Here is a 142,894-nt window from a genome sequence, read left to right on the forward strand (position 1 = left end):
CTTTACTGAAAGGGTTATTAAGCATTGGAACGGGCTGCCCAGGGAGGTGGTGGAGTCACCATCCCTGGAGGTCTTTAAAAGACGTTTAGATGTAGAGCTTAGCGATATGGTTTAGTGGAGTACTTAGTGTTAGGTCGGAGGTTGGACTCGATGATCTTGAGGTCTCTTCCAACCTAGAAATCTGTGATACTGTGATACTTGATCAAATTCTGGCTCTCCTAGTTTAGCTTCACTGCCCTCCAAGGCTTTTAGCTACAATGCAAATGGAACATACGTTAGGAATCTATTAATTTCTGAAGATAAGTGTGTACCTGAAAATGAGGATATTGCAGGGTATAAAAGAAGGCCAAGTTTGTCTGAAAAATCTCTTTCCTGTGCTGTCACTGTATTTCTGTTTAATCGGTGTTTTTTTTCTTTTTTTTTGTTTTAACTGAGGAGAACAGAACTGGTCTAATGGTATGTTATCAAGTGTTTATGGTGTGTAACTGTATAAGGACTTACAGGCTGAAGAGCACCAGCCGCCAGCCAATTAATTTATTTTTAGTATAGGCTGCAAGCCCATATCAGAGTTAACAAAAAGGAACATATAACTGTGCTACAGCAGATTCAGTGCAAAGTCTTACCAAAGCTTACCCAAGCTTAAACATAACTTAGTTTAACCATGGCTTTGCACAGAGGTCTCAGTAGATGTTTTCTTCTGCGATCTCTGATGTGAGATAGCGTAATCTCCAGCGATAGCATGGAAAAGACTGTTACTTCTGAGGTAACTGCTTAAGCTGTCACAATCAAGCTTCTGATGCAATGTGTTGATACCTCAGAAGTCAGAAGAGTGAGGGGGGAACCCCATGTCATCCATCATAACCAAAGATTACAGCCAGGCATCCTCCTGGCTGGCTGGGGTTAAGCAAGCTAAAAAAGGAGGTGTAGAGGCAATAGACAGTTACAGATATTATATCTGTATTATAGATCTGTCAGCCTTATTAGTAAGTATAGTAGCTCTCAAGGCTACTGATAAAGAGCATGCAAGCACCTCTCTCCCACCTCTGCACCATAAACAGGTAGGAAAAGGAAATAAAGGAAAGAACACTGAACATCCAGCACATCCTACAAAGATCTAAATAGCACCATGAGCAGTGCAGTGAGAACATGTGCTCAAGTTATTCCTCAGTCAGCAAAGCTAACAAGATCTTAGACTGTACTAGAGAAAGGATGCTATGGAAGAGGTTATAATAGCATTGCAGGAATCAGGGACATGCTGCGATTGGTTGCCCTTGAATGGCTGCCAGACCCTCTTTCACTCAAACCAGTTATTAGGTAGCTTTCATCTAACTTTAGGTATCTGCCAGGTATGTGTCTCAATCTGAGCCAGTTACTCTTAGCTCCCTTTGCAGTTTAAAAAATAAATAGACAGGACCCCTGAGGGTGTGATTCACTTTACCTGTTTTACAGAAGAGATGAGTCACATGCCAGTAGTGTCTAATTCATCCTCACAGACTGTAACAGCAACCAACTCAGATATACAGGTAGATGAACACCATCTAATGTGTCCATTAAAAAGAACACTTGCCATTAAGCCACTTTGAATAAATAATATTAATAATATTATCTTCTGTTTTGGTATAACAGCTAGCTAGTAAACTTCTTTAGGAGGAGTTTCTGCTACAGGCAGGTCATTGCATTCAGCTCTGTCCATTAGAAGAGATCTTCCTCTGAAACATCTAGTACTGGATACAAGGTTTTGCAATGCTGATAAAACGTTCCTGCAGGATGATATCCCTTAAATTTGATGTTTCTAGCTCCTTTCACATTACCATTCTTCTTGAGGGTGTCTTTTTACAACACGAGAATGCTTGCACAGCTCAGATGCACACTGTTGCTAAGAAACAAGTCCCAACTGTGCCTTTAAGGCTCTGTCTTTAGAAATACAACTCAAGGAAGTATTTTTCTTTTCATTACACTGTATTGTGTGTTTTTATTAAGATTTCTTTTAATTCTGATCTGACTCTTGAGGCTACATTTCTAACACAACCTACTGGTATAGGACCTGTTCTTTTCCCATTGTCTGCACAGTGCCACAGTGACCTACACTGCTCTATAGGTAACAAATCTATTTTAAAATAGTACATTTTAGGGTCACAGCAAGAACTCATTCTGCACACAACTGTGGTGTAAACAACGAGAGGTACAATGGAGCCTACTTACTGCAATTATCTGTTAGCACTATACTATAATGAACAATACAAATTACCGTTCTTTCAAATGGCAACTCTGGGGTGCATATATGCTACAAAACAAACTAGCTTACTTGGTGGTTTTGGAGTGGTGGTGGTGGTGTGTTGTGTGGTTTTTTTTTGGGGGGGGGGGGGTCATATACTAAGTAAAACATGCTGAAGTCCCTCTCGTGTACAAGATGGTGTGTGTTTTCACAAGCGTAGAACAGATCACAGGGTAATGTGAGGAAATAACCAGCGCGTAAGAACTACAAATTGCCTTGTCTGTTCTACCTATCAGTAGCATTTTCACTAAGATGTGGCGCAAACATCTTGCTCCTTGACAAATATAAAGTCCAAGAGTAATAGAGGTAGTTTATTAAAAACGGTTTCCTGGGAAGAGATTAAAGGTAACAAAGTATGGCTGTGTGACCTGAGGCCAGTTCTGCTACCATCTTCCTGGGCAATCTTCCTATTATTTTCCCTGACTTCTCTATTCATACTACCAACAGTCTAAGTCTGACACAAATCTTCCTTCGTATTTCTGTATCATACTACTGAAATAATGTAGTAAAACCTTGAGCTACTGACTTGTCACTTCTTGCACCAGTTCACAGTGAACACAAGACTTAATCACAGTCACTGGAATAAGGTCTTGTGTTGCTTAGGTATTATTCCTTTCACAAAATACATCAAAGAACATTTACTAGCCTATGATAGTGCCATAAATATTTAAAACCGCAATTGTAAGTGAGAAAAAAGAATACACTTTGTGATACCAGAGCCTCAGATTTTTAGCTTTGGTTATTGGCTATTTTGGGAAATATAGTTCTTAATGGCTTTCCTACGGCTAATGCAAATTAGGATGAATCTTCTCAGCTTCTAAATGCACGAGAGCTCAGCCCTGAAGCTCCTTGTCACAGTAATACGTATTCACACTAGCAGCCTCGAGTAGTGAACTTATGTTAGTGCTTACGTTTGAGCCCAGTTCTCTTTCCACTATTAATGTTTCATCACACCATGGATTTGTTTGATAAATGTTACAGTAAGAAACAAATGGTGAGCAGATGTGAGAAATGTTTCTAGAGGCTCAACCCCACATTGCTCTGCATGTTGTGGACTTAAAGAGTTCTGACAGGTGGATTTATCATGGAAGCATTTTGTACTCACATTGCTCTGGTTCTGCTGATTGTTGTACCAAGCAATGTGATCTGGAGTCCTAAGAGTAACTAGAAAGAGGACGTCATGTCTGATGAGCTCTGCCTTAGCGCACACAGATTTAAATGAGCGGTGAAAGAATGTACAGTAGAAGCACTGATGTGAGAGCAGAACAGATAAGCACAAGACAGATTTTCAGTTGAGATATGTATACCACATTTCAGCTAACACACAGAACAAAAAATCTTTTCTACCTAGTGTCACTAATGCTAACACATTCATTCATCATGGCTTCAGCAAAAGAAGGATTCACCGTGTAGCTGCCAAGCAAGAGTAGTTCTGGGGAACTATTATTTGGTCTAAATTCCATTCCTGTCTCCACCACAGGTTTCTACTAAACATCAACTGCACTCAACAGAAGGAGACATATCCTATTTCTAACTATGTTGCCTTGAATCTACCATACAAAGTGGCTTCGTTAGGTCTTCACTTTGATGGAAATGAGAATTTGCCTGTTGGCACCCTTGTGTCTAAGGAGTTGTTTGTATCCAGATGGGTTGGTGACATGGAATAGTTGATGGCTAGACAGAGGACCACAGAATCATAGAACCATTTAGGTTGGAAAAGACCTTCATGATCATCAAGTCCAACAGTGAACCTGACCTACTGAGTTCTATCACTAACCTATGACTTGGTGTCACAGGGAAGACAACCTTTTTCTTCAGATTTGGAAGAAAATGACCAACCCAAATAACGCAGTATTACCAACTCAGTTTTGCCTGTTTGGACTTCTCCTGGCTGGCCGTGACTTTAATCCTTCTCTGGGAGTAAGCAAAATGTTGTACGTTAATACAATATCGCCATAGAGCCTCCGTCCTGGTGATGAGATAGAATAGGAGAGAGCAGCTCTTCCTCCTTCCCCACTTTCTTCTATACACACTCATAGGCCTCACCTTGAGCACTGTGTGCAGTTCTGGGCACCACAGTACAAAAAGGACATGAAACTGTTGGAGAGTGTCCAGAGGAGGGCTACGAAGGTGGTGAAGGGCCTAGAGGGGAAGACGTATGAGGAGCAGCTGAGGTCACTTGGCCTGTTCAGCCTGGAAAAGAGGCTGAGGGGAGGCCTCATGGCAGTCTACAGCTTCCTCACTGGGGGAGTGGAGGGGCAGGTGCCGATCTGTTCTCTTTAGTGACCAGTGATAGGACCCGAGGGAATGGTGTCAAGCTGCGACAGGGGAGGTTCAGGCTGGATATCAGGAAGAGGTTATTCACCAAGAGGGTGGTCCCACACTGGAACAGGCTCCCCAGGGACGCAGTCACAGCATCAGGCATGTCGGAATTTAAGAAGCATTTGGATTGTGCACTTAGTCATATGGTCTGAATTTTTGGGTAGGCCTGTGTGGTTCCAGGAGCTGGACTCAACGATCCTTATGGGTCCCTTCCAACTCGGCATATTCTGTGATTCTATGACAGCTTGGTTCAAGCTCTGCCTTGCACTTCAGCAGCTACCTGCACCTTTGCATAACAATAAAATAACACTAGCCTTCTGTGACAAATATGACACAAGGGGTCTACCACTTGAGACAGAAAGGCCAGGTTAACATGTACAGCTGACCAATGCAAATAGGATGAACTCTTATAAGATCACCTCAGGGAGTCAGCTTCATAGGAGTACCAGCAGAATCAATTTCAAATGTTTACTATGTGGGATGTGTGAGAGGTGTAGAGGACTGAATGAATTAAGTACTCAGGTGCAGTCAATGTACAAAATCACCTTCTGGCTTTAAAAAGAGAGAACAGGGAAGTGGCTTTGTACTTGGAATTGCCAGTGACTGTAGTATCTGTGCTCTGTTCTGTCTTTTATATGAGACAGGGAACCATGAGGGTGGTGAGGCACTGGAACAGGTTGCCCAGAGGAAGTTGTCGATGTCCCATCACTGAAAGTGTTCAAGGTCAGGTTGGCTGGCACTTTGGGTGGCCTGATCTAGTGGGAGGTGTCCCTGACCATGGCAGGGGGGTTGGAACTAGATGATCTTCAAGGTTCCTTCCAATCCAAACCATTCTATGACTATATGGGCTCATTTAGCACAGTGATTTCTGTGGTGTCAAGTTGCCATCTCCTTTCCCCAACACAACACATCAAGTACAATGTTGAATATTCACACACACAAAAATCATGTTTATGGAAATTAAATTGTCATGGCAACAGAATAGGTCTTGCAAGTATCTTAAAAATAACAACAAAACACGTTTACGAAATCTAAGATCAATTCTTTTAGGAATACACTTAAAAACAGATATAAGAAATGGTTTTCTACCTACATAAGGATGAAATCACTTAAACCAAAAATTTCACCTTATCATACTGGTATATGTAATAGACGCATAGCTATAAATACGTATTTTAAATGAAAACAGCAAAGCTCAGTTTCAGCTGGACAAATACTAATGTGATCATCGGGCTTATTTTATCTCAAGTACAATATTTTCATATATTACCATTCATACTTTGTGATATGACTCAGCTTTTTAACACAGAAAGCTTATAACAATGGTTCATTATTATTTAGTTTATTAATCTCCATTAAAATCTCACTTATTCAGGGGCTTATAACATATGAAAGTGTACAGACTTTCTTTAAAATAGCATACTCATTTGGTTCAGATGATTTTTTTTCCAATTCTCAGCATGAATTTGACCATTTAGGTTTTGCGTTCTTTAGAAACTTTCCCCTATTATGACTTGTACAAAACGATTAGCCACAAACTCAAGCTGACAGAGAATGTGTAATTTTGTGTGGATATTCATCAATGTTTGTGTTGAGAATTCAGCCTAGATAAATGACAAGCTGTTGAGATGCTGGATAATTATCTGTGGTATATTCAAATTCATATTCACAGAGACGGCAGCCTCAGTCCCCTACACATTACCTTGCATAAGCATTATTACTGAAGTTAGAAATGCAGTACAGGTTGAACCCCTGCAGTGAGCACAATTATGTTCCTAGAGTCTCTCTATTGATCACATTCACTCTTTTCTCCAGCAAGATTTAATCATTATCCACTCTGGGCATATCCTTTGGGTATGCTTATAACTGGAACTTTTCATTTAAGTTAGTGTATTACCAATTAGCTTTCATCAAACATCTCATTTATATTTACTAGTCTGGAAATTTCAAGTTCTGTCTACTTAATTTTCTCCTTGATTCTATACGTTATGAAACCTAGGAAGTTTATAACGGAAATCAACCAGCAAAATATAGCTACATAGAATGGCTTGTGATTTTTTTTTCATGCTCTTAGAATATTTTCACTTTGCATTTCATAGTTAGTCATACAAGCATCTTTACTGATGAGCATCTTTACATACTGCTACAAACAAGGCCATACAGATCCATTGTAATGCTGCAGCTGTGTAACTTTAAAGTTGTAGAGCTCTTTAACAATGATAAGTCTAAAGACAAACGAAAGAATGTTATACGTCAGACTGATTGTATATCTCGTAGAAAATAAGAAAACTCTTCTGTATTTGTTCTTTCCAGGTTATCTCTGAATGAAAATTTTCATCAGTCCAGTGAAAATTACTGTCCTTTTTACAAAATTAGGGACTATTTTAGAATCCTGTTACCATCCAATCTCATTTCTCCATAGAACTGTACATGTATTCTAAAATTCCTTTTTCTACTTTATGCCATCTTCTGCCACCCTAGGGGAGTGTTTGTTAGGGCACTGCATGTGATTCGATGGGTAGGAAAGAACCTGAGAAACCTGGATTCCAGCTCCCTTGACTATCCTGAACAGCTCTACAACCTCTCAATGGTCTTTTCATGGTGGACCAGAGAAAATGGCAGTGAAGTGTTGCAGGCAACGGTGCGCTGTCAAAGTTTGTAAATACCTCTGATGCCCACTGATTCAGAGCACTAGAACAATTCACGTCTATCCTGCAATTCAAGTTCACCTGTTAGCCAAAATTCATCTGTTAAAGCACTCTTCTCATCCAACTTCCATCTTCAAATCTTTTCATTCTTCTTCTCTCTTTCTGCAGAAATTTCCAGTTCTTTGTCCTTCTTACCAAATCTCTGCTAATGTACTCTCCCAGGCTGTGCTCCTCTCCTTCTGGGCTTGATTCTCTATTTTTCTCCTTGTCACACCATTCATCTGGAACAGCTTCCCAGAACCCTTAAAATCCCGTTGGTTCACTTGACCACTTAATACTTTTTCTCTGTTGTCTGCTCCTACTTGCACTGTTAATCTTCATGTACATCTGTCCAAATTGCATTGACAAGCTAGATTGCAAGATGCTGAGCAAACCCTGTCTCCTTATGTGTTCATTAAGTAATGAATATATCCACGGAACTGCTGAAACTACAGCAGTGAAAAATGTTACTGGCCACTTCTTTTGTCTTCTATTTTGATGAGAACAGAAGGCATGAGGGAGGGGAGAGAAACTTGTTCACATTTAAGGTGGTCTGGCAGTGACCACAGTTCAGAAAGCAGCAGCGTTAGGTAGCGTGCAGCTTGACAGGAAAAAGAACCAAAAAGTCATTATAAACACAAGTAGAGCTCAACAGCTGACTTTTACCAACCACAATGAGTGAAGAGCAAAAACTGACCAAATAACATAAACAATACTAAATATTTGGACTATGACAGAGACTGTAGTCAAGAACAAGGTGTTACTGTGCATGTGTTGTGTATGTCCATAGCAGCAGCATTTGTAAAGCAACGGCCATGAGAGGATGACAAATAAGAAGGCATGCACAGATGCGGCATAAAGCCTAGGCAGATAAACACAAGGGAAGAATCCAGTCTTAAACAATGGAAAGGGAGGAAGGAAAAGAATATATTCAGGTAAGTATGAGCTAATAAAATACAACTGCAAAGCAGAAAGCAGTTTTCTTCAGTGGTGCACCCTGCTGTATTTTATGGACACTGGATTAAAACTGAGGGGCCATGACAGAGCCCTTAGCAGAGATACAACCCCAGGAATGCCTACCAAACAGCTGGTACCTCTGCTACTATACCAGGGAGCAGCGACCTGTGAACACACACGAGTTACCACAGGTCTCCTTTCCTACTTTACATGTGCAAGAGAAAAAACTACCACAAAGAACTTCTTGATCTTTTCAATGTATGGGCCACTTTCAGTGGAAATACAAAAAAGCAGAGTAAGGTCTACTGACAATAGGTTTGCTCTGCTCTCATGAAAAAATAGCTTGTTTCTGCAGACTGCCGGTGGTCTGTGCACCAGAGGCTGAAAGGCAACATCAGCTACAGAATTCCAGCAGTAAAGTTCACAAATACAAACTCATAAAAAAACTCAAAAACTCAAACTCAAAAAAAAAAAACCTGAAAAACCTTTGTTTTCCACAAAGAAGGGTGTAAATCGCCCATATGCATGTCCATAGAAAAGAAAAAGAATAAAAAGGATCATAAATGCCAAAGAAAGCTTGAGGTTTTAAGGAACAGACATTTGAAAGTCCCAATTTCTTTTTGGCAGTATTTCCCCTACTGTAGATAGAAAATGTGGGTTTTTTTTTCCTTTATTTGTTTCAATAATGAAGGTGAGGGATATTTACTTGAGGCATCTATTTACAATTCCATGAAGAAAAATAAAATGTGTATTGATAATTTTAGACAGATCTCATTCCTGCAGCTTTACTGAGTGGTGTTCTAAACTTCTTTTCAGCTCTTTACAGAGCCCACTGCTGAAGAGAGCACTAGCTTCTAATGAGGACCTTCTGCAGATACTTGTCTTGTATAAATGAAGCCTTAAAGCCAATGGTGCCACTTCAGTTTACACAGCTGAAGGTCTAGCCCTTGAAATCTATCAAGACTGAAGCAGATTAAACAGATAACAAAAGACTTGTTACACGGAGCTGTCACACCCAAGAAGAGGAGAGCTGTACACCACTGAAGAGAAAGTTTGAACAGTCTGGGAATCATCCTTTTTTTCTCTAGTTGACTGTGAGAGGCTGTAACTCATGATCTCCACCACTGGCTATTTCATGCCTCATCAGAGGCTGCTCTATCTTCCGCTAACGTTATACTATGTATTTCAGTTACTCCCTGTATAAAAATAGTATTCATGTGTAATTCAGGCTGTGATCCAAAAGTCTACCCTTTTCCTGACACAGGGGATTCATCCTGGAGAATACCTCATGCTTTCAGATAATTCCACTCCTCATATTTTCCTCCAGTTCTCCCCTTTTGCTTTCCCCTCTTCCCACACATGTGATGTTGAGAGAAGGAAAAACGGGTAGGAAGGAGGGCAAGACTACTGTGTATCAGCTCAGGGGATGACAGAGAGCCAGATCTTCTCCCACGCTGACTGGCACATGGCAGCTCCAAGAGAACACAGTCTGCAAGCTAAAGGGCATGGACAGACCCTTCTTTCAGCTGCCATCTGCAGCACGTACCGGCTGGAGATGCATACTGCTCAGTCCTGCGGGAACTGAAAAACAGAGGATACACCACCATTTACCTCTGCTGGCGCCTTTGTCTTCCATCCTCCAGAGCTTGTTGGGGTACAAGTTAGCCCTGAGACCCCAGAGGCTTCTCCGAAAGCCCTATACCAAACTACAGGTTCACAGAGTCCGTGGCACAGACTGCCTTTGACACAGCTGGAAGACTGGTAGTTGACAGCACCATAGCATTTATTATAGCACTTCCTAAGGATACCAGCTCCCTCTTCTCCCTTTCATACCAACTGCTCCTTTTATGCACCCGAACAAGGGACAGCTTTGTTACAGCTCAGTCCTGCAGCCCTACCAGATGCATATGAGGAAGACCACAGCACACCATGGAAAATCCTGATCCAGGACATCACCAAGCAGTTGCATCTATCGTAATGAATGGAAGCAGCATACAATTTCAAAGCTGCTCCGCAAAGCAGACTACAAGTAGATGGGCTAATCAAGCTTCTCTAGATTGCATTTGGTCTGGAAATCTAATTTTTGGCAGGGCAAAATTTAACATATCCCCTGAATATGAAAAATTTTCCATGAGTCTTTTGTAATATTTATGCAAAGGGTAATTAAAACCCAGTTTACAATGCATCTTAAAAACTGCAGTTCTGGGTTACTACAGAAAACCCTAAAAATTACCCAACTAGGGAAAAAAAAAAGATTATAAACAAAGAGAAAGTATTACTTCTCCTGCCCAAACAGAGTAATGGAGCAAAACATAAATAGCATACAGGAAAAATAAACTGGATGTTTAAAATTCTCAGATTTCACCCTCATAGATGACTTCCATAACACAGAAAAGATAATTTAACTGAAGAAAGGAGAAGCTTTCAGATGCTAAGGGACCTCCTGTGTGTGTTTGGTAGTGCATCAGTTCTGTTTGAATATTACTTGTCTGAGGTACTAGGCACTAACAAACACATCAAAGGTACTGGGCTCCAAGCAGTGGAACACTGGATTTATTCAGCGTTGCCTACTTCCTTGCCTATTCCAGTGGCTTCTGACCTTTTATTACAATTACACTGCAGAGACTACAGATCAATTGCAACTACATGCAAAACAGATGAGGAACGGAATTTGAGGACTGGAAAACGGAGAACTACTGTTATCACCAGTACAAAGTCACACTCCCCACCTAAGCAGAGAAAATGTATAGCAAGCCTGTGAAACACCATTTTAACATGTTAAAAATCTGTACTACAGGAACGGATGGGAATTTTGCCATTTACTTCACTGGGAACAGGCTCAGATCCTAGATGTGAATACTTCACATCATCGCAAATATTTATTTTGTAAGTGCTGCTCAGTTCATGGAGATAGCTGAAGTGTGACACTGACACAAGATCTCTCTTTACCCTGACTATTCCTACCAGCAGATTTGTACCCCTCCTGTTTCTCCTTGCATATAAGCTGTGTGATATATGACAGGATTTGGCTGAGACCGTACACAGTCATATTCTACTTGGTTATATTACCTCAGAGTAAATTTTTTATATGAAAATGTATAGGACATCAGCAGCTTCATTAAGAGAAGAACTCATTTATGTATGGACTAAGTGCTGGGCTTTGCATAGGGAATCTGGGATGCATCTCCCAAACAAAGCTTTTGGCCAGTCTGTGGGAATGCCACATAAAATAAATAAATTAATAAATCTTCTAAGTTGTAGTTTGTTTTGCTACTTTCATGACAGATGATCAGGATGAACAGACACCCAGAAAGTACTACTGAAATCAGCTTATCAGAAGGAAAATGGACCTTAAAAAAATCTAAGGTCATTAAAAAATGAAACAGGCAAGCAAAATAATACCATTTGGGGCTGGTCCAGCCAAACTGTGATAGTGCAACCAGCAGGGCTGCAAAATCCAGATTCAACACTCAAGCTTTCAAGCCAGCATGGGCTGGGAGCCCTATACACCAGTCTTCAGAAAGGAAGCACTACCTACTGCTGTTCTTGACTGACCCCTTCCATGTGAGGGAAAGCACAGCACTGGTTATCTCCAACAGCCCTGCAGCAGCAACAGAGAAGAGCTTGTGCAGATAACCACACCTCAAGCCAATTCTGGCATGAGGACAGCTTAAAGAGTTTACCCTCCTAGGATGAGGGAGGGACAGGGAGGATTTTCTAGTGTGCTGTACGAAGCACATATTATATCAAAATCGTATTATTCAAATGCGATAGGAAAAGGGTATTTTAAGTCTTCCCATCTACATTTTTTTTCTTTGTCTACATTGAAGACATAGCATCTTCAATGCAATGGAGAACTACATTCACTTAGCTCTGATTTTGAAAACCTCTCTCTGAAGATGGTGGAAAATCGTGACAGTAAGTGACAGTAACATAAAAACTCATGGAAGTACTGAGCCAGGGAGTTTCTATTTGATTCATCACTCCAGGATCTTCAGGTGTCTGCACTAAGGACTGTGAAAACAACACACCTGAGGGTGCAGCATTACATCTGGAAGCATATATACCAATGCCATTCTTTCTACAGGAAAATTATGGGGGATTTAAAAAGGTGAATGTTTTCCTCAGGAACACACCTGTAGGTTAACAGCAGGCACACAGAAATAACGATGACTTGTACACGTTGCACATAGTAAACCAGACTTAGGTGATTCTTTAATCATTAAGAACGATTAAGAATCATTAATTGTTAAGAACATTAAGAATTTCAGGTTCATTAAGGAATTAAGCCACCTGAAAATAATAAGATGGGTAGGGGCAGGGCAGTGGCTTTTGAAGTACAGGACAGGCGCTGCTGTTTCTGCAGAGAAATCTTCAGTAATGGCCACAGTAGCTGAAATAGTATCTAGGACTATGGTAGAGTCAAGGTATGAACTACTTTGTTTGTTTGTTTCTTTTATAATGGGAGTGTTTTGCTTATCGCTAGAATACAAAAATACAGCCACAGTTTACAAATACGCTACCTGAACCTCTTACTCGGGACCTCATACCCAGAAGAAGCAAATTCCTACAGTTTCTCGACACCGCTCCCTCAGAGCAGCGGTGCGCTTCATTTCTGTCAGCCTCCTTGGGAAACTCGGCACGATCGCGACTGGAGGACTCCGACCGCCAGCCTCGGCGGGCCGGCGATGCGGTGGTCACTCCGTGTCTCGGCCCTCTCACCACAACTAAGTTTTTAGGAGTCCCAACGCCCGCAGCGCCCCGGGGCAGGGCAGGAGGCGCCGGCACCGCCCTGAGGCGCCCAACGGCCGCGCGCGAGGCTCGCGCCCCCGGCACCCCCCCGGGGCTCCGCGGCCGGCCCCGGCACGGAACTTGCCGCGGGGGCTCGCTCCCCGCCTGCCGCGGCACCCCCGGCCCAAGTTATCGCCGCGGTGCCCGAGCGAAGCGGCGGCAGGTGGGAGGCGCGCGGCCCGGGCCGCGCGATCCCCGCCCCGGTCGCCCCGGAGCTCCTTACCCAGCCCTGGCACGAAGGTGTTGAGGAAGAGGCAGATGACAGCCACGGGGAACGGCATGTAGGGGATGGCGGCGCGTAGGGGGCCCTTCTTCTCCCGCACCTGCACCACCACCCCGCTGGAGGAGCCGGCGCCCCGGCTGGGCTCCCCGGCCGCCGCGCTCTCGCCGTCTTTGGGCAAGGGATCCATGGCCGGCGCGGCCGACGCTGGCGGTGCCCCGGCGGGCTCCGAGCTGCCGCCTCCGCGCGCTCCCGCCGCTGCGCGGCCCCGCCTGGGTGCCGGCGGCACCCGCCCCCCCCCCCCCCCCACGCTCCCCCCGGCACCGCGCGCGCGCTCCCGCGGCCGTTCCCGCCCCGGCGGCGCCTCAGCGAAGCCCGGTCGCCTCAGGCGCACCCCCCCCGCCGTGCCCCGTTCCTCACACGGTCCTTTCCTCCCTGCAGGGCCGGTGGCAGCGCTAAAAAAACGCTGCCTGCCCCTCGTATTTTTAAAAATAGCTGCCTGCAGGTGTAAGAGGAGCTGTAAATGAAGCCCACGCAGTTAGCCGCTCGTTTGTTGTCTGAAAAAGCGCTGTCAAGAGGGAGAGGGGAAGGGGGGGAGAGCCACAAGAGTTAGAGGAGAAAATAAAAATACACGCCCCACAAGTTAATCATGGCTTGGGATAATGTGGGAATGTGTCTTCATTAACATCAGTACTGCAAAGTGAAATATCCCTTTGTAGGGCTGGTATTTATTCAGCACACAGTAAAATGGGAAATGGTAATAAGGCTTGAATGTGTCTGTAGTTAGAAATGATGGCGAGGCTGGGCGTTGCAGACGGCTTTCAGCAAAGGAGCTGGGAGAAATATTAAAGGCATTAATCCTGATGCAAAGCATAAGTGTGATATGCATACAGGATTTCTGCATGAGAGGTAGTCCGTGTCTTACCGCACGCTTTAAAACTGTATTTTCACTAGAGGAGTTCCTGTTAGGTATCTATGGCAGGGGGGCTTGAACTAGGTGATCTTAGAGGTCCCTTCCAACACAAGTCATTCTCTGATTCTGTGATCACCTACTTCCAACACCCCTGCCATAGGCAGGGATGCCACCCGCTAGATCAGCTTGCCAGGGCCTCGTCTAACCTGGCCTTGAGCACCTCCAGGGATGGGGCATCCACAGCTTCTCTGGGCAACCTGTGCCAGTGCCTCACCACCCTCTGAGCGAAGAATTTCCCCCTAACATCTAGTCTAAATCTGTCCTCATTTAGCTTAAGACCATTTCTCCTTGTCCTGTCATTATCTGATTGAGCAAAGAGTCGCTCTCCATCTCTTTTATAAGTCCCCTTTAAGTACTGGAAAGCCGCAAGGAGGTCTCCCCAGAGCCCTCTCTTCTTTAGGCTGAACGTCCCCAGCTCTCTGAACATTTCTTTGTAGGAGAGGTGTTCCGGTCCTCTGATCAACTTCATGGCCCTCCTCTGGACCGGTTCTAACAGCCCCACATCCTTCTTGTGCTGGGGGCCCCAGACCAGGACTCAGCACTCCAGGTGGGGCCTCACAAGGGCAGAGCAGAGGGGGTCAATCCCCTCCCTCGACCTGCTGTCCACTCCTCTGTTGGTGCAGCCCAGGACACAGTTGGTCTTCTGGGCTGCAGATGTGCACTGCCTGCTCATGTTGAGCCTTTTGTCCACCAGAACACCCGAGTCCTTTTTTTTTTTTTTCTTCTTTCTCTCCTATGAAAAGGGAGAAAACCTGCAAGTTGAATACGATTGACATAACCTAAAGTAACTACAGGTCAGTTTCTTTGAAATACACCCCACTGCTGAGCTTGGATCCATTCCTAAGCTGTCATCTTAAGTAGCATACAAGCATGTTAGGAGAGATATAACAACACAAATCAAATGATGGGTGTTATTGACAAAAACAATAAGCTAAGCAGAGCTATTGCTCACTGACAGTCCCATGGGGGCAGGAAGGGATCTGCAGTCTGCACTCTGATTATACCCTTATAAATCCAGTAGTGCACAGCATGTTGCATCTGAAAGCAGAGTTTGTTTCAAGGAGTCCAGTTTTCTCTGAACAAAAGAGATCAATTAAATCCATTCAGATTAGAGTTCTTGGATCACAGATATGAGAGAGTCATTAACAAATCCATTCTATCAGTTGAAAATGGAGATGGCAAGGAAGAAGTATACTTCTGTGCAGATGAATGCTTTATTCACCCAGTACTACTTGTAGACTCTGTTCTGACTGGACTGTAACGGCACTGAGACCTCATAAGTTGTTCCCATCTTACAGATGTCAGGCAGTTCTGTGAGGCTGGATTTGACTCAATGGACCCTTCCTAGTGCAGATGAGAACTACATTTATTGCTTACAGAGTACGTAAGTATATCCTGCACTCACAAGACTCCAGACAAGTTTTGTTACACACTTCAGACTGACAAATCAAGCTGAAGTGTATTGTTTGTGCCAAATCTCACAGAAATCCTGCACCGATTCCAGAGGGAGCAGTAGTAGTTTCATATTTATTAATTCATCTTCTGTTTGGAGTTTTTCTCTGTCAAAATAACAGAAAGTCTTGTTCTTTCTGTAAGTTTCTATTAGCCTAAAACTTTTAATGGTGGCACTTGTGGCTGTGTTCTGCTTTGTCCTGAGAGTATGTGATACTACCAGGATCACCAGGAGGTACTCCAGGCTCTAGCATGGCATCACCGTCCCTGGGGGTGTTCAAGGAGAGGTTGGACGTTGTGCTTAGGGACATAGTTTAGTGGATGACATTGGTGGTAGGGGGATGGTTGGACCAGGTGATCTTGGAGGTCTTTTCCAACCTTAATGCATCTATGATTCTATGCTCCATCTTAAATGAAGCTCCGATTCAGATCAGATTCCTTGCTACTTATATAATACTTTCTTAGTAAAAGCTGGCTCAGACAGGATTAAATGTTATATTTTGTAAGACAGTCTTTTCAGAAAGCTGTGAAATAGAAAAACATATGCTGCTCCCCTTTCTTAAGTTTCCCTTAAATCATGATGCCAACAGAGGCTGATTTACCAGCATATATAAGTTTTGATCTTGGAGAAAGGCACCTATTTGACAGCTGTGAGGAATGAGATCTTCTATTTAACCAACATGAGAGCAGTGTAAATGCATGTCTTCCTCATACTGTTGTACCCCTTATCTGGAAGGAACAATTTTAAAAATGAGTTACAAGTCCAAAAAGTACAAGCATTTCAGTCCTTGTCTCACTGCTACAATTTTCCACAGCTTTGTAATGTCAATTGATGTGAAGTCAACAGCTACTGCGATACAGGTCACATCTGAATAGATAGAAGCAGTAAGCACTGCTGGTTAGCTCAGGGATTTCCAGGGGGATGGAGAGCGTTATATGTAGAGTGTAAGGAGTTTTATATTGTTTTACACGTGGCTGCCTGATTCCTGGTCTGTGTTGAAAGCTTTTGTCCCTCTCTTTGGGGAACAGCATTAGCTCTCTGGTGTCTTTCGAAGTGTAGATATCCTCTCCAAGAGTTTAACAGTTTCAACGAGATGTGCTGAGAACAAAGGCTTTTGCCTGAGTTTGCTTTCTTGAGTTAACTGATGGGCTGTGAAATGTAAGGATCAGAGGTGTTTTGTTGTTTTGTCTTGTGATATAACCCGGTGGGCTTCAAGGTTTCCAGTGGAGATGGGACTCAGTGAACAGTCATCCTGTGAGCTCTTTTAGGTGTGGAAATCTCTCATAGGTGTGGAAAAAAACACTGTAGAACCTATGTCCTCTGCTTTCTGTCAGTAGAGACAGGCCTGATATTCACATGTTCTTCAGTAGGTCTTTTGTTATGGTCAGGAGAAGATTTATCTATGCACAGTTAAGTAGTTACTGCAATAAGAACTTTCTCTGATGCTGCCAAGTCTGTATCTCTCTTATGAGCAAGTAGGAGACTTAATTTTCTGGGACTGTACTTGCCCATTTTATAAATACTACGCTGACATGCACCAGAGAGCTACAAATCATAGCAATATTCTGTGGCTATTAGGAATTAAAATAGGAGAGAAACAGTATTTTTTTTTCAAGCTTGTTCAGCAAAAGAGGAAATAGCAAAGCTTCACTTGAAGCATAATGCACCCAACTAATTCTGGCACGAGATGAGAATGTAAAAGTGAAAATTAGCATAACCAAGAAAGCAATAATGACAGAAGCTGTTTCTCAGGCAATGAGAGATGATATGTGTAGCATGCAGAGGGAGTGAATGCCCTGTTGGGGAAGGACATGTGGGGAGGGAGGCCAGTGACCTCCTGGTTCTTCGTTTATTTCAGCAATTCAACTAACTGTAAAAGAGGTTTTTATACTATCAGGCTGAACCACTGCTCCCTAAGATATATTTATTTTCTTCCTGAGATCTATCTGCTTCTTACCTGCCCTTCCTGCTGGAGTTGGAAAATTATTTTAAATTATTTCTTGGCATAAAAACCGAAACTTGCTTAAGTTCATTTTAATCTAGAATGCAATCAGTGTTGCATTTGCTGATCTCTATTTGAGTTGTTCTTGCCCATGGGAAGAATATAGCCGGTACATTAATTGAGAGTTGAGTCAAGTGCAATGGTGACTAGACAGGAAACATTCTGTAAATCCTGAAAGGGGTGTTTACAGTGGAGATTATTACATTTCTGAATTTCCCAGGCTACATAGATTCTGGATAGATGACTGGAGAGCACAAGGAAAGAGAACAGCATTGCTGCTTTCAGTTTTCAAAGGCTCAGGGAAGACCAGCCTCCATTTTCAACCCTTAAGTATAACTGTCTGATTTAAACTGATATATATATATATTTTTTTTTTTTGAGATTGTAGTTGTTGGTGTCTCTCTTCATCCCCAAATGATATTCTGCACAAAAGGAGGCCTATAGAACATGCACTGGGCTCTGTGTCAGAAATAGCTGCCAAAAACTTCACTCCAGCATACAATTCTCCAGGGCTCTATAGGAATGTTGGCTGAGCCAGCCAGAATACTTATTAACGGTGCAGTAGTAGAGAACTGCCCAGTCATGTCACCAGAGACTGACATTCAATCCCATGATCTCACCATAAGCATCCTAGTACTTTATCTGCAAGACATCCCAAGTTCTTCCTCTCTCATGTGAAACTTTGGTCTAGTTACTTGAGAACCTTTGCCCTGATGAACAGACTTCCACATTAGATTTTACTGCATATAAAAGAGCATTTCTAATATCCAATTAAACTAGAAAATCCATGTCTAACAGATTTAAGTATGATTCCCCATCTAGTCATTATCGTTAATGAAGTCATAACTTCCTGAGTGGTTCTTGTGTGCCCTTAATTAGTGCCTCCGTTCCATATCCACCCCCTCGTTGTGGAAGTCAAGCTGTGGATTTCTTCCTGGTTTTTGGATCCTGCATAAACCTCAGTATATACTAGCACCTTTTGTCCCAGAAGCAGTGTCAGCATCCCTCGTACTCAACTACCAGGAGAAAGTGAAGAGCAGTGTTCTCCAAAGGTACATTCTGCCTTTAGAGACGGCTGCCTCACATACACAGCATTATGACTGAAACAGCATGAAGTTTTTTCCCATGAGAACCAGGATCCTCCTGATTTCTCCCTCCTGCTCCTGTGGCACACACAGCATGGCTTTTTCCTGAGGCCAGGCAGGGTTTATTTCACTCAGTTGCCGATGTGAAACTGGCAGGGTAAAGCATGATGGACCTTGCTCCTTTGATTCATATGCCACCGCATTTTTTTAGTTAATTGCTTGATTTTTCTCAGACAGATCCCATCTGGCCCTGATGTTTTGTCAGCCTTGTGACATTCTAAAAAAAATTTATAACTATTTTTGGCATGATCTCAACTTCTGACAGCATCTCTGCTTTCTTCCCTAGAAAAATATATGGCTGTTCTTGGCATCTTTTCCACATTCCCCATTCCTTATAAACAGTGTGCAGAAAACTTGTTTTTATCAGTGTCTGCTCCTTCTGTGTATGACTTACCCTTCTACCCTTCTGAAGAGCCGTGTCCTCAAACCTGTCATGTTCTCAGGCTATCTCTAATCCTTCATCGGGGGAAGCATTTGTGCAGTGGTCAGTCTCTACTTGCTGCTTTGCTCATCAGCTTCCCATGTACTTCTGATTTCTTTGTTATATGTTTTTGCTGACCTAAGGTAGCCTGCCCAGGACTTTAATCCTAAGTTGCCTTTTAGCACATGGAAGGGGAATACTTGTAGTGACAATCTTTGCAATGGCTACAGATGCCATATAACGTTGCAAATGAAGCACAAGGGATTTAGTCCTTAATCTTCCTAGGACAGATGGATCTTATCCTAAAAATCCTTAAAATCACGGTCAAATGATCCAGGAGTAGAAAACGCACCTTTATTCAGGTAAGCAAAGAGATCAACAGAAGATTTGCTTGCTTTATATGCATATTTAGGCAAAGAGTTGTGATCTGACTGCATGGAAGGCTTTTCGGTCCTGTTTACAAAGGCACGACTAGATGGCTCCTGAAGCTAGGGCTGGTTGAATTCTCTCATATCTATCACTGACCCTATATTAATGGAGAGCAAGATATCTAGCAAGTTGTCAGCTGCGTGCCTGGAAGAGAGAGGCAGCAAACAGACTTCAAAATCACAACCAATTGTGATTCTGCAGAAGTCTGTCACTACTGTCAGGGACCAAAGCGATCGGATACCTTCTGTCAGCCTAGGAATATGACAATACTCTAGGAGAGTTTCTGAAACTTCCCCAAAACTTTCATGTATCAGTAGATTTGTTATCATTTGAAACTTGCTGTCCTTTCTATAGGCACGAGCAAATACATCTGCCTATGTACTGTGAGAGTCAGGGGGAAGAAACATCCCATAAAAACCGTATGTATTGATGACACCAAGGTTGCGTCAACTGTAAGAACCGACAGTAGCAATAGGAGGAATATTGGGAGCCAGAGGGAAAATTGTGTGGGCAGGGTCTCTCCATATTTTCAAAATTCAGTCTCTTAGCAACAGCAGGCCCAATGGGTTTGGTGCTGCTTGCTGGGTGTGTGCAGTCCCCTTCGTCAGATGAAGAAGAGCAGGAAAGATTTAGCACAGAGGAGATGGGGGAGGAAGAGTCAGTAAGAACACGAACCATATCGTACTTGGAGAGAAATGGTAAAAGATGTTTTGCCTGATATACAATCATCAACGAATAGGTTATTCCTCCAGAGGCAATGGGATGCTAGTGAGAAAAAGGTTGTGCAGGGTTCCAGAAGGAAATGTGGGTGCAATCTTGGGAATAGTTTGTATCCTTTTCACTTTATGATCCCTACTGGGGCTCTCTACAAAGGTAGACATTATTAACTGTTATTTGAATCAGGCAGCTCACCTGCTGTGTTTGTTGACTCACCCATGCCTTGTCTGCAGGACAGTAGCGTTAGCCCTGAAGCCTCCTCTTCTCACTATCCTGTTGTTGTATCGCAGCACAATTCCTACAAGAGCAGAGGCTGATACTAAGCTTTAGTGTGTCAGCCATTCAGATGCCCAAGTTCCAAGTCTTTCTTTTGCATTTCACCTTCTTGATTCATTGGCTTCCGAGGGTTTCTCCCTCTGTATTTCTTGTGCCTGGTGATTTTGGTCGTCAACAGCTATGAGCTGTGTGTCGCACCAAGGTATGTGTTCCTGTGTTCCAACTACATGTGCTATAGCAGTGACCTTGGTGATGCCAATGTGTATATTAGAACATAGATCGAATTGCATGTTAAGTCATTTCCCACATCATTGCTTTCTTAGAGGACTGAAACATGGTGTAAGGTTGTTGTGTAGCAGGTAGGCTATGTTTTTCCTTCAGGCAAAACAGCCTCTTTGAGACTTACGTATTTTATATGCAATCACAGTAGGAAAGGAGAGAAAAAAGGAGAAGGGAGGAAAGGAAGATGGGACATGAGTTAAAATGTTTTGCTTAAACTCATTCCTCCTACTAGAAAAAATATCAATGTATTCTTTTCTCTGGAACAGTGCCATTTGCTTCTTTATACCTGGAGAGGCATTGTGCTAAAGCCATTACGAAACATTACAGGTGGTGATGGCGTGAAAGCAGTGTAACTGCAGATTCTGAAGAGCCTCTTTTTCATAGCCACCAGGCTGATGCTGAATTAAAGAGCCTTTAAAATGGAAGTATTATTTCTTCCTTACTTTCATAACTTTCCTATTCCTCTAATGTCATAATAGCACATTGTATTGTGTTTACATGGCAAGGGTTTGGCAGCAGGGGAGCTGCAGGAGTGGCCTCTGTGAGAAGAGCCCAGAAGCTGCCCCATGTCAGATCTTGAAGTTAGATCTGTAGTTTTCAGACTGGCTGGTAAAGTTGGCCTCAGCTTCTCTGCAAACACAGGCTCTGAATTCTCTTCCAGATCTAATCCAGGTCTAGCTCTGAGTGCTGTTACATATCTTATGCCACAAATTTCCTAGTCAATATGTTGACATTTTCTTAGAATTGCAGGTCTATCAGCCTTCCGCTCCCCTTCCAAAATGTGACTGAAATAGATACTTTTCAGATGTTTGGTTTTGTAAGGGAAAATTCTTCACTGCTTGCAGGAAGGGTGACAGGAGATGATCTGACAGGCTGTATTCCATATCTAATTTTTCTGAGGGGAGAGGTCTTCCACAGGTACTGCATATCTGCAACTGCCATTGATTCTAGGTGTGACAGGATAAACTGAAATGTGAAGAGACTTGATTACTATGGAGTATGGAAGCTCACTGTGACTTTTGGAGCATGACTGTCCCATAATGATCACTTTTTGAAATCACCGAGTCTGTATTACAGCAGAGAATCTGACCCACAGGCTTACCCCCTTCCTGAGAAACCTGTTCTGTCTCACATCACCCAAGCAAGAGAAAAATCTACAAATAGCTCTGAGCTGACATTTCTACTGGTGGTGCCAGAGACAGGACAGAATCCAGCTCATTCCTTCCTTCTTGCTGTTTCATTAGTAAAGATAAGATTTACAAATACACATAGAACAGATAAACTGAGGAAGAAAGCCTTTTATAAACTCAGATTTCTAATTTGCTATTTAAGGTATTTTCAGCAAACTCTGTTTCCAAAGACTGCAAGGGAGATGCTGTCAAAACATCCCATGGTTATTGTATTGCTCAGGCAGTGTTGAGAAGGTAAGGGCAGTGTTTTCTACAGCATTGTCATGAGCAAAGAGGAATTACAGCAACATAACCCTGCTGAGAGACTTAGTTGTTTTAAGAGGGTATGAAAACTGACTTGCAGCTGATATTAGCATCAAGATGGAAAATAACCTTGTATTTATACTCAGTATGTATTCTATAATGTCCAGTACTGGAATCCACACTTAGTCAGAAATACCTAGACAGTGAAAAGGAGGTTCACCGTGAAGTACACAAAGATGTCCTTATTGTAGACTTCCATAAAATGACCCACTTCTGACTTTCAGCAGGCCTGCATCGTTTCTGGAGTTTTGGTTTTCACATTTGAATGCTCTGAAACAATTCAAGGCTTTTGCCCAGTGTTACGCTAAACTAAGTAAGAGATTGAATCAGAGCTCTGGATCATAACTATGCGTGCCTAAAGGACAAATCCAAACATGAACTTTCTATGCAGGGACCATCTCAAGAACAGTTTATTCTAATGTCACAAAGTCAACTTCACTATTTAACAGTTTAAGGGTACAGATGTATTTCTTCAACAGCAGAGCAAACACACTTTACCTTGACCATACGTCCAACCCAGAAATGTCTCAGGAGACAACAGATCTCATGTAACACAAGTCAGGAATGTGAGCAGCCCTTTGTACATTGGACATTGTCTCCTTGTGTACATCAGTGCACAAGCTACACTGTTGTTTGCACAGTCCTGAGTATTATTTGCTGCTGTAGTCTTACTATTTTCCAAAAGGAGATTTTTAAAGTTTTGCCTTTTCTAAATGACCAACACAAGCATTTGCATTTCATCCTCTTTCAAATTCAGCAACAACACGTGAGCCTTTAAAGTACAGATACTGCAGCAGTGTTTAACCTAAATGGCATTTCTAAGCAAACACCCACAGAGTTATTAGGCATTTGCTCAACACAGTACATCCATTTTACATTAGAAGGATGAAGCTGAGACCCATCTGCTTTTTAAATATTATTTGGCTCAGTCCCCCAAAGCAATAATAATAATAATAATACCAAAGTAGTGTTTTGTGATTCTCTGCTAAGAGATTTTTACAAGATTATTTTTTTTCTTTATCTCTCTAGCAGTACTTGACATGACCCAAAGCTGTTTGTAACACAACTGCCTCACTAGGAGACTGCTTTTTCAGAAGTACTTTAACGTAAGTTAGTAGTAGTGTAGAAAAGAATATATTGGTTTCTACAGTATCCGTGTGCCTTTCTAATGAAAGGAAAGCTCTGCTCAAAACTTCCCTTGGGTAGATGGGGGAAATGATGTAGCTTTCTGTGGGGGAACCTTACATGCAAGCCAAATTTTAAAAATGGTCCGTTTTTAAAGCAAGGAACTTGAACAGCTTCAATATTTAAACAGTTTTGTGACATTGTCATAATATCTGAAATTGTTTTAAAAGTATGTGTGACAAAGTCCATTTTTAACATTAAAAGCAAAGAACTCTACTAAGTAGTACTGAGGCTAGAGAAGTATCTGTATTTAGGTGAAAATAATAGAGCTGAGTTCAAGTAATTTAGTGTCCACTTCTTTGTTAATGAAAATCAAACTTCTGTACCACAAGACAGTATATTTTACTTGTAAAATGAAATGCTATTCCCTTTGAAGCTAATGATGATTTTGCTTTGACTGTAGTGAATAGAGTGTTTCAGCTATATTCTTTATGAGAGCACTGTGACAGGGATGTACAACAGTTTTTCAGAAGCAAAAGAAAGGTGTGTTAGTTAGAACAAAATAATGTATTGTTCTCTAATTTATTTACACTGTAAGTGAACCTTCAACACTAATTCAAATTCAGCCAATAAGCCAACATAGGAAGAATCAGCCCACGTTACTGAAATGTGTCAAATCTGTAAAACCTCAAAAATAAGGAGACACCTTAACTGCAGCCAGTCCTACCTAAAGCATCCATATCCACAAACAGATATATTAGAATTTATTCTTCAAAGCAGATATTCTCTGCGCAATCCCAACATACTGCTGCAACAATTTATTCACTGAGCTCAAGTGTGGATTTCTTAGCCAGTTGATTTAAGGCCAAGGCAGCTATTAAATCATTTACTGCAAAAAATGTGATTCAGGGTACGCTTTTGGCTGAAAGGACAGAGAATTTGGTACTTTAGATGGAGCTAAGCCCCAGCCCTAAGATTTTGACAATCACTGCTGTAATTTCCAAATCCAACTTCCTTTCCTGCATGTCCTCACAGTAAGCCTAACACATTTGTTGACTCTCAATCACCAGTGTGGGTTCAGTGATTCACACACTAACAGCCTTTGTATTCACTTATATATGTGTTCGTACTTAATTCTTACTCCTTAGTTTCTAACAATGTTGTTCCACCTCTGTATGAAGTTAATGAACCCCAAGATGGGAAGGAGAGTGTAAAGTGTAATTCCTTAAGGTAGACAGTGGGCTTTTAACTGTGTATTGTTGTGTGTTACAAAACATAATGCTTTCAATTAGGTAATTTTTAGTCTTTTCTGGACTTGAGTAGTTGTTCTTGTCAGGTACCAGACAAGGTATTAGTTATTTTTTTTCAAATAAATAACAAGGATGCAATTTTTGACACCATGGTCCAAAAAAAAAGTAGCTTTAAAATCCATAAAACTTTTTCAAAAGAAACCATAAAGGTTAAAACTACCAATCTCCAACAGGCAAATATTGATTATACAGAATAGTTCTTGAAAAAGAGTCTGCAGCATTGATGTTCAATAGATTGTATGCTAGGGGTTTCAGCAGTCAGAGACCACAAAAAAATCAGCCTTTATTTCCTTACTAATGACAACAAAATCCTGTTGACATCAATGAGTAGGCCAAATTCATCACTCGTGATTCACACTATTGGGTCTTTGTCCTCCGTCACATTATTTCTCTGCTTGGCCTGCTCCTTGAGACAACTTATTCTTTTTTGTCCTTTCAAATCATTATTCCCCTTTCGTACTGCTATCAGGTTAATGTAACAAATACTGCCATTTGGGTGCCATAAGGCTTTTCACTCAATGATTAAAATGTACTCTTGGAATATTAATTAAATCTGAAAGCACCCAGATGAAGTCAGTAAGTAGCACATAGAGATCAATTTCTCTCCGGACATCTCCTTAATTGAGTTTAGCACTACTACATAATGCTTCAGGATAGAGAGTAAAGAAATGGTGAGCTTACTTGAAGCCACATGGGATTTAACTTGCCAATATCCCATTTATTAAAGGAAAACTAGTTTTGATGGTTTAGAATACATCCAGTGGGGCTATTTCCATATCTGGTAGTGTATATAGTTGCAAAAGTAAACACCATGTCTGTGGTTTGATTCCCTTGTGGAGAACTCAGAGAAAGACAAGCTGTGCTCCCAACTAGCCTGTATAACCCAAAGAAAAGAGGAGTTCTAGGCTGTTCTCCAACTTCTTCACGGAGAGGTTGGTTGTTCTTACCTTCCTCGGGGTTTTACTCTGAAGAGTAAAAGAAAATTAGAAAACCTAGAAGCAATTAGCTAATCCAGGAGCTATTAAATAACATGTTTCTGAGTATGTTGCTTTTAACTAGTATTGTTTTCATTAGAAAACAGATGTAGGTATCAGGCATGTTAAGAATTGGTACAATGGAAATTGAATTGACATTTTTGTCAGCAATAAATTAAAATGTTCTGCTTTCTGCAACTGCCAGTTTGTCATACTTTGCACAGGAACATCAGAAAGGCTATACTTGCTCAGAGTAAAGGTCCATCTGGCTCAACATCCTGTCCCTGGGCAGTGGCCAAGAAAGGATGCCTGGGGTGAGTATAAGAACAAGGAAAATCAATAGCAATTCTTCCTCAGAATATATCTCCAACCTTCAGTTGCCAGTGACTGGGCAACTTCCAGTCTTACTGTCTCAGTGCATTTTCTAAGACTAAGAGAGTCTAATTTGACATTGATACAAAGGGTATCAGGCTTTGTAGGTCCTGTGACATCTGTTAGTGATGCCCAGAGAGTTCTCAAAGAAGAGAAGATGTTTGGGTACCCCAGCTAGCCTGTTTAGCTCAAGGACAGCAGCAGTTCTTGGCTGTTCTCCATCTTGTCACTTTCCATTGTTGACAAGCATCTTTCTGTTCAAACACTGGATACACTACCAATGTTCTCAACATCTTCTCTCACCAGCCACTGGCTCTCCTTTCTTTTTCTCTCATCAGGCACAGCTGAACCACTTCTCCTTTGCTGCACACACCTTCAGGCTGACTATAATGAGTGAGGAGGGAGGATAAGGCCAGCCGCCCTCACAGTATTTCTAGCAAGAATGGGAGCAGGTCCTGCAGGAGCCCATGCACTGGCCTACTGAGCTCCCCAAGACTGGAATACTGGAGCTGCTTGTGAAATTAGTCCAGGTAAGTGTATCTGCATGTTCATGGGTAGACCTCCCAGCACAGAGTTTTCCTATAAAGATCTTGACTGCGTAAGGTCTGTGCAGAAGGTCAAGCCAGCTTGATATAGCTCCCTACAGGAATGATCCAGAAAGATTACAGGTGATCAGAACCTTGTAGTGCAGGTGAGAAAAGCAAACACCCCATCAAACATGAAGTAGCTCATCGGGGAGTCATATCCTATCGTGTTTTAAAATTAACAGCCATTTTATTGTTTCCATGGAAACACTGAGGCAACTTAACAGTTTGCTGTGCAGTTGACAGACTGGTAAAGCTCTGAAGTTGGACCTTTAAACAAACTAAAGCTTTCAGGTGCAATATTGTGTAACTTTTTAAAGTGAAATTGAAAAGTTGGTACACTTTACAGGTGGAGCATGTAACTGTAGTGGGAGAGTGCACCCAGGAGAAAAATTCTCAGCTGTGGTGTTAATAGGTCATTAGTATGGGCTTAATTTATTACAGAGCTTTTCTTGTTAGTGCCTTGCTGTGGGTATAATTAAAGGGGTGTAATATGTATATTAGTAAAGACCCTAGAATGATTTGCTATGTGGCTCATGTTTGGTCCAAATTACTGCCATGCTCTTCATTGTGTCAGCAGAATACAGGCTTGTAGGTGGTTTAAAAATAAGGTTGCTGCCCTAGGGAGGGACTTAAGGATATAAGCATACAAAAGTAATGTGCGGTCAGTACCTGTCTCACTTTCTCCACGCAGCAGACTGTGCACACGTGAGTACACCCATGATGGATATGGATGCCATGGATAAGAACTGGACCAAGATTCTCTAGGCTTTTTATACCAGTTACTGAACAGATGGTAAGCTACCATTGTTGTTATTCATATTCCAGCCTCATGGAGCAGGGTTGTGAGCTAGCAATTTCTTTTTGCCAGCTTGGGACCAACAGATCTTGAAAGGTCACAACATTACTACTATTCCATTAATCCCTAGAGACCCACAAAGACTGGGGCTACTTGTACTAAGTACCTACACAGGATAGAGGCTAGTATGAATCCCTTGTCCCCAATAGTTTAAGTAAATATGGATCTAATGTTGGCATTGGCCTGTGAGCTATATATAAAAGATCCTGAAATCCTTTGTGCTGATCCCAACATACCTTTTTGCTGAAAGGGACATTGTTTGTGTATGATCGGGTGGGTGGTCTGTGCCCCCAGCTTCTTCTGGCAATAACTGTTCATCACACACTCCAAATTTCCTGCAGTGACCTGCTGAAAGTGATTTACCTGTACTCATTTCATGTTGTGCAGGAACAGAGTATATGTGTGTATGTAGATGATTAGTATGTTTGTTGTGGGGCAATAGGGACATCTGGTTCAGGCATGATCACTTTTAAAGCCACTTTAGTGTGATATCAGGTGTTTAGCTGATGATACCGATCATGTCGGGTGAGTACAAAAGGCCGTAAAATATCTTGGTGAAGTCAAAGCTGATCTGAGACCTTAAAACCACAAGCGTTGTTTCTGCTAGACAGCACGATGACAGAAGCTGCAACAAACCATTCTTATATAATGAAGCAATTTATGTTTACCCAGTCTTGCAAGTTTTTGAAAACACAGCTTTCTCAGGCTTTCCACTGATAACACTTCGAGGCTTTTTCAGGGAAAGTATGATAAATAAGCAGTCACTATTGAAAGCACGTGTTTCATCATCGTTTTTTACTCCTACCCCTGATAGTTATCCCCCCCTAAAAAGAGAGCTAAGTAATGAAACTTACAGCTTTTCCAATCCATTTTTTTTTATCCTAATCTTCCTGAAATATTATATTACAAAAGCCGCAGCAGCAGACTCCTCGGACAAAACTGTGCCACGCATACAAATTAAAAATAAATTATAAATGGCTCTGTACAGGAAAAAATGTGATTCTTCCCATCAAAGCATTGAATGAACTAAGGAGAATGTCTCCTATGGCTTGTAGAGACACTTGAGAAGGCTACAATTTGTCTTGCTAAAGAAGCAACAAGTAATATTTGTGGACAAATTATGCTTTGCTCTTTGCAAAACAAGAATGGAACTAGAACTCTTTAAACTAGTAATGTGGAAAAATAAAAATGATTCCTCAATCTGTATTCCAGGTACATAGGGCTGTCGCACAGAGGGGTTTGAGATCCAGACGTGAAATTGCACATCTTGAAATTTGGCATCCCAAGCCCCCCTCTGTGATAACAGCAGAGGACTCAAGGACTCTGAGTGGTTGTGTTTATACTGAGACTTCAATGCCAGGAAATGCCAGGAGTACGTGCAGAGAGAGTGATCAAGCACTAACTGCATTAGCACCCATCTAAGTGTGCAAATGAGTATTTCTGAAATCACCTGATCTTAATGCACTCATAGGGAAGAGAGAATGCTCAGAGCATTACGTGAGCAGTGTTCAGCTGTGGCCAAAATTAAAAATCCTGTGTGCCCAAATTCACAGGTATGTCGAGCACCTGCAGCTTCCCTCTACATTCTCTGGAAACTGCAGGAGTCCCCTGGATGGTCTCTTAACAGCAATTATTCACAAATGTCAAAGAGAAATAAAACCTCTAGCAGGCTATTGTTGTTCCAGGCCAGTGAAACTACAAAAACAGTGAATCATAAGAAAGATGTAGACCTATTGGAGTAGGTCCAGAGGAGGGCCACAAAGATGATCAGAGGGCTGGAGTACCTCTCCTGAGCAAACAGTCTGAGTCTTCTCAGACAGACTGAGGGTTTTTCAGTCTAGAGAAGAGAAGGCTCGAGAAAGACCTACCAGTGCCTAAAGGGGGCCTACAGGAAAGCTGGGGAGGGACTCTTTGTCAGGGAATGTAGCAATAGGACAAGTGGTAATGGTTTTAAACTAGAAGAAGGTAGAGTTAGATTAGACACTAGGAAGAAATTCTTTACTATGAGGGTGGTGAGGCAGTGAAACAGGTTGCCCAGCGAAGCTGTGGACGCCCCAACCCTGGAAGAGCTCAAAGCCAGGTTAGATGGGGCTTTGTGATCTAGTAGGAGGTGTCCCTGCTCATGGCAGCGGGGTTGGAACTGGGTGATCTTCAAGGTCCCTTCCAACTCAAACCATTCTGTTATTCTATGATAAGTAGTTCTGTGGCTTCCCTAAGCATAGCTCTGGTATTTGTCTGAGAAATGAAATTCAGGTAACCAAGCTGGCAGGGACCCCAGCTTTGCAGAATAGGAGGAACAGAATTTGACCAGCTCAGCTTTGGGATCTGGTTCACAGTGGCAACAGGTGAGTGGCAGAGCAGGGCTGAGAAGGGGATGGAGCAGGTCCAGCTCTGAGCTGCAGGTGGTTGTGAGATAACACAGCTGGGACCTGAAATCATAGTACAAGTCCCCTTTAGACTTCTTTTTGGAATTTATTTTGCATTTAGACTTTTTGACTGGAGAAAGAAATTGATTTTAAAAAAAGGTTTTATTTGACTCGAATTTGCAAGCACTTTGCTGTAGCAGAAGCAGTTGTCCAGTCCTGTGAATAACTACTGTCTTTTACCTGCAAAGGTCTTTCACTTCCCCTACCAACTCTGTGGTTCCAGAGAGCTCTACTGGATATATGCTGTGGAAATCCATTTTCAGGAGATGAAAATCTGATGGAAGAGCCTATGGCTCTTGAAGAAACAAACATACCTTTGTTAAACTGTGAGTGCCTGTGGAAATGCTAGCAGAAAGTCTTTAACTGCCATGGTATTAATAGGGTAGGAAGAACTTATTATTGTAATAAGAACAAGATGGTTCTCAAAGAATAAATCATCTCTGCAGCAAACTATGCCTTAAATGCAAATCACTGTTGCAGTGACATCTCCAAACAATTATTTATAACAGGAGTAGTCAGTCAGCATAAGCTGTGGAGCTCAGTGACCCAGCAGCTGGAACGTGCTGGGAATAGTTCATAGAATCACAGAATATCCCGAGTTGGAAGGGATCCACAAGGATCATCGAGTCCAACTCCTGCCTCCACACAGGTCTACCCAAAAATTCAGACCATATGACTGAGAGCGCAGTCCAAATGCTTCTTAAACTCTGACAGGCTTGGTGCTGTGACTTGGAATGGGACTTCGGTTATTCTGCTGATAGATTGCGTGCTTGAATCAGCAGTTGCTGTAGCTCTTTACTTTTGAGACCTATAGGGTGGCTTTGGCAAAATAGTTCTGAGCCTCTTGGATCAGTACACTGACAAGCTGGGAAAAGGCATATATGTATGGCATATATGTATGGAAATGTTCACCCATCTCACAGGTGCTCTATGGCATAGTGAAATGCGGCATTCAGTTGCTTTCTTATCCTAACTGGATATGTAACTAAAATACAAAATGCATTTGAATATAATTATAACTTATACATTTTTCAAGAGAGTTATTCACCTCTGGAAAGTACAAGTGAAAGCTGTACAAGTCAAGAAAAACTGCAGTATGTAGTTTGGTGTAGTTATACCATTGGTCTCTGTTTCAGGCATCTTTTGCCTTCTATGTAAGCCTACCAATTTCTTTGTGTCTACTGTGGAAAATACTTCCTATTAGAGCTATGTCATTAATAAGCTGAGTGTTCAGTTTTAAATGGTTAGTTCATCTGGCAATTCTTGCTCTCTTTTCCACAAATTGAACAAGTAGTCCTCTTGAGAAAAATCACAGAGGGAGGAAATGTTTTTTATGACTATCCCCCTGGTATGATTCTTTGTCTCCAGGTGTTTTGTTAGCTTTCTCTTTGAACTTTGGAGGAGGGTTGATGGGAGATGGTGATCTGGTGATCCAGAGGTACTTCTGTTTTGTTTGATCACAGAATTTAGGTATTTATCCTGCATCTGGATTTGTTTGGATGAATTAATTTAAAATTTGTGCCAATGCAATCACAGAATGGGATTATTTTTTTTAATTTTTTTTGAGGGGGGGAACATTGGTAAGTGAGTGGAAATGTATAAAGCCAAAATAATTCACATCTTCACTCAAGCAAATAGCCAGCTAATATATTTGAGTAAATGCCTTAGCACTGAATTAAGTATATACCTAGGGACTAATATTCATAGGTTCTCCTCACAGTCTGCAAAGTGCATGGAGCACTATATACACTCCGAATAACCAACAGGGACATGTATTAAGTGTACTGAAAGAAAATAGTTGCAGTCATGCTGCTTCAAACAGCTGCTGCAGGAACAATTTATTTACATAAAGGGGGGAAATGTTTCTAAGCTATTTCCTTTCTTACTAGCACAGAGAGGGCTTAACTTCTAACTTACTTTCTTCCTTCTTAAACATAATTTGGTTTTCCTCGCTTCTACCAGTAAAATGTGCATCTCTTTTCCCATTGCCACAGCCCTTTTCCAGGCTCCTCTGCTCTACCTGACATTCAGATTTCTGTCCCCTTTTAATTGCAGTCCTAGTACTTGACAGTGATTGTCCACCGGGGCGAAATGAGACATGAGGTGGCAGCTGCGATCTCTTCCATGTTGCCTGCAATGCACATACTGTCACATATGTGTTGCTCCTTTGCAGGTTACACCATCTCTAATTGCTCCATATATGTTTTTCCTTAAGCAGTGTTTCCACCATGATTCTATGGGCGTAAGGAACAGATTAAAATGTACCAAACTGTATCATCTTCAGTGCTCAGAAAAATCCCTGCAGTTGGTGGGTGGCTATGGGGGAGGGAGTGATTGATGCAAAATGTCCCCTCTACCCAGGAGATCTTTCTCCCCCACACCCATAATGCAGCAACATAAGTACCTTGTACTTATATAACATTGCCATCTTATGTAGCACATATGCAATTGATCTGTCACCAGAAGGAAGCTCAGTCAGAACTTGGAGCAAGAGACTGAGTGTCAGAGGGTCCTGACTTCTGCTGCTGATGCACAGTGGGCATTTGGCTTCAATTTTCCTCTTTGCAAAAAGAGATCCTACTGATTTTTGCCTTGCCCACTGAGCAGATTTGAAGTTTATATTGATAGAAATGCTTGGAGATCCCTTGTTAAGACATGTTAATTTATTAATGGAATCTTATCAAATCAACAGATTTCTCTCAAATAATTAATGAAAATCCCTTGTAAGGGTACAGTATGATGTTCAGCAAGCAAGATAAAAACCCTGACCCTCAGACAGCTCTTCTAGGTGCACAGAGAGAGGTAGTGCTGGAGTCTCAAAGGGTGGCAATGCCAGAGCTCTTCAGGTGCTGCACATTGCCAGATTGCACTGGGGCCTGGTAGACTGCAAATCTCCAGCTGTCCTGTACTTTGGCCAGATAAGCAAGATATGCATGTTAACTAAATCACATTCCTGCTCAAGCCCAGTCTCAGCAATCCTCTGCTGATTTACAGTCACTCGGTATGTCAACACCAAGAAGCCTGGCAATATTCTACACCACATTGTTCCTATGAGCCACTGAGTTATATTAGTCTGTCAAGTTTTTGCATTTTTTCCACATATCCTTGGGAACAAGCAAAGCACAAGCTGAAGGAAACAATTTCTAGCCCTTGCTTTACAGGGAGGATCCGGAGTTGGTTATGTCTCGCTGCCTTAACTGGCCACTATCCTGCACTTCTGAAAGGCAGCAAGACAAAGATCAAATTAAGTGGGTCAGAATATAGCCTTTGGGTCTGGTACATTTTGGTTAGTGATCTCTTTGGCTGGCACATCTGAGCAGCCACGGTTTAGAGGTGTGTTTCCACTCACAGCTCCTCAGGTCAGGTTCCCAGTGCCTGCAAGTAGGACCTGATCTTCAGGGATAACACTGGCACCTGATTTACCACTGGTGCTGGGCACAATTTGTTGCTCCTTTAAGCACAACGAAAGCTTTTTTTTTCCATCACAGTGTTTGTTGATGCAAAGAGAAATCCAAAAATACTGAGATGTAATTGTAAGTTAGCAAAAGGCTATTTGATTATCACAAAAATGATTGTAATACTGTTCCTTTAGGGCTATCAATGTGTCTACACTCTCACACAGTCGATATCTTTTGTGGACACATTCACACCTCTTCCATCCCCAGTCCTATTCCAGGTCTACTGTCCTAAATATTCTGTGAGCTATGCATACTTTCCAGATACATAAATTCAAAGTACATCTGAGCTAATGTGGTATTTAAGAGTAACTTCAGAAGCAGGATTCAGTGCTGAAACAGTTACATCATGGGTTTGGATTTTAAAGCACAGCACTTGGACATGTTGCCTGAGGTCCTTTATCCTGACTAGCAGAATCCAGCTGCTCTCAGAAACTTCTTGCTAATGCTGGGTGAAAATCACATCACAGAATCTCCTGAATTGGAAGGGACTCACAAGGACTGTCGAGTCCAGCTCCTGGGTCCACACAGGAAATCCCCAAAGCAAACTGTATCTCTGAAAGTATTGTCCAAATGCTTTTTAGCTCTGTCAGGTTTGGTGCCATGACCACTGCCCTGGGGAGCCTGTCCCAGTGCCCGACCACCCTCTGGGTGCAGAACCTTTCCCTGACACCCAGCCTGACCCTCCCCTGTCCCAGCTCCATGCCGTTCCCTCGGGTCCTGTCGCTGTCCCCAGAGAGCAGAGCTCAGCGCCTGCCCCTCCGCTCCCCTCTGAGGGAGCTGCAGGCCGCCATGAGGCCTCCCCTCAGCCTGCTCTGCTCTGGGCTGAACAATCCAAATGACTTCAGCCGCTCCTCATACATCTTCTCCTCTAGACTCTTCACCTGCTTTGTTGCCCTCCTTTGGGCACTCTCTAATAGTTTTATGCCTTTCTTATATTGTGGCACCCAAAAACTGCACACACTACTGAAGATGAGGCTGCACCAGCGCAGAGCAGAGTGAGACAATTCCTTCCCTCAGCTGGCTAGCAGTGCCATACCCGATGCACCCCAGGGTAGGGTTGGCCCGTTTGGCTGCCAGGACTCACTGTTGACTCATATTCAACTTGCTGTTGACCAAAACCCCCAGATCCCTTTCCACAAGGCTGCTCTCCAGCCTCTTGCCCCTGAGTCTGTACGTATAGCCAAGGTTGCCCTTTCCCAGGTGCAGAATCCTGGGACTGCTCTTATTAAACTTCATGTTGTTGGTGACCAATACAAAGTACCAGAGAATGCAGCTCCCTTACTGAAACAAGAGAATAACACTCAGCTGTATTCCTAAGCTCTCTCTGCCCAACACAGCAGCTGGTATACAGCAGGGTCAGCAGTAGCCAATTTTCCACCTGGACAACCTGCTGCACCCATCAGCTCTGAAAAGATCCACCACACAGACTGGTGGCACTTCCTCTCTCCACACCTGGACCCCATCAGACATGAGACCCTGATGTGCATCCTTTCTTCAGCTCTGCTGTATGCCCTGCTTGCCAGCGGGAAAATGGGAGACCAGTACTATGGGCATGCTTTAAAGCACATTTACTCTTCAGTTTAGAAGCAGACATTTTGTCTACTTCATATGGCACGCATTGCTGAACTCATGCAAGTCACGTTTTCAGAGCTTGTGGTTTCCCTGCTTCTGAGCTGTGGGACCCAGAACTCATACCACATGTTGGAGGAAATCCCATCCAGGGACAAGGCAGTCCCACTCCATTCTCTCAGCATGCACAGGTGGCAGCTCTCGCTGAAGCCATACCAAAACAGTATTTTTAACATGACTTGAAAGAACTGCCAGCTTTTCTACTGCTGAAAACTGGGCTATTTTTAGCAATTAGCCATGTTCAAATGTTCCTTGCATGATTTGCACAGACAGCAAATGGCTTAGTAGATTATCAGAAAGGATCAGATATTCTTCTGGATAAAAGCAGCGTTCACTATTTTCAACACAGATGGAAATCTGCACACTTCACAGCACAAACTGACCCCTTGGTGGTTTCAGGAAGGGATCTAAACTTGGGGCATACTGTTAACATTTGTTTGCCCCCATCCTGAGAAGAGCTTGACTATTATCTCTTGCCTAGTTCATGATAACACTTTGCATAGCACTCCTTTCAGCTCACAGTCTCAGACCTTCCCCTGAGCCATCACAGCGATGGCTAACATACTCAGTAGATGGGTGTGATCTGTTTCCATCTGGCAAACCCCTTCTGTTGAATGTAGCCCTTCATAAAATCTATCTGAGCTTCCTGGCCTGTTGTGGTTTGTGTCTTCCCATAAACCATACAGTGTTGTAAACAGCAATTAATTTTCCCAGGAAGCATAAAGATACACTTGACAGGAGTTCCCAGGGAGGCACGGGGCTTTGGTACAGACTCGAGGCTCAGATCAGCAAAGCTGACTTTGGCATAAGGATTGGTGCTGCAGCATGAGGATTGCAGTAGCAGCCAGCGACAGTTCTTCACTTGCAGTAGTCCCGTGCTTTAGAATTAGAATGGCTCAGTTGGAAGGGACCTACAAAGATCATCAAGTCCAACTGCCTGACCACTTCAGGGCTAAACAAAAGTTAAAATGTTTTAACGAGGGCATTATCCAAATGCTTCTTGAACACTGACAGGAATGCAGCACCAAGCGCCTTGCTAGGAAGCCTGTAGAACTGTGTGTTTGACCACCCTCACAGTAAAGAAGTATTTCCTAATGTCCAGTCTCACCCTCCACTGGTGCTGCTTTGTGCTGCTCCCATGTGTTCCACGTGTCCCAGGGAGAAGAGACTGGCAGCTCCCTCTCCACATCTCCTCTTCAGGAATGTGTAGAGAGCAATGAGGTCGCCTCTTAGCCTTCTTTTCTCCAGACTAGACAACCCAAGTGTCCTCAGCCTCTCCTCTCAGGACATGCCTTCCAGCCCTGTTACCAGCTTTGTTGCCCTCCTCTGGACACTGTCAAGGACCTTAATATCCTTTTTATATTGTGGAGCCCAGAACTGCACACAATATTCGAGGTCAGTCTGTCCCAACACTAAATACAGGTGGAGAATCTTCTCTTTTAACTGACTGGCTATGTTGTATTTAATGCACCCCAAAATGTGTTTTTGCCCTCTTGGCTGCCAGGGCACACTGCTGGCTCATGTTGAGCCTGCTGTCAATGAATACCCCCAGATCCCTTGCTACAGAGCTGTTCTCTAGCTGCCCATCTCCCAGTCTGTACCTGTGTCCAGCATTACTCTGTCCCAGGTGCAGCACCCAGCATTTCCTTTTGTTGAGACTCATGTCATTGATAATTGTTCAACTCTCCAAGATCTGTCTACAAGGCCTCTTGTCCCTCCAGACAGTCAGCAGCACCTCCCGGTTTAGTACCATCAGCAGACTTGCTGAGGATGCTTTCCACTCCTGCATCTAGATCACTGACAAAAATGTTGAACAGAACTGGCCCTGGAATTGAGCTTCCTCCTGTTCCTTTAGGCAAAAGGCAAAGAAAGGGGCTGACACCCAGTACCTGGCATTTTGCAGGTCATGCTATTATTTCATTGGCCTTGCCACAAGGCACACGTGCACGTCTGTCTGCAGCAGCTGAGCCTGGTGGCTGTGCCATGGTTTAGTCTGTGTGTGATCAGAGGTCTGGGAGAGCACCTATACTTGTGAGAGAAGTGTCACGTTAAACATGGCACTTCACTAAAATTAACGCTACTCTCCTAAAGAAGTCTGGCATCAGCCATCAGGTTGCCATGAGGTGACAGGTGATTTTAACATCTCTTGCTTGACCTGTAAGGTTGGGGAATTATTCAGTTGGGGAGAAATGCAAAACACTGATGGCATGCAGATGGCACATTTCCTCAACTGCTGGACAGGAGTGAGCCACAGGCCTGCCAGCCTCAGCATTTCTTTGAATGGAGTGTGCGGATGCTGAAGGTAATGGGTACTGGAGGCAGCTGTCCCATAGCTCAGGGCCTTTGGGAAGGGCCGTATGCAAAAATCTCCCTTCAGGCATAAAATCACCTATACGATCCTATTCTACGTGGTGGGGGGGAAGGGAGACATGGTCTGCCTTTTCTTTCTCTTAACAAGCATCTGTGTGAGTCAAGATTTCCCCTATAAGCCAATGTGGTATCTTTAATGCCTGACATAAAATATTCATTTTTAAAGCTGTATTCAACTGGAAAAAAATGTCAATTAGAGTCTCTTGCAAAGGAAAGAAAAAAGTCTATTAGCTAACGCAGTGACATTTCCTTTTTGATAGGAAGCTGGTGTTTCCAAGTGTCTGAGATAGAGGCTAATAGGCAGTAATCAAAACCACATGAATTGGGCCTTATGGAATACCTTTCCTATCTGTTCTGCACAAATCAGTGATCGATGTGATCTTTACCATTAAGCAAGAGGATTTAACTTCACCCCCCCCAAAAAAAAACCACTCTTGCAATATGTGAAAAGAGTTATATCTGGGCATAAGCTTTCTGTCTGGCACATTTCTCCACAGCTGAACTACATTCAGATGTAAAGTTTGTTTTGTCCTAGTGTAAAGCTAGTCACCAGCCAGAAATGTAGATCTTGGAGCGTCCTGGTTTCAGCTGGGATAGAGTTAATTTTCTTCACCGTAGGTGGTAGGGTGCTGGGTTTGGGATTTAGGATGATAATATGGTTGATAACACACTGATGTGTTAGTTGCTGAGCAGTGCTTGTAAGGGATATTCCATAGCACATGATGACAGACTCAACAATAAAACTGGGGGTAGGTGGCTGGGGTGGGGTGCCTGCCTTTACTCGGGGACATCGGTCAGCTGGTGATGAACAACTGCATTGTGCATCACTTGCTTTGTGTATTGTTTCCTGCTTTTCTTTCCTATTAAACTGTCCTTACCTCAACCCATGAGTTTTAGTATTTTTTCCCAATTCTCTCCCCCATCTCTCTGGCTGGGAGAGAGAATTGGTGCGTGGTGCTTAGCCGCCTCCTGGGCTACACCACAACACAGAGCTTGAGGAGGTATTAGAGCCAGAATCCCGAACTCAAATTTGTGTGTAAGATGTGGGGAAAGTGCCACTCTGCAGTCCCTGCTCTGGACCTTAGGTTGTCGTTCATCCATCTTTCTCTTTGTTCCTATTTTGTTCCTATTTTATTCCTTTTTATCATCCTTCTAGTTCTCCTCTTACTTATCTGCTTATCTGAGCCTTGTGCCCTTGAGATCTCTGCCCCAGCTCTGACTGCCAGGGCCAGAGAGGTCAGTACATGTTGCCAATAGCTACTTTGAACAAGCAGACACTGAGACGTTTATTCTTTTGGCTGCTTTGCTAATCCCAGTGCATGTTACACAGAGCCTCAGTGTCCTGTGCAATAAGAATATGAATTACAAAATACTCTCAGTGCTGAGTCCCCATCATGAACTTGAAGCAGCCAGCAGGATGCACTGGCTCCTGGTGCAGAGCATCATGTTTTTTCCCTTGTGGAGCAGGTGCAGAAATCTGAGCCCAGAGAAGGGAAGAGCCAGGCAACGGCTCAGGGTCGCTTCTCTGTGCTGCCAACTGTGAGCAGAATGTGGTGGCCCCATGCTTTTGAAGTTGCCTGGTGAGGGACTCGAGAGTTTGTAGAAGGGGACTGTGCCTGTCCTGCTCAGGAAACACATGGGCAGCCAAAGCGCTCTCATGGCTGGACTTACGGACTAGGGCAACAGAGCCCTCAAGGGAGGGAAGGACTTCAGTCCCCAGTGCTATCTAACTTGAAGCCTCCTGGAGCCATTGCCAGGCCACAGTCCTTGAGGCTCCCCTGCTCAGAAATATGGGGGTAAGTTTCTGACTGCAGCCACAGCTGCAGAGTGCAGTGGGAATTCCTGATCCTCATCTCACTGGTTTTCTTACTGCAAAGGTCAGAGGAACTCAAAAAGGCAGAAACATACTTCTCCCAATACATGATTTTTTGTTGTTGTTTATTATTATTATTATTGTAGATTCCTAAAAGCAGAGACTTCTGCTGCTTTTAAAGCAAGTTAGAAGCAACTGCCTTCCATGGGCTTCCCTCCTCACCCATCAATGAGATGTCCAAACAAGTGTTTGAAAACCTCTGGAGTTGTACTAGGCAGCCCGGTTCCCTCAAGCAACAGTGCTCTGGTTCTGAGTTCAGGCAATTTCTGGTTTGAATACCCAGTCAATTTTTTCTACTGTTCTTTAGAGCAAACACTAATGAGCCTCAATCAAAAGTAAAAAATCTGATGCTTCATCTTCTGGCACTGCATGTTCCTTGATTGAAAAGAGACAAGCTGGTGTTTGTGTCTTTCCTCTGTAAAGAAGAGCTTGAGTGGGATTTGAAACCCAATGTGAAAACAGCTTTTGCTGAGAAAGTTCACTGAAGTCAGAAAGCTATTCAGAACAGCCGAGGCCAGTAGGAGAGGGAAGTGACAGGAAATGGTTGTGATTTCAGACTCAGAATCACAGAATCGTCTAGGTTGGAAGAGACCTCCAAGATCACCGAGTCCAACCTCTGTCCTAACACTAACAAGTCCCCCACTAAACCATATCGCTAAGCTCTACAGCTAAACGTCTCTTAAAGACCTCCAGGGATGGTGACTCAACCACCTCCCTGGGCAGCCCGTTCCAATGCCTAATAACCCTTTCGGTAAAGAAGTTCTTCCTAATATCCAACCTAAACCTCCCCTGGCACAACTTTAGCCTGTTCCCCCTCATCCTGTCACCAGGCACGTGGGAGAACAGACCAACCCCCACCTCTCTACAGCCTCCTTTAAGGTACCTATAGAGAGCGATGAGGTCTCCACTGAGCCTCCTCTTCCCCAGGCTGAACAATCCCAGCTCCCTCAGCCGCTCCTCGTAAGACTCGTTCTCCAGACCCCTCACCAGCCTCGTCGCCCTTCTCTGGACTCTCTCGAGCACCTCCATGTCCTTCCTGTAGCGAGGGGCCCAAAACTGAACACAGCACTCGAGGTGCGGCCTCACCAGAGCCGAGTACAGGGGGACAATCACTTCCCTAGACCTGCTGGCCACGCTGTTTCTTATACAAGCCACGATGTTGTTGGCCTTCTTGGCCACCTGAGCACACTGCTGGCTCATATTCAGCCGACTATCAACCAATACTCCCAGGTCCCTGTCGGCCAGGCAGCTTTCCAGCCACTCATCTCCCAGCCTGTAGCACTGCTTGGGGTTGTTGCGCCCCAGGTGCAGGACCCAGCACTTGGCCCTGTTGAACTTCATACAGTTGGCCTCAGCCCATCGGTCCAGCCTATCCAGATCCTCCTGCAGAGCCTTCCTGCCCTCAAGCAGACCGACACACGCACCTAACTTGGTGTCATCTGCAAACTTACTGAGGGTGCACTCGATCCCCTCATCCAGGTCATCGATATTGAAGAGGACTGGCCCCAGCACTGAGCCCTGGGGGACTCCACTAGTGACCGGCCTCCAACTGGATTTGGCTCCATTCACCACAACTCTTTGGGCCCGGCTATCCAGCCAGTTTTTAACCCAACGAAGCGTACGCCAGTCCAAGCCACAAGCAGCCAGTTCAGCCAGCTCTCTTCAGGATGCAGCCACCATATCACCTTTCTGGGTGTGCTTTCCATTTTTAGCTACAAAAATGGACGTTGTGAAGTACTTTGCACTTTATCAGCCTCCAACACAATGTGCATTCTGAGCTTGGAAAGTGAGGCATCCATGGTTGCATTCACTGAACTTGATGGGCATTTTTACATGTACTTTAGTGTGAAAAGGATCTCACACTGGTTCCCTTTCTTAAAATGTGATCTTACAAGATGGTGAACAGCCTCAAATTCTGTTAAGGTTGATGCATGTGCTCAGCTACTGGCAGGATTTGGCCCCTCTGCTTTATGCCTTTGTATATAGCTTATGACTCTCTCTCCTTGGCTATGATGTTAAATGCCATATTACTCCATTGGTTCTGCACCAGGAACACAAGAATTACTGCTCTTTCAGGAAAATGTGGAAATGATTACTTTGTTTTTCCTGTGTTGCTAATAGGCTTCATAACAGAGCCACAGATTGGGGCAGATGTACAAGGACCACTGTAGGCTTCTGCTTGAATTGAGTCCACCAACACCAGGTTGCCTTGTCCAAATGAGTTTTGAATATCTCCAAGGATGGAGATCCCACAGCCTCCCTGTGCACCTGTTCCAGTTCTTTATCACACTCACGAGGATATATTTTTTCCTGATACCAAAGTCAAAATTTTCTGTTCCAGATAGTGTCCATTGCCTTTCATCCTTCTAGCGTACACCTTTCCAAAGGGTCTGGCTCTGTCTTCTCTAAACTTTCTCTAGCTCACAATTCTTGCTCTGGTAACAGAAAGGAAAAACAAAACATTGGTCTCGCATGTCCCCATGGCACTCGTCATCTAGCAGGATCGATCCCAAAAGTTGGCAGTCCACTGACACAGGAATATTGTTAGATACGTGGAGAGCCTGCATGGAAACACAAAAATCATACCCTCTTTAACTGTTGTTGCTGCAGTGTCTTGTAAAACCCAGCAGCCAAATACTGGGGCTTCTAAAATACCAGATTTACTTAAATGGATGGTTGCCTAGGAAACTGGCCTTGCAGGCGCTGCATCTCACAGCTGCCACCAGAGCATCCTCTGGTTTGCAACAAAACCTCGTATCCTCGGTGCCATTTGCATTATTGAGGGCCCTGTGTGAGCACTAACTCACTAGTCCCTTGCTGGCGTGTGAGAGGTGAAGGGGGATGTGTTATGATCCACGTGTCGCACTTGAGAAACAAAGATGTGACAAAGGCAAGCCATCTGAGACCGTTAGATTTATAGCAGGGACTAACAGGACCTGGCAAATGTAACACCACAAATCAGGATGACAGTTTGTCTACAGAGCAAATTACATTTTATTAAAGTTAGAAGAATAACAGTGTAATTCTTTGTGTAGACATTCCTGTTTCAGAAAGACTTACACTGGTTATAACTGTACAAACTCCAGTACACCAACTCTCAAAGTAAGGTAAAATACACAGAGCTTCTACCCTGATCCTTTCAAGCACTGTGTTTGAACTCGTTCCTAAAGAACCACCTACCCCCTTTTAAAAAGAAAATCCACTCAAACCCATTTTGTATAGTGTTTGTTTAGGGGCTTGCCTTCACAACAACAACAAAAAGGCTAAACTTTGAACAGCCATTTGTTACTGTCATTTATTTTTTTTTGCATGCTTTCATGTTTACATGCCTGTGAATGTCTGTGTATGGTTCTGTAGGCCACCTCGTGATATTTTACAGATCCCCTGCTGGTCTCTAGGATGTAGGTCGTATAGCAGCGCATTAGTATTTAGAAAGTGCTGCCTTGCCTTAGGAGTGAAAATGGCCCCAGCAGGAGGAAACACTAACAAGAAGCCTTATCTCCTTTTCTGGTACTCTGTAAATAAATGCTGTATAAACAGAAGAGTGTTTTCAGAGGAGCTGGACAAACTCATGGAAGAACAATTCCCCCCAGGGAGACATTATGCAGGAAATCCCAGGAGGCTGGGAGATGTTTGGGAGAGCAAGCACTGCTTGCTTGCACACTGGGAGAGACGGGACCTGAGTTAAATAACCCATTGCCTTGACTTGGGACCTTCGTATGTGCGTAGTTTGCTTTCATGAAAACTGATGGAGCGGTGTATTTGTTGAAATGGGTGCATGCAACTCCTCGCTTCGCTTTAAACTGGACAGAGAGCCTGGCAGGCGTGCTGGGTGTCGTGTGGGGGCACCACCTCTGGGTCCCGATCACATCTCCTGGGTCTCCTCTCCAGTGTGAGGCTCCGTGTGGTGATCTGCCCCTGAATGCCCGGTGCCTGGCTCGGGAACGTCTGAGGGAAGTAGCTGGGTACAGTGAGGGCAGTGTGGTGGTCGTGCGGTGCTGTGCTGAGCATATCTATCTGACTGCGGGCACGCAGCACCACCTAGTGCATCACAGCCATTTTTTATCCTCATTCCCCCAAACCGCAGCGACGCACTCGTGGCGGAGCTCTCCCTTCACCCCGCGCCGTGCTGCTGCCCGCACGCCACCACAGGGTTTGTTGCGCCGTGAAACGCTGCCGGCACCCACAGCAAACGCCCGCCGGCCCGGGGGGCGGCAGGGACGAGAGGAGGAGGCGGCGCTAACACCTCACGGCCCACGCGGGCTGCGCCTCTAATCCTCAGCGGCACCCGGCACCTGCCTCACACCCGGCTGGGGGCCGGGGCGGGGGCGGGGCCGGGTCCCGTCAGCACCGCCCGCACCCCCCCCCCGCCCCGGCGCTGAGGGGGCGCCCGCGCTGAGGGGCGCAGCCCGCGCTCCCGCCGCCACGTGCCCGCGCCTCCCGTCCCCGCCCCCCCCCGCCGAGGCGGAACGTTCGAGGCGCTGCCAGGCGCGCGGCGCCGACGGCCGAGCGGCGGATCCGGGCGGGCCCCGGCTGCGGGGCGCTGCTCGGCGCTCGGCTCGCGCCGCCTCGCGCGGGGCGGGGCAGCTGGGCGGCGGGAGGCGGCGGGAGGCGGCAGGGATGGCGGAGCCGTCGGAGAAGCTGTACCGGGCCGAGTACGCCAAGAGCGGCCGCGCCTCCTGCAAGAAGTGCGGCGAGAGCATCGCCAAGGACTCGCTGCGCCTCGCCCTCATGGTGCAGGTACCGCCCGGCCCGGCCCGGCGCTGAGGGCCGCGCTCGGGGCGGAGCGGCGGGGACTGCTGGGGGCCGGGCCCCGGGCTGAGCGCCCCGGGGCCGTGCCGCGGCTCCAGGCCCCGCGAGGGGCCGGGGGGGGGAACACGGCGCTGCCCCCCGGGCCCCGGGAGGCGGGGAGGGAGGGGGAGGGAAGGGCCTGGGGCTGGCTCCCGCAGGGGAAGCCCGCCTTCGCCTCCGCGCCTCAGGGGCAGCCCCCTGGGAAGGATGTCTGACCCGGCGGCAGCGCTGCTGCGTGCGTTTCCGCTTCCCCTTCTTGTTTCTGGCTGCCCGGGGTTGCCACTCCTCTCCTCTTTCACCCGTGCCCTCGCTGCTTTGCTCCCGTCCCCCCACGTTGGTCATTCCTCCCTTTCGTGCGCGTCCCCAGCAGCTTGACCCGACCTGAGCCAGGCTGCGCTTCCCCAGCGCGGGACCTCGAATTGCAACGTGCCTTAGCTCTGGGTGCTGCGCCGGGCAGCGGGGAAGCGTTTGTTTAGGCCGGGTCAAGTTTATCAAATGATAAAGTTTATCTCTTGGTGGATGAGCGGAAGGTGGCAATCGGATCTGTGGCATCCCTCATGGAGCCGCTCCTTTTCAGCCGACCGTCTCCTTAAAGCTACTGGTCTTGTGCCAACTGCTTGCAATCCACTTACAATTTTTTTCTCAAAACTCTTGAATTTGCTTGAACCTTTCTGTGAAAGGCTCTCTCCTCCCTCCTTTTTTTTTTTTTTGTGCCATTTTCTTTCTCTTTTTGCCTTTTGTACCTTGCTGCTGAGCATCATCCCCAAGCTCAGGGCCTGAATTTCACCAGCGCGCTGTGGTCCCTTCTTTTCTCTTAGAAAAATACCCTGCAAGCAGCCACAGGAAGTGTGCTGAGGTTTTCTGCAGATGATGCAGAAGAGGTTAAAAGGAGACCCATGGCAAGTCACCAACTTGGTGCTATTTTTACTGCATCTGCTCTTTTCTTTTGGGTTCCTACCTGAAGAACTCTGCATGGAAGTGTGATTTGCAGTATTTGGCATGGTGTGGGCACCCAGGCCTTCCAGCACCATCATGACTTTGACTTTTGCTTCCACCTGGAACTTGGCAGTTTGTTATCTATGTGTGCAGCCAGAAAGCGAATTGGTCTCTCTTTTTTTTCATAGATTATTTAGGAAACTGTGGTAGAGAGAGGTGTGCTGGCAGAAATTGTATAAACCTAAGTCTAGCTTGCCTGGAGGTTCCATTGCCTGCACGGAGAGAAGTCATGCTTCGGGTGTGCGACTCAAGTGGTGAAGGAGATCTGCCCCCTTCTGTGCACCCTAGCGGCTGGTGCCCCTAAAGCCTTTGTGTTAGGGACAGAGCCGTGAGCAGTTCTCCAGGAAAACACCAAACGTGAGCCCATAGCTCAGGAGTGTCTGACTTTGAGTGTCAGAGGTGTGTGTGGCTTCCAGGCATGTTGAGAGCAACCCCAATGTGGCAGCTGTGTGGCTGTGGTGCTACAAGGGTAACCATATAATCTGATTGTGGGAAGAGTCTGGCTAGAAATAGGAATGTCCTTTTACGGTTCTGGTCGATGGTTGGATTGTCACTGGGGCTCCCATCTTTGAAGCCCTTTCTGCCTCCTTACTGCCCCTGCATGAAACTCTGATGATTTTTCAGCTCAGAGCCGTCCCTTGAGTTGCTGAGTGGTATGTAGAATGCTTTCCCAGGTCAGTAATCCTGTATCATCAGTAATAATAATAATACCACTCTGAGTGTTGTTAGTACAGCAGGTGTTTGTGTGCGTTGCTCGGAGCCAAACCGCTGCACAGTTATTTGGTCTGATGGGTAACTGGAGCGGTGACAGGTTGGTACCTAGTATGTCTGAGTCATAACAAAGCAGAGCAATCCCGTGACGAGGCTGGAGAGAGAGCTCCGGAGCTGCTGTTCGGGGAAGACTTCGGTTATGGTTCTGTCCTGATGCAGGACTTTGGGTTCTGGCGTTCCCTTCAAATTTTGCCTCTGCCTCCTGCAGCCCACTTAGGAATTTCTTCAGGTCGCGAGCCAGTTTGCTTGAGAAGTGGTCCTCAGAGGGACTGTGTGTTGCACTTGGTGGTCTTACAGAGCGAGGCCAGCAGCCTCTTCTGCTACGAGAGTCTGAGAAGAGGTTGTAGCAGATAAGTCAAGTGTTGTTACTTGTGCTGCTTTCTCCACAGCCTCTGTTTCGCTCTGCTCATCACTGCAGAAGGACTGATTCATACTGAGAAGAAATCTTTTCCTCGTCTGATAGGCGTTGGTATAGCCATGTGGAGGCTGTAGCCTTTTTGTCTTGAGAAATATGGATGGGCTAAGGAGCTCAGTGATGGTCTCATTGTTCCTTCCACATCTGTGCCCTTTGGGATCTCTGTTGGCAGCTTGTCTGTCACGCTACATTTTCTTCTTAGGCTTTTCCTAAGTCATGTCTAGGTGTTAATTTTAAAATAAATAGATTATGTTTACCCAGACATTCTTATTTTATCTCCCTCCACTCCCTGCATTGGTTCTGAGTCGCTTCATCTTAGCCTAATGTGCTTTTTTCCTAGTCACCCATGTTTGATGGCAAAGTCCCTCACTGGCACCACTACAGCTGCTTCTGGAAGCGGGCTCGGATTGTGTCCCACACGGACATTGATGGCTTTCCTGAGCTTCGGTGGGAAGATCAGGAGAAAATCAAGAAAGCCATTGAAACTGGAGGCCCTGGAGGAGGTATGCAGAGATTCAGAGGTTTAGCTGGAACCATGTTGTCTCTTCTCAAGCTATTATTATGGTTATTCGATTGCCACATCCCTCTTAGCAAGTGATGTCAGAAGAATTTCTGTGGTGCCGCTGCACTCCAGGGCTAGGACACTGGCAGTATGACTGTTCTTAAAGGAGGGAAAAAAAAAAAAGCCAAGGCAGTTGGCAGACATGTTTGTTTTCAGTTCTTGCCAAATATTTGTTGTTTTTAAGACTATTGTATTTCAGTATTAATGAACGTTCTTGTCATATGCTGTATCAAAGGTATCTTCACTGCAATGTGTGGTTATGGTAGCTCTTTGAAATTCTTACACAACAAACTGAGTCGGAGCAAGTGAGAAGGGTCTAAGTACAGACCAGACCAAACACCCCGAGTCACTCTGTAAACCAAGGATGCTGAGCAGTTTTAGGCTGATGTCTGCCTGTTGAAATGTAATAATACAAAAAAGAAACTGGCACTTAGAACACATCTGTTTTGAGAAGAGTTCTGTTGTGAAGCAGAGATGTTTGTGACTTGTTACAGTCGGTCCTTAGTAAGACCTCATTTTACACTACTTTCAGGAGAGAGGTAAAAGGTGTCAGCTCTGTGCTTGCTTGGTGATTTGTAAAGACTTCCAAAGGTGCAATCCTGTACAATTGCTACTCCTTCGCTTAAAGAAATAATCCTATTTTAACAGTGCTTTTGAGCATGGACAGCTTATCTTGCTCTGAATGCAGATTCTTGATAGATGAACTGCTGGACTGCAGAGGTTTATTAATGCAGACTGCTAACAATCTGGCATAGAGGAGATATTTTTTAAAAGTGGGGGAGGATCACATTTAAAGCTGAGCTCTGTGTTTGCCTTTGTTCTCCAGGAAAAGGAGGGGACCAGGAAGGAGGTGGCAAGGCTGAGAAGAGTCTAAATGACTTTGCTGCAGAATATGCGAAGTCTAACCGGAGTACTTGCAAAGGCTGTGAACAGAAAATAGAAAAGGTAAGAAGATTTTCTTTAATTCTCTGTTGCTTGTCTTTTCTCCCACCAGTCCCAATTCCAGCAGTGGCTTTTTTACTTGCTTCCTATCCGTTTTGCATACGGAAAGCACTTCGAGCTGCATTTCTGCGTCTGAGAAGCAGCTGTGTCCTGGACATGTGACAACAAAGGCATCTTTCAGGCGTTGGAGCCTGGGCTTTAGACCTGCCAGTGCTTCTTTTTGCTTGGGCTTTTGAGTAGGCTGGAATGCTACTTGCCAGTATTTTTGGTAGGAAGAGACAGGTGTCTTTTCGTGCCTGTCGAAGCACTGCAAAGGTGTAAGCCTCTTCTTCCTTCTTTGTTTGTGTGCAGAGCATCTGTATTGGCTCCACTGAAGCAGACAAAAACGGTGATGCAACTAATTAACGATGCTGCCCTGTATTTCAGCATGTCTCATTGCTCTGCTTTTAAAGGCAGTTGGTGAAATGAAGCTGTGAGCTTGTGGTAGATGTGAACAGACCTGCCAATTTGGTAAAGTTGATGAGGGTCAAACACCAGTGCTGATATACCTCTGTCTGCGGAAACATCGGTGGCTGGAGTGTAGGCATTTCTTTATTGGAGCGTGAAGTATTGCAGTCTAAAACTACATGAAACGACTACTTTTGGGGCATCTGAAAAGTAATTTGCAGTTAGAGGGGATTAGATAGTATTAGCACTGATGTTTGACTGGTAAAAATGTAAACTAATTATTCAGAGTTGCCTGCAGGGGGTTTGGTGATGTGATCTTTGCTTCTTCAAGTTAACTGGCAGTCAGGGAGTTGAAGGAGTAAAGACTACAGGATTACCTGTTTTGGATGTTTTTTGAACAGAAAATGACTTTAAAGGATGTTTTTTCCAACCTAGAAAGAGTATTAGTGGAAGCAGAGGAACTGTAGGGAAGGGCTTGAGCAATAGCTGCAGGCATTGGTGAAGGGACCATTACTATTTCGCAGGTGTTTAGGAAGCATCAGGTTGGTAATGAGCTTACTAATACCCTGCTCTTTCCAGAGCAGCCTAACGATTGCTTTGTCTCTTTAACCTGCTCTAGGGACAGATTCGGATTTCCAAGAAGATGGTACATCCTGAAAAACCACAGCTGGGAATGATCGATAACTGGTACCACCCAGACTGCTTTGTGAGCCGCCGAGCGGAGCTGGGTTTCCTCCCAGCATACGGGGCCACCCAGCTCCTTGGCTTCGGCATCCTGAAAGCTGAAGATAAAGAAACTCTGAAGAAGCAGCTCCCAGCTACCAAGAGCGAAGGGTATGTGCGGAATGCAACCGTTTGTGTTGTTACTTGCCTTCACGTACATCCGTGATGAATGTGTTGTGTCGTTATTGTGTCTCTGTTAAAAGAACAGCAGCTGTAGGATGATGAGGTACACCTCTGGCGTTAGGTAAATGGCAACAGACCAATTCCCCGTCCCTGGGAGGCTATAGTCCGCTTGCCCTTGTGGCTGCCGTGAGGGAAATGCAGAGACCAGCAGCTGTGACTGGTAGAACTGATGTGGGGCTTTTGGCCCTAAAATGTGTGCTTAATACAAATGGATACTGGGCTCTGCGCCTCCTTGTGTGATGCTGTTATCAGCGGTGGTTCCTCTGGTCTAACCACTTGCTAGACAGTTGATTTGATATCTTACCTACGTACTGCTGATCTGTGACAGATGCTGAGTCTGATAACATTGCCTGTTGGCTGCCTAGTGTTCACACTTGGATGTTTTTGTTGGCAAAATCTTTTTTGGTACAACTGAAATTGTATTGCCAGGCACTGAAATTTTGAATAGAGGCTCTTGAAGTATTAACAGAGAAGCCTTTCAGGGTGGCTTGCTAGCTTTGGTCAATCTTTTTCTGATAGTGGAGGCATTTGTTTGATTTTTTTTATTTTTTTTTCCCATGAAGGAAGAAACATAAGGTATTGCTGGATTCTACAAACAGGAAAGATGATGTTTTTGTAAGATGTTGGGCTTTTCCACGTACCTTGTAGACTGAATTCAGCTCTACTTCTGTAAGGATTCACCGTGAGACTGACACTGGCTTCTGAAAAGAAGCAGTCAAGTCAAATCTGTGGTCTTTGTTGGTTTTGGTCCTGTAAGGAGGTGGCTGATGGGCATGATTCAGAGCGTTTTGAGTATCTCAGTGTTGTCCTTGGTTATAGGTAACAGTGCAGCTTGTGTAAACTGATCTGTGTGTTGTTAAGAGGATGCCATTCAACTTCCATGCTTTGTTCTTGTTTGGCAAGGAGCTGCTCCAGAAGCATTCAGCAGTGGCTCAGGTGCCATGGGGAGGGTCCTGCAGCGCCGTGCAGATGGGTGCTGCTCCGTGAGCCCTGTTGGGTTCTGCACCAACTGGCTTGTTCAGCTGAACTGCTGCAGGCTGTGGCCTTTCAGGCTGAGATGAGCTGTCTGTGACTCCCTGCCAACTTACCTTTTCACACAGGCACTTTCCCTCTGCGTGTGTTGCAGGCTATAAGTAGAAGTACGGTGTTTTCACATACTTGCAAAAATATTAAGGCTTTGGAAAGATAGGCCACAGAGTAGTTTGCCAAGTCACTGTGTAAATAAAAGCCTAGAATTGCAGTGGAAAAAAGCTTAGAGTGGTGATGTAGGGTAGTGTGAACCTTGACCTCATGCCAGAAAAGCAGCAGAACATCTGATCTTTTCTGCTCTCTAAGCACTACATGAGCAAACCCCTCAACTGTGGGGATGCTGGCTGGCTCTTGTGATCTGCACTACCTTTCTTCTGCTGTTTGGATTGTGTGCTTGAGACAAGGGTGTTAAGAATCAATTGGAAAAGTAGCTGTCTGTCAAATGAACTGAATGAGTGGGACTATAAATAGGGGAGACAGGTGTGGGTGTGCTTCCTACCTGGTGACGGTCTGCCAAAAAGCAGACAAGTTCTGAAGAAGCAAACCCTACAAAAAAAAAAAAAACAGCCCAGAAGCTTGAATGAGACACAGTTACCTCCCGTCATTCATCTTGTGTGTTCAGTCAGATAACAGAAATTAATGACAGAAATTGCATCTTCTCGCAGAAACAGCATTAGAGCATCTGTTACAGCTGAGATCCTGAAAATGAACTTTAAAGTTATCTCTACCTGTGCTGCATCCAAATTACATCCTGAGTCAGGTGTTGTCTGCAATTCAGGTATGACGTATCCAAATTCATGTCCTGCTTCTGCATGTCTGGCCCATACTCTGCAGAGAAGCTCCAACTCGGGCTGCCCCATCAGCCCTTTCTGAGAGGGTGGTGGTGTGACGTCTGTATTGCAGGTTAGTAAAACTGAGGCACTGAGCAGGGTTACTGAGAGTGGGATGGGGAAATCCCTTCCCTCTGAGGGAGAAAAAATAGGGAAGCTTCCTGCGAGAATCCTGGTGGCTTTTCTTGGTCGGCGCTGGGTGAGACATGCTGACCCTCCCCTGGGCTGCAGGCTGTCCTGCCTGAGTGCCAGCATTTTGCAGGCTTGGGGAAGGAGGGTCTTGTGTCCTTCCCAGTGGCTTCTCTGCAGTTGGTGCACTCGTGTACTGGTGTAGGAAATGCAGTGGCAGCTTGCCTGGTCCTTTTCACTGTGCTTCTTTGGTAGCATGTGTTTTTGCCCTCCTGCTTTGATCTTTAATGCTATCTGCATTATTTCTGCAATGTTTTCTACGTTGCTTGCTTGAGTAGAATTGCTGCTCAGGACAGGAACGAAGCCTCATTCTGGAGGTGCCATCAGGTAGCACCTGAATAACTGCAGATTGAGGCAGAGGGTCAGGTCAGCAACAGTCTGCGAGTGCTTCATAGAGAGAAAGGAAGGGGGTGTCAGCTCCTCCCTGCATCAGCTGCTTGTGTTATCCAGGGTTGCTCTGACTGTCCTTACCTCTTCGTTTTCATTGTAAGGAGAATATGAAAAACAGAGTAGATGGTAAGGAAGGACCAGGCTAGAGTGTGCCAGTTCATCTTCCTCTTCATCCTCTTGAAAGTTTGGGTAGACCTTGTGTTTCTGTATCTACCAGGGAGGTGAGAAGTGTTCTGCATTGGATGCTAAGTACCAGTCCTTCTAGACAAGCTGTTGGACCCTATGTGTTGAGTGCCTCAACTGTCCCTTCCCCAGCAGGAGAAAGGGTGTACACAGTAGCATCTGGCTGCTGCTGGCAGCACGTGGTGTTTGGTCCCAAGGGTGGCTGATGGCTTCTGTGTCAGTGAGGATCTGTTCCGTCAGTTCTAAAACTTGCAATTCTGGGCAGACAGGAGGTGAATTCAGCTTTGCCTATCCCTTCTTCAAACTATAAAATAATTAGTGTTTACTTTAAGTCTTCAGCATAGCCAGGGACAAAAGAGAAAGTGAGAAGCCTGCAGCTTTATGCCTCCGCCATCCAGGTGATCCTTCTCATTCTGCAGTTTGAGTGGCTGGATCAGGTACAGCAACTGCTCTGTACGTGGAAAGCAACCTGCTGTCCCCTTAGCTCTGAGAAGTTGCCAAAAGTGCAAGTTCCTGCTGGGCTTTGGATGCTTTCCCTTGGTCCCAAGGCATCTCAGCAGGGTGATTGCCTTCCAGTGGTTTGAGTCCTGGCTTTCCTCTTTTCAGACAAGTTACTACACAGCCATGAGTCTCGGCTTGCTGGAGGCAGCCTGACTCTCAGCCTGCCAAGGGAGAGAGACTGCAGATACACAGCACTTGGGCACCCATCCTAAATACTTGCATGATTAAGCCCTCTGGCTTGGGAAGGTACAGCAGGGCGCTTTGTGCTCAGGCTGATGTGTTTTTCCCAGATTATGCTGTGTACCTCTGATTCGGGTAAAAATTCAGGAGCTGTGATTCTCATGGTGAGTGCTTTGTTTTCCATGCTGTGCTGAGGCTCAGTGGATGCTCTGGCCTTGCTCCTAGTGAGGGCTGCAGCCAAAGGGAGGAGAGGGGACTTGCGAGGTCTGGGGACCTTTGAAGGCACAGCTGTGCTTGTGCTGAATCCATTCTTGCCACGCTGGTTCCTGTTACGTGGTTTAATAAAGAATAGGGACCATTTCTTGCAAAATGCAAGCAAATGCTGATAGCCTGGTGTAGCCATTGTGTGTCCCCTGGGGTAGCAAACCTTGCAGCATAGCCCAGGCTCTGACTGATTGGACCTTGCAAGGGGACAACTGGGAGACGAGATCTTCTGCAAACCCAGCACCTTAAGGATGTGCAGAATGGCCTGAATCATAATTTGGTCGGAGGTGCTAACAAAGCACTATGGTAGCTACTGCAAATAAAATGAGATCTTGGCCCAGTTTTAAGCCCAGGATAGTTTTCCTAGAACTTGCAGGTCCCTCATGGATAAGTCCTCAGGGGCAGTACCTTTCAACATCCTCCTGCAGCTTTATAGCTAATAAGCTATTGTACTAAGTTTATCTTAATGGTAGCAAAGCACTAGAAGATGAAGTGTTTAAAATTGTGGAGGGCAACCAAGAACGTTAACTTTGACTTAACCATCAGCCACAGCTTATAAAGTTAGAATTTGCATACTTAAAAAGATTCCTGGCTGATGTTTCCAAAGGATAGCAGCTCTGTCAAAATGAAGTGCAAGGTGTCCAAGCTGTGCTCATATTGTACCTCAAGCGCCAGGTCCATCCTGCCTCAAATGGGATAAAATTTCACTTTATTTCCTCACGATGAGAACATGCACTGAGATGATTTATTGATACTGATGTGTGTTGAAGGCATGCAGACCAAGGGGATGACAGGAGTCTGGAAACGTAAATGATCTTCCTCTGAGGTCTCTTGTTCTTCAGAAGTCTGCCAAAATCCCCTGGCTTTCATTTGGCTTCCTTGTCTTTCTTGAGCACAGTTTTCTGTAACTTCTCCCTGTGCAGCTCTGAGGGCCCAGCTAATAGCAGTATATTTTATCACACAAAACTGCAAGGTAGTAAGTATGTCATAAAACCGCCGTCAGCCTGAGAGTACTTTACAGGTAGAAACTTCCTCCTGTCTGATTTCAGAGATCAGACTTAATTCCAAGCTGAAGAGGAACTAGCTAGGAAGTATCAAGTTTCCCGGTGTGTTAACTTATTAAAGTATTATGTTTGCTGTTCTTTATTTCAATATGCACTGTCTTAGCTGAAAAATGAAGCTGTTGATTCAGCCGAAAGACACTATAGTCCTGTCTTTTAACCTTCATTGCTACCTCTCCTTGGACGTGGAGAGATACAAGTATACACAGTAAGTTTTATCTATACCTTTGGAGTAACTAATACAGGTGTGGCTGAGTATGCCTGAAGCTCTCAGGGTTGTAGTATTTTCTGTGCTCTTCTGCCAGATCACAGTTATCTTGTGGAAAAGCTCGAAGTGTGCCTGACCTGATTGAGGTGGCTGTTGTTGCAGAACCAAGTACACGTTTGCAGTCTAGAATTGAAGAATTTGAAAAGTGGTCTTGCCTGCTGAAACTCAGGACATAGCTCAGGACATTCAAGTCCCTGCAGATATCAGCAGTCAATAAACCGAGTTCTGGTAACATAAATATTAAATGAATTAACATAACATAAATTAAAATACCTTTGTGTGTGTGGTGTTTGTTTTTTTCTCTATTAGGAAGAGAAAAGGAGAAGAAGTAGATGGAAATGTGACTGTGAAAAAGAAGCAGAAAAAAGAGAAAGAGAAGGAATCAAAGCAGGAAAAACAGCTGAAGGTGAGTTTTAGCTGATCAGATCCTACAGACTGCCTTGTTAGAAGAGTGTAGTGTCAGGCACTAACTGAAGAGCTGTGGCATCTGGAGAGGGACTGTACCTGGTGCCCAGACAAAGCAGAGCTGCAGTGCAGAGCGGCTTTAAAAATCTGTTCTAGCTGTTTGGGTAAAATGTGTGACTCTCCCTTTTGGCAGAGCTTCTTGTTGCTCTCTGTCTCCCAGGCTGTCCTTAAGATCCCATGGGCTTGCTAAAACCTTGTCCACACACTGCAGTTTCAGGTGTGTTCTTAGTGACTGACTGCAAGTAGCTGAGCTGCTGGGTTTTGTTAACAGGAACAGACAGAGCTGATCTGGGGCATCAAGGATGAGCTGAGGAAGGTCTGCTCCACTAATGATCTGAAAGAGCTGCTGATTGCCAACAAGCAGGAAGTGCCTTCAGGGGAGAATGCCGTAAGTACTAAATTTAGATGTGTGCTGGGTCTTCAGTGAAGCCAACCCACACTGATATTGCTGCACAGTCCGCAAGCATGTAGCATGTTCCTAACAAGAAAAAAAAAGTGCAAACCCCAGTCCTTTTGTCCCAGGACTCTGACGATACTACTATTACACTGGCTTGTGAAGGCACTGCATGGTAGTGTCTGATGCTGGATTAAATGCTTTGTTCTCGGTGATGTGCCATTTTTCTGCTGTATCCCAACTGGTCCCTGTTTTTGTCTCTGGCCTTGCAAGGCCAGCTGTGTCCCAGGCCGCATCAAAAGAGGCGTGACCAGCAGGGTGAGGGAGGTGATTGTCCCCCTCTGCTCTGACCTTGTGGGGCCCCACCTGGAGTGCTGCAACCAGGTCTGTGGCCCCCAGCACAAGAAAGATGTGGACCTGCATTCACATGGATGGGATATAGATGGGATGGGAGCTATCTGGACTCAAAATGGTCAAGAAAATCTCAAGACAGGAAAACTGGGATTTGTCTGAGCCTACATTCCCACCTATGTTCTTGTGCTCAGATGCAGTAACTCATCTCCTTTCCCATTCCTGTACTGCTGTCCAGTCAGGGGCCGTGTGGTAGATATGCTCTCCTGAATGCTGACTCCAAATAGGAGATACTGCAAGTCATGAATGTGAGTGAACAGATGTGGTGTGACTGGGGAAACTTCATGCCATGTTTTTTAAGGCACTGTAAATCAAATAATTCTGCAAAGAATCTTGGCTTATGTGCAATGTACATATGACATGAAGCACTGGAAAAGTCTGTCTGTGTGCCAACAACTTTACAATAATTTTCTTGTCCAGCCCAGTGTAATGCAATATGTGGGCTTCCAGTTTACTCCTGCCATGACATGTTTTATATTCTTTGTGGTTTTAGATCTTGGACCGAGTGGCAGATGGGATGGCATTTGGAGCTCTGCTTCCCTGCGAGGAGTGTAAAGGGCAGTTTGTGTTCAAGAGCGATGCGTATTACTGTTCAGGGGACATCACTGCCTGGACTAAGTGTGTTGCTAAAACACAGACTCCCAACAGGAAAGACTGGGTAATCCCGAAGGTGGGTATTAATTGCAAAATTGATGATCTGAAGTATGCTTCTTAATTGATGTTTCCTCTTGTAAGGAGTTTGAATAGACAGCAGTCAGTGTTGGATGCTAGGGAGAAGAGTGCGCCGCAGTGCTGAGCCACTGTGACAGTGGGGAGGTCCTGTCACAGCTACGTCCCTACAGGGCTAGACAACTAATACACAAGTCATCTTTTTTTTTTTCCCCAGTAACACTAAATTAAAAGAGATGTTGCTGATTTGATTTGAAACTAGTCATTTACTCTCTTCTAGCTTTGGTTTCCCTGTCAGTAAACCAGGTTTTTGCCTGTCTGAATATGAGTATCTCAGAAATCCTCTCTGAGATCTGCAGTAAATGACAAAATCTGACCAGTGCTCAACTTAGCCTTTACATTTTCTAATACTATTTGTTGTTTTTAAAGTCTGTCTATGCTTCCATCCCACAGGAGTTTCGTGAAATTCCTTATCTCAAGAAATTTAAGTGTAAGAAACAGGATAGGATATTCCCTCCAGAGGCTGCAACTGTGAACTCTGCACCTCCTCCACATGCGTCTGCTCCTTTGACAGAGACCGTTTCTGCACCCCAAGGTGAGTGGAGCTCAGGATGTTGTGTAATGCCATTGCTATCAAAACCCTAAACAGGCATGCTGTTTGCTGTTCTGCTGGTGAGTGACTGAGATTTTGTGGTGAGAAACAGCATAGCAGAGTCTCATGTGCTTCATCTTCCTAGCAGTGGTAGACCCTGTTATGGTGGGTTGCCTGGGGACATGCGCTTGGGATCCTGGTTGTTTTCTGACAAATCTTCTTGGGTATGTTTTGGTATGTTTGTGATGAATTAGAAATGTAAAGGCCTGTGTCCCAAGTGACATCTGTTGTGAAATGCCTTCTTGCTTGACTTCTTGGGGAACATCCAGCGTCCTTAGTAGTGCCATACTCCATATTCCATGTCCAGTGTTACCTTTTCAAGGTCAAGAGGTTGTTTGAAATCCTCTCTTTGGATTTGGTCTTAACAACCACTGACTAGCATTGCGCACAAAAGATATGCTGTCTCCAACCTGCAGATTGGCAAACGATGCAATTCCACTTAGGACATTGGAACAAGTTACACCCTTTAGTGATTTGGCTAGTCCATTAAGAAGTGCGATGACTTCTTGCTTGTTTAGTCTTTTTAGTCCTGGCTATAGTTTTGGGAGTAAGGGGTTTGTTACTTGGTGAAAAGGGTGGGAATAATTCTGTCCAGCTAATTTTAGCCCAGTTGTGGTATTTCAACAATGAAGGCAAAGTAGCTCATGTCCTGGTTCAGACTGGCAAGTTGATTCAAACCCCAGTGTTCCATGAAAGTAAATTCAATCTGTTAAGTAGAATTAAGCCCAGGTTGCTTTGTTTGCTAGCAGCTTAGCTCACTTGTGTTTGGGTGGTAGGGGGTGAACAAACACCTCTGTTGGTCAACCAGAGTTAATAGCACTTACTTCTAGAAGTGGAGATATGCTTTGAGACATTTCCCGTGTCCTGGATCCACCCGCATTGCGAAGCTCACTGCATCAGTGTTCACACTGTGATGTGACGGAGCAGCAGCTGGTTACCAGTTTGCTTCTGTCTTGTTACGGGGTTTGTGTGATTCAGCCAACTTACAGCTTTGTACTGTCTACAAGATCAAAACTCAAATGTATTGTAACGTGGGAACACTGTTTGAGACACAAACCTTCTCCAGCTCTTCAAAAACAGATTTCCTTTTGAAGAGGCAGGAGCTTTCATGCTGTCCAGGCATCAAATGAAGAGGGAAGCTGAACAGTCTCTAGTAGCACAGTGTTGAAGCAGACTGATTTTAATTTTTATTTTTGTTTAAAGGAAAAAAAAATCCAGGCAAATAATGTGCCTACATATCCATCTTTCCTGCCCTCTGTCCCTTCTGTTCATTGGGTGAGCTGGGTTTTGTTGCCTCTCCTAGGGGAACAGAAGCTTTCTCCTACTTGCCTTAGCACAGGTCAGACCTGTTTGGACCCTTGTCTCCCCGCTAGCTGGGCTGATCATTCTGAGTGTGTGGGATGCTGTCCGTTACTGTTATTTGTCTGGGGGGCTTTGTGCTTGTCACTAACACGCTGTGTTGTTTCCAAACCCCTAGACAAACCACTGGCCAACATGAAGATCCTGGCTCTTGGAAAGCTGTCCAAGAACAAGGAGGAAGTGAAGAACATTGTGGAGGAGTTGGGAGGAAAGATGACGACAACAGCTAACAAGGCCACCCTGTGCATCAGCACACAGAGTGAGCAGCCATGCAGTGCTTTCTGGTAGTGCTCCTCACAGAGCTGAGCAGATTAGAGAGGGTGCACATCCTCAGCGCTCTCTGTGGATTAGTGTTCGGACTAGGAGGAGTGTTTGTGTGTGCACACTGCCTTAGTGTGTTTGGAAAAGTAAAGACATTATGTGCTCGTTAAGTTTTACTCACCTAGTACGTTAACCTTGTGGGTTGTGCCATAAGGCTGCGTTGGGTTTGCAGCAGCTGAAGCTCAGATCCCTGTGCAAGCCAGTGTTGGTGGACTGAAAGGTGCTGGGGACTATGACCTTGAAGAAGCCACCCTTGCCTTGGAGAAGCTGTGGAGTTGACTGTGGGCGTTTGAGGGCAGTGTTTTCTCTGTTGGTGTTGACCTCCAAACTGGGTGCTGAGGTAGGAGATCTGCTCCCACCTGGTAGGATGCCCAAGAGGGCAACCCCAGCCCAGCTCTAGGAAGGGGAGAGCTGGACCAGCCAGGTAAAACACAAGTGTTCCTGCTCTAGCCCAGGCTACAGTTTTGAACGTTGTGGAAATGTATTTCCTCAAAGCTTTGGAGTCCTGACTCATGGCCAGAGGTAGGGGCTAAAGTCTGAAACCTCACTGATTTATTTTTTTCTCTCCCTTCCCCACCCTGCTTATGCAGAGGATTTGGAGAAAATGAGCAAGAAGATGGAAGAAGTGAAGGAGGCCAAAGTCCGCGTGGTCTCAGAGGAGTTTCTTCAGGATGTGAAATCCTCCAGCAAGAGCTTTCAGGAGCTTCTTTCTATCCATGCAATTTCACCTTGGGGTGCAGAGATAAAAATGGAGCACCACGAGGTGGCCGTGGATGGGAAATGCAGCAAGCCCCAGCATACAAAGAGTGCTGGGAAGGTCAAAGAAGAACAAGGTGATGAACAATGTAGTTGTTTCTCCAGGGGCCTGTTTAATGCTTTGTGTGTGCACAAAGGAAACGTGGGTATAGTCAAGCCTCTTGTTTTGCTAGAGTTCTCTGACTTTTTTTCTCATAATAAATTTAAATAACCAAACCTCAGGGCAAGACTAGCTTTAAGTAAACAGGAAGCTGTCTTCTGAACTGGCTGTCATTTGTCCTAGGTCAGTCTGGCTTCAGAGATCTTTCATCCTATACGTGCACAGGCTCCCTGACGTTAGTCTGAACTCTTCCCTAAAACACGCTGTTTCTCTGCCAGTCTGGGTCACTGTTGCAGCTCCAAAGAGGTGTTGGGGCGCTAAAATGTGACAGACACTACTGTGACCACCCCCTCCAGGGGTGCTCACACGTGAGAAAATGCTGGAGCCCAAAGCAATGGTCTCTGTTATAGTGAGTATAGAATGTATTTTTTTAATGAAGGAGGGAAAAAAAATGCAACGCCAGGGGCATTCCTTATGACTGCCGGGCAAGTTTGCATTATTCATGCTGGAAAGTGAAGAAAGCCATTAGATCTGCTCAGAACCTATCTTCAGAACCCATTCTTTTCCATATTCCCCAAGCTTTTGATTTCTATCACTCAACTGGGTGTGTTATTGCCAAACTATTTCACAGCAGCAGGATCTCTGGGGGGCTGAATGTCTCACATGTTCCCTATGAGGTTTTTAAATCCTATTTAAACACAACCACGAATGTGACTTTTATCTACTGTCTAGGTGAAAAAATGGTACAGCCTGACTTTTGGGGCCAGGAGGAAGGAAAATGGATGTTATGTGGGGAGACCTTGTTTTTCATTTCTTTGGGTGGGAGGTGGGAGTGGATGGCTGTGAATTGGCTGCTAAAGGCAGCTAAAAAGAACATTGACATGTTGGTGTTCTTATACTGGGAACCTGATTTAAAGTCTTATTAAGGTGGTAATTAGGCAAATTGAGAATTTGTATCTTGTTTCAAGTTAAACCTTGTTGCCTGTATAAGGAAAAAATAACTCCTTATTCCTGCAGGACCTAGCAAGTCTGAAAAGAAAATGAAGCTAACAGTTAAAGGTGGAGCAGCAGTAGATCCTGATTCTGGTGAGTGATTGCAATGGTTGAACCTGCGCCACAGCCCACAGGATGCGCGATTGTTTACAAAATAGATTTTTCTGTGAAAGGATGAGGATTTGGAGTCCTTAACGTAAAAGTTAAGGGTTAATATAAAAAATAAGGGTTCCACAAAAGGAACCTGAATTTTTAAACCAGCTTGTCTTGCTTTCGGAGGAAGGCTATCAATTGACATCTAAAGATGGGTTTTCCAAGATTTTCTTGTGCAGCTGCCTGAAGGACCACTTAAACTGAAGTATACACCTTGTTCAGCTTTGTGAGCATCTGTCAGAGGAGTAAATAAAAGCTTAGCCAGTAGAGGCCGTGGGTCTGGCATGAGCATCTGCCTCAAGATTCTGACTGGGGGACAAATTCTGCTGCTCTCCAAACCTACAGTGTACAGATGTCATCCTGAGAAGTCATACTGCAACCAAGACGAGCCTTCATTTTTTCAGTCTATTTTCTAGTGTGACACCTGCAAAACTACATCTCTTGAGAATTCCTCCAGCCAGCCATGCAGTGTTAAATACTAGATTTTAGATGGTCCTTTCCCAAGCATACAATTCTTTTTTCTCAAGTTAGGGTTGCGGTTCATTCCAATACATCTGAAGGTGTGTGCTCACTATCTGTTGAAAGGAAAATATGCTTCAATTAGTTTTGAATTAGCATGTTATCCATGTTTTTTTTCAGTAGTTCTGTTAAAATTCACACAACTTTATGAAATGTCTGTGTGAATGTAGCAAGGCAATCTAAAATGATAACCACTTCTGTTTCTGATTTTCATCTATGTAGGTTTGGAGGATTCTGCTCATGTGTTTGAAAAAGGTGGAAAGATTTTCAGTGCAACTCTTGGTCTAGTGGATATTGTGAAAGGAACAAATTCCTATTACAAACTGCAGCTCCTAGAGGATGACAGAGAGAGCAGGTGGGTTTAGCTTTCCCCATAAACGTCTTTGTTTACTTTTTTCCAGTAAGTACTGGATTTTTTGTTTCTACAAAAACAAGGAATGGGTAAAACGTTTTTCTGAGGATATACAAACATCCAGGGGAGGTCTCTGCCCTGTATGGAGACATTTCTTTGTGGTGTTGACAAAACCCAACGTAATAAAGGTTGCTGAGTTGTATCTGGAAGCATTCATTCTTGCATCATGGGATAAGTGAGGCACATACAATAGGAATCTTCTCAGGTCTAGGTTAACTGACTGACAGGAGGGCCGTGCTGCTCTGTGACTGATGGCTGCCCTTGAAAATACAGAAGGAGAAGGTTCCTCTGTTTTAACATCTAAGATGCTACGCATGAAGTCTGCAATGTTAGGAATCTTTCCCATATTCTCGAACTTAGTTTTGTCTTCCAATTGCAGAGTTGTAATTCTGGGAAACAAAACCAGATTCTGCCTATTCCATCACAGTGTATTTCTGAATTGAGTGTACTGAGGCTTAGCAAAATGCATTGAAATGGTCAGGGGATGGTAATGCATTTAGCTATCCAGTCTCATCAGGCTTGTGGCAGAGCTGTCCAGTGGTTGTATTTCTGATAGCAGATAAAGAAGTGAAGAGGGTTCTTTAAAATGGAACTGTGCCCACAAACATGCAAGGGATGCACGGAAATCTAGAGGAGCTAGTAGCTGTCAGCAACAACCCTGGTTGGTCTCTGGATTTGTACTCTACCTTGATCATTGTAAGCTTTTCTTGCTGGCTCCTGTATTTGGAGTTTTTACCTGGATCTGTGATTTGGTACATGGAGGGATCTCAGCACCTGCGTTTCGTACCTGACAAATTGGATTGTTTGCTTGATTGTATCCCTGTAAATAATACATAAGCTGACACAAGTTGGTGTCAGTAATGCAAGCAAATACTTGAATTGCTTCTTAGAGAAATTGGAATCTGAATTCTAGGGAGTTGAAGTCACAGGCTTAAAAGTGCATGGTGATTGTTTTTCAAATATACCCCCAGAAGTCTGAAGATGTGTATTCACGAAGCATTGACTGAAGTGGTGATAGCCTTTTTTTCCTTCTCCTGTGCATGCATTTGTCTTCAGGGATGTATATCTGGTATGTAATAAACACAGTGCGTGTTTATTACACCAGTTTTTGTTGCTCTTCTGTTGCTCTCCTGCAGAATGTCTCCCCTTAAATTAATGGTACGGAAATGGCTAATTCACAGTTGCATGGTTGTTGCAGAATCAGTTTAAATTGTACCGAGATCTAGAGACAGAGATCTTACATCTGGTCTTTTCTCATGTTTCACTTCTCTAGGTACTGGGTGTTTAGATCCTGGGGTCGTGTGGGCACTGTAATTGGGAGTAACAAGCTGGAGCAGATGCCATCAAAAGAAGATGCTGTTGAACACTTCCTTAACTTGTATGAAGAGAAAACCGGCAATTCTTGGCATTCAAAGAACTTCACTAAATATCCCAAAAAATTCTACCCACTGGAAATAGATTATGGACAGGTAACTCTGAAATGTCCCTGTGCCAGCTGGAGCATTGCTCAGCTGCTTTCCTGTAACGTTCTCTTCTGTGCTCCCTGTTGGATCATTTACACTTTAACAAATCTGAGGAATGAAGCGCAGATGTTTTTGTTCCACGGGTTATTAATATAAGCGTAGGGGGACCACTGGGAGGACAAATATATGCTACTGTGTGTACTGTTAAGGGCATGTTTAAAAAATATATCTATATATTCATAGAGTTGTATGAAAAAGTGTCCAGTCAGGGGAACATTGAGATTTTTACTAACAAAGTGAACTGATCAAGCAGTAAAGTAACTAGTGCCTATTCTTTCCGCTAGAGAAATAGAGCTGTAGATCAAATGAGAGCAGTCACGTGTGTAAAGATTAAAATAGATGTGTTGGTAAACTAGTCTGTTTTCCATTGTCAAGACTGAAGTTCGTTTAGCAATTACTCTTGTTTACTCTATGTAATTTTACAGATGTTAATTTGAAATTAAATGAGCAGTCATTTCACATACTCCCTTCTCTGAAAACACCATTTTGTTGTATTTAAATAGATACTTCTCATCTGTCTTCTGCATCCAAAAGCCTCCCAAATGGTGAAGCAAATCTTATGTAGCACACTGCCTAGTGCAGATATTGAGCAGACAGAGAAATCACTCGTCAGTAGGATTTGGCTATTTAGACAGCTAAGCAAAATAAGAATTCTATTTCTCCTGCCCATTGGGGTTTGTGTCTTTATTTAAATATTTACCCATAACTTAAGCTATTTTCAGATGACATAGTTGAATGCTGTTAATAGCTATAAAGACATCAGAGGACGTGTTTTTTAGACATTACATTTTTCTATGGCCACATTACTGGATGACTTCTTTCAGTATGAAGCACTCAGTACTTAGCTTCATTTCTGGAAATTTGAGTATTGCAGCAACAAAGTGTCTGTTACACTGCAATGTACAGTGACACTGAAGCATCTGGCAGATGCTTTATTGGTGAAATGCTCTATCCATGAAAGTACCTAGATGGTATTGTGGCTAATTGATGATTCCTGTACTCATCTATGACAGTTTTTATTATAAGAACTTAGCAAAACTAATTATTACCTCTGTATTTTGTCATAAAACAATGAAGTAAACAGTCTTTTTTTCAATATCAAGGTCTTTATGTAGTAGAAAGCTCCCAGAAAAAGTAAATGACCTCTTCCTTGAGGTAAACCAGAGATGCACACAGAGTTCAGTTCCTTAATTCTACATTTCTACCTCTGGCAATTCTCCCTCATGAAATAAGGTCTGCTAAGTTACTGAATAGGTGGATTTTTGAAGCCACTTTGCTCCAGAATGTCAGAGCAATGTCCCACACTCCCTATGAATTTCAGTCTAATAATAGTATGCATACACTAAATTGAGTTTCATTTGTTACCATGGCAGCCAGTTTATCACCTTTATCCTTTGTGACTTTGCTATTTCTGATATTATTTCTTCTTCCCAGGATGAAGAAGCTGTCAAGAAACTCACAGTGGGTGCCGGGACTAAATCAAAACTTGCTAAGCCAATCCAAGACCTCATTAAGATGATCTTTGATGTGGAAAGCATGAAGAAAGCAATGGTGGAATTTGAGGTGACCACACACGTTCATGTGTTTCACTTCTAACCTTCCTTTCTCCATTTACATTGCATTTACACAGCCAGAAGCAAGTTCTTTGCAACCCAGGGTGCATCATGCTTACCAGAAATAAGTGTCAGTTTTAGATCAGCCTTGAAAGAAGGGCAAGAGTCTGACCAGAATTTGCCAAGCACTGGAAGTAGTAACTTAGTTATGATGCACACAGCTTTTAAAACAAGTGTGTTCTTTGCTCTTCAGTAGGGAATGTCTGTATCAGCATCTTTAACTTCGCAAGCCTATGAGAAACTCATCTGCTGGTCCTGGTATCAGTAATCATTTTTTTTCCAACGATACATGCATCATGATTACTGTTTGATGAATATTCTTAAAATATTAACACATATTAGCCAGTTTGCTGGTGTTGTGAGGCTTTTTTTTTATAAGGGGTAAAACAGATTTTTTGTGGCAATGCTGCCACTAATTTAGCATGCAGCTCAGACTTGAGAAGTGTTGCTAGTTAATACCAAGTGTTAATGAATTGCCTTGTCAAAGTCCAGATCCTCTTTTGAACTGGGCCAAACTCTATTTTTTTGTTGTTTTATTTCTCACTTGTTCTAATGATACCCTTTTTTCTTCCATATTTAGTGATCTGTGCTGTTACCCTCAGTGCACCTGGCAGTATTAATCTCAAATGTGTCCCCAAGACATGATCAGTTTTGAAGCCTTTCTTCTCTTTCTACAGTCCGTCTTGGCTTTTCTTAGTACCTGACTATATGTATGCGTAGCTGCAACTAGAAGTAAAAGTATTTCCTTAAAAATCTCCATTAAAAAAAAATCACCACAAGGCTTTCAAACTAGTCTCTGTGTTTTAGAAGAGCCTTCTGAGGTTCGGCTTGTAGAGAAGATTTTCACACAGCTGGGTTTCCTAGCTTTATAGTGAGTCAATAATGTAAAGCTTATCCAGATAGTACATGTTTTCATAGGATCTTCTGTCTTTGAGCTGAATTTTAAACCCATCAGATTAAGTAAATGCTAGTTTGACCTGCAGGGTGTATAGTGAGTACTGTCAAGAGTCCAGAGGGTATGTGTATGACCTTTGTAAACAACTCCATTGGAGTCAACTTTTGTTACATGCTTTTGTATTCGGACAGTCCTTAATTATGCAAGAATTTAATGCAAATGTGAAACTCTCCCAAGATCAGTCAGTACAAAAGCAACAGTGACATATGAAATAAATCAATAGCCAAGACATCACTTTTGACTTTGTTTCTTTTTGTTTTGTTCTTCAACAATGAATATGAAGTATCTTGTAACCTCTTCACATTTGACTCTGTGTTGCAATGGTTTCAGTGTCATGAAATCCTGTTTTAATTGTTTAAATTTTCATCAGATTGACCTGCAGAAGATGCCACTGGGAAAACTGAGCAAGCGACAGATCCAGAGCGCATACTCCATCCTTAATGAGGTTCAGCAGGTGAGCGTGAAAGAGATGTTAGAGCAAGAGTTGTTCTGAGCTTGGAGTGGGATGAATGCTGACGTGTGTGTATGAGCCTGTGTGGTTTCTTTCCTATTCCATAACTTAAAAGACAATGGAAAGAGGTGGCATTTGTCTTAAAATAAAAAGGAGAGGGGAAAGCCTTTTTGTTGAACATGAAATTATTAGTGATTTAGGAAAAGATCTGAGCTGTTTCTAGGTGAAGATGTAGTTTCCATGGGTAACTAGTTAGTTCTCTTCACTACTGTAAATGTTTAGGTAGTACTTGTATCTTTCTAACTTTTCTAGCACAAAATTCAGACTGAGACAGGCTTGCTATTGACACAAATGACCGTTGAGCAAATGAAACTGGTGTCTTGGTTTAGTAGTGAGCTGGCGTTTTCACCCCAGAGGAGTCTGGCTATGAGAATAAATGTCTGGTTGACTCAGAGAAGAATATTTATACATCGTGACCTGGACCATTCTAAGAATCACTGCATAGTACTTCCTGAACAGCTTGCAAAAATGTATCAGCATACCCCCTTTTTCTTTTTTGTCATGGACTCCCTGGGAAAGCATAGATACAAGAAGTTATTTCAATTGCTAGAGTACCTAGCTGAGCATGTGCATGCATACCTTCCATACCTAGAAGGCTTTATTTTGCTTTCCAGGAAACATAGTCCCCATTAGATTTTTCTTATACCAGAAGTTCTGTATATTCCTAGGTAGGTACAGTGACTTACTACATGCAAAACGATTACGTACAATTCCCCCTTTTACTCCTGTGGGAGTTCAACATTAACATGATTTGTATTGCTGCTTCTATTTATTAGTTCTCAAGTATCTTGTGTATGTCTGTTGCCATGGAGCCTTATTCTGCCATGCTTGGTAATTTTCTTTAATGGTTGTTTTCTTGTGTAGGCGGTTTCTGACAATGGTTCTGAATCCCAGATCTTGGATCTCTCCAACCGCTTCTATACTCTGATTCCTCACGACTTTGGGATGAAGAAACCACCTCTCCTAAATAACTTAGAATACATTCAGGTAACGATGAGAAACAGTACGCTGTTTGCAGGCAACAAATCTAATACCAAATATCTAACACAGAAACTTTTTGAGGTTTGAAGACTTGTTTTAACCTCATGAAAGCATGAGGTTAAGCTTGTGTTGTTTTTCTCAAAATATCTTTTTTGTTTATGTGCACATATATTTGTGTGTATAAATACACAGATTATATATAAGGTATCAGAAGATATGTTATATATTATGATCTGTTTTTATGTGTGTGTGAATATACATATATTTAAATATATTTTCATAGATGTATGTGAAAGGCAGTCTTGTTAGGTGCCAGTGCCTGGCATGTGCTTCACGTACATTTTTATAATTTGGGGTATTACAGAGTTATTCTGAACATTGCAAGGGCGCAAGTAAAAAGAACTCTTTAAATTATTCAGGCTAAAGTGCAGATGTTGGACAACTTGCTTGATATTGAGGTTGCTTACAGCCTTCTCAGAGGTGGAAATGAAGATGGAGATAAAGACCCAATTGACATCAACTACGAAAAGCTCCGAACTGATATTAAGGTAAAGGAAATGAGCGACCAGGAATGCAACCTGACACCTTGTTGATTTGAAGTGCAACAGATCAAGTAGACTTTAAGTGGACAGATGTATTGGCATGAGTTCAATAAAGGCCACTGAGATGGTTAAGGGACTAGAGCATATGTTGCACAAGGTGATACTAAGAGAGCTTAGGCTTTTTAACCTGCAGGAAAGAAGGTTTGGTGGGTATCTTACTGATGTGTATAAATACAGTTTGTGGAAGGGAGCAGAAAAGACAGAGGTATCCACTGACAGGATGAGAGGCAATGGGAACAAATTTAAATACAGGAAATTCCACTTAAACTTTTTTTTTTTACTGCAAAAGTGGTCAAACACCAGAAGAGGTTGCCCAGAGAGGCTGTTGAGGCTCCGTCCTTGGAGATATTTGAAGTGTAACTGGACTCAGTCCTTGGCAACCTGCTACAGCTGACCCTCCTTTGAGCAGGGCTATTGGAAATCATGTAGACGTCCAGAGCTGCCTTCCCACTTCACCTGTCAGCCATTCTCTCTGGTTAAGGGCTCTCTCTATATCTTCTCTGTCTAGAAAAAAAAATAACACATAAATGATAATACGAAGAGGTAGCTTTAGCTGGGGAGTTGCAAGCATAGGGTGGATGTCCTCATCTTATAAGAAGCCTACTAATTTACATTCTAAAGAAACTTCTCATTTGCCTCTTTTCAGGTCGTTGACAAAGATTCAGAGGAAGCCAAGATTATTAAACAATATGTGAAAAATACTCATGCTGCTACTCACAATGCATATGACCTCAAAGTCGTGGATGTAAGTGTGGCAATACTGGGTTTGTAGTTTGTGAAGATTGGCATATACGAGTCTACCAACTTGTTTGTGGTTTCTCTTCGAGTACCTTATCTTGTTTCCCTTCTTGAAGGCGTAGTTTGATAGACCAGTTGGTATTTAATAGAATAGCAAAAGTTTAGGCAAAAGTACGTCTAAGCTTACTGAGGTGCTTCTATTTCCTTTTAATTTGCTTCTTAAACGAATAATCATCTTCTGAAACTAAGCCTTAGTTCCTTAAATGATTTTTCAGAAAACTATGGTCTCAGGAAAATGTAGAAGGTAGGCTGGAGAAATAATTAATAACATGTACTGTGTGATCAAAGCTGCTACTTTTGCTAACATGACATAGCAAGCTGCAAATACTGAAAGCCATGTAGATCATTTTTCATAGCTGATTGATGTGTATTCCAAATTGGGTAATTTTTTAATCTGATTACTTGCATGCAGGTGATGGTTTATTTACTTGGTTTTTCTTTTTCTCCTATTCCATTTTGAATTGAAGATCTTCAGGATTGAGCGTGAAGGAGAGAGTCAGCGCTACAAGCCCTTTAAGCAGCTTCATAATCGCCAGCTGCTGTGGCATGGTTCCCGCACTACCAACTTTGCTGGTATCCTCTCACAGGGTCTCCGGATAGCTCCCCCTGAAGCTCCTGTGGTATGTTAAACAGATACCTTCTCTGGCTGCCTCCCAGAGATGGCGATTGTCAGAGAGAACCTAAATATGAGAATTTCTGCGGGAATTACCCAATGTTATCTCTGAGCATGAAGAACAACGTTGGGTGTCCAGAGCAGGTTGCTGTACAGTATCTACAAGAGCTAGAGTTGAAGCTGTGCTCTCCTGGGAGCCCAGCCAGGTGGATTCAACGCTGCCTTTATTAATGTCTCAATTTTTTATTCCTCCTCCTTTGTTGCTTGCAGACTGGCTACATGTTTGGGAAAGGCATCTATTTTGCAGACATGGTATCCAAGAGTGCTAACTACTGTCACACATCTCAAGCTGATCCCATAGGGTTAATACTCCTGGGAGAAGTTGCGCTTGGAAACATGTAAGTAACAGATGAAAAGCATTTCCTAAACATACTTAAGGTGTCATGATAGAAGTTAATGTTAAAATTGCAAGCCTCTTCAGTGTGAAAAAAGAGCACTTTGTATTTCTTCAAAAATAAGATGTTTTTTCTTTAAATAAGAACTTTTGGGAGGGGAAAGGGGGAACACGTTGCAAGTCTAGAATCCTCTCTTAAATGCCAATATCATTAAAATTAGACACTGAGACAAAGATGAAAGGCCTCTGAATTTCAGAAGAGTAGAATTTAACTCACAATACACTGAAGCTTGAAAAAATTTGTTTTTTTTCTTCCACCAAGATAATTAAAAATGAATGTAAAATGCCATTGTGTGTTCTTTGTGCTATCCAGGTATGAGCTAAAGAATGCTTCTCACATAACAAAATTGCCCAAGGGAAAACACAGTGTGAAAGGTAAGTATTAGCAGTTAGCAGTTGTCACTGGTAATCTGTTGTTGATGGCAAAGTCACCTTTTGGTTCTCTGCTTAGTGAAAAGAACTATAGGCATTTCGTAGCTGTACTTCCTTTAAGAGTTTGCATAGTGTTGCCTTATGATCACATCTGAGAATATGTGAGAGTTTTGAGATGGGAGTTAGCACACTAAAACTGAAGTTAAAGAGCTGTCTGAAGTTCAGGAGCAGACTTTCATTTGATCAAATACAAGAGAAGAAGCAACGTGTATTTTCCAACTTCTTACTTTCAACATAATACTATATACATTAGAAAGGTGAGAGGTTTGATAGATCAGAGGAATAATTGTTCAGCTTTCTAAGTGCTCTGGAAGCTTGGAGAGAACGGAAAGGCTAAGAATAAAAGTTCAGGTGGAACAGCTGTTCTCATTACATTTCTATCACCAAGAAGTAGCAGTATATTGCACTGAAAAAAAAAGAGAAGACTATCTAATTCAAACAGAAGAAATGGTAATCATGATTATCTTCTGTACAGTGATTGAAAAGAGAACAGTAACATTCAGTAATGAGTGGCTTTTCTTAAACTGTTTGTTTTGAGAGTCTTAAAATTAGTTTTCTAAAATTGAATTTAATATGCACTGAGAAAAAGCTAAATCATATTACTATGTCAAATGAGGTTTGTAATAAAGAGTTTAAAGACCAAGAATTGATTTGTTAAAGTTTTCTGAAAAATGTTACAATGTGCACGTATTCATGCTAGGATATGAAAGCTGTAAGTGTAGTCTGATCCATTTTAATCATCTAATCTGTATGACCAAAGCTAACAGCAAAAAGTGCAATTTTCACTGTAAATACAGCAGAGTACAACTACTATAAATGCAGTGATGCTGAGTTGAGTAAACAGACTATATCCTTTGTGTTCTTTTTAAGATACTTCTGTTCCTGGTCAGCATTTGACCATATATGTGAAGTAATATTTGGCTGGCTGAGTTACTTTCTTTATGCATGAAGTATGTTTGCCTTCAAGATTTCTAACTAATTTTTTTTCCCCTTCTAGGCTTAGGCAAAACTGCACCTGATCCCACAGCTACTACCAACCTTGATGGTGTAGAGGTTCCCTTAGGGAATGGAATCTCAACAGGAATTAATGATACCTGTCTTCTGTATAACGAGTATCCTTTGCTGTCACGTTGGCTGCACATTGTGTGTGAGTGTTGTTGAGTTTAGCGGGATCTTGCTAGTGTCAGTCAGGAGTTTTTGCCATGGAGTTTTTTGTTTCTTTTAGATCTGCTTTTGAGTACTCAGACTTTTTTTTTCCAAGGCTGATTTTAGAGATGCCACACTTAAATTGTCATCTTGCAAAAAAGGAAACAGTACACATAGCAAATAGCTGTTGCCCCAACAGGACTCAGTAGCTGAAGGTGCTGGAGTGGCCTAGGAATGCTGCCAAGTAGTACCTTGCCTGGAGACATGCCAGGACAAGAGAAGTGGAATGCAGCCTGTGGTTTCACATCACTCCAGTGGCTTCTTCCTCAGGGAAAGTCAGCTTGGCTAGGAGTAGATGGGGGAGCAGGCTTGTAGTCTCTTATGACCCAGCTTCTCTTCTGTTTCCCAAATCCTTTACAAATATTATGGTAAACCTCAAAATGCCTATCAGAGAATGTAGCCTTTAAGCCTCTTCCTAGTCAGAAGTATCCCCAAATCAATGTGTGTTCTACGTTCACGAGAGCTCATGAGAATAAGTCATGTCTAGTCTCAGTGAAAAGACTGGTTACTACTTGCTCACTGTCAGTGATACAAATAACTAATTTATACAAACTCTGGGCTATGTAGAAACTGAATTCTCCCTTGGTAGGTTTTTCTCTTACAAGCCCTCTTGTCAACGGAACTCGCAGCAGTACTGGCTTTGTCTTGAATTTTCTTCAGTACTTTATCTGTATTGGTCAGATGATAGGAAGATGCAGTTAATAAGTAATTAAGATAACATGATGTGCATTTACTTCATTTTACCCTGTGTTTAATGGGGATGCTTTTCATCTAAAGTTGGGATCGGAGGTAAGTTTCTGGCCCTAAAGCATTACAAAAAATAGGCAAGATGGACTTGAAACTGTCTTCTGAAAAAGTATAATGGTACAGTGCGGTCACAAAACATTCTAATGCTACCAGTCACTGTAGAGCTCTTCTCTGTGGAGATTTTTTTTTGTGAGAAATGGAGAGGAGATAATCTTCCAGCACAAAGTCCGTAGTAATAGAACTACACATAACTTGAGGAATGTCAGGTATGTAACTGAAGATCTCATCTAGGCTATGTTCTTCCACTCTTTAAATAGGAGGAAAGTCATTGTGTGTTATGTCTGCCTGACAGAAATAATGTTCAAGAACTACAGCTCTGTACCTAAGTCAGTTCACGTGCCTGCCACTGAGGTTTCCTACTGCACCGTTATTGATTCTGCACGTGGCTGTTAGTTGCCAGTTTCTAACTGTTGTATAAAAACACTTTTGGATTCAAAGAAAAGTAAAACTTAAAGATTCTGTGTTAGAACTGCTTAATCACACAGGCATGTTACCATATGGTAACTTAAGTTCAAAGGTGGAGTTTGACTATGTTTTGAGTTTCTCTGTGTTACTAATATCAACGGCTTGAATTGTTCCTTAACATTCTTCCTAGATACATTGTGTATGATGTTGCTCAGGTAAATCTGAAGTACCTGCTGAAACTGAAATTCAACTATAAGACATCACTCTGGTGAACAGTATTTAGAAGCCCTGTTAGAGTTATACTGTAGTTACACTATAGCGTTGACTTCTGACATACTTAAACATTGACTTCTTTTGTCAAGATACCAAGAGCTAAACTACAGAAGCGGTTACTAAATCCTATTTAGTACGACAGTTAGTGGAAGTTTTATATAAATGTTTGGCAACATGTGGACCTGAATTCTGATGAGAATGATTAGCTGGTTTTGTTTTATACCACTTATAACTGTGGGGCTATCAAGTGTTTCTTTTAATTGAGCAAACAAAATTGACAAAAAATAAAAAATAAACTCAATCTTGTGGTTTTTAGCCAGAGATGGGAAATGACAAAGAACTCGAAGACGTTTGTGATGTTTGTTCTGTTAAGGTTCCCACTTGATCACGATATCCTTTTCAGTTTTCATTTGGAATAAATGATAAATGTGCATTTATTTTGAGGTAAAAAATAAAAACTAATTTCATACTAACAGCTTTATGTTTCAAAACTTGCAAATTGTTTTGACTTTGAGTAATGATTTAAATGTATTTGCTGGAATGTTTCTTGAAAATATCATTTCTCTGAAGATCAGAAGCCAAACATTAAAATCTGTAGTCGCATCTCAGGAAGTCACGGTGAAATGAAAATTTTCCACTGAGACTTCATCTGTCAACGGTTGGTGTGGTAAACATGGAAAATGAACTTGTAGCTGTTTGAATTTAGTATTGGCCCCAATAAACCTCTTTTAAATACCTACCTTCAACATGATGTAAGTTGGTTGTTGTAGACTTAAATCCTAATGAAGCCTTAAGTTGACTTTGGATGTAACAGGGCAAGCTTCACTTGTCATGACCTGAAATGAGGTATGGGTATATAATTTTTTGATTTGTCATTTAAGACTTAAATGTAATCTTGTCAGTTCCTGAAAGAGAATGTGAGAACTGGTTCAGTTTACTCAAGGTAAAAAAACTTCCTTCTGTTACAACCTTTTCAAAAAAAAAAAAATCCTGTCATGGAGTACATGCACCTGACCTTGGTGCCCTTTTACTTTCAAGTACACACCAGGCTACTTCTGCAGAAATGATCACTTTGAAGATGTAGTGTAACCTATGAGGAGAAATGTAAAGAAAGTACTTACTGTTACTCATTCCAGTGCGGACGTAGCGTACAAGCCAATGCACAGTTTCACAGAAAGTGAGATGCAAGTACAGCCTGAATACAAGAAGGATTGGCTTCCCAAGTTCTGAGAGGAGAAACTACTGTTTCCCCCACCTCCTCATTGCAAATTCTAATTGTATAAGGTTATTAATGCAGGGGGACTCAGACTTCACAAGAATGTGCCTCAGTAACTGAAGAGCACACTCGTGGTTTCTGCCAGTTGTGCTTTTCTTCCTGCTATCAGGGCCTGCCTAGGGTATGTCAGAAAATGACGCCCTAGCTGTCTTCTGTCCCTGGGATGTAAAACTACCTGTACAGTGCTAACAAGGCTATGAACAGATTGATTAGTAGGTGTTGTAACCAGTATCTTAGTGTCATCTGCAATAATTGGGGAAAAATGGGAGTGTGGAAGTGCTTTTTGTAGCATTTTGGCACATACCATTAAGAGTAATCACCTGCCATGACTCTCTGGGAAAGCTAATAGCATGACTGAAGCCAATTTAAAGATCTTCTGCCATCTGTGCAAAGCAGGTGAGTCAGCAATACTTAATGACAGGTTGTTAGCAGTGTGCACAGATGTTCTTAGTGTGTGTCTATCATGTGATGTGGAAATGACACAATTATACTGAGTGTGAATTGCAAATTTGCTGGAGTAAGGACGCTGAAAATTTTGTTTCTCTTTACAGACTGTCAAAGAGCACTGGGTATGGCTTTGCCAAAGAGTCATGTTTGTGTGACTTGGAAATGGCATGCACAATAGGAAAAAAAAAAAAGACTACAGAGATACTGCAGCAGTCAAATAAGGCCAAGATGTGGAAGATATTTTATAGCGGGAATCCTTACGACACGGTGTTGATTGTTACCCTTTCAACACAGTGAATGGTAATAGCTTCTGGTAAATATTTTCGGAATGCAGCACCAGGAATAACTAGTGTAATACTTACTGTTGGGAGTGGAACTCTACCTTCTGACCTGGTAATTTTTAAGATGACTGGCAGGAGCTGTCAGCGGTGGTGGTGGTGGTGAAATCTGTTAGCTTTTTCATCTGTTTTCTAGGTTTGTCACAAGGTAAGAACTAATAAAAGGTGTTAGTTTGGGGAGGGGGGAGTCTCATTTCTTTGTCTTCTAGAAATTCAGGCTCTAAAGAGTATTGAAAAATGCGATTGCATCGTACAACCCCCTTACACCCACACTCCCCCTCCTGTGAAAATTCCTTGCCTTGATCAACGCTTGAGCACTGGGGAGGCTCCAGGCAGCAACTCCTGCTTTCAGCACAAGGAGACCTGATGACAAGGTTTACAAAGCACATCGGTAAAAATCTTGCTAGGGATCAGTGTCTTCTATCAACTGTGGAAGTCTGTGTTACCACTCTTAGCTGAGCATTAGCATATAGCTTCTGGTACAAGGGAAGCTTAGCTGAAATACACAAGTATTAATGCCATTAACACGTTACCGTTCACCCAAGACTACAAGGTCTTGTCTGCGTTGAGCCTTTATTTAGGTGGTGGACATGTTTTTATTAAAAGGGGAAACTGCAAGGTTTAATGCTGGGTAGTTTTTGCTTTTGAGATAGCAAAGTTTTGTGTTTTTTTTTTTTCAACTACTTCTATTTGGTGCTATGCCTACACTCTTTTTCATCTATCTGCTTTAGTTGCACTTTGTGCTGCGCTGTATGGAAAGCTTTCACTGCAGTATTTTAAGGCCCTTTGGGGGTTAAGGAAAAGGAAGGCTGTTTTAACAGCCTGACCTGAAAAAGGTTATAAATGTATGATTGATAGGATGTATGATAATTTGTCTTAAAACTATGTATATTAAATTTTGCCATATATATACATTCATACTCTATGTACAATGTACATGGGAAGTCCTGGGGCAATTTCAAAAGGACTGTTTTTTTCTTAAACTCAATTTTCCTCCTCAGCAGGGGCAGCATTGATTTAATTGTTTAATAATATGGCCTATACCCTGCTCTTCTCAACCTGGTGTAGTGCTTAGTCATAGGAGTTGGTTACCAATTAAGAACACGAAAACTACATTCAGTCTACATGCTTGTGTGTTTTGTGGGTTCCCTAGTTTCAATAAGATGTTTGTGGTTTACGACTGTGTCTGTACAGACAGATTTCTTGCAGAAGCTTTAAAATTCGCTGTGCTGTAAGTCCCTGATGGAACTGTACAAGTAAAACTACCACGCAAAGTTTTCAGGTGTGACAGGCAGGGCTGCGTGAGGGCAGACGGTGACTAGGAAAGGAGCTTCCCCACTTGCGTGGGGACAAGCAAGCCCTTGACCTTCGAGCCTTGAGACGCGGAGCGCTGTGAAGGGGGCCGGGCACGGCGCTGCCTCACCCGCCCCGGCGGCTCCTGAGGGCGGCGGGCGGGCGGCTCTTACCGCCCCGCGCACGCGCCGCCGCCGCCACCCCGCGCGCCTCGCCCGCGATCGGCGGCGCCGCCCCGCGCAAGGCCCCGTCTCCTCCCCCACAATGCCCCGCGCCAGGCAGCCTTTGAAAAAGCGGCGCGGCTCGTTCAAGATGGCGGAGCTCGATCAGCTGCCTGACGAGAGTGAGTACCCGCGCCGCCCGCGCCCGCCGCGCCGCGCCCCGCCGCCGCCTCTTCGCGAGGGCTCGGAGCCCCGGCCCCGGCCTCCTCCCCGGCAGCCGGGCCGCCCAGGCCCCCCGCCGCCGCCGCCGCCCCTCGGCGGCGAGGCCCCGGCCCAGGCGGCGGTGCGGGGAGGGCGGCGAGCAGGGAGCCCCCCCGGGGGCGCTGGGGCCGGGCCGCCGCCGCCCTGTCAGGGCTGGGTGCGGCGGTGGGGCCGGGCGGCACTGCCCTGCCCTGCCCGGCCCTGCCCTGCCCTGCCCCTGCCGTGAGGGCGGCGGGGCGAGGAGCGCCCTGCCTCCCGCAGGAGCCTGCTGCCCCCGTGCCCTCCGCCGTGCTGGGGACAGGAGCGGGGATGGGTCCGTAACGTGTGGTGTGGGAGCGCCTCTGAAAGGCCGGGGGGTAGGGCATGGCCCTAGGGGGCACTGGTAAACCCAGAGGGGAGAGCTCCCAGGCTCTGTGTTGCGTGTGAGTGGTGAAAGCAAGTCATGTAGGAAGAGAGTACAGAAATACGTGTGTGTCTACATACAGACCCATATGCCTACGTAGTGTTTTTAAGTGTATTTTCAACATACGCAAGGGTTAGGTAAAAACATGCATAGATAAGGTACACGTTTCTGTATACAGGGATTAACGCACAATGTACATTATATGTTACATAACATACAACAGGTGTTACAGAAGAGGAAATCTTCAATGTAAAATGTGTCTACCGGCATGTCTTCTTAGAGAGAATACAGTGGAATTTAGGAAGGCTGAGTTCTGTAAGTGAGTAATTGGAGGTGCTGGTGTGCCAGGAAGAAGAGAATATGAAGGGAGAAGGGGGTACGTAAAGGAGAAATTGTTTGTGACTTAACCCGCTTTCTTTGTATTCTCCAGTGGCGTTCAAAGTAATCAGTGGGGCAGTTTCTGTGTGCTGTGAATTCTAGTTTTAACTTCTACCATATGCCATAAGGCACCTACACTGCTGCTTTATGGGGACTGGGGGAAACACCCTGCCGCCAGGGTTCCTTAATACCTAGCAGTGGCTGAACAGGGCCCTAAGCTGACTTAAAGGGTATTAAAAAATACATTTTTTAGCCCTTTCTGTACTGCAGTTTTTGCTTTACCCTATTTACAGGTATTTCGGGATCCTTTTGTTTCTAGTGATGTGGTAAGCAGGAGCTGTGATCCTCACTCAGTCTGAGAAACCACAGGACAGGGAACGGTGTGAAATCAACAACTGAAATCTGTTGTTTGCTGTTATAATCACTGCTGTATTTTACGTTCTGGCGCTTATAGCTGAAGACAGCGTCTGTGTAAAGGAGATTCAGAGCAAAGGATGGGCTTTGTGAGAGGCAGTTTGGAAGGCTGAGATGGCTTGTCTTACAGAGATGGCGCACGAGATGGAAGTAATAACTGAGGTGGAAAGGACTGAGCAAATGTGAATGCATTGCCTACGTAGAACACAGCTGCACACCTGCGTGCAGGTCATGCATATTGATACTCGCAGATGTTATTTCTGTATTACTATTTACACAAACGTTTCCTTCACACTAATACTTCTGTATTTTTGCAAGATAAGTGGCGTTAGTGTTGGAGGTTTTTTTCAGCACCTTCATCAGCTCCAGAAAGTGTGCATCTTACAGCACTGTCTTTCAGGCTCACTCATGAGATATTTGTGTACCGTTTACATGTGATATTCATATTAACTTATACAGGAAGATTCCTACGTTAATTGCTGTGGTAGAGTGTTACAGTACATTGTATATCTGCACTTGCTTATTCACGTAGAACACAGCCCTGTGTGCATTTCATTACAAATGAGCTAGTATATATTGCAATTGCTTAATATGGAAAAACAAACGTTACATCACACCCCTCGTGTTAACACCAAATGGTAGTCATCTTGAGCACTGTCAGCTCTATGAGTGCGCTGTGGTGGTTTGGAATTATTTTGGTATGGAATTGGTTATGTGTGAATATGGATCTGGATATTCACAAGAGCTCTCCGGAGAGAAATACGTTTTGTTGGAAGTGACGTGGAGTAGGGTAAGATCAGGCAGAGAAAGGTCTGCCTCACATCTGGTTTTATGGCCTCTATTCTTCTGAGGGGAAAAATAATTCACTTGTTTGTGTGTGAAGATTTTGTTGTATTGATATGCATGGGGAATCCATTGTCATTCATTTAATTAGAACACAAAGGTGGATTTACAGGTGAAGGGTTTTTTCGGGAAAGGCTTGACACGGTGCTCTTGTAAGATTATATAGACAATAGTCATGACATAGTTGAATTTTGATAAAATTATTAAACTGAAATCCATTAAGTCTTTAAAGAAAATTACTCTGAGTAATCACTAAATCATTCAGCAATTTAGGAAAGTGTACAGACTAATAACCGTTTCTTTGTAAAAGTTATTCTGACAGTGGCTTTTCCAAAAAATGAAAAATAAAAATCACTTGGGACATCTAAGAAGTTTTATATTTCTTTCAGGATCTGTCACTTGCTTTCTGTTGTCCTGTATGTTAGCTGTAGCACATCCCTGCTTACATGAAGCTCTGTAAAACTTTAAATGAAGCTGTAAATGTGTGTCAAACTAAAACTAGGGCATTTAATAGTTTTGATAAATGTACGTACAACAAGGCAGATTTATATGTTTAGTGACACTGTTTTGTGCATCGCCATGCAAGCTCGTGAATACGTGAACTGCTTCTGTAACAGAAGAGTCTTAGTGAGAGATGGCCTGGAGTTGAAATCTTGCTTCTGGCTGCACGGTGTGGATCTTTGTTACAGCTCCAACAACTGTGAGGAGAAAAACTCATTCCTTTGTGGCATGTCTTGTTGTTTTAGCCAAATGGATTTATGAAGGATCATCGTAAATTACTGATAGAATGGACGATCTCGATTTGGTACAGCTCAGTCATGTGTGCTGTACCATGTTTAGAATGTGGCTAATACAAATCATAGGCCAACTAAGAGAACCACAGTTTGTAATTAGCAGCAATTTATTGCTTATTGGCTTTACTCTCCATCCTCACTAGAATGGACAGTGTTTAAGTTGCTGTTCCTACTTCTGTCATACCCATGTTCCAGGGAAGGTACCATGTGTTTCGGGAAGTTAACTTAAAGGTGGCAAAGAGAAGAAAAAGCTTATGTTGCCTACAGCAGCACCAGAAAGGTTTGACAGGTCTGTTGCTCCACCTGTAACAGTTCCTACAATACAGTACGTTGCTCAGTTTGCCTTAGGATTGTGCTGTAGCACAAACCCTTGCCAGCAGTGAGACCATTGGCACGTGAAGTGTCTGCCTGGCACACGAAGCAGGCACACGGTGCGTATGTTTTGAAGGCAATAGGTAAATAGGAGCAAGGTCAGCACAGCAGAAGCCAGCGTTTGGTGCAAGTAGGGGACGTTTCTCTGCTTTCATCAAATAGAGAGGGAGCTTTCTGGAGTGCTGGTGAACTGCTAGAAACATAGAAGTGTCAAAAAGTGTCTGTCTTGTGCTTTCATCCCTATTCTTAACTCTTGGTGAACTGGTTGTTTTCCAGGTACATTGTAATTATTGTTACACCTAGGTCTTTCACTTCCAGTCCTATACTTAAAATGAAGATACAAACTTGGCCTGATAAACTGAGATCAATTTAACTCTGTCTTCACGTGGCTTTCTGCCTGTAACTTATAAAGGATAATAACAGTGAGCATTGCAAAATTGTTTTTGAAATCTTCCATGGTGATGTAAAAATCAGTCTCTAAAAGAGCTGCAATAGTACCCAACCATCAAACTTGGAGGTTTATGCCTAGTCCCATGACTTTTCTCTAGCAGAGTTTATAGTCGAGCAGTGGACTGTAATTGAGTTTTCACCTAGAATTATAATTAAATGCAGTGTACTCAGTGACAAGATAACTGAAATTTTGGAGCTCCATTATTCTAACCATGCTACGCTTATAAATCTGATTAAATGGCATTTGCTTTCGGTGTTGTGAAAGCACCTGCTTGCCCTCTGGCAAGCTGCGTGATGCAGCTGAGCGGTGAAGGCAGAGGAAGGGAACTCACACTAACAACCTAAACAATCAAAATGATGGCAGTGTATAAGTTCGTATGCAGTTTGTGCCTTTAGTTTAAGCCTTTTCTCACTAGTTTTGCAAGGGGAGAGGGATGCAGTGACCTGGTGTGAAGCAAAGTTCTGTGAAAAAGGAGCAATTCTATCGCAAATCTTATAACAGAGAAATTCCAGATCATTCAAGGTCCCAATTGCAGAAGTACAAAATACTAGTAATTGGATTTATATTTTAGAGACAGAATTGTTTCTGTAGATCATTGGGTCAGTGCCTTCCTGTGCACAAGTAAAGCTGAATGGAGAGGACCTGCGGAGTTGGTTCCCTAGAAGTCAGATTTGGAAGAAGTGAAAGCAAGCTAAGCTAACTAAAAGATCAGCATGGTGCCACCAGCAGGAGCAAGCCACTGAGCTGATAGCGAGTGCTGCGTTTGTGTCATCTGCAGGTAAACGCCACCAAGTGACAGGTGAACCCAAGCAGGAAGCCAGAATGTGGTAACATTGGGTGGCGAAGCGTTAGCAATGCAGGTACTGAAAATGGTACTATACAGCCACATATGTACTGGTAGACATCGCTAATGCTGTTTGTAGGGGCTTGTGCTTTAGGACAGGCAGAAGGGAAGGGGGATGTGGATCTTTTATCCCACAGGTGAAGGCTGCAGCACAGGCAAGCACTTGAGGAAGAAATCCTTCTCTGCCCCCAGCACACCTCCTAGCTGTGGTTCATGGCACTGCCCCCTGTGTATGACGCTTCTGAGAAGCTGAGGGAAGGATGGGGCATACGCATTGCTGCTTCGGTTTTCCGTTCCTAGGGCAAAGGGGCTGTGAATGCAGCGCCACTCCGGATATTTGAGGCAGAAGCTCAGCAGAGCCTCGAGATTACAGCACTCAGGAGAGGGCTCAAGACGTATTTCATGGCTGCTAAGCAGTACCCAGAACTAATCATTTTGGCATTGTTTGTACTGCATATGTTCAGAGTTGTATATTACCATGGTGTCAGCATATTGTCCATCATGAGAATGTAATGTTTCAAAAAGAGGGCTTTGGTGTCGTGGTTATTATCTGCACAAGTCCTGTAAAGGGATTCACAAGGCTGAAAAAATAGACTTCCCCCCAGAAGTTCAATTAGGATGTGGAAACACACAAATACCGGTCTGTTAGTGGTCTCATAACATGAGTGAAATGCTGGTCCATGCTTGAAGCTAAAGTTACTGTTCTTTCATTTATTTATTTACCTCTACAGCAAACCCAAATTTCACGGGGAGCTTTAAAGCTCTCGAACTCATTTTTTTCTATGATGTGTGTGCTTTTAACTTTCTAAGTTTTCCTGAATTTTAGTGGCAAATCATTAGAGATGCTTCCTCTGCTGCCAACAACCTTTGCTGTGCTTGTGCAAGTGAATGATCTCTAGGAGGACTAGCGACTCGCTCTGTGAGAAAGGCTGGTGTTTCTCCCCTCTTCTCCACAAGTGTCCACTGTCACACCATTTTTAGAGCCAGCAATGGAGTTTAATTACGTAGGTTTTAGAGGTATTCATGCAATCAGTGTTAAAAAATAACTGCTCGCCTGTGCTGAATTGAGACAAAATGGTGTAACAGTCTAGTGAAGAAAGGTTTTACCTTATATTATCACTTACCTGAATAATATAATTGCCTGTATTGATTTAGGTATGCTCTTGGAATACCTCTTTGTGCTCACACATTAGTAAAATCAGCACCTATGGGACATCCATTTGGCTATTTCTAACTTCTATTTTCAAAATTATAACCAGCTGTTACAAATTCATTATAAAAAAAAAAAAACAAAAAACATGAATAATCTTTCACAAATGTAATCCACTCAGTGTTCCTGTTTAAATGTGAATCTCAGCTGTTGAGAAGTTGTTTAAACTGCTCTGCCTTCATGTTAGTACTGAAAATACACATCAGGGCACCCACAGCTGCCCATACTGAATGGCAGTGATGCTCCCTCTCTGTCATTCAGATATGTTTTTTTCAAATGGGAAGAGGGAATAGGTGCTTGGTTTTAAACTTAAGCTTTTCCCCTTTTCCAAATATTGAAGTCAGATTTCAGTGCTTTTCCTCATGCCTCACGGCCGATCTCCACATTAAAAAGTACTATTTAGAGGGCAAGCTATCAGAATTCCTCCTTAAGCCTGTTCATAGCACTTGCAAAGCAGTCAGAGGAGGTGTTTTAGGTTATCTTCATGGCAATGTCCATAAGCTGGTGCTTGGAGAGCGAGGCTGGGGCAAGAGGAGTGACTGCTGGAGCGTGGATGGGGCTGGCAGACCAGGTGCTTTGGGACTGGGGGAGCTGTCCCTCGGCATGGCCCCTGCTGCCAGTTTTTCTGTACAGTCTGGTGTGAAAAAACATGGTCCTTATGGTGTTAAACCCATCAGACTTAACGTTATTCTAACGTTGATTTTTTATTTGATTCAGTTTTATATGGACTTCCGGAAAATCATTTCTTACTAGAGCTGTAAAAACATAAATACCCTTACTCCTGACTCTTTAGGTACTAATAAGTTCCCTGTTATTAGACTATTAAATGCCTTGCAATCTGTAACAGTTGTTTTTACTGCATGTCTGTGGTGCATATATTCTACAGATTTTTTTTTTAAGGCCAGAAAAGGCCATTGTGTTTGGAATATAAGTGCATCAGTTCTGTGTTTCCCTTTTCAACTACACTTTTCCCTTTAAAAGTAGACGTGAATTTGATTTAAAGAGTTCAAATGGTAGGGAGTCCATGTTGCCCTTCCTTAGCATAGTTAGTACGAAAAGTGGCAAACTTCGGCGTTTGTTGCTAATCCAAACTTACCCAATGTCATCTTTCAACAAGTAAATCTAGTTATGTCTTTCCTTGGAAGAGAAGGCTGCAGAGCTACTTCCGATCTGAATTTTCGTTCTTTGTAGATGTTTGCAGTCACTGCAGATCTTGACCTTCTTTGGGAAGAACAAGATTGGGTGGATCTTGGCTTTTTTGCATTAAGGCATGTCTTTAGAGGTTCCAGTCTTTCTCCTAGCTCTGTGCAGAATCCTCTTCCAATTTTTCAAACTCAGTGAAGTATGGGCCCTGTGTTCAAGTAATACATTCACTAGCAACGTAAGCAAAGCAATAAAATCATGAATGGTTTGGGTTGGAAGGGATCTTAAAGAGGAGCTGAAGTAAATTGCAAAAATATTGTTACGTAATTGCCATCAAAGGAAAAACAGACTATGAGAACCATGGTAAGCAAAGAAGTGCATAGGAAGCGGTGATGTTTTTGCTTTGTTTCAGGATATCTTTCTGCAGGTTTTTCTGATGAAATACAAGCTTGCCAAGTGCAGCAAGAAGTGAAGCTGGAGTTCAGTCCAGTTGGTGGCTGGTCACCAGTGGTATTTGCCAGGGCTCGCTGCCGGGGACAGTTTCATTTAACATTTTTATCAGTGGTCTGCATGAGAGGATCAAGTGCACATGCAGTAAGCTAGCAGATGGTGCCAAGTTAGGTGGGAATGTTGAGCTGCTGGAGGGCAGGAAGACTATGTGGAGGGACCTGGACAGGTTAGATCAATGGGCCAGGTTCAGCTGCGTGACATCCAGCAAGGCGAAGTGTTTGGGTCATACCCCTGCACTTGGGCCGTAACAACCCCGTGCAGCGATAACAGGCTTGGGGAAGAGTGGCTGGAAAGTTGCCCTGCAGAAAAAGACCTGGGGCATTGGTTGACAGCTGGCTAACAGGAGCCAGCAGTGTGCTCAGGCGGCCAAGAAGGCCAGTGGCATGCTGGCTTGTATCAAAAGTGGTATGGCCAGCAGGACCAGGGAAGTAAAAGGATAAAAATAAAAAAAAAAGCCAACCAGGATACGGTTGGCTTTCTGGGCTGCAAGCGCACATTGCTGGCTCATGTTGAGCTTTTCACCAACCAACACCCCCAAGTCCTTCTCCTCAGGGCTGCTCTTTATCCACTCATAGCCCGTCCTATATTCGTGTTGGATTGCCCCGACCCAGGTGCAGGACTTTGCACTGCATGAGGTTTGCGTGTTCCCACCCCTCAAGCCTGCCTAGGTCCCTCTGGATGGCATCCCTTCCCTCCAGCACGCTCACTGCCCCACACAGCTCGGTGTCACCAGCAAACTTGCTGAGCGTGCGCCCAGCCCCACTGCTGCCCTATACTCAGCAGGGTACTAAAACAAATCTAAGCCGCTCATCCAGTTCACAGTGGAATAACGTGACCATGTTGAAAGCAGATCTAATTTCTGCTCCACTGCTGTGGTGTTGGCTATACTTCCACCTTAGGCTGAGGTTTTCTCGCTTTCAGTATTGAGTCACTTCCATGACGATCTGAACCGGGAGGAGCTAGAATTAGATTTTGGTTGTAACATCCAATGCGATGGATAGGCCTTTCATCCTTTCCACCCATTTCTTAAGTGTTTGATGTTTGTACAAATGAGATGTGTCATTGTTATAATAGGTATTTACATTCGAGCACACGTTTAGATTCTGCTTTAATCTTTATCTGTATAATTAAAATGCTGTTTAAAAAGACTGATTATATATTTGTTGTTCAGAACAGAAGGAGTGTATAAAATCAGTGGTATTTAATGTGGGGTCGCGCTATTATAAATCCAACAATTCTTCTAACTAAAACTTAGGATAGTTTTTAAAAAGTGAATGTATTCTGAATCACTCTGCAATTTTTATAGTTTCTGAAATGCTTTTATCTGCGTTAAATATTGAATGTTTTATCGTAACTCATTATTGCTCAGAAGATCATCCTAGTTTTTGTTTTTGTGGCCCTGGTTGTATGTAAAATACTGCTAAACTAAATGGAAAAAGCAGGGGAATGTACAGTTTTCCTTGAAGTTTGATAAGATGATGAACTTTATTTGGACACCCGTATTTCTAAATAAAAACTCCCTTTTCTGTTTAGATTACTTCATTTGCAGGTTAAGTGGGGAAAAAAATGGAAATTGTCTTAAGTATGCATCTGTTGAGGATTTAGGTTATGGGGCAACCTACTGATTCCTAGCTATGCCAAGTGGATAAGACCTTGGCAGCTAACGGTGTTTGGAGTGGTAATCCTACAAAGCTGGAAGATAGCACAGCAGCATTCTGATGTCCATCACTTCTCCACCTGGTGATTTTGATGCCAGTCACTTAATGCCCTGTTCTACTGACCGTCATCAGTCTTACCAGTGAAGCACCGAACTTTGGTAGTTAGCAAACAGTCTCAGGTACGTCACCTATGAGACTGAATCCCCTTGTAGCAGCTTTGCTGCCTCTTGCTGAATTGTTTCGTTCTTGCTGTTGACAAATTAAACTTTGACTGAATTGATTTAATGTCATTCGTATGAGGAAGATGGTCAGAAAAAGGAAATTATTGTGTGTTGAGGTGAAATGCTTGAGACTTTTCAGATTAGTGTTCCATTTTGAGAAGCCAGCATCTTCTCCATCCAACGGTACTGATGATTCAGCTTTTGCCTCTCCATCCTCAATGACGTGTACTTTCCCCCTGTGTTTTTAAACTGTGTGTATTTATTAATCCCTGTGCAAAATTCCCACCATCCCTTACACGATTTTTTTGGGAGGATACAGGTTTCTTCAGCAGCCGTTACGTGACTTGTACTGTTCGGGACTGCGTTCCTAGTGAATAGCAGGGTATCTGTGTATTTATGCAAGCACGGTGTATGGCATGTGTTATTAGTATGAAATACTTTAAAAGAAAAAAAAATGCCCACGATGGCTTTAATTAATCCTGTAATATCTTTGAGGTATAAATCAGTAGTACCGTGCCACACCTCCATTCCAAGAGCTGAATTCACTGTGAAAAAGGTCACCATAGAAGTGAGTTCCTGTACCAGCCACTTTTAGGCCTCCAAACCATCAAAGGTGATAGATCAGAAAAGAAACGCGTAGGAAGGGCAACAGTACAGCCCAGGTCTGTCACTTTATTTCTGACATTTAATCCCATGTGTAATAGCCATTTTAGATTTGGACAGCTTGGAAGATACTGGGATGGGGCCCTCTAAACCATCAACAAGTGAAAACTAGTTCAATTTTATATCTCAAACTCAAGCATATTTTTAACTGTTTGCAAATAATACTTTCATTTTGTATTATTTTTTTCTACACAAAGTACAGTGAGATGGTAGTGAACAAAATATGTTGGAAAAAAATAAGGAAAGTAGGTGTTTTGGTCTTTTTTGTCCTCGCTACACCTGTGTTTCCTTCAAGGGTCCACCCAAAGCCAAAATACTCCATTCTCGTGGAAAGGGGCAATAATTCATTTTTGGCTCTGTGATATTCCCTTGAATGAGTCCCAGTGAAGGAAGGATCTTTGGCACGATAAAGTTAATGGGTTTAGGACTTAGATACAGAGCAGTCACAAGCAAAGAGATTTTCAGACCTTTGGAGTAAAAAGTTCTCATGGAATTTCCAAAGAGAAACTGAAGGAGGAACCTGGGGAAAGTGAGGAGGAGGAGAGGATGGAATGCAAGAATGAAAGGTGTTGCAACAGTGGAACATGCGGGAAGTTAAACCTGATTTGAAAGAAAAGCATGAATGTTGAAGCACCGTCAAGCAGAAATATCTTTTCCTTCTCCTAATATAATTGCTTCAAACGGTTTATTCTTAGAGAGACACTTGCAAATCGCAGAGCGTGAGGGCAGCAGTCAGGCTTGGCTTTGTGCTTTCTGGCCCAAAACCACTGCAGAGGTTTTGCGGGAGCAGTGAAATTCTGAAGGATGCGCTACCCAGTTGGAACAGTGAAAGCAGAATAAAGCTCACACCTGCATTTCTAATGCCTGACTGCTGCATTTCTGTGCAAGGAGTTCCCACCAGGGGGCAACGGGCTAGCCATCTCTCTACTTTTGGTTCAAGCTTAGTTTGCCTAAACTGCTGCTTCCATGGATTTTTTTGGCATTGAAGAATTTTGAATTAGTAGGACAATAAAAAAGTTAATTACTGTACCCTAGTAAATTGTATAACATAGTTACAACTGCATGCAAGCATGTAGATTGGACATGAAGCCCGTTCAGAATCCGCTGTGTTAAATAAAAGCGCTCAGCATTTGTATTCTTTGAAATAACTCTATGATTTATGTGGATTTTCTGATGTATTCTATTGCAGGTTCTTCAGCAAAAGCACTTGTGAGCTTGAAAGGTAAGCAACTAATGTTATTTACATGTACAAATGAAACAGCCATGCTGACCTTTAGGCATGCTTAGTTTCTGGCTTCAAAAACTTCAAGAAAATAACACTGAAAAACAGTGTTGTTGGGTTTTTTTTTTTTGGGGGGGGGGGGTGGTAAAATATGATTAGTTTTATTGTGTTTACTTGTTAATTCTGTAGATTGATAATCCTTGGTGGTTGAAACTGCGTATGTCGTGGTGTATTTAGACACTAATCTTCTGGGTGGCATTCCTGAAGTGTGTTTCTTCTTAAGTACCTTCTTAGGCATCAGGTTTGATGAGAAAATTGATGTAATTTTTTTCTATCTTGAAGATGAGATAGGAGAAGGATTCTCAGTGAGATCTAAACATGTGACAAAATTTACATTAGGAAGGAAATTCATAAACCCATTGCGTTTTCTGTCAGCAAGTTGTAAACTAACTCAAAAATCTTTCTTATATCTTTTATTTGAAAGTGTTTTCCTGGACGTTACATACAAATTTTGAACGCTTACAAAATACCCAACAATAGAAATTTCTTTATATGTTATGAGTCTTATATTACACAAGGAAGAAGACATGGTCTGCTGAATCTGTTTTAATTAACATAGCTTGTTTCAGTTAAATTTGTTTGACTTGTTGATGTACATTCTATTAATCACTTTTTAAAACGAAGGTAGCCAGGTCTTTTAGAGCTTTACCTTCTCCAAGATTAAGTTACAGCTGTGATAAAGCTGTCTAGATGCATGTTCCCCTGTAAGTGGAAATAATGGAAGTAACTGATTCCAGCAAAGGAGGTTCCTGAAATCTATTTTTCTCAGGAATAATAAAGTTTTGTTCAAGTTTCTCCTTGTACTGAAAATTTCTTTCAATTTTTTTAGTTAATGTTTAGAACAATTTAATACAAATATTGAGATCTAAAATCCATTTATAGTTGAACCCAAAGAAGACACTGCAAATAACAAAAGATATATTAGTAGACGATGATGTTATGCTAGCTTTTGGGTAATAGCTCTGTTAAAACACACACACATATGGCTGTGTATATTAATGGCACAAATTCTTCACAACAGAGGGAAGCTTATCCAATTCGTGGAATGAAAAATATAATTCTCTCCAGAAAACACCCATTTGGAAAAGCAAGAATGCTGGTTCTGCTGCGGAAATGGTAAGAAGCAGTAAAACGACAACTTTTAGATTGGTTAAATACTGTAAAGTTGATCAAATGTAAGGATCAGAAAATTTGAGAATTCATACTTTCATAATCTTAGAATGTTAAACTGTATCCTTCGAAAGCAGTCTACACAGTTTCAGCATGAGTTGAAAGCATTTTTCATAAATGAATAAGCAAACTAACTGAATTGCTGACCTTGTTCAAGATAGCTCATAATCATTTTCTCTCTCTTTTGTCGAGAAAATGTGTGAAATGTCTGTACTGAATCTACAGACCTTGAACGTAAGAAACTCCACTTCTTATCAACCATTTGCTTTATCTCATGAAATCTCTCATTTCTAATTTTGGCTGAGAACTGATGCATAAGGAAAAGGAAGAGAAAACATCAGAGCGCACTTCTATCATTGTGCCTTCTGCAGGAAAGGTTTTAATAAAAATAAAGAAATGTTAGGGAAATGTCCTGCAGGGTTCTGAGAGGACTCATAAGGGGACCTTAAGTTAAAGAATGGCCTTGGAGTGGGGGAATGAAAGGTAAAGGTAAAGGCCTTGAAGCCTCCAAGGCTTCCCCCATTGTTTAGGTTGACCGTTTCCACCTTTCTGAAGCATTCCATTGTCATTTCTTTCCCCATTGTATCAAGTTCAGACTTTTCTAGATTATTCTGGACTTCCCCTACCTTACCTAGTTACTTGATTTTTGGTTTGGTTTTGCCAACAGCTATATCACACCTGATGCCTTGTTTGTCTACATATGTATTACTGTGTGCTCTTTCTACAACACCCTGGAGAGTATATGATATGCTCCCTCAACAGCTATGCAGATCTTTCTCCTATGTTCTTTTGGTGCTGCCTTCTTCCACAATAACTGCAACCAACTTGCCAATTCTCACCTGGTTTTTATTCAAATCACAAGTTGTTTGTTTATTATGAACTGCTTGCTTACTTGAAGGGAAGAATTTTGTTTAGAAACTATGGTACTTGCCTGCTCTCCATGTAATCAAAATATCTGAGAAGCCTCCAGCAGAGCATTAAGCAACGTGACTGACATCTCCTGTGTAGTTTGTTCTGTGATTTTTATCCCTGAAGAGAGAAACTTACACAGAGAAGGTATTTATTTTGGTAGGATTCATGCAGGTATATGTTTACATGTTGCTACGTGCTTATGCTGGAGAACTACAAAGGTCTACAAAACGCAGTTCCAGACAGTGACTGGAACTTTGTGGTGGCCCTTACTTCCCGCTGGAGGTCACGTTAAGCCATAATATTTGTATCAAAACTTTGTTAGACTTCAGGTATGCTACCTGTAGGTATTGAAAATAAGGATTCAAACTTAGAATTTGACTCAGTATTCTCTAGAAAGCTGGGGCATGATCAGAGGATAGACTGATGTTTTAGCAGTGGCTCATGTTGCTGAGATGTGATGTAGTCTTCTATACTAGGTTGAGTTCCATGAACACTGGATGTTTTGCAGATATGTCGTACTACCAATTGAAAACTCTTCCCCAAAATGCCTGGCCTGTTCAGCTAAGGTAGATGATGCTTCCTTTCAACACCCGTTCTTTTATTCTGCTGTTAGGCACCTGTTATCCAGACTGATAAAAGTTTGTTGTTTTGGGTAGTTCCTTGGAATAGAATTTAGTAGCTTTTGTTGAGGGTTATAAAACGGTTCACTTGATCTGTAACATAGCCGTAGTGTAAGGTTGGAGGAACTTTCATGTTTTGTCTAGATGGAGTATTTGTGTTCCTGTGTTGGCACGTGATGTTTGTGGGGTATAGTGCCACCAAGACGTTTGTGAGGAAAAAAATGTTGTTCTAGAATCAGCATTTCACGTATCAGGACCAAAATATGTTTGCAAATATTCAAGAGAACCTGACGCCTCATCCTGTGGGCAGAACGCTGTTATTAAAAAAAAAAAAAAAAAATTGGAGTTTAGTGATGTAAGAGTTTTTATTGTTGAAACAGGTTTGTGGATTTATTTCCTTGCTCAAAAGTTAGAATAGTTCTGAACTTTTTTTTTAATGATCATGGTTTTTCAAGGACAGCAGAGATGATATAAAAGAAAGAAAAAGTTGTAATTGAAATCTAACATTGTTTTTAAGATCTAATAAATTGGAAGAAAAGAACTCAATGCATTTATGTGCAGAGAGAAAAACAGCATCCAGAAAAATTAACATGGTAAACTAATTACTGTGCTAATGTGCTGTGAGCATTGTTTGGTTCCCTTGCCAGTGTGCGTCTCTTTTCTGTTTGTAAAGTATACAAGGAATAGGAGTTTCCTTCTTTTGTGTGCTGAATGTGCTTAAGTGTCTAGCACATATATGGCACTGCTGTTACTTAAATACACCAGTGTAATTACATTTATAAAATATGTAGGGCTTATCTTTGTCATCAGAATTCTTCACGTTTGGGTACTACAGATTTCATACCTATGCGGTTTGCATACAATTTGTAGCATTTCCACCATTTCTACTGAAAGAAGCAAAATCTGCGTTTATTTGGCCTTTACTCATCACCTTTGTTAATATTTTGAATTACAAGGAGTGCTACATAGTGCAGTCCTGGAGTTCTGCAAAGGAGAGACATCTCAGTTGTAGCTGGCTCCTGTGCTGGGCCACAAAGTCTTCACTGAAGGGAAAGCTTCCTGCTTTCAGCACTAATAGCCAGTCATAGGTTACTGTTTTGTCCTCGTTGAAAGCTCTTTTTTTTTTGTTGTAGAGTTAAATGTTGTGGAATAACTAAACAGAAGTGGTTGAAAAGGGGGAGACAATTTTCATGACATATATTTGCAATATGATTTCTCATTTTCAATCAGCCTTCTGATTCTCTTTGAGCTATAACATCTTACCACCACACAAGTAAATTTTAGCATAAATTCTAAATTCTTCTCTCATCTGATGTTTTTATATAACTTACTCAAGCTTTGCTTTCTTCAGGCATTAGCTTCTTAGTATTTTGCAGCGTAGGCATTTTCAGTGAGTTTAAAAATAAATAAAAAAAACACTTTATTAGACTCATAAGCTATTGAAAGAAATTTTATATAAAGCTAACATACCAAAACACAGTTTGAATAAACATTTTTACCCCAAATTTAGAACAAACTGCTTGAGAGATGTGCTTATAAACAAGTACTATTTTAAGCTTTGATACAAAAGTGTTTAGACACCTAACTTGTCTGGAAACAAGTGAGAGTCAGGTTCTAAATTCTTCAGTGGAACTGAGCCAGCAGTACAGTAATGGGTTATAGTTAGCATTGGAAAGCCCAGAATCTTAAATTCCTTCCTCTCTTCTCTCAGCCCTTAGGTTTTTAACTGCTAGGAGGCACTATTTATTGTGTACCGTGTGCCTTAAATCCAGTAGGCAGCAAGAGAAAACACATTCCATTTCTATCACCGTGAATTCTGTGCATGTACAGAGAAATCAGTGTTTTTTTCTTGTAATTCATTCTTAATTTTGATACGTGCAGCCCTTCAGAAATTCAAAACGGAGTCGACTCTTCTGTGAAGAAGATGACAGACAAATAAACACAAGGTCACCCAAAAGAAATCAGAAGGTTGCGATGGTTCCACAGGTACCTACATGTATGCAGATATTTTTTTACCAAAAAGGGGAACAAGCCTATCTGTGTTAGCTGAAGATTAGAATATATTTGCTTTTCAAGTTGCATTATCAGTTTATGAATATGCCTGTGAGGAAAGCTGTTGCTAGGAGTAAGCCACAATTCAAAACAGATTTGTATTTTTTTCCTCACAACTGGGTTCCTAAGTTTATTTGTGAGAGTACTTGTTCTTTTTGACCCTGGACATAAGCATACAGAGCTAGAAAGCAGTCCGTAATTGCCTATCTGGCTCCTGTGAACAATCATATTCTGTAATCTGCACAAATTTTTTCCACTTCAGTTAAAAACTGACTACGGTTCTTCCACAAACTAACTACATCATTTAGAAGGCTGCTGTAGAACCTTGTGTTCCAATAGGTAGGAATTAGCTTTAGATTAGTAGCCAAAATGTATTCATGGCCATCTGCACCTTCTTGATCCTGTAACGATACTGTCCTCCACTTCAAACAGCTTGGTTTTCTATTCTTCTACTTGTCTACTCCTTGGTATAGCATGAAAGAGCAGCAGTAATTTTTCTCACCCTTTATTTGCTATGTTAGACAGGGCAACATCTCTTTGTCTCAAAGAATTGACTCTGTAATACCTTTGTCATCCAAATCACTTCTCTGTATGTACCGTCACCTTATGAGCCTGGACTTGTCACACCGAAAAGATAGTATTTGAATACTGGTCTTACTTCCTTTCTGAACTGTAGTGCGTAGTGTAGAATAGGGAAGACTTAGCAATTGCTGTTTTGCTGGGTCTGTTTTGTCAGAGATGAGGACCAAGGCATTTTTCTCTTTTGCTACTATGATTTCTTAACAGTAGAAAGGCCTGGTTAATGTCCTAAGCCCAGTTAGTTTGTACTTAAATGTCTGGTTCAGGATGTCCTGTGGATTGCTAGATAAACCTTTGTGAGAGACTGCAGCTACTGTAGCTCACAGATCTTGCCATTGTGCTAGGCTTTGTTTTCCTGAAGTTCCAGCAGAAGAAAGTGGAATTGTATCTAGAAGGCAGTAGTTCAGCGCAGCAGGAGCCAACAAGATGGCAACTTTATTCTATTATTGCTGCTGCTCAATGTCATTTTTGAGCATTTAGACACGGATAACAACTAATTATGGCATGGGGACCCAGTTAAACTAATATTCTCGAAAACCTGTTTTTTTGAGTAAGTTTTTCTGTCAGTTAAGATAGCCATCCCTGCAAGGAAATTACAGAATTATTTTTCCACAGTCTTGTTTAAACACAGCATTGTGTAGTATGCATGTGATCTAAGACAAATGTCTTGTTTTGGGATTTATAAAATATCTTTCAAATTTAGTTAAAACTTGATTATGTCCATGGTAGGTCCATGGTCTTCCTTTTTATAAAAAGGCGACACTCTGCTCAGGGCTTTGACTTGATTACACCAAATTAGTAAGAGTGGAATCACTAGTGCAAATGAGGGAGTTGGCGGTGCTGGCATGTGAGTCACCAAATCACACATGCCAACTTGAGACAACGTTCAGTGGTGCCTCAAACATTTGAGGTCTGTGTGTAGTTAGTGCCAATACTGTTGTTACTAATAATGTAGTTTCACTGCTGGAAAATGTTTTCCTTAAAAGAGCTTCATGTAGAGATAATTTATATTGATCTTGTTAAAGTTTGCCATCTGTTTTGATTGCATTGCTGATATAGTGCAGTAATGACAATTGTACATCTGCAACACAAAAAATTGTCGTGAAACAATATGTGCAATGAAGATGTAACAGTTATTAATATATGAATTTTTATCAAGAAAACCTAGTTTAATAATTTGAATATTGAAGAATATTAGACCATGTTTAACTGTTTCCTTTATTTTACTGTATAGAAGTTTAACACAACAATGCCAACGCCAGACAAGAAGGCATCACAGAAGATTGGTTTACGGCTTCGTAACCTGCTCAAACTTCCTAAAGCTCACAAGTGGTGCATATATGAATGGTTCTACTCAAATATAGATAAGTATGTATTCTTTATATAAGTATTTTATTAGTATAAAAACAAGTCGTTTTCTGAAATTGAGCTACAGTTTTCCATATACTGGTTAAACATGCCAAAGTTCATTCTTAAATTTTTAGATCTTGAAAATTATTTTTGTTTGTTTGTTTTTATAATGAGCAACCTACTTGGGTAGCTCTTTTAGTCTTCTATGGAATGTCTTCCTTCATGGAAATATTTTTCTTTTTATGATCTCTGCCTCTACCAAATAGAAGATTTTATTCATGTACTTTTATCTTCTGAAGCCTGAAGTTATCAGAACACTTTAGCTTTTGTGAACCCTTGGGTCAGTGGTACTCAATGGAGATGGAAAGGAGACTGCTTCTTTGTAAGATGCTGCTTCCCTAAAAGTTATACATTTTTATTTTGTATGTTTATTTCCCATTATCCTGTTTTTATTGTGATCACTAACAGAGTGCTGGGTTATGACTGTTCAGGTCACCTCTACATGTCAGAATCTTTCTTGGATCTCCTAATCAATAGCTCTCAGATTGTTTCCACAGTCTATACTTCAGTCTTTTGGCACTTGTTCTCTTAACACCAGTGGCAAGGTGGTATGAATTGTTTGAAAGAACCATTTTAATTTAGTCCCTAATCACGTAAAAACTAAAAATTCTAAAATGTAAAAATTGTTACTGGTTGACTAATATATGAAACGCTAACATTCAATATTCGAAGGGATGACTTCAGAGTTTACAAGCATTCTTTTCCAGAATTTATTCATAATAAAATAATTACTGTTCTTTTCTCCTATTTTAATAAGGATTGCTGTAGCTCTTTTCCTTCAGCAGGCAGTCATAGCAACAGAAGAACATTTTAGGATATGTTTACCTCAAGCAGAAAAACTGCATGTTCATTTTAGTTTGTTTATAATTATTCTGTGGAAGTTGTTTTGAAAGAAGTAGTCTTTACATACTTTTTTTCCCCCCTTGGTCTTATTTGGAAAACAAACAAACAAAAACCTTATTATTCCTAGTAGTAATTTTAATATCTGATGCTTATAAATTTGATATTTATAACAGTCCAAGAACTTTTTTTTCTCAAATAATTGTCTGTGGAGCTTTAGGTCTATCAGTAAACTAAAATTTGTGTTTAGTGGGTGACTCTAAAAACCTTTTTGATAGTTATCTTACATTACAAGCATACACTGGTATGATTATGTTAAGATATTATCATAGTATAGTTTACTAAGAAAGTACATATCTGCAGAAGAAAAACTGATTTATGTTGTGAGTGATACGATCTAGACAATATGAAGCACAGAAGAGTTTAAAGCATAGAGTTGTCAGCTGATGAAATACGGCACTCTCTACAAAGCTCAACATATTTTAATCAAATCTTATCCTCAATTGACATCATCTGTTTAAATGCCGTATGCCTGCCATAAGTTTTAAAAATATTTTAATGTATCAAGCTATCATCTGATTATATATCATCTGCGATTATTAGATTATTGAGGCTGTTTCAGTTGGATTCTGTCTACAGTGCTATATGTAGGATGGTTTCCTGTAAGCTTCTGACACACCTGGAGACATCTAAAGAACAGCTTACTACCACAGTGATCATAGACCCCCCCAGAACCAGATACAGCTGTAGCTTGCTTACACCACATCGCAGACCTTCCAGTCTTATCAATGTGTTTATAGTTCACCTGTTTAAAGTCAAGTGATAGTTTAAAAAAAAAATCAAATACAGATTTTCTCTTAAAAAAAAAAAGTTGTTTTTATAACTTTCTTAGATGCTAATGTTAAAGACACTAAAACTAGATAAAATAAAACCTTTATACACTTACCTTTTTCTTGAGCGCCATTGATCATCCTTAGCAGTTTACTTTCATTTCATGCCACAGTTGCAGATCCTTTTACTGTAAAAATACTCTCTTCCATTCTTGCCTGAGTTTCCTTATCTCCATGAACCTTCCCTCTCTCCTGACACCTGACACATTCAGTTGAAAGTGGTCTTGCTTCCAAGATCCTCTCTCTTTGGGGTATTTCCCTCTTAAACCCTAGTACCCTGTAGAGAATAGAGGAAAGTGGCTTTACCTAGGATGCAGTTATTCTCTTGTTCTTACCAGGTGAGATTTATTTCACTTGCTATGGTTTTTAATCATTAACCTGCTATTAGGCAGGCATATCCATTGCTGCTCCCTTGTCTCCTCAGCCCAAGAAGAATGTGGTACTACAAAGTAAAAGACAGTCATAAAACATAAGGTATATCGTTGTGTTATGATAGGTCATAGCATCAAGAAAAATTCATAACTTGTGTAGGTAGGTTCTCTAAACTGTCACTTCTGTAATAGTGATCCTCCGCTTTATCATGGAGCCATGCTGTGATAGAATAAAAGTCTCCTGTAGAGCTACTGACAAGGACAAGTTGGCTCAATTTCCTGTATTTTTGGAACCCTCTGTTGAGAATCTGGTTTATAATTGAATGAATTTATGAAAAGGCTGCTATTTTTCTATTCCTCAGTATCACCTTGCACCTATTGTCCTTTCCTTTACTCTTAATACCTCACCATATGTTTATGGTTTCCTTTAGTGGGTTGCAGTACTTTCATGACACTTCATTGGCTTTGCTGAAGTTTCTTTTGATGTTTTAACAGACCACTATTTGAAGGAGATAATGATTTCTGTGTATGCCTGAAAGAATCCTTTCCAAACTTGAAAACCAGAAAATTGACGAGAGTAGAGTGGGGAAAAATCAGACGATTGATGGGAAAACCACGGAGGTAATTTTCTCCCCCTACCTCTCCCTTTCCCTCACCCTTTCCCTCTCTCTTCCACTTCAGTCAATGATTACATGTAGTTTTCATGTTACCTGAATTGTTCTTTTTTGAATTATTTTGCATGCAGGTAGTAAAGCTAAATAATAGCTGAGTGTAGAACAACTTTTTATTGAAATGGTTTTCTCTGAGTGCGCACACTGCTTCCCACCCCCCTCCCATTCCTTGTGTGTGTGTGTTCACTCCATGCAGTTCTGATGAGCCAGTACTTTAAATGTTCTCTTCCCATCCTAGATAACTTGAGTGTTCAAGCTAGCCTATGTTGAAATTATTACTCTATCTTCCATGTTGCATTGCTTCCTGGCATGAAGCCAGGCCAGTTTTCCACTACATGTTTTTTGGATATAACTAGCTCTTGGCGGAGAGAACAAATGCATGTTTTCTTCTCATTTTTTTTATTACTTTTTAAACCATTTTTTAGATCCTCAGCTTCTCCTGGCTGCCAAAACAGGGACAGGGGAAGTCACCCATATAATATTGAACATCATAGATGAGAATCCAGAGTTGAATGAAAAGTGTATTTTGTTCTCTGATTAAGAATTCTTAGATTTTAAACGCAATGATTCAGTTCAGTCTTTTCACGGAATCTATACAATTTAGGATAGAGAAGAGAAAGCTCAGGGGGGATCTCATCTGTGTGTATAAATCCCTCAAGGGAAGGTGAAAGGACAGGCTCTTTTCAGTGATGTCTAGAGACAGGGTAAGAAGCAGTGGGCACAAACTGAACCAGGAGGGTGCTGTCTGAATGTAAGTAATCAGATTTTTACCGTGAGTGTGATTGAGCACTGGAACAGGTTGATGAGAGAAGCTGTGGAGTCTCCCACCTTGGAGTTACTCAAAGGCCATTTGGATGTGGTCATGAGCAACCTGCTCTCAGTGTTCCTATTTGAACGGGGGAGTTGGACCAAGTAATTTCCAAAGATCCCTTCCAAGCTCAACCAGTCTGTGATTCCCTAAATTCTGTAAGATCAGGAGAAAAAAATGTGCAAGTAGTGTTCAGGTAAGAAAAGACTGGTTTATTTATATAAATTACTAAATATGCAAACTTAAAGCACTGAATCAATTTCATAGATCACTGTATCGAGTCAGATCGTATTTTGTCTGATGGAGGCTATTTAATCTTACATGGCCGTAAACAGCTTTACATAATTATAAATGCTACTGCGTGGAAGGCAGCAGAGCCACCTTAACAATAGCTCCTTTTGGAAAGGTGTTCATATCGTTTAAGCTTAATTGTGAGTTTTTAGTTCTTCTATCATTATGCTTCCCACTGAGAGGGAGTTGGTGTAGCTGGAGCTTCAATCATCATTTAACTCTTACTCATTTGACTTTTGCCAAAAGTAAGTACCACTATATAATAGATGTATATACTTTTTTTTGTTAAGCTGTCGTATAGTCTTTTTTTTTTTTTTTTTTGAAAAGAGAGCCTCATGCTTAAGAAGCCACAGTTCTAAATGGTCAGGAAGTTCTTTTACATCAATTCTAAAATACAAGCACTTGACTGGATGTAGAGTCTGGTTTTGTTTGTTAACCAAAAGATTATGAGATCTTGCTTTTTGTCAGCCTAAAATAGGCGTTTGTTTGTTTTTAATTTCTTTAATAATTAAAAACAAAGAAATACTGGCAAAATTTTTCAAGATCTCTGGAGAGGTCCTTGGGTTTAGTTATAACAGGTTTTGAATGATTCTAAATCAGTTGAATGCTTTTTCAAGACAGTTTTCATCTAGTTCTAGGACAAAGTCTTTTGACATTACTATTCTGTTAGAAATGTCTTGTCTGTCCTCGGTCATATGCAAGTAAGGCAAATTCCATGGCCATACTAGTATCTTCCCTGGAGGGAGGAAAAAACATACGACATATTACATTCACAGTGTTAATGGCAGAGAGAATAATAGTTTCTCTGTGTGATAGCTGTGCACATGGTTGTCTTTTTTCTTATTCCATTTTGTGTTAAATATATTGTAATATTTTCTTATGTCTGCTGCTACTTTAAATGTCCTATCACACCAGCAACAGTGTGGTTGGTTGGCACAACAGTATTCTTCCTGGGAGCCTGCAAAGCTTGTAAGATTCCAGTAGACTCTGGGGAAAGATATACTCCAAGAAAAGGAAGAGGTAATAGTTAGTCTTGTCTACTCTATATAAATTTCAGTGGGGTTGTGAAATAGGAATGGATGTGAATTAAGCTTAGATATGCCTGTCCTGACATTGTATGATGGTGATGATTCCCGTGTTCAAACTTTTGTGACCAAGGTAGAAGCCTAAAAGAGTGTTCAGCCTCTTAAATAAGTCTCTCTGGAAAACTAAAGAGGTTGCAATGTGATCTCTACCATAGTTTTCACCTTCATTTTTTTTCATAGGAATGGTACAGAGATGAGAGGACCTTTTTTAAGGACGTTTTGAGGGAGAAGGGCTTGGCGACTTCCTATAACAGAAGGCAGAAATACATTGCAAATACTTTCTACCTCCATGACCCACAGCATTTGGGAAAGAGTCTGTTTGAGAACATCTGGGCTAGTAGAGAAACATTCGTAATGTTTATGTTGTAGGGCCTTCAGTGTCGTTGATTACGTCTATTCTTGGCCCTTTTTTTTCCTCCCTTTTTTTTTTGTCTTGCTGTGATTAGTCACTGTTCTCCTCAATGGAATTGAAATGCCCTGACCTGCATTTTGCTACTTGACATTTAGAGCACATGACAAGCCCTATTTCATACTTGTTCCTCTCCAGTAGTAAATACAGGGCAAATAATGTCTTTAAATAGCAATATCCAAATAAGCTTTGCATAAATCCCCCAACCACCATATATCTCTACTATATCCGTTTCCAGATAGTTTGAATTTCTAATGAGGATCACTAGGCAATACACAACTCCAAGGTAAATTAATTCTGCTCTTCAATGGTAAACCAGTGAGTGGACACACCCCCACAATTGCTCAATCTACTATATGTTTATAGACTACACAACAAATTGGGATTTGAAAATCTTGAAAAAGAACCTTTGTTGCAGTGCATTACTGCCCAGGTCTAGCAGAAGTACAGCATAGCTTCAGTTTATTTCTGTTCATGCATTTTTGTATGTCTTTCCTGGGGCTTAGATCTCATTGTGTTTAATGTCGTACATACTGATCAAAACAGATGGTTCATGCCCCATAAGAACTTTGAAAGCATGAATAAGATAAAAGGCAAATGATAAAAGGCAAAATATGTGTATGCACATAGACAGCAAGTGTGAAACTGCTGCTTGGTGTGAAAGGAAATCGTCTCAGTACATTGGCAGCTTAAGAGAAATCATACATACTGCAAGAAAGAGAAATTTTGGAGATTAGCAAAATGGCTTTTTGAAATTCTTTGAGTGAAGCGTATACAGAAAGCATAAGATTGTTTATTTCATCATATAGCAAGAGTAATAAGCAGACTTGCAAATAGGAGCTGACTGCTCAGTGCTACATGATAGATAAATAACGAAGCAAGATCTTGAAAGGTTTTAAAATGGAAAATAGTTGACAGTATAGTGATAGGAACCAGTGGAGGAGGTATCAGTGTCTTCTAAAACAGTCTTGTAAAGTAGCACTTCTTATTGATCAGTAATCAGTATATACCTATAGATGTTCTACAGAGAATGGTTAAATTGCACTTGACTGCAGTAAAGCAATTAAGAAAGGTGTAGTAAATTATTTCTTTAATAACTACTTCTGCAATTAAGCAGACCTACAGTAGCAACCTGTATTCCTTTTTTAAAGGGCTTCTGTTGTTGACACAAGAATTATATTCCTTTTTAACAAGGAACAATAGATAGGATCAAATCTTCATGTCTTTATGCTTTTAGTATTCTCCTTATGCATCAGTAGATTACAATGAAAATGGATAAAAACAAGTAAGGGCTTTGGGACCAAAGCAAAGTGAAGTACGAACTGTTAGAGGTTATCTGATTTTTACACACTAGCCCCCGTTCAGACATTTATAGTGTTACTATGATCAATGTCAGAGCAATTCACCTGCATAATAGAGATTTTTGTATCTGAGTTGTACTCTGCACGTATGCAAGTAGAAGAGACAAGGAAGTGACGTTTTATGTTGAGCCTGACACTCTTTCTTACAAAGTCAGTTTAAGTCAGTTTAACTGATCTAACTGATCCAATGGGTTCTGTTCTGTATTGGCAAGAAATGGCAGGCAGAGACCTCACAGTAAGTTCTGAGTACAAACACTGAACTAGTATTCAGGATAGGCTGGATGTGAGACCTGCTTTAGCTTTGTTGTGAGACCAGGTGGATCACTGTAAGTAGAAAAAGTCCTAAAAAGTTGTACTCTTCTGAAATACTAATGCAAACAGCATTTGTGTTTGTTGTTGGTTTTTTTTTCTTTGTTTTTAAGTAAACTGTTATTCTAGGATAATTTTGGGGACTCAGGCTGTCTAAATCTGTTCACTGAAATTGTTCTCTCTTGAGCACTTCAAGCTTTTTCATTTTCTCTTGATGAGTTGTAAACTGTGCTTATTTATTTGTTATGTCTTTGTGTATGTATGTTTTCAGTGTTGAATTTAAGTATAGTTTTACCTAATTGTATTATAGATGTTCCTCTGCCTTCTTTGAGGAAGAGAGATCAGCGTTAAAACAGAAGCGGCAGAAAATAAGGCTTTTGCAGCAGCGTAAAGTTGCAGATATTTCACAGTTCAAAGATCTTCCAGAAGAAATTCCATTACCACTTGTAATAGGAACAAAAGTTACAGGTAACTTCTTAAAAACAAACAAATGAAAACCAAAGTTCTGCAAATTTTAGTAAACCATAGAGTACTTAGTGTATGTAGGTAAAATAAATTTAAAAGATTACAAATTGTATGTTTTTATTGTTAGCTCATTGAGAAAGTGCTTGTGAGGATTACCTAGTATTTGTAAAACAGCGACAGAGTTTTGAGATATGAATGTATTATGGTTTACTATTTCTGGTGTTCATAATCCAGATTATTTTTTTTTTTTTTAAGTCTAGTATATCTAAAAAATCCTGGAGTGGGAGATACTTCAATGCAAAGAGCTGAGTACTGTCTGAAAGTTTAAAATCTGACCTAATATAAAACTTAAGCTCTGTTTTTCATAAACATAAAAATACCTGTTTCAGAGCAGTTATACGATTAATTTTCCAGTGTAGTCAGACACACATGTTAAACATGACATTGTTTTACACAAAAAATTGCACAGAACTGAGAAAGCAGTACCGGTAAAAACATTCCTTTGGAAAATGACTCAGCTTTGTTAAAACACTGAGCTTTGTTAAATTTCATAAAATCTTGAATACCTCCATCCTATCTATTCGTGGTGTGGGGTTGTTTTCTCTTGAGCACGGTATGGCCCACTCAGGCCACTTCTGCTTATTCCTTTCTGATATCTTCAGCATCACTATCCTTAATTCTTGCTGATGAGCAGGCATGCAAAATGCTGTATCTCCTTACTCTCCTAGAGATGTATCCTTGAGCTGTATTCTTTGTTGTCTTTCACTAAATATGCAGTTATCAGTGGAAGACATCAAATAGAAATGGTATACAAAATCACTCAGAAACTGATTTTTGCCTGCAGAATCTGACTGTCAGAAGGTATTGAGTATTAAATGCTGTTCTACATAGACATAAATGTAGTGCTAAGGAGTAGATTTGAGAAATATTTGACTTGCAAAACTAAATTTGACAAAAATTAGGTAGTATTTCTAGTGCATACAATTCTTTTTCAGGGTTTGATTTTTTTCATTTAATCTAGTCAGTTTTGTTTTTTGTTTTTAATATAAATATATACGTATTGGATGATGCCAGGGTTACTTGCAAAAGATACATTAAGTCTGTTTTTGGCATCACAATGTTATAATATTTGTGTGTGTTGTGGTATTTCTTTGGTTTTTATTCATTTATATATTTTTTTTTAGCACGGTTGCGAGGTGTCCATGACGGACTCTTCACAGGACAAATAGACGCCGTGGACACTCTTAATGCTACATACAGAGTTACTTTCGACAGGGCAGGTCTTGGAACACAGACAGTCCCAGATTATGAAGTTCTTGTAAGTATTAACAACACATTCTTAAAATAGTTTTAATGAAAGAAAACAGCATACAATTCTATCCTTTAATCAAAAAGAATAAAATTCAAAATGTTACATCCAGGTTGTATTGTCATAAAATAGAAACAAGCGTACCAGGTGCCTGGGAATTTCCAGGAGAGTGAGCTCATACTGCTCATGGTTTTATAGAGCAGGATAACCTTCTGTAATACAAACATAATGGCTCAGACTGGAATAACTTACTAGAGCTAGTGTTATAGCCTGAGTTGAGTATGAAGAAGTATAATGAGTAGTGTAAGATCCCAAAAAAAAATCTGCTATGGGATCCAGGCAGGAGTTGTAGAAAATGTTCAAGAAAACGTGATCCTTTGTAATTTGACAAAATGAGTAAAGGCTTGTGGTAGTTGGAAGCAAGTATTGAGTTGATTGAGTCTAATTTTCAAGCTTCTGTGGTAATGAAACTAACTGTGATGACACTGCTTTGGTCAAAAAAATTGTAGTTATTTCCTAGCTCTCGTGCTTTTGTACAAATTTATGAGCTCCATGGATTGTTCCTGCTAAATGTTCTGACCTAGATTGCAAAATTTTTAGATGGCATCATATTCTTTAGTATCTTGTGTAGCATTCAGTCTACTAAGGGACAACTAACTTGTCTGAGGACTAGTCTCTGTTACGATGAGAGTTTGGAGCCTCTAGTGAACTTGTGTTCAGTCATGATTTGTCTGCAACTTGCCAACAGAATTTTTGGAAATACTCTTGTGAGGGTTTGCTTTTTGATGTGATGCAAACTCCAGCATTGGAATATGGTTTTAAAGCTCTTGCTAGCCCAAAAGCAAAATGTTACTCTTTCAGTCTTTCAGTGTTTCTTGGGTTTGGGGTATGGATGTGCGTGGCTAGTCCAGATTCCAGAAATAAAATATGTATACCGTAAGGGGTGTTTTTAATTAGCCTAGCACCTGAAGTATGTCCTTCCTTTTCCCATCATACAGAGTAATGAGCCCCATGAAACAATGCCAATTGCTGCCTTTGGACAGAAACAACGGCCTTCTAGGTTCTTTATGACCCCTCCCCGATTGCATTATACACCTTCACTCCAGTCTCCAATTACAGTAAGTTACTTATTTCATGTAATTTGTAATATTAATCAGTAATATATTTTCCGATACATGGTGCAGCTGTTACCTTATACAGTTTTTAATTTTCTGAGGTTGTTCATTACGATAATTTCATTTAATAGCTTAATTTAGAGGGATTTACTGAAATCTTCTTTCTTTATAGGATAGTGATCCTTTATTAGGACAGTCTTCATGGAAAAACAAAATTTCTGGCACAGATAGTGAAACACTAGGTGGCTTTCCAGTAGAATTCCTCATTCAAGTGGTAAGTGTTAACTGAAACTCTTACTTCTGTTGTGTATTGTCTTTTTTGTGTTTATTCTAATTCTTCCGCAGTGAAATGACCACCTGTTGATTTATGTGGTGATATTGTGATATCAAAATGAACTTTTCAGAAGATACCAGTAATGCTTGTTCTGAGTTTCTTCCTTTTTTTTTTTATTGTTCTCACTTGTTCATAAGCTTTGAAATGTGCTACTCTTAATTTAGACTTCAGGATGGCCTTTTGACTCCAAATGTGTATTCTTAGCTATACCAGTTAGTCTGAAAAAAATATATTATTTCTACCTGCAAACTTTGTACTATGCTAAAGACTTTTTTTTGATTTAAAATATTCTTGCGTTATGCAAAGAACATTTGCCTTTCTTACATTATCATATGTTGTATAATATTGTATCCAGCATTAGGTAGTGTGTCCCACCTGCCTTGGAGAAGAAATGAACCACTTTATTCCCTGAATGTATGCTATAGATCTTTTTTCTTCCCAGGAGAGCACCAGGACCTGCCAGGAACCAGCAGATCTCATGAGGGAGATTGGTGGTACTTTGGCAGGGCCAGGAACAATGGCAGCCACCCCCTACATGTACAAAAGGCAGCCCTTAGGGAGCGCTACAAACACGGTCTGGTGCAGCAGTCAGGGTGTGGAGTGTCAGTTTGTGTGTGGTGGGTGTGCGGGGAGAGTGTATCATGGAGGAGTGCCAACCTACTGGCTGAGTAGGACACTCAAAGTGCATGTAACCCAGCACCCAGGGACCTGGTCAAGAGTACTCATTCTGCCTGAGTCTCAAGGCCGAATTTTAGAGCGAAGGCTGCTGTTCCAAGTGGGGAGTCTGCACCATCTACCCCAGAGATGGCCAGCGCCTCCACACAGACAGAGTTGCTGAAGGGAGAAGCTGCAGTGAAGACCTCAGACTGCAGGAAGTGCCTCGACTCCTGTGGCCTGCAAAAGGTGTGCCCAGGTGGAGGACCTCTAGCAGGTGGCTGCGCTGCAGGAGGCAGTGAGAAGGCTGCATAACATCAGGGAGGCTGACAAAGGAGTTAGCTGGTTCCAAGCACAGTCTCCAGTGAACCCACAGACAAACAAAAAACTCCCCAACCAGCACGTGCAGCAGGCAGAGGGGCCATTAACACAGAAGAATGAAAACTTGCAATAGCAAGGGCCAGCAAGAGGAAGAGATTTTCCCCAAACCTTGAGGTGCCATTGCAGAACCACTTAATCGCTGGAGACTGAAGAGGAAAGACCCGTCACATCAGGAGAGATGCTGGAGCTGACTAACGCAGCCCGGTTTGCTCCTATAACAACCAGTGCAACTAAGAAAAGGCGATGGGTGATGGTAGTAGGCAACTCTCTTCTGAGAAGTACAGAGGCACCCATTTGCTGATGTGATACCTTCTCTAGACAGGTGTGTTGCTTAATGGGGGCTTGTATTAGCGATGTCACCAAGAGGCTACCAAGCGTTGTACAGCCCGCTGACTATTATCTACTGCTGTTGTTCCATGTGGGCACCAGTGATACAACCAGGAGCAGCCTGAGGAGTATCAAGAAGGACTACAGAGCCCTGGTAACAGCGATAAGGGACTCTGGAGCACAGGTAGTTTTTCCATCAGTCCTCCTGGTCAAAGGGAAGGGATTTGAAAGGACCAGTCAAATCTGGCGAATCAACAAATGGTTACATGGCTGGTGCCACAGCCAGGGGTTCAGCTATTTAGACCATGGGACTTGCTTTGAGGAGTGTAATCTTACTGGCATTACGGAGATGTGGTGGGATGGCTCCTATGACTGGAGCGTTGGAATGAAAGGATACAAGGATACAGGCTCCTTACGACTTTTTTGCCTCAGTCTTCACCAGCAAGTGCTGTAGCCACACTGCCCGAGTTGGAGAAGTCAAAGACAGCGACTGGGAGAATGAAGAACCACCCACTGTAGGAGAAGATCAGGTTTGAGACCATCTAAGAAACCTAAATGTGCTCAGGTCCGTGGGACTGGATAAGATGCATCTGTGGGTCCTGAGGGAACTTGCAGGTGAAGTTGCTATGCCCCTGTCCATCATACCTGAGAAATTGTGGCAGGGGAAACATAGCCTGAATTTTTAAAAAGGGAAAAAAGGAAGACCAAGGGAACTATGAGCCAGTCAGTCTCACCTCTGTGCCCAGCAAGATCATGGAGCTGGTTCTTCTGGAAACTATGCCAAGGCACGCAGAAAATGAGGAGGTGATTGGTGACAGACTACATGGTTTCACAAAGGGCAAAAAATGCCAGAACAAATCTGGTGGCCTTCTACAACGGGGTTACAGCATTGGTGCATAAGGAAAGAGCAACTGATGTCATCTACCTGGCTTGTATGTATTATGACTGAGAATAAAGTCATCAAGAAACAAGTAATAAATGTAATAAATTTTTTTAAAAGTTTTTTATCCTTACATGCAATATATATCCTTTGATATTTAATCGACTATTCAGCAAAGTCTGTACTTCTAGTCAATACTAAAAGTTAGAAGATGTTTTTTCCAAGTGCTCAGCTGCAGTTTTAGGTTTTTGTGTTTGTGGTTGGTTTTGTTTGTTTGTTTGCTTGTTGTTTATTTGTTGTTGTTTGTATTATTTGGGAAAAGCTTAAATTTATATTGGGAAGAAAACAATCTAAGACAAAAAAGATTGTTTGCAATGCTGCTGTGTGTCCAGTAGAGGGAATACAGAACAATCAGAAAAGTTGACCAGTCTTTCAGATTGCTATGGAGAAAATAAATATTTTTTCATCTTAAAAGACAGGAAGAAAAAACTAAGAGCGGATGCTGGATTTTTGTCTGTTTTCTGCTTGTAAAAATTTTGGAAATATTCCCTATTAAGCTATTGCAGACATTGAAATGCTTGTTGTATATTCTTTTGACTACAAAATGAAATATAAAGTACAAATCTAAGCATACTGCTTGGGTTGTTCCTTCATGTCTTTTAAGGTGTGGAAAAGCATTGTACTAAAACCGCTTTAATGAGGACTATATAACAGTAAACAGGATGAGTTATGCTGAAAATGGAGCTGCTGGGCTAGAATAAAATTCAGACTGGCCTGAATTAAAGTATACTGGCAAATGAAAATGCAGTTCTGTTTAATAAAAATATACCAATGGGAGAAAGTTAGTAGACATAAAATGGTGGAAAGTCAGTTTCTTGTAGAAAGAATTAAATTATCTTGACTACTGGAATATTTCTGGGAGTAGGATGAATATAAAATAAAATGCAAGGTCATGAACTGGAGAACTAGGGCCCACATCCTTGAATATATCTGGGCATCAAAATAGAAGTGAAGCACCGCATACCTGTCCCCCAAACCTGCAAGGTAATATAGCCTGCACTAAGCTAGGGGCTCTCAGACTTCGTCAAGGAGAGAGGTCTACATGTGTTAGTTGTTAGGTGGTGCTGGCAGCATAGCTTGGTGAGGAACTTCTTGGCAGCGGTGTCAGATGAGGTACAATCCTTTCCTTCCTCCCAGGTGGTTTTTTGCCAACATGAGCATTTGTGTGGTAGTGAACAAGATAATCCAGCTCAAAAGCAACGATTTAAAAACTCTTTTTCCTGCCTTTTCTGTATGTATGGTTCATCATTTTCAGTTTCCTGATGGGGTCCTCCATGTAGCTGCAGAACTGCATGTGCTGGCTCACCGTGGGCATTGGGGGATAGCACAAGGACAGAAGTGAATGTCTGGAATTGGAAGAGTTATCTATGCAGTATTGTTCTGTGTGTCTGGCTGTAGCTTGTCATCAGTTCATAAGATGCACCTGGCAAAGTATTTGTGGCAGAGAGTATTGATGCTGGTAAAAATGTTGTTTAGAATAGTGGTGTAGATGTCCTGGTGCTCATATTTAAGGAAGGATTACAGCGAATAGAAAAAGATACAGAGAGCCTCAACAGTGTAAGAGAGCAGGAGCTTTTTATGGGAGAGTAGACTTGAAAGGCTTGGGTTGTGAAAGTCTAGTGAGAGAATGGTGGATAAATGGAGTGCTTTTACTGTGTGTGAAAACAGGGCTAAACACAGAGGACAGGCTGTATTTAAGCTGAAAAACAGCTTGGTCAGAACAAATTGCTATGAAGTGAGTAAGAATGCATTTAACATGGAAATTTCAAGAAGATTCATAATTAGCTGAAAGAGGTCCTGGAAGAGCTTTTCATTAGGATTTGTGAGGGCAATAAACCTGGCTGCCTGAAGACTGAGCTTCAAAATCAACGATGGGGATTGTAGATGAGGAGATGTATGTTGAACTAGAAGTTCCTGTTTGTCCCAGTCTCGTGTTCCACTTTTAGAATGCAGTTAAACCCTTTGAAATTTTTAAACGGAGACAAGATGTCAGGTTTTATATCAATAATAAAACTGTTGTTGGTTGTAGTGGAGCTATAATTTCTCTCCATGTGCCTGAGAGAATATGAATGGCTTTATAAGTGATGTGTGTGTTGAGAGCAGTCCAAGTGATTTCCTCTTCAGCTTGGTAGATTCACAGGGCAGAAGAAACAGGGTATTCCCTCTATAAAAGAAGCGGGCAAAATGGAAAGACCAGAGTTGTTCTCTATAAAGTAGATTCAATCTTTATACCGGAGATTGACAAGGTTTCACTGCAAGAACGTACATAAAGGGCTGCTGCTTAGTCCAGGGCACAGCTGAGAACAGAATTAGAACTCTGAGCAAAAGCTATGGTAGGACACGGGCTGTTAGTCGTAGCACATGGTGGTATCACCATGAAGAGTCTTGATTCTTCAGCCTCTAACAGTATATATTGTTTTTCTATAGGGAATTCCAGCTGATAAGTTTTAGCTTTCTTCTATCTAGGACACTTGAAAATGCTTTTAAAATCTCTGAAAAAATCCATTGTTTAGTATTACTTATTTTTTACTTCTGCATCTTTGCTTGAAGAACAACTGAGAAATGTATTTTAAAATTATGAAAGAAACATACATTTTATTATCTTGAATTTGTGTGCTGTTTCAAAATTGCATAAGGACCTGTTTGTTCTAAAACTAGCTCCTTTGTTTTAGACCAGGTTATCAAAAATCCTTATGATCAAGAAGGAACACATCAAACAATTAAGAGAGATGAATACGGAAGCAGAAAAGCTGGTGAGAATTTTCTCTTTTCAGTTCTTAAGTTATGGTATACTTTAACAGCTAATACAAATAGATAAAAATTAAAACAGTCTATATAAAATCCATATATTTTATTGCTTTCTAGTATGTGGTGGGATTCTTATTTTTTTAAGACAAGTCAGAGAGGTCAGTTGTTTCAAATGTGATTCCACTTTGAAAGCATTATGCTTTGGAAACAGATTAATGTGAACATCAGGATAGTATTTGCTTCCTTTATGTGTTAATTGATATATGTTATGTACTTGGAGGGTTTGGGGGGTCAGTTTATACAGTAAGGCATTTATCTTTATTTTGTGGAGGTAGGTATTTATTTAGCTTTCTGGACAATAACTCAGTTTAGGGGGTTTATTTATACATCACTGAATGCCCTTAACCTGGATTTCATATTACAATACTAGACCAGCTATGGCATAATTATCATCAGCAGAACAGTTTTTCTTGCTAGGTTTTTATCTAATCATCAGTCAGTAAATCCAAAATGATAAGAATGCCTCTTCTACCACCCATGGCTATCAATCAACTTGAATGTGGAAAGGTGTCAGTCTCAACCGTCTGCCAGCATCCGTTCTGCCAGTATCTCTACAATGCACAGAAAGAACGCTGAAGTTTGTGGAGAGGAAAAGGAATCCTTTTTATTTCTTTAAACCAAAAATGCTGACTTTTTAATTTAAAATATTTGAACGTTGAAGACTTTATCGTAGTAAGATCTCCCTCTTTGTCCTTTCAGTGATCATTTGCACGTTCTGTTATTCTGTTTCCTACTGTCCCAAGGCTGATCTTCAAAACCTTGTTAGTATTTCAGTTATTACGTTATCTTTTTGTCTTTTAATTGTGCTTAATAAAAATAATAATTAAAATAGATGCAAAAAGGAGCAAGATTAAAACATGTTATTGCAGCACGTAACTCTGATATTGAAAAATTACCAGCCCTTCATAAACTAAAAAGAATTCTGTTCCTACTGAGATATTAGTACTTTTGCAGAGGTAAAGAAATCCACAGAAAGGGCTGAACTTTCAGAGCCTTCCTCTGGCAAGAACCCAGATATTAACATGCCACTCAGCTACTGTGTTATAAATTTCACTTTATTGTGAAATAAGAATACCAAGGAAAATGGCAAAATGGAGAGAGCATTCTAAGAAGCAATAAGGAAGATAATGATTCAGGAATAAACATTAAATTTTAACTCAGTTATAGCCTAGATAAGGACTTTGAGATACCTTTCTTATGCTGTTTGCTTTGTAAATAAGCGATCGTAACACACTTTTTTTGTCACTATTTAAAGCTGTCCTGATAAAAATAGAGGACATGATACCTTTCTACTGGGTCATGTTCTTAGCCTGTCTGTAATACTCTTGGTCCTCTTGGTAATCCCATCTACATTTGTTCTGCTTACCATACGCTATCTCTCCCTTAAAAAGTATTTTCTTTGAATGTTCCTCTTTCCGGCACCAGTCCACTTGAACGTCAGTATCACAACTGAACATGCATAAAATGGAATGCTTTGAGTTCATTCAGGAATAGTTCAATTGTCAGACTTTACTAATCTTTCATAAGATTCAAAAAATTGTTAGAATAACGCTGTCATTTGGGGACACTTTTTTTAGTGATTGGTCCAACATAGAAGTAAAGAGAACTGACCAAAATCAGAAGTGGTACTGAATGAAGTCCATTATTATCTGGCAATAACAATAAATTCAAATTTACATGAGGCAGGGAAAGGACAGCTTACTAACAGTTAAGCATTTTGACATCACTATACTAATCTTGGTTGCAGGCTATAAACAAGTTACGTATGCAAAACAGTAATTACTTTTCTGATAGCCACTTGGAGAAACGAATGCAAGTAAAAAGGATGGCTGGTTCATTTTTTCACTGGACCTGCAATGAAGATGAGGTAAAGGTGATGCTGGTTGACCAAGAGAAGCATGTAGATGCTCCATGAAAGAGATGTTACCTGTTTCCATCTACCGAAAGCCATCCGTCTTTTGTCTGTGAGGTCAGCTGTTTGTCAGTGTTTCCAGATCTTGGATTGGTCTTGGATCATAAATAATGCTGGTGCTGAGAAATATTTCTTTCATCTTCAGTAATACAGAATGCCCTCACCCATTTCTTTCTGATACGGAGTTCACAACCGCCTGTGGCTTTCATGGCTAGCCTGTATTAGGCCAGTATGCTCTAGAGGGGGCTGGTCACTGGAGAAGGTCTGAAAGTTACAATTATTTACTTATATTCCAGAGTCAGAAGAAGCATATCAAATTTATGCAGGTTTCCTGTTTGCTAGGTGAATTCTGAAGTCATGATGTTAGTTTAAAGCACTGTTAAATTGGTATTCAGACTTGTCAATCCCTGGGCATCATTTCAGAGGTCAAGTTTAAAGTCCTTAATCCAGGACTGATAACTAAAACCTTGATTTGGAGTTTCTGGCCTGGAGCCTCCTGATGAAGGCTCTTGACATTTAAATTTACTTCATCTCTTGTAAAATCTATGGCTATAGGATTGATTGTATGAGGTATCTGTATCTCAGACTTGTGGCTGAGGAACTGTGGAAATGTATCTAACTTACCATGAAAGAGGCCATTTGTAGGGGAAACTTACAATATCTTGTATATTTTGTTTCAATTTCATAAATATTACCCAAACAGCATCAAGATATGCTGTGAAAGCAATGTAAGAAAAATAGTACTGTATTGTTTTTTTTTTTGTTTTGTGTTTTGAAATTGTGCTTATCCAAAATACTTACGTTACCAAATGTAAGCTATAGTAACTTTTATTTTTTGGCAGAACTGTTAGTTGTAACAGAAGGTATGTAGCACTGGAATTATTCTCAGATGACCACTAACTTACTAGCCAAGCGTACCTCCCACCTGCAGTACAGGTGGTTGTGGCCATGTTGTCCTATACTTTTCTCTTACTGACAGGATCATTTTCAGTTCATGCAGGTCTTTCGGTAGAAAGAAGTCATACCCAGCTACTGGTGAAATAACTAGGTCAGAACACAGTTGTCATCTGTAGTATTTAGCACCACAGATTATCACAGCACTTTCTGAAGAGAATAAAAGCATGCTAGTTACTACACAGTTGTCACTTGGAGTTGCAAATAGCATTACTAGGTTTTAAGATTTTGCATGTTAACACTTTTCTATTGGACACTGGGATTTCAAATATCTCAGTATTATTTTTAAATTGAAAATCTGTTCTGATGAGTTCAAAAGGTATGTATGTAAAGTATTGCATTAATTTTAATATGCTTTTGTCTTTTCCACAGAAATCCTATTCTATGCCAATAAGTATTGAGTTTCAGAGGAGATACGCAACTATTGTTCTAGATCTAGAACAACTAAACAAAGACTTAAATAAAGTGTTGCATAAAGTTCAACAGTATTGTTATGAGGTAAGATTTTGCTGGAATCTGTATGAATTTGCTATTTCTGCTTAAACTAAGTTTAAAAAAAATATTTCCTGGGAATAGGGCATGGGTGGGGCTCACCTGGAAATGAAACTAGTAGCAGCTCTATCAGTTTCATTGTCTCTTTTCTCTGTTTCTCTTATCAGAATGTATGTGCGTTTATTGATGCCAGTAGCCAATTTTGAAATAAACATGCATGTACATAAGTGAAAATACTGCAGGCTATATACCTGTGGACTCTCTTTGAAATGATTTGTCACTTCACTCACGCACCAAATGCAAAAGGAGATGTTTAGTCTTCATTTCTCTTTATTTTATCTGTACAGCTTGCTCCAGACCAAGGCCTCCAACCTGCAGACCAACCAACAGATCTGAGGCGGAGATGTGAAGAGGAAGCTCAGGAGATTGTTAGGCAAGCAAATTCCTCAACAACAGGACAGCTTTGTGTTCAAAGTGAAAATTTAACTGATCTTATCTCTAGACTCACAGCGATATTGCTACAGATTAAGGTAAAATGTTTGTAAAAATAGTTTCCAATTAGTATTAAAGCTCTGTCGGTTTCTTTGTGCTGAACTATTAGAACCTTTTTTTCTTCTCCTACAGTGTCTAGCAGAAGGAGGTGACCTGAATTCCTTTGAATTTAAATCACTAACGGATTCATTAAATGACATTAAGAATTCAATAGATTCCTCAAATATCAGGTATTACTTTTTAAATATTTAATTCCTAATTACACATTTTGTGCCAGCAAGCAACTGTTGATATATTTTAGAGGTGAATGGTCATTATAAGAGTTTTAATCTGGTAACTTTTACTTATAGGAAAGGTCCGTTTAAAGGGGGCTTCTTAAAAGGAGTGTGAAATTAGCAGTTTTCAGTGAAGTAAACTGAACTTTAAAAAAAAGTGCTAAATCAATACAACAACAACTAAAATGCAGAGCAAGAAAATCAGGACAACTAACAAGAAGTTATTTTAGATCACCTTCAGTACAATTTCAGTATTTGTTTTGCAGTGTTATTCAATCTCTCGTCTGTAAATATCAAAAGCTGGTATATGAGACAATTATTATAGCTTATGACCAGCTTCCATTAGCAGTATTTTAAATGAAGAAACAGAAGAACAGCCGTATTGTGCCAGATCAAAGGCCCATTTAATCTAGTATCCATATTTCAACAGTTGTCAGAAGCAGGTGCCAGAGGAATCATTATAAAAATAGCAAGAATGTGGTGATACTTTTCCTGAGTATTCTGCAGTCTCCAAGAATTTGTGACCAGGATTTTTTCAGTTATATAGCTGCTGAGTTACATAATTTTAAAAAATTACCTAAATGCCAAGTGTTTCCTTATAATTTCCATATTCATACTGCTACGTAATAATGGGAGGCTACGTGCATGAATTTTTTTTTGCAAAGATAGTAAGACGGCCTTTTGATTTAAAATTAAAAAAAAAATGTTTTATAGCACGCTTTTATTTTGGTAAAAGCAAAAATAAAATCCAAATATTAGTGAAAGTTCTCTGTAATCAACACTGCAAGTCAAAAGTTGGAATGGATCAACTGATAAACACTGCTAAGAAGGTGATGATCTTTTCATTTCAGTGTACTTAGCTTGGGTATTTTAGCATCTTTTCACCGTGTTTTTGCTTCATTAACTCCAACCATGTTACAGTCATTTTTAAAACACCCAAGTCAGTAAGTCTGACTTCACACAGCTGTTTATACAAGTGCTATTTTCATATGTCTTTATTAAGGTGCATGAGTATGTAGTACTCACTCATTCATCTGAATCTGTGTTTGTAACTTGTAGAAATACTCAGATGTGACTTTTACTTAAGAGGTTTAATCCTTTTTTTTTCTTTCTTTTCCCCTGTAGTTGTTTTCAGAATAATGTGGAGATCCATGTTGCACATATTCAGAGTGGTCTGAGCCAGATGGGAAACTTACATGCCTTTGCAGCTAATAATACCAACAGAGACTGAAAATTTTCTAAGTGTACAGCAAGTAGTTCTGGAAAATCCTCCTCCTTTACATAGGCTTCACCAAATATCCTAACTGCCAGAAGATAAGGGAAAAGAAAACCTCTCAGAAAGGACCCTTTTAAATATATCTGCTTCTTAAGAAAACCAGCATTACTGGCCAACGTTATGTTAGATTTTTCCATTTGTTATTCACATACAATAGTTTTGCTAACTGGTAATCTCTTAGTAATTGCATTTATTATAATAAACCTGGAAATATATTTTCATATAATTTGAACTTAGTTTTAAAAGTTCAGATTAATTCTGCCCACCTCTTCTCATTGGCTCTCCTAGTGTGTTAGAAATGATGAAGAGGAAATGGCTCACATCAGTTAGCCATATGGCAGGTCTTTGTTCCTTAAAGCTACACTCCTGTAGGTATCCGAGAGTTGCCGTTGCACCCTTCAGCTAGTACGGTGACAGCACAAGCTGAGTGTTCCTGATCTGAAGAAGCAGCAGTGGGATATGGACAGTGAACGGAAGTTGCAAACTAGGGGATGTTGGGCAGATCTATAGATCAGTCAGCGTCTTATTGGAACTTTTAATTTATCATAACTTATATAAGGAGTCTAATGAAGGAATATAAAAATGTAACTTTTCAGAAAGTCGTTATGTTTTTTTCCTTTACATGGGGCAAAGGAAGTGTTTTAGTTGGTATTTTATATACATGACTGGTTAAACATACAGTTTTTCCAACTTTTTTGTTTGTTTTGCACAACTTTTGAATTAGATTACTGGTTATCCAACAATATCCAACATATATAAATATGAAGATTTTTATAGTGAAATATAACCAGTGAGGTAAACTGCAAAAATAAAAAGTGACAACCTGCCTATGAGTAAATTTTGGAATGTTAATCTTGTAAAAAGTATGTATTGGTTTGTTTAAATAGTCTTGTAAAGCTTCTGTGTAATGAATCGTTTCCAGATATGAATTTTCAAAGATAGGTGTAGAGATGTTTTTCATTCTTTTAGATGCCTCATTAAATGAGGTCTTTTATATGTTAATGTATAAAGAATATGTAAACAGGATTATTTTCAATTTTAAAATTTTGTATAGTTTAAAGATGCTTCTGTATTCTGTGTTGGTATTGTGCCACTGCAAAACTTTAGTGCAGAGTTTATATTTAGCTAAACTTGTTCTGTTAATTAAGAGAAATGCATAAATCTTTTATTCTCAGTGAAATTTGTAACTGAATAAATTGACCTATGAGAGTTGATATATTTCACAAAAATGCAAACGTTTGGCGGATCGTTTCAGGTCATTTTTCAACAGAAGTTAATTTAATTTCTGAAAATGAAATGTTATGTGCTGGAGAACAAGGTGAGCAGCTATTTTAAAAGATACCTACAAAACTTACAAGGCGTATTCCAAAATACTAAACAGTAATTTTGCTTGAGTTAGCCGTGGACATTTACCTCTTGTAATGTAACAGACCGCTGTAGCGGTCCCTGCAGTTCCTGTGTTTTGTGGGGTTACCATCTGTTTGGTAAAGAGGACAGAAAGGTCCCCAGCCACCACGCTTTTCATTTGAACGGAGAAAGTGTCAAGGCCTAATTTAAGGCACAAAGGCTTAGCCTGACAGTAACTAACATGATCTACAGCCAACTCAGGGAAAAAGAACCATCCTCTTGCTCTTTACTCCCACCCCTAGCCTTGTCAGGTGGTGCTCATAAAAACCTACTGGTGCACCAGTGATTCAAAGATCATAAATCCAATTTCTTTAAGTGATTTATTCTTTATTGACGGCGCCGGATGCACGGGGGATCTTTCCGCCTATCGTGCATCCCGAAGTGAAAAGCCGTCCCAAATTTATACATCACAGTGATTAATATTTTATTAACGCCTATACATATTCATTATCTAACCCCGCCTACTCTCGCTTCTCATGCTAATCAGTTTTTTGTGTCCTGCGCCTGCGCAGATCCTCTCAGTGGTCTTGGGCAGGGGTCGTCGAGCTGTGGTCGGTGGTCTCAGAGAGGAAGGCCATAAGTCTTCCTCACAGTGTACTTTTCACCCTTGGTCAGGATTCTGCTGAATTAGCTTTCTTCCTAACCGCAAGGACTGTTTTTTCTTCGAATCTTCTGCTCATTATTTTCTTATCTTGGATTCCAATGTCTTGTTCGAGATATATTGCCCGTATGTCCTATTTTGAGATACATTGTCCGTACATCTGTTTCCTGCCCTACACCTAATGTTCTGTTCTCCTTTAATAGTTTCATTCTTAACCCTTTCTTATCTGGAATCGCCTCAGCTTCCCTAATCAATCCCCCCTTTTCTTTTCCCCATGCAAATTCTTTTGCATTGCATGCCCTTATCATTAGCAGTATCGCAGTGACATACATACAAATATTCCTACTACCAATAACATAACCAGATCAGTAAAAACTTGTTCTAACTATTGAAAGTTGGGTAACCATGAGGTTAACTTATTCCATATTTCCTCAAAGCCCCATGAAATGTTATCCTTACTAATCTTATACAGAACCTTTGTTTGTTTCTATATTTCCTCTATGTTGGTAGAGACCTTTCCGAATACAAAAATTCTTCTTCCCAGCCTCTACGATATGTATCTCTCAATACCTTGCCATGTACTTTCGTCAGGGAAGCTAATATTGCCATTCGTTGTAACAATTTCCAATTCCAAACAAGTATTACAAAAGACAATATTAAACTTATACCAACTAACATCAATAGAACAATAATTGGGTGACACAATGTGTTCAAAATCCCAGTTGCAGTTGGCGACCATCCAAAGAGTTTGTCCCACCAGCTATGATCTGTGTCTTGTTTTACTCTTTGCAAAACTCTGTTTATTTCTTTTGTATCATGGTGGACAGTGATTAAAGTCTTCTCTCCATCTTCCTGAATGCCTTTTAAAATTTTGATCAGGTCTTGGTGTTTAAGTAATTACTTCACTAGCGTGAGGTTCATCCCAATAGGTGTGGGTAATAACTTGTGATACATTGTGTGGTTGGACTTGATCAACTGGTGGGATACCACTGGTGCTGAATATAAAAAATCACACCCGATGATTCTAACAAAGTTACAAATACAAAAGTTAAAGTGATTTTTGCTAGGTAGAGTTATGTTTTCCTTATCTACTTCTACAAAAGCACAAGCAGTTCTTAAACACACACAGCCTTGACCAATATATACAAGCACAGTCTTTTGACTAGTATTTGGATGAATTTCAAAGTGGCAAACACCTTGCTCAGTGTCAAGACATACATCCTGAGCATCAATTGTGTTGCTCTCACAAATAAATCCTTGTTGTTCCCGGGTAACACATGATTCCAGATTCACAGACTGCCATTTCCCATTCTTCATCCGGGCCCAGGTTCTATGCTCCGAAGGATAGAGCACTGTTTCCTCATGATTTAACCCTAGTGCAACAATGGGGTGGATAACATAAACTGTAGCATTACGTATAGTAAGCACAAAGGCAGTAGCCATGTTAATAATGGGATCATAGGTAAAATTTACCAGAGTCCACCAAGATTGGAACTTCTTTTCAAAATCATTGGCATTGTCCCAAACAATCTTTCGGACTTCAGCCGGAAAAATGCCTTCACTTCCTTCCCTAATGATCAAGGCAGCCGTTGCCTGCATCCATAACTGTACCTGTATACAACTAAGAGCTAAAGATACATTATCTTGCGCCATACTAAGTGCATCTATTATTAGTCTGTGGTCCTGGTCTTCAGCCTTTTCCCATATTGGTAACACCTTTGAAACTTGCCATTGGCTAGTTCCCAATGCCAGTAAGGATGATTGCTCTTATCCTCTGTGGTTACGGCTTCAGACCAAGGCCACCCACCATTCTCTATCATCATAGAAGCACCTTCCAATTCTTGAATCACAATTACAACTATAAGCCACAGAAATAAAACAATTCTGTTAACTAAATTTCTGCTAACTACATTACTAAATACTCCTGACCATAGTGTCTTCATTTCGCTTGACTGAACTTTAGTTTCAGTTCACCGTCACCCAGCGTTACTTTCCAGGGGGCTTTTGGAGCTTTCTTCACTCTCGAATAATGGATCCAGGCCGTCTGCTCCTTAATCTTGATGGCGGTATGTGTTGTCAGCAGCACCTGGTATGGTCCCGTCCACTTTTCTTCCAAAGGGCGACCTGCAAATGCTTTTACATACACATAATCCCCAGGTTTAAAGGGGTGGATTGGTTGGTCCAGCCCTCTAGCCCTGGTTCCTGAGACAACTTTAGATATTTGATCCAACTGTTTTTGGAGTCCTATTAAATAATTACACAAGTATCCCGACCCCAGTTGCGTCAGGTCCTCCCCGCTGAACAAAAACTGATAGGGTCTTCCGTATAATATTTCAAAAGGGCTTAGATTTTCCTTTGTCCGTGGTTTTACTCTAATTCTAAGTAAAGCCAAAGGGAGAGACTGAGGTCATGATAAATTAGTCTTTTGTCCTATTTTGGCTATTTGTTGTTTGATTAGATGATTCATCTTTTCCACTTGTCCGCTTGCCTGTGGTCTGTAAGGGGTATGGAGTTGCCAGTCTACCCCTAAGACCTTACTTACTTCTTGAACTATTTGCGCACAAAAATGAGAGCCTCTATCCGAGGACATTGCTGCCGGAATTCCGAAACGCGGTATTATCTCATTCAGTAAAACCTTAACCACTTCTCTTGCCTTGTTGGTTCGACAGGGAAAAGCCTCCGGCCACCCGGAAAAAGTATCTGTCAAAACCAACAAGTATCGATACCCCCCTTTTCTTGGCAGTTCTGAAAAATCTATCTGCCATTGTTGTCCTGGATAGTTTCCTTTACTGATTATTCCGAACTTTACCCTATTTTCTGTATTAGGGTTATGATGCAAACAAATACTGCATTGCTGGGTTACTTGTTTTACCGTAGTATACAGATTTCTTCCCACCAAGACTCGACTCAGATTTTTATATAAGGTGTCTGCTCCCCAATGAGTCTTATTATGTTCTGCCATGACCATAGGCCATATTAAATTAGAGGGTAGTACAACCCTATTATCTTTCAGGTATACCCATCCATCACTCCTTGCTTTTCCTCCCAGGTCCCCAATTAACTTTTGATCTTCCTGTGTGTACCTAGGTTCCTGTCCTTCACCTAAAGTTTGTATTTTACCGTCTGGTATTAAAGTGAGCGCTTCTGCCTCAGCCAATCCGGCCACCCTTTTTGCTTCTTGGTCAGCCAATCGGTTCCCTACCTCGAAGTCAGCGGTTCCTTTTTGGTGTCCCCGGCAATGTATAACAGCCACCTTCTCTGGGTGCTTTACCGCTTCCAACAACTTCAAAATCTCCTCAGCATATTTTATTTGTTTTCCTTGGGCCGTTAATAATCCTCGTTCCTTCCAGATAGCCCCATGTGCATGCACCACACCAAATGCATACTTAGAGTCTGTCCAGATATTTACTTTCTTTCCTGCTGCTAGTTCCAATGCCCGCGTAAGGGCAATTATTTCTGCTTTCTGAGCAGACGTCCCAAGGGGTAATGGTTTCGACTCAATTACCTGTTGAGTGGTCGTCACCGTATACCCTGCTTTGCGTTGTCCTTGTTTCACAAAGCTGCTTCCATCAGTATACCATGATTCGTCCGCGTCTTCCAAGGGCTCCTCCTTGAGATCTGGTCGGCTAGAATACACAGTTTCCATAGTTTCGATACAATCGTGGACCACTGGCTCGTCAGGAGCGTTACTAAGGAAAGAAGCTGGGTTCACAATGTTAGTAACCACAATTTCTACGTCATCTTGCTCCACCAGTATTGCTTGGTATTTTAAAAATCTTTGAGGGGATAACCAGTGTGCCCCTTTCTGCTCCAAGACTGCCGAGACAGTGTGTGATACCAGCACGGTTATCTTCTGTCCCATAGTGAACTTCCGAGCCTCCTGTATATTCATGATGATAGCGGCCACCGCTCGAAGGCAACCCGGCCAACCTTTACTTACTTCATCCAGTTGTTTAGAGAAGTAGGCCACAGCTCTCCTGTAGGGGCCCAGCTTCTGTGCCAGCACCCCCAGAGCCATCCCTTGTCTCTCATAGGAGTACAACCAAAAGGGTTTAGACAAGTCCGGTAGACCCAAAGCTGGTGCTCGCATTAACTCCAATTTAAGCTTCTTAAAGGCAGCCCGTGCTTCCCCCGTCCAGACCAATTTTGATTGGTTATTCTTGATGAGGTCATATAGGGGTTTTACAATTAGTCCATAATTATTAATCCATAGACGGCACCAACCTGTCATCCCTAGAAAAGTTCGTAATTCCTTAATGGTCTGTGGTTCTGGGGTACGGCAGATAGTTTCTTTCCGTTCTGTTCCTAACTCCCTTTGTCCCCCTGAAATCTCAAACCCCAAGTAAGTTACACGTGACTGAATCAGCTGAGCCTTCTGTTGAGAGACTCGATACCCATTCAAACCCAGAAAATTAAGGAGACTTATCGTCCATTGCATGCAGCTGCTCCTATTCTCAGTGGCTATCAAAAGGTCATCAACGTATTGCAGCAGAACTCCTTCGGTGTTTGGGGCCTCCCAAACCTCAAGCTCTTTTGCTAGTTGATTCCCAAAAATCGCGGGGCTGTTTTTGAATCCCTGCGGCAATACAGTCCAGGTCAATTGAGCCTTTCGTCCTGAGTCTGGATTTTCCCATTCAAAAGCAAAAAGCTTCTGACTTTCTGGGGCTAAAGTCAGGCAGAAGAAGGCATCTTTTAAATCCAGTACGGTAAACCAAACTAAATTATCTTTTAATTTAGTCAGTAATGTGTACGGGTTGGCTACCACAGGGTGTATATCTTCAGTGATCTTATTTATAGCTCTTAAATCCTGCACTAATCTATAGTTCTTCCCATCTGGCTTCGTAATTGGTAGTATAGGAGTATTATATTCAGATTCACACTCAACCAGCAGTCCATGTTTTAAAAACTTATCCACTATCCCCTTAATTCCTTTCCTGTCTTCTAATCTTAGGGGATATTGCTTAATCTTAACTGGCCTTTCCCCTGGCTTTAATCTCACCACTATCGGGGCTGCATTTTTGGCTCGCCCAGGGATGTCAGTAGCCCAGACTCCTGGGTAAACTTGGTCTAAAATCTCCGAAGGTACTTTACCGATGGGGTCTGCTTGTATCAGCGTTAAGCTTAGCGCGGTTATCAGCTTTTCTTCTCTCACCTTTAACCCCACCTTCCCTTTTTCAAAGACAATTTCCGCTTCTAATTGTTCTAGTAAATCTCGCCCCAGCAAAGACTTCGGGGATCCTGGTAAATATGAAAACCTATGTATTCCCATCTGTTTCCCTAACTTATATTTTAAAGGCCTTAGGAAAAAGGCTTTCTCGTGCTGGCCTGTAGCTCCTATCACCGTCACAAAATCCTCATCCTCTGGTATCAATTTCTGGTTTAACACAGAATAAGTCGCTCCTGTGTCAATTAAAAACTCCACTTCCTGTCCTGATTTCCCTAGCTTAATTTTAACCAGCGGATCTGCTAGGGTAGAATCCCCCGGTCCACTTCATTGGTCGGGAGATACACTAGCTACCATCAACCTGTTCTTCTCCCGTTGTTTCGGACATTCCCTTCTCCAATGACCCACTTCCCTACAATATGCACACTGATTCGGTCTCAGGGGAGGCTTTACTGACCTTCCCCTTATCCCATTCCCTCTTCCTTTTCCCCGAAAAGGTTCTTCTTGCCTCTGTAAGGCCGCAACAGTTGCCGCAGCAATAGCCCTACCCAGCCTTTGTTTCTCATTCCCTTCTCGATTCCTGAATACCCTCCATGCCTCTTCCACCAGCCTTTCTAAATCTCTCACATCCGGCTCTTTCATTTTCTGAAGCTTCCGCCTTATATCGTCCGCAGACTGACCCAAGAACAATGATACTAGCTGGACTTTACCTTCCTCAGAAGAGGGGTCTATCGTTGTAAATTTTTGCATTGCTGTCCTTAGTCGATCGAGAAATTCTGACGGGGTCTCAGTTTGCCCCTGTTTTATGGTATATAACCTAGACCAGTTTACAGACTTTGGTATCGCACTTTCCAAGGCGATCCTAATCCATTCCTGATATCTTTTTAATAACCTATAATCACCCTCATCATTATAGTCCCAGTTTGGGTCCACTCTGGGCACATATACCTCCACAGTTCCAGGTAAAACTCCTGACGTTACCTGGGTCTGTACTTGAGTTTGTGCATTCTTAATTACCAGTTGCTTTTCCGTTTCCGATAATGCTGCCAGCATTATCTCTATATCTTTCCAATCGGGATCTAAATTCTTTACAATCAGCTCAAACCTCCGGGACACTGATTCTGGATCATCCCGGTATCCTTTCACAGCTTCCTTCCATGAATCTAACTCAGCAGTTGTGAAAGGTACTTTTATCCGAGCTGGTCCGTTAGCCCCCATAGCCTGTCGTAACGGGGCTTGAATGATGGGCCCGACCTTACTTCGGGTTCGAGCCGTGATCGGGGTAAAGTCTCCATTCCCCCAACTCTCATTTTTCTTATCTATTCTGCCGTTTCCTGAGCTCGCCCCCACGTCTCGTTCTGTTATCTGGGGCGGGAGGACATAATCCTCCATTCTCTCCTCTGACTCATTCAATTTCAAACATCTCTGCCCGATACTGCACGCCGAACAACATCTTTTCATTTTTCCTGCCCCTTCCTTCTTCATATCCTTTTCTATTGCCAGGATCAAAGGATCCTGTGGGGCTAAGTTAATTCCACACTCCTTCTGCCATTCCGGGTGGTTTCTCAAAGTGAAAAACATATCTGCGTATGACACCTCATCCCACTTTCCTTCTCTCCTTAGAAACAACATTAACTGTAGTAAAGTATTATAATTTAAGGTTCCATTCAGTGGCCATTTCCCTCACAATCCAACTTATAAAGTGGCCACCATTGATTACAATATTTTATCAACGTTTCCTTATTTTCAGTTCCACCGGGGGATCCCCCTATATCTTTCCAATGACTCAAGATACATCCCAACGGGCTTTTCTTTGGAATCCCACTACTCTGCTGCCCCCCCATGTTACAGTTCAGAATGTTTCTTGTTACACAATACAAGCCGGCAGCTTTCCACAATAACACCAAGATCCTAGTAACGTTATAAAGAGTATAATCAAAATCCCAAAGACAATAGCCAAGGTCAAGTTCCACATTTAAACACAACGTAATACCAACCTCGCATGCAAAGGTTACTTGTTTCCCAACAGCAACTGAGTGCTTTCCAAAAAACCAAATGCCGTCCTGCAGAAAACTTTTACTTTCTGACTTACAGACGACCCCAACTGACCGGTCAACCAAATAAACCAAAATAAAGAATATAATCACTTACAGTGATGGGGTCCGTGTCTGCCTCCGCAGTGATCCGTTGAGTCGAGGAGTCCCTCCGGGAAATCCCGGGGGTACCCTAGGGAGTCCTGTTCCCAGCGGGTCCTGCGGTCCGACAGAGAAGAAGTCCCATCTGGGGTGCCAGATTGATTCAAAGATCATAAATCCAATTTCTTTAAGTGATTTATTCTTTATTGACGGCGCCGGATGCACGGGGGATCTTTCCGCCTATCGTGCATCCCGAAGTGAAAAGCCGTCCCAAATTTATACATCACAGTGATTAATATTTTATTAACGCCTATACATATTCATTATCTAACCCCGCCTACTCTCGCTTCTCATGCTAATCAGTTTTTTGTGTCCTGCGCCTGCGCAGATCCTCTCAGTGGTCTTGGGCAGGGGTCGTCGAGCTGTGGTCGGTGGTCTCAGAGAGGAAGGCCATAAGTCTTCCTCACAGTGTACTTTTCACCCTTGGTCAGGATTCTGCTGAATTAGCTTTCTTCCTAACCGCAAGGACTGTTTTTTCTTCGAATCTTCTGCTCATTATTTTCTTATCTTGGATTCCAATGTCTTGTTCGAGATATATTGCCCGTATGTCCTATTTTGAGATACATTGTCCGTACATCTGTTTCCTGCCCTACACCTAATGTTCTGTTCTCCTTTAATAGTTTCATTCTTAACCCTTTCTTATCTGGAATCGCCTCAGCTTCCCTAATCACCAGACAGATTCAGTTTTGAAACTAGAAAAAAACTACAAGAATATTTTGTGAACACTAAAAACACTTTAGCTTTGAGTGTGAATAATGTGCTTTTACAGTGTTCACAAAATATTATTGTAGTCTTTTTCTAGTTTCACATTAACCTTGCCTTAAGTGTCGGAGTTGACGCTGTTGTTTGATTGAGCCAGCAGACAGTTCGAGATGTATTTTTTTCATTAATTAGGTTGCAACTTTACTTTACAATTACGCTTTTCCCTGAATGAAAATGTAAAGTGAATACTGACCACAGAGATCAGACATTTTTCATAAACTGCCCTTCAGTCCCATTAGGTCTCTTCTTCCAAACTCCAGCCCTGGCGTGCCAGGACCTCACCTGGGAGGGGGATTTCCAGTGCCTCCGAGGTGAGAAACCCTATTCCTGCCAGAGGCGTGAACACAATTCCCAGCTCGCAAGCAGCACAGAGCAAAAACGTAAACTTTTATTTTTCCTCTCAAAAAGTAACGACAGACCAGCCCCCACCCCCCAAAACAGCGGATTTGGTTAGCTTTTTGGCTAAGGAAGGTTAAATAGAAACAGGAAACGTGCCAACAGAAAACGCTCAATACGTAGAAAGCTGCCATCGGCGGGTGAAGCTGACCCCTCTCTCCCTTAAATAAATAGGTGAAGTCTGTCACTCCGGAATAAAGTGCAACAGTGGCAGGGCAGGGCATGGTGTTCCGTTACGACCACGACGGCGTCGCGTGAGTCCCAGCAGGCCGAGGGAGGCTCCCGGGGCGGCGCTCAGAGGGCTCGGAAGGCGCCGAGGGCGTTTTCCTCCCACTCCGAGCCCGGCTCGGAGAAGCCGCCGCTGTCGTCCGCCTCCGAGAGGGGCGAGTACCGCCCGCAGAGGCCGCGCGGGGGCGGGTAGGGGCCGGCGGGCGGCGGCGGCCCCGCGAAGGCGCCCTCGGCCCCGCCGTGCTGCCGCGGGGGGCAGCCCTCGAAGTCGGGGCCGGGCGGGAAGGCGGCGGCGGCCGGCGGCGGCCACTCGCAGCCGTCCTCCTTGTGGCGGGCAGCGCCGCACAACGGGCGGCGGGGCTGCTGAGGGGCGGCGAAGCGGAGCGGGGCGGCGTGGGGCGGCCGCGGGTAGCCCGGCGGCTGGGGGCCGGGGCCGGGGCCGGGGCCGGGGCGGGGCGGCCCCCGCTGGCGGCGGGACTTGGCGCGGCGGTTCTGGAACCAGACCTGCGGAGAGAGGGCGGCGGTGAGGGGCGGGGGCGCGGGAGGCGGCGTGGCGGCGGCGGCGAGCGGGCTGCCCCTCACCTGGATGCGGGACTCGGGGATCTGCGTGGCGTCGGCCAGCTTCTCCCGCAGGTGGATGTCGGGGTACATGGTGTCCTGGAACACCGACTCCAGCGTCTCCAGCTGCGCCGCCGTGAAGCTCGTCCGCTTCCGACGCTGCGCCGCCGGCGCCCCCTCCGCCGGCTCCGCCGCCCCGCGGGGCAGCGCCGTGACGGGAGGCGAGCCCGGCCCGGGCCCCCCGCCGCCACCGACACCGCCACCGCCCGCCGCCGCCTCACGGGGCCACCTCCCCGCCGGGAAGGGCTCCCCGAAGCGCAGCGTGGCCATGGCGGTGAGCCGGGGCGGGCACGGCCCCCGCGGGGCTTTATAGCCGGGGAGGGGGGCTGAGGGGCGGGGGGCGGTGGAAGGCGGCCCCGGCCCGGCCCGGCGGGAGGCAGGTGAGGGGTCCGGGCACCACGCTGGGCTGGGGCGAGGCGTGCCCTCACCTGGGCGCTGGTACACCGGGGGTGGCGGTGCTGTAGGGTTTGCTCTTTCAGGTACAAGCGATAAAGTGCGTGCTTTCCGGCAGCCGCCCGCTCTGCCTAACGGATGTGGATTCCCCGTCGTGGATCACCGGCAGCCCTGGGACGGCTGTGAGGGGGAGAAGGAGCCGCCAAGTGGGCCGGGATGGAAACGGGGTGATGGGGGTGCTTGTGGGGGCTGCCGGCACCTGGAGCCGGTGCTGGGCTGGATGAGGGCAAAACCGGGACAGACCTCCCCAGAGTGCGGTGGTGCCAGTGTCAGACTTCCCGTTAAGACTGTGACTTTATCGATGTGTATTGAGTATATACCTAGGAAAGAGCGAGTACCCGGAGCTAACAGAGCTATTCCCAACCCATAAATCTGGAAATGGGCTCGCTCTTTGATCTCTGACGGCTGTCGCTGCGGCGATACCCTGCGGGCCAGAAGCGGTTCCCCTGCACTTCACGTACCAGAGGTGTTCCAACAACTGTCTTGTAACAGCAGCCAACGCGCTTCCCATGGTTGGAAAAGACCGGCGACATTTCCCAGGCCTGAAAGCCTTGATGGATACAACATGTATAGACCATAAAAAGGAGAAAAGTAAGCTTTGTCACAGTAGAAGAGAGACAACTTGCACATACTGTTTTCTTTTTTCAGTAGATCCTGTACAGTTAACAGTGGTTGGCTGCAGTACCCAGTCAGGAAGTCTGTATTTTGTAGCTCTGTAAAATAGGATGGGTACACCGGTGTCACTGTGACTGAATCAATAGGCAAAATGGGTTGGGGTCCTCGATACGGGGTTACAAATGCAGACTCCAGGGTTTGTAGTTGATGCTCAGTCACTGAATTACCCACATGCAGATTGTATTTTTAGTACACATTCACACACGTTAATGGCGAGGGGCTGACGCAGCCGTGTGAAGGTGCTGTCTGCGTTGACTGCTTGCACACCTGTGGTGCTGATCACTTCCGTGCTCCACGCCTGAATTTCCTTTCCTGTTTTGGCTGGCGCTTTGGTGCATCTTGTTGATGAGTCTGTGCTGAACACAGGTGTGTGCTGAACGGCGGAGCAGAGTGGTTCGGAGGCAAGACCAAAGCCATTGCTCTGAGCATTGCACACAAATTTCCTCTCTAGGATTCTGGTAGTTGCCCTTCCGCATTGGCCTGGTTTGCCAGGTTTGTAAGCTTGAAGAAAAGCAAGGAAGGGGTCGGTGCTCTAATTCTAAAGGAGCGTGCTGCTGGATGGAGAATAAAGTACAAGTCTTTTGCTGCCTCACGGGAAAGCAGGATGGCACAGAAGACCCCTCTTTTGTTTTCTCTTGCCAGCTTTCTCCCCTCCTAGTGCTCACCACAGCTCCCACAGAGTTTCATTCCACCAATGTGCTAGAAGTGATGCCTGCCAGGTATCACAGTGTGCCTCCTGCTGTGAGAAAAAGCACTGTCTAGATTCGGCAGAGTTTCCTTTTCCCTGACGAGTTTTGCATCCATATACATTTAGTAGGCCACAGATACCTTTATGGTTGCAAAACTGCATTTGCTCCAGAGCTTCTGTTGACATGAAAATTCCTTATGATTTCCAGCTTCTCTATCAGAGCCCCGATAGCAAAAATCATTAATGCATGCCAGCCTTGGCTTTTCAAGTGTTTGTGTTTTTTTTCTGCCTAAAAGGAATCCTTTAGAATGAACACTTCATTCCCCCCCCCCCATTGCTTCTAGTTACTGTATAACTCCTCTGACAGTGCTCTTCACAACTTCTTAACGTTTTTAGAGGTTTTTCAGTCCTTCCCGATGTACGTACACTGGGATTTACGTTTTTAGGCACGTCCACACTTTTAAGTAATATTCTAAGATCTCACTGTGATCTCATGTTCATAATTTAAAGTTGTTATTTAGCAGTGTTTGTGCTTCTGGTCCCCACAGCTGCAAAAAGGAAGAGTTTGAGCAGGTGAGCTGCATATTGTCCTCACTTTGGGACTGCTTGCAGATGTGTTGAAGCTTATTCTTGAGAAATCTGAGCTGCCTGTCCATCGTGGGTGTTCAGCACCTTGCCAGGGCCCCGGTGACATGCTGAGGTCGTCCTTGCTGCGTCACCTTTGCTCCTCACAGGACCCTGCACATCATCCTCTGCTCATAGGGGTGTCCCAGAGCAGCGTCAGATCCTGGTGACACCAAACCCCTGTACAGGACGCTGGTCATGCAGGCCAGTAGTTATCACTGGTTATTTCAGATCACAAAGTAAAGTCCAGTCTTGCATGCACAGGTCTTCCGTGGTGTTAAAATAAATGTGGTCTGACAAGCGTTTGTGTCCTTTCTGAAAGATGACTGGCTTGTTTGGCTGGGATTTGGTAACATCTATATGTCCACAATATGTTAGTCATTGAAAATTAAACCCCTGCCTTTCTTTGTTTTTAACAGCAAGGAACTACTTAGTGTCTCCTGACTCAAGCCTTGCCTTTAGGAGGGGGATGTGAGTTGATAAAGTAAGCCATTTCCTGGGAGGTGTGAGACGGGACTTCAAGACCTCATGGTGCCATTCGTGTATTCGGTCCTGAAGAGTCGATAAGAGCTTCAGACACAGAAAAAGCCTCGAAGAAAGCAGCAGTGGGGGAGGCACAAGAGCATCGCAAATGCATATGAAAAGATCAAGGGTCTGCATTTGCTAAGTCCCAACAGGAACAGATTTGGGGTGAGATGTCCAGGTTCAGAGGGGATCCAGACATAGCAAAGGGGCAAAAGTAGGGTACGTCTGATGGCTGGCAGCTGGCTCCCTACCTTCAGAGGGGGGAAGATCAAGTATTTGGGAGTGGGAAGGAGATAAGAGCAAATGGCAGGGGTGGTGTCAGAAAGGGGGAAAGGAAAAGGTAATAGGGGGGATGCTACGTGGAGACAGGTAAGGCTGGTTGGAAGGAGCACGGATATTTAGGGTTGAACTAAGACACTGTGAAACCTGAGCTTGCCTTTGAGCTTGGAGATACCCTGAGAATGGCAGGTTGCATGCATCTGTCAGTCATTTTGCTTCTGAAGTGAGTGGGCAGTCTCAAAAACTCCTGTGGCAGCAAACCTGAGGCTTAAGTAAATCCTTGTTGCCTTATTTTCTCTGTGCCCTCTCTGGTTTTGTAGAGTGTGATGCTGTGGAAGAGCTTAAAGCATTTATTTAACTGAGTTCATCCTGTTGCTTTGCTTATTTGCATGCTCTGAATGAGGTCTCTACAAGAGTCCTATCCTATCCTTAGAGATATTTTTTCTTTATTGAAGGATTTTAGAACACTTGTTGATGCAGGTGCTTGTATATATAAAATTATTGGGTTACCTGAACTCCCAGTAATGTGTAATTAATTCACAGCATGGGCAAAGGAAGAAACTCTTATCTCTGTAGATAGATAAAAAGAAGAAAGGGAGGTGAGAAGGGAAGAGCTAAGGAAAAAGACAGAGCCCTATTTACTTCAGTTTTGTACAGTACCCATTTACCTATAGCCAGCCCGCTATGGTGCAGCCAGAATATGTACACACAGCAGTGCTGGCAAGGGAAGGCAGGTGATAATGTAGCAGAGGGGCCACATCTTTAATAGCATTGAATAATAAACAGAAAAGTTCCAATAGTCCCGTGTCTACCTTTGTTAGACTGCTTGGTCATAGCAGGCAGTGTTAAGCCATTGTCTTCCACCATTGCTTGGCTGACTCCTAAGCTGTCACCCCCTGCATGTGACACGGTCTTCCTCCTGCCCCAGCGTAAACAAACGACAACCAGAAGATTTCTGTTTCTGTATCGCAATATTTGGTATCTTAGTGCCTGAACTGCTGAAATTAGTAGATTTTATAAGAATCTCAATTTTTCATCTCTCTTTTTTTTTTTTTAAGCTAATGTCCTAGGGTTGTTGAGAAAAGAATCCAAGTGTGAAGCAAATTGTGCTCTGATGGTTCTAAGCCAGAAGGCAACGGAAAGAGACAGAACTTCCCTGGTAAGGTCGGATGCCTGCGAGCAATGTGAACACAGATCCGCTTTCTTTCTCCTCTCCTGGCTGCCCTGGTGCTGTTAAACCCCACAAGCGTTCATCTCTGAGTGCACTGCAGGCTTCTTCAGCTGGCCGCCCTGCACGTCCCTTCTGTGGCTCAGGCGTGTGCTTGGTACATGCCGGGGTTGGTGCTCAGGCTTCGGTCTTCACCATTCATTCTAAATGTTTCCTGTCTTCTTTTCTGGTTAGTTTTAGAGACAAGGGGCTACTGGTCTCCAGTATTTTGGCATTTGCAACGGTCATTTTGTTTTGCGGTGGCATTTTTTTTTCTGGGGTGTTTTATTTCAAAGATACTCAGGCCCCCTGTACAGTCTGGAAGATTTTCAGCTTTAACATTTAGGTGGAAGGGGGAAGTTCCACCTGAGCTGAGGATTTGCAGTCGATCATTAAGTCAGCAGTTTCTGGTGATCAGAGCTGGGGAGTACCGTGGTTACTATGCCATTTAATGAAGTAATTCTCTTCCGTGCATGAATTGACTCATATTCCTTTGCTATTTAAAACTGCACTGAAGAAGAGACAGAGAAAGAAAATGCCACATAACAAACGCAGTTGGCATTATTTCCGTGGGTTATCCTGACTTTTGTAAGCCCACGGCATGATTTCCTGCTGTCTGGATTACACTGAAGCTTTGCATGCTTGCATAGAAAAGCACCCCGTCTTCCTGCCCGCCTGTCCTCTCTCCCTGCCCCAGCAGCCCCGGATAAGCAGGCTCACACCACCCTGCGTGCTGCCTCGCTCCTCTCTGCAAACATGGGCTTGTCCCAGCTGCCTCCTCCCAGGTACTGCCTCTGCCCTCCAGCCTGGCCGGTGCCCCCGGCTGCCTGCCTCGTGCGGCTATGACCCCAGACCTTCACAGTGCTTCGTATTCCCTCTCACCCATTTTACACCGCAGCTCTTTCTCTTCCCCATTATTCAGACTCAGCTCCTTTGCTTTGCTTTCTGGCAGGGTTATTTTTCTATCTGACTTGGGCCCCATTTATCAAGTGCACACCCTTGTCACCTCTTTAGTCTAATCCTCCCCTTTGTTGTCAGAAGGTCTTCCTCTTTCCTTTTCTTTGGTAGTTTTATCTCTTTCTCCATTATCTTTTAGTCCCGTAGATTCTTTCTCCTCTCTTTTGCATTTGACCAAGCTTGTCTTATCGATATTGCTTGGGAGATTTAAGACTTTTCTCCTTGACAGGTTTTCTTCCCCATCCCCTGGAAGTTTCTCCATGCCACGGGACACAGGCCAAAGAGCAAACGTGTGTGTTATTCTAAGAGACAACTGCAGTCCCAGACGGAGGGTGACTCCAGGCAGTGGTGACCACAGCAGCTCTCTACTGCCATCTTAGCCAGGCCGCGTATCCTTAGGAAACCACATTTTCCCTCTTTTACAATCGTATCTTCATTACCTGGCAGGCTGTCCTAAGGTCTTAGAGGTAAGAGAAGGTAAGAGAAGTGGTGAGTTTGCTGCAAGGCTGTTCAAAAGAAGGGTTGTGGTGGTTTCACTCAGGTGGGCAGCTGAGGTCCACCACAACCGCCCTCTCACTCCCCTTCCTCAAAGGGAAAGGGGAAGAAAATACGATGAAAAAGGCTCAAAGGTTGAGATAAGGGCAGGGAGATCACTCAACAATTACCGTCACGGGCAAAACAGACGCAGCAGCAGGGCCTTTTGGAGTCAGCTGAAACTGCCCCTTATCTACCGTGGGGCAGCTTCTGGATCATTCTCACAGAAGCCACCCCTGCAGCCCCCTGTTACCAAAGCCTAGCCACGTAAACCCACTACACGGGTGCAGCAGCACCATGGTGTGTGTTTCTGTTTGCAGTGCCACCATGACTGTCGTCTTCTGTCACCACACTCAGCCATCATTGCCTCAAATGTGAGCACAAACAAAGGCGTTATGACAGCGGCTGGAAACTGCAAAACTGGGCACAATGTCACATCAATCGTTTAAAAAAAAAATAAAGGCAGAAGATAAGGAGTTTCCTTGGAATAATCTCTAGTTGAACTGCCCTGTTGCTCAAGGGAAGGTGCATGGCGTGTTGGCAGAGACACACAGTGTCGTTCCCAGGAGCGATCCCTGTTCCAGAACGGGGATGGTGCCTCCTTCCTGCTCTCCAGGTCTTACCTAGTGCTGTTCACAAGGTGTGCAACAGTGCATCTTCACCAGATTCTTTTGGCTAGCCAATGTGGAAAAGCTGTTTTCAGACATTAATTTTATTTAGGACCACATATGCATAAAGAGCTGTAGGAGATATGGTCACTGCATGTCTGCCTGACTTCTTTTCTCTGCCCATGTTTCCCACAATCAGTTTTCAAACTCTTGCCAGCATCTTCAGCAGGTGCAGAAACCATGGAGCACATCACACGCCTCTTTACTTTTTCTTCACGACAGAAGGAGAGTGCCTCCTGTGAAGCACGGTGAAGGAATGCGTGGAGGCAGCACTGGGGATGACATCGTGGGGGATGTTGTAGAGCACCGGTCCCAGTTTCCCTGCACAAAGTACACCCAGGCAACACCAGCTAGCCAACAGTTCGCATACTTCAGGTAAAATTAGTATGTGTGACTTCAGCTCCACAGCCTGGCAGTATTTGTAGCTGACAGAAATGTTAGGCATATGAAAGAAACAAATCCTGTATCTCATCCCGTATCTCCAGCAGGTGGAGGAAGGAAGTGGCTTTTCATGCACTGGAGTATCCCAGGTGCAGAGGTTTTGCCTGGGAGGTCTGTGCTGCTACAAATTTCACCTTCAGCTGTCATCATCCCCAACACCCCTGAGTTCTGAATGAGCTTCCCCCAAACCCAGCTTCGTTATTTTCTTAGTCGCAAGTGTCCTGCTGGTGTAAAGCACTCTCCTGAAAGCTCTGGAAACTCCTGATCAGGCCCCTGAAGGGGCTTTGGTGTGTGATGCTCCTCACCAATGTTTTTCACTGCGCAGCTACTGTTACCCAGCTTCTAGCAGCACCACAGTGGCACCCAGTGCAAAAGCAGCAACGGTGATTTTAGAGGTTTCACTGTCACTGTTCTCCAGAGGCATTTGGTCTTTCTAGACCGCTTCTTGTAATGGGTACAGGGAAAAGGAAGAAAACAAACCCAATGCTTTTACTGCCTTTCTGGCATTTCATCGCTTCCTATGGCCCTCTCTCCTCCCAGCAACGCATGGCTTTAAGGCTGCACAGGCCGGATGGAATATATTTTAGAGTGAGACTCTATTTAGCCGTGATGCCAACTGCAGCCAACTATAAAAAGATCAGTAATGCTCTTTGGAAGTGTAACAGCTGCTGCTCTGCACCCTCTCGTCTGTATTAACACTCTGCCCTATTTCATGTGCACACAACCAAAATAAAATATTATAGCAATCATCTTGTTATATAGTTCAGGGAATGTGGGACATAAACTCCCCAGAAACTAGGAGGGATTCAAGGTTAGCTGAACTGGGTAATTTTACACAGTTTGTTAACAAAAAGGTAATTTTATCCTGATTTGCAATATAGCCCGACTTTAACTTAGCACTTGACTATGTGCCATTAGCAGTTCCTACACAGTGGCAATACACCAGCAAAGCTTTTCTCTGGGCGGTTTTGCTGGATGATACTCACATACAGTTGGGTATAGAGGCATAGAGGTATGCTCTGGCAATACAAGAAGCAGAGCATTGCCCCCGTGGTTTGGCCAGCCACGCCGCTCAGGCAGACGGAAAGCCCCAAGCTGCCTCACAGTGCCGAGCAGCTTACGGGTCCCTTCTGCATCCTCAAGGAGACAAACCAGTGCAGAGGAGCCACGCTGTTGTATCTGGGTTGATTTTGTTCGTTTTGTAGTGCAGATAGGGTCTTTGTAGCAGGGGTGAGGAACTGCCTGTTTGTAAGTGACATGTAAAGTCCTTTGACGCGGGTCTGAAGTGGCGGCGAGCTCACCAGTCTGAGAGGAAATGGTCAGCCCCAAACACGACTGTTACCGAAGGTGACAGGACAGTTAGGCAATGTGAGGAGCGATTTTGCGTCAGACAAAGCCACCGGGCTGGAAACACGCATACTGTAGGACAGGCCCTTCTGTGTCTCTGAGCTCCGACTTAGCTCTCTGGGCCGTCTTGGCACCCAGTTCCCACACAGGAATATTTCAGAGGCACCCAGAGATGAAAGCAACCAGCCTGCAGTCACACGGGAAGTTTGGGACAGAGCCGAGGAGCAGCCTCAGCGCCAGTGCTCCTTCCTGGCTCTGTTGTAAAACCCTGGGGTTTCTAGGAATCCCCACCCACACACACTTTCACTCGGCTTTTCACTCTTCTGCAGGTGTGAGCAGCATCTGGTAGCTCAAGTCCCACTTGTGTGCAGGCTAGAGAAAAACAGACGCACGCTAGCTGTTGTCCAGCAGTTGTGCCACGTGATGGCCCTGTGGGTTACTGGGGGCCTCAGGGGCTGCTCGAAGCAGAAGGACTCCTGTGGTTTGGGATTTGCCTGTACTTCATCGCTGCGCCGGCGCAAGGGACAGGTAGCACAATGAGGCACCACCAGCCCTTGATTGCTTTTCTCTGGAAACCGCTCACCAAAAAGTATCGCTGGGGCTCTGCTTCTTTTTCGTGTGAACCTCATAGGGCTCAACACCCTGGTTCACAATGTGGCATATGAATTCTTTTAAGGAACAGCTCCCAAGTGCAAAATCAGCAGAGTAAAGAGCTAGGGGAACTAGTTTCTCGTAAGTACAAATGCACATGCAAGCACACACTGTATGGTTGTTTGAATAAAATCATGCTGAAGAAGGGTGACATGTCAACAGAGATGAATTTACATGCTACAGCATGTACCAATATGCTGTCAGGTAAGAATCGGCACATTTTTGTGTCAAGTCGTGTATACATCATCATATTCGGGGCGGAGGGGGGCAAGCTGAGTTGCTGTGGAATTTAAGTTTGCATTTTTTGAATGGCACTTAGAAAACAGGATACTGGAAATTCTTGATCATTCAGTAACTCCCCAGCCAGAGCTTTTATTTATCCTCTAATACTCCACAGATTAAAACTTTATTATATCCCATGATAACTAAGAGTTTATTTCATTAGATAATGAAGCATTAGCAGTCTCCATTCTAAATAGGGATGCCTGAGACTGTTTGCAAAGCTTTTGCCTGCCTTTGTCTGAGTCTTTGTGACAACTAAGTGGCTTCCACACGTCTAGAATTGAGACTGGTAAATCATTGGCCGTGCGCCCATTTGTTCAAAGAAGAAAAGAAAATAGTATGCAGTCCTTCACTGGTGACAGGACGAATCTGTCGTTCTCATGCAATAGCCACAGAAACCTTAGGTGCCTGCTATTCTGATTCCATGGTTTTTCACAGTGAGTATTTTCCACAGTGAGTAGTTTATTTAATCCTTTCACTACTGCTTTGTAGGGTCTTGGAGCTTCAGGGTGTCAGAAGGAATCATCAAACTAACTCCTGCAAGGCATTAAAAGGTAAGATCTTGCAGTGTGCCACTGGGGGGTGGGGGGGGTGGGAAAAGGCATTTTCTCTACAAGCAGACGCATTCCTTCTGATGTACTTTACAAAATTAGGAAAACAAGATATATATTAAAAAAAAAAAAAAACAAACAGTATTTGGATACGTTTGCAATTGGTGTGTTGCTAAAGCTTTCATCTTGTTTCTTTTACTTCTGGTTAGAGAAATTTTCTTCTCTAGGCCTTCAGGACCTATGTTTGGGATTGCTGCAGCCCAGATGCTGAATAAAACACTTCAGGTACTTCTCTCCTGGGAATATAGTTCAGAAATCTGGCCACTGAGATATAATCACCTTGAATAAGCTTTTTATTTGTAAACTTGTTTAAGCTTTTCCTTTGAAAACTTTTCTACTTCTTGCCATGTTTTCCCTCATAAAACTCCCTCATATGCCTGCCACCCCAGACCCTGTTACATGAGATACACGAGGTCTCCAGTCGATGACTCCATGACTACATTGAATTATTTGTTACTATGTCCTTCCCCTCCACATACAAAGATTCTATGATCTTGCAGAAAAGCATACAAAAGGAAGAGGATTCAACATATCTCTATATTTAAGAGGAAAAATGTATGACCTGTTCAGTAGTGATTCCTCTCAAGCATCGGCAAGATATGGGCCAGAAGGTATGTAAATAAATATTTTAAGCCAAAAGTGCTGTTTCAGGTGACAGATGTACTCGATGTGCCAGTCTGGACTTTAGGCTTGATGAAGAATGAGGGTTCGGCAGTTTAAGGAATTCCTGCCTACCATTTAACTCAGTCACACTCCTCTCTTTGCAGCCTTGACAATTGTATTGACTCAGTTTTTTATGGGACTGGGCTGTGAACCAGATCTTGGAATAAAGCTGTTTAAAACAAAAAAATGAAATGAAATGAAATGAAATGAAATGAAATGAAATGAAATGAAATGAAATGAAATGAAATGAAATGAAATGAAATAAAATAAAATAAAATAAAATAAAATAAAATAAAATAAAATAAAATAAAATAAAATAAAATAAAATAAAATAAAATAAAAATAAAAAAAACAGGAGGGGGAGGAGGGAAGAAAGAAGGGAGGCTGTATTTCACTAAGATCCAGCACTGCCTTCTGCAGTGATGGGAAGGAGGAGCCACCATCTCTCACAGAGGGACTTCTGAAAGCCAAGAGAAGGCGCAGTTACTAGTGCAAACTCAGATTTGTTATACTGACATGTAAATAAGGATCCTACATTACTCTTGTAAGAGATTATGTTATCGTTTATCTCCTTTGAGGACATCCTACTCACACATAAAGAAAATGGGAAGCCCTGTCTCAGTAATTTGTCCAGTGCTGTCAGTTAAGAAACTGGAGTGAGGAGGTTTTAGCTCAAGTTTCCATCTTTGTTCAGTTGCTTTGCTGTCCGTAATCTACTCTGATTTTATTATCCTGGGTGAGAAATAAAATTAAAAAAAAAAAAATAGGAGGAGGAAATGATGCCAAACACTCTCGCCAGTCTTACGGGACTTGGGTGATCCTCAGCAGTTCTGCTGTGCAGTATATTTCAATCTATGGTTGTTGCCACTGTGAACAACTTCCCAGGTCCATAAAAGCCATAACGGGGTGGAAGTCGATAGATTTAGATGTGCGTCTCCACTAGCAGTGCACAAATCAGAAGAGGCTGAAATTGCTTGCTGTAGTGCAGCTCTACTAGCACAGAATAAAGGAGATAAAAATACACTTCCTGCACTAAAAATATGTTTGTTAGAGCAGAAGAGCACAGGTAGGAAAGCAAACTATCTAGTCTAACAGCAGGATAGCTGACTTGGTATAGCTACTTGTTAAGGTGCAGTCCAGTATTACAGTTGAGCTAATCTATGAGCTATTTGCTGTCCATGTTTCCCATTTACGTTACTTTCCTTACACTGCATCTAGTGGCTGTGTGGCCACAGGGCAATTCTGTTCATCTGACTGATAACAGCAGAAAACTAACTGTGCCATAAAAATGAATAGTTTTTTGTCTAGATCAGCCAGCTGCATCAGCTCTCACAGGAGTTGCTCCATTGCTGGACTCAGCTCAAGAAAGAGGGATGGAGGACGCAGGTAGGAGCAGTAGTGAAACCACCACTATTTGGCATTAGCTCGCGGCTCTAACTGCAGGCTGTCCATGAAAGGACAGCCTGCTCCCATCTTCCTTTCCCTGCTCCCAGTAGCTTGCTCCTGCCACCTCCAGTGCTTGTTTGAACCCTCAGTGAACTAGGCCTGCTCTCTAAGCCAGCAAGAAACTAACCCAGCACCTAGAAAGCAAATAGTTTTCTGCCTGCTTAACTAGGTGAAGGAGAGAAGTGGGATGAGCATAAAAGCTGGTACAGGGATGCTGGTGGGACTGTGTGGTGTGCTGTGTGGCTCCTTATGACAGCAGCCGTTTCATGAGAACTCATTCTCAATTTAACCCAAACCAGGAAAAAAAAAAAGGAAAAGAGAGCCACAGCTGAGCAGATTCTTCATTGAAAAGCGTGCACCTGACCATTAGATGAAGAAGGACAGGTTTACAGGTTTAATGCATTCTTTTGAAAGGTATGTTATCCTCCTGACTGCTGAATGGAAGAGAGTGACGTGAATAGCACTGCTTGTTGCACACACAGCCCCGCTCTTCCCCAGACACAGGCAGGAGGGTCAGCAAACAGTTTTGCAACAAAGGCACTTTGCTGCCTATTATTTCCTGTGCTATTGGGTGGGTTGGAGGCCCAAAGGCAGATACAGTTCATTTTAAAATAAATCCAAAAGGAGAGGACACAGGAGAGAAGAAGCTGGTACAACAGCAAAGCGCAGAGGAGGATATACCCAGAACATCAGGAGAACTCGGGGCAGGGTTTTACTGGCTCTGCAGGGGTCTCCCACCGGGGACACGTGCTAGCTGGGTTTAGACGCTGACTCAGAGGTCAGTACCCTCCTGGAGGGGTTTTAAAAGAGCACCGAGAGAGGTGCTCTGAACTTATATGGGTGGAAATCATTGTTCCGGCTGTTGATTCACAGTTTTTTCTGGGCAGGCAGCCAGAAATGCAATTGCTAATTGCACCAATTTCCATGTTCTCTCTACTGTAAAATGAGTTTATTAGAGGAGTTGGTTAAATTCAGGAAGTGCTCAAATTCCTGGCCATATCTCATTTAGTAAAGACTTCTTGATAACAGAGCTGTACTTCTCTCAGCAAGTGCCTGTAAAAGGCGTGATCGGTTACTCTACTCCTGCAGATAGAATTGTATCAGCGTAAGGTATATTAAACTGCTATAGTTTATTTTATCAGACTGAACGCCAATATCTGTTATAACTGCATCCTCCTAAAGGATGTTTGTTTGCTGTCAAAATGGCAATATTACGCGAAGACGGACTTTAGCACGTGCATTTTTCCTCATGAGTCTCTCTAGCACTCTGTCAATAAACCTGTTTTCAGCAGTTTGCTGACACTGCTAAAAAGGTATTGCCAGACCCTACATCTGATTAACTGTTATTCTGCAGCTCATGTAATAATTTAAAGAACTCGGTGTGCATGTCACCATAAATTACTACATAAATGCAAGGCAGCAGCACAGTGAACTGTTACCTTCAAAGCAGAGACAAGTATTATCCACCCTGCTGTACAGAGGTCCCAGAAGGGACCAGAACATGTTTTCAAGATTGCAACTGTACTGCAGATTTTCAGAGTTGTCTAACAGGATGTGAAACACACAGCACTGTTTGTTCTCGTGTGCAAGGCAAGATTAGACCGTGCTTTAGAGGAGACCTCTTAAAGGAAAAATAAAAGAGTATTGTGGTTATTTTCAGGCATCAACCCAAATTACATACGGGTTTCTAGTCAAAAAATAGTTTTGTTTTTTTTTTTCTCTGTTTCTGGAGATTTCATTATTTCTTAGTAAAACTGAAACTATTAGTTCTGGAGGTGACAATGGTGGAGGTCTTGCAGAAACGGATTCAAAGTGTTCTAGCGTAGTCCTGAAGCACAGGAGCTCTGGGCTGGTATGACAATGGTAGGGCTGGGAACGCTGTTGATACCTGTTTTATTTAACGTAGCCATTCCTGCAAAGCTGATAACAATATTTTCATAGTGAATGATTTACGTTTCTGAGCCTCTAATGCAGTGCCAGATCTAACTGCTCAGAGATGTTCATTTAAGATAACCAAATATTTAGCAGCCCTTGCTCTAGCAAACAACACATCAGGCAACATTTTACAAAGCAAGGCTCCTTCCCCAGCAAGAAGCCGCTGTGCCAGTGGGACTCCTTTAAAGCACAGCCCCAGTGGCCAGTAACACACATATTTCACCCATGGGCGCCTTGGGAAGAAGGACTGATGATGGTCTTGGTACTTGTGAGTACCAGGAAGAGTTAGTTTAAGTCAGACTTGTGCCCCATGAATATTTTAATGTTTTACTGTACAGTTGCAAATACTGCTATTTTTCACTGTTAAACATTTACCAGCTTCACTTAAATAATTAATTTATTATACAAAAAGTTTCTAGGACTGCGTTTCCTAGCGGAGGCAACTGTTGCTGGACTAGACTACCTCTCTGGGACTTGAATTTCTTCTGTATTTCATTTGCCATGCATAACCAGCTTTTACAAGAAATAAATTATTTACTGACCGAACACAGTATCTTCGTCTTAACCGTGAATTAAGCTAATGGTTTTCTCAAAGATATAAATTATTGGTAACTCTGGGAAAATATTTCTTCATTTGTTATTACATTATTCCAGACAGGATTTCCTGATGGAAAATCTCAACCTGCATTTTTTTTTCTAGTATTTTGTATTACAGCTTTTCCCCTTCCTATACCTGATCAGGCACTCAGCCTGTCTGCTAGTTGCACATCACGGCATTTATACTGACACTGCATATCTGTCCCTGTAAATAGGACTCGGAAACGGTGTGAAACAGAGGAGAGTGGATGTAGCAGGTCTACTCCATGCTCACCAGACAGCTGTGCTAGGGGTAGGGCAGGCAGGGAGCCACTGAGGGCAAATCTCTGCTGCTGGCAGGAGAAGAGAGGAACAGTCACACGTTTGCTAAATGTACCAAACATTTGCTACAGGAGAGATCCTGTTAGGAGACAAATCAGTTTTCTGTGATTATTCTCCAAATCAGCTTGTCAAGCAAGATGCTTGTGGATTTAGCTTGGATTTAGCTTGGCCTCCAAACGTGAAGGCAAACTTAAGGGCCGTCCAGTTTCAAGCAGCTCCTACCATGAAGCAGAAACACCTCCGGTTTTGCTGGTATATAAAATGAAATAAATATTTCCTTCCATCTGGGTGAAACATAGCAAACCCTGTGGGGATCATTAAGGACGTCTGTTTCTTTTATCTGAGGATGCATTTAGGATAAAGAACTCAAAGCTTCTTAAAGCAGAAATTTTAAGATTAATCTCACTATGGAATAAACTGTAAAATTAATGCAAAATAAAATATTTATGAAGTACAAACTCTGCAAACCAAGCAGGAAATGTGTCAGACCAAAACTTTGAAAATAGATATTTTAATACAAGTAATTTTATAGATGAACTAACAAATGTTAAACTGAAGCTGATACTGAAATGCCAGACTTTGTAAAGCAGGGTGCAGGCATGAGGAGATAAAATTATCTGTGCTGCCGATAGCCTGGTACACAAGATAGCAGCAGAGTCAGTACAGGGAACTGCATGCCCTGGAAAGCAAAAATTGTCAGAGGAGGTTGATACAACCTTGTTCTGTAGTCTTGGGATAAAGCAAACAGTACGGTGTTGTTTGTGATCCTTAACCAAGAGGAAAACAAAAGCTATTGAACACGCTACAAAGGATTTCTGGTTGGTTGTAAAATATCTATTGAAGCTTAGATCAATCATCATCTGAGTTAAATTCCGCCTTTCTCTACACGTTTCTAATAAAGCGTCCTGCTTGGCATTCACTCTTTCAAGAAATACCAGCTGGAAATTAAGTGAGCACAACTTTACATTTCTTCTTTCATCCAAGGGCTTCAGAACACTTTATAAGCGTGACTTTATAAAATCTCTTCAGCAGCATTCCTGGGCAATCAGCAGGTGGATATGAAGCTGCCTCGAAGGAAGGTAAATCCCCGGGCAGCACGGGCAGCTTCACACCACACAACCTAGGAAACCGGCGGCAGGCCAGCAAGCACCTGTGGACGGTGGGCTCCTCAGCGTGCCCGAGGTTCGGGAGGAAGCGGAGTCGTTTGCTTTTCTCTCGTGTTTGGTTCTCCCCGCGGTGTTTCCATTCAACACAGGGCACGGACAGCGAGTGCCTTCTGTGTTTCGGTGAGAAACGTGACCAAGGCTTCCGCGAAGCGCTGTAACGAGGGCTGCTGGCACTGGGGACAGAGGCGCGGGGCTGTCCCCTGGTGCAGCACGGGGCTAGGTAGCAGGGTTACTGTGAGCAGCGCCCCACGGCCACGGGGGCGGGCGGCCGTGGCTGCCGTCAGCCGCCCGCCTCCCTCCTTCCCCTCAGGTGCCGCGGGGGGGCGGCCGCTGGCGGCGGGCGGGGCGGGCCCGGAAGATCCGGGTCGGAGGGGACGGGAAGTCGGGACGTGGCCGCCGCAGCGGAGCCGGAGGATGGCGGCGGCGCTGGGCTCGGGCCGCCTGGAGGTGTCCG

At 42.6% G+C, this 142,894-nt stretch overlaps 5 protein-coding genes and 2 long non-coding RNA genes across 16 annotated transcripts in view; 5 read left to right on the plus strand and 2 right to left on the minus strand.

Annotated features, from left to right (window-relative positions):
• The window catches only part of STUM (stum, mechanosensory transduction mediator homolog), a 41,217-nt gene extending 27,652 nt beyond the window's left edge, over window positions 1–13,565 (minus strand). For all 4 annotated transcript variants that reach the window (XM_080587681.1, XM_080587682.1, XM_080587684.1 and 1 more), the window contains exon 1: window positions 13,256–13,565. In XM_080587681.1, coding sequence (XP_080443807.1) covers window positions 13,256–13,442 — 187 coding nt within the window. In that variant the 5' untranslated portion in view covers window positions 13,443–13,565. The remainder of the gene's footprint in view (window positions 1–13,255) is intronic.
• LOC308193244 overlaps window positions 1–30,843 on the plus strand; it is a 47,008-nt gene extending 16,165 nt beyond the window's left edge. The window contains exons 1-5 of one of the 5 annotated variants that reach the window (XR_013949486.1): window positions 7,897–12,668; window positions 26,077–26,166; window positions 26,563–26,915; window positions 27,506–27,604; window positions 30,282–30,843. This is a non-coding gene — a long non-coding RNA (uncharacterized lncRNA). Of the gene's footprint in view, window positions 1–7,896; window positions 12,669–26,076; window positions 26,167–26,562; window positions 28,874–30,281 lie in introns of those variants that run through there. The other 4 variants (XR_013949485.1, XR_013949488.1, XR_013949484.1 and 1 more) reach the window with 4 other exon arrangements.
• Window positions 30,844–43,994: 13,151 nt separating this feature from the next.
• Window positions 43,995–73,262, plus strand: PARP1 (poly(ADP-ribose) polymerase 1). Its single transcript, XM_080587204.1, has 23 exons — window positions 43,995–44,163; window positions 46,737–46,899; window positions 47,785–47,903; window positions 48,967–49,181; window positions 54,458–54,554; window positions 54,885–55,001; window positions 55,912–56,088; window positions 56,541–56,682; window positions 58,217–58,357; window positions 59,010–59,252; window positions 60,293–60,361; window positions 61,163–61,295; window positions 62,626–62,821; window positions 64,310–64,438; window positions 65,814–65,897; window positions 66,819–66,941; window positions 67,355–67,483; window positions 68,184–68,282; window positions 68,803–68,955; window positions 69,219–69,346; window positions 69,716–69,777; window positions 70,832–70,946; window positions 72,443–73,262. Exons 1-23 carry the CDS (start codon window positions 44,044–44,046, stop codon window positions 72,522–72,524), a joined length of 3,036 nt encoding a protein of 1,011 aa, XP_080443330.1. The 5' UTR covers window positions 43,995–44,043; the 3' UTR covers window positions 72,525–73,262.
• A 2,846-nt stretch (window positions 73,263–76,108) lies between these two features.
• On the plus strand, window positions 76,109–120,290 carry LIN9 (lin-9 DREAM MuvB core complex component). Of its 3 annotated transcripts, XM_080587205.1 has the most exons (15): window positions 76,110–76,222; window positions 87,395–87,427; window positions 88,509–88,603; window positions 92,071–92,175; window positions 94,055–94,188; window positions 96,827–96,952; window positions 101,576–101,733; window positions 102,915–103,048; window positions 104,038–104,157; window positions 104,327–104,428; window positions 109,463–109,543; window positions 112,837–112,962; window positions 113,304–113,486; window positions 113,581–113,678; window positions 114,849–120,290. In XM_080587205.1, exons 1-15 carry the CDS (start codon window positions 76,144–76,146, stop codon window positions 114,952–114,954), a joined length of 1,680 nt encoding a protein of 559 aa, XP_080443331.1. In that variant the 5' UTR covers window positions 76,110–76,143; the 3' UTR covers window positions 114,955–120,290. The 3 variants fall into 3 exon arrangements, with proteins under 3 accessions (XP_080443332.1, XP_080443331.1, XP_080443333.1); XM_080587206.1 differs by lacking the exon at window positions 92,071–92,175 and having other exon boundaries at window positions 76,109–76,222; XM_080587207.1 differs by lacking the exons at window positions 76,110–76,222; window positions 87,395–87,427; window positions 88,509–88,603 and having other exon boundaries at window positions 92,071–92,185.
• A 4,198-nt stretch (window positions 120,291–124,488) lies between these two features.
• On the minus strand, window positions 124,489–126,640 carry MIXL1 (Mix paired-like homeobox; the record flags this gene model as incomplete). The annotated part of the gene is made up of 2 exons (XM_080587210.1): window positions 124,489–126,256; window positions 126,335–126,640. 2 exons carry the CDS (start codon window positions 126,638–126,640, stop codon window positions 125,819–125,821), a joined length of 744 nt encoding a protein of 247 aa, XP_080443336.1. The 3' UTR covers window positions 124,489–125,818.
• A 19-nt stretch (window positions 126,641–126,659) lies between these two features.
• Window positions 126,660–129,110, plus strand: LOC308193038. Its single transcript, XR_013949327.1, has 2 exons — window positions 126,660–127,414; window positions 128,735–129,110. It is a non-coding gene; the product is annotated as an uncharacterized lncRNA (long non-coding RNA).
• Window positions 129,111–142,792: 13,682 nt separating this feature from the next.
• Window positions 142,793–142,894, plus strand: part of ACBD3 (acyl-CoA binding domain containing 3) — a 16,262-nt gene continuing 16,160 nt past the window's right edge. The window contains exon 1 of the mRNA XM_080587208.1: window positions 142,793–142,894. This exon is cut by the window's right edge and continues 225 nt beyond it. Within this exon, the coding sequence (XP_080443334.1) occupies window positions 142,855–142,894 (40 nt within the window). The 5' untranslated portion in view covers window positions 142,793–142,854.

This window comes from Anser brachyrhynchus (assembly GCF_964034855.1).
Source record: "Anser brachyrhynchus genome assembly, chromosome: 3".
In the NCBI taxonomy this organism is placed as follows: domain Eukaryota; kingdom Metazoa; phylum Chordata; class Aves; order Anseriformes; family Anatidae; genus Anser; species Anser brachyrhynchus.

Excerpts from the sequence above, each read along its gene's own strand:
- PARP1 (XM_080587204.1), top strand. The coding sequence starts at position 44,044 with ATGGCGGAGCCGTCGGAGAAGCTGTACCGGGCCGAGTACGCCAAGAGC. Across the intron at positions 58,358-59,009 it reads CCTGTGCATCAGCACACAGA|AGGATTTGGAGAAAATGAGC; the intron begins GTGAGCAGCCAT and ends CTGCTTATGCAG. Across the intron at positions 65,898-66,818 it reads TCCTTAATGAGGTTCAGCAG|GCGGTTTCTGACAATGGTTC; the intron begins GTGAGCGTGAAA and ends TTTCTTGTGTAG.
- LIN9 (XM_080587205.1), top strand. The coding sequence starts at position 76,144 with ATGCCCCGCGCCAGGCAGCCTTTGAAAAAGCGGCGCGGCTCGTTCAAG. Across the intron at positions 76,223-87,394 it reads CGATCAGCTGCCTGACGAGA|GTTCTTCAGCAAAAGCACTT; the intron begins GTGAGTACCCGC and ends ATTCTATTGCAG. Across the intron at positions 103,049-104,037 it reads TCCCAGATTATGAAGTTCTT|AGTAATGAGCCCCATGAAAC; the intron begins GTAAGTATTAAC and ends CCCATCATACAG.